Here is a 144,179-nt window from a genome sequence, read left to right as displayed (position 1 = left end):
CGCCGCTAAATATAGGATCCATCGCCTTATTTGTATTCTCTCCGCATCCCTGTAGGTTGGAGATGAGATCCTGGAGATCAATGGAGAGAGCACCAAGGGCATGAAGCACGCCCGCGCCATTGAACTGATCAAAAACGGTGGCCGAAAAGTCCACCTGGTCCTAAGGAGGGGGGACGGCTCGGTGCCAGAATATGGTGGGTCAATCTACGAGAACATCCCCTTCTCCCCTGTCTTCACCCCTTGAGGAGTTTTCGGCACCACCACCACCACCACCTCTTCTTTTCCGAGCACTGGCCCTCTTCTTTGACCTCTTCCTGGGTGACGGGGCTTCCACTCGCTGCTGTTGTTCCCCCCCGCCTTGCCTCTGTGCACTGCCTAGGGGACTATGGGATATGTGGCTTTTGGGTGGTGGTTGTGGCACTTGCTTTTCATAATACTTTCACGAGATTTGAGGAAAAAAAAAAGCAGAAATATTAACGTTTCTAAAACTGGATATACGTTTATTGTTTTTTCAGAGGAAAAAAAATTAAATAAAAGATATGATAAACTCTGTCATGCCCCCTTTGGTGAGGTGGCATGACCGCATCGGTGAGTTGTAACATATTTATGATATTTATTGAAGGTGAATGTAAGCTACTGAGAAGAGTCTTTTAAGGAGACTCAATGACGACTACAAATGCATTCTGGTATCATTAGCCGTTTCGGAAAACTCACGATACTGTATTCAGTCACAGATCTTTCTCTTTTTATTTGCACGTTGTAAATGTCAACTGCTTTTTTTGCAAACTTTACAGATGCTCCTTAAACTCCACATTTCCATCATCAATTATTTTTGCATCGGGATATCTAACAGATTGTTATAGAACGTTACATCATTTCATTTACAGCCAGAAAGCAACTCACTTATTGAGCATAATGTCAGTGCCGCATGGTGTCAGTGAATATCTAAGTGTGTTTTTGTTTTATTTTTTGTCAGTTTCCATAATATTTATGGAACGATTCATGTACTAATTTGCCACAGTTCATTTTTTATGCGTTTCGTTCTTTTGTTTTTATTTTAAAGATGCTCATTCATGTATTTTGTCGAGTTCAGAATGTGATATAATGTGTCCTTTCCTGCACCAACATAATATCTCTGTGAGGTTGTATATTTTTATACCATTTTGTACTTGTTTTTTTTTTCTCTCATTTTTTCGTTCTCTTCCATGTCTCACCTCTTTGTTTGCAATGTAAAATGCTTCATATGGTGTGTGTGTTTGTGCACAGAAGCTTGTTACAGCATCCACATCCCACTGTCTTTGGGTTGATTCGCTGCTGAGTGAGGATGTATGTGTGGTGTATGTGTGTGTGTGCGCGTGTGGTTGCGGCTCTCTCTGTTACTGTTGATTTTTCACTCAAGGGTGGGGGCGTTTTATGGACAATCTCTATCTTTGACTAATTGATAAAATAAACACTGTTTCCATTGCAAAAGAGCATAATTCTCTCACGACTGTTGTTTCAGGGATCTAAATACTCTGCTTCTCTCTCTTCTTTTTTTTTATCTTTACTTTTCTGTTGATCTGGGCTCTTCCTTCCACCCCTAGCGATGGTTGCTCCCCAAGCTGCTGCTTGTATGAGATCTGAAAAGACAGGAGAGCCTGCTTTCTACCAAAATCAGACCACGGTTTGTAGATCCCGTGTTCCGTCTCATCACATCTCTGGCAGTTTTCTGTGCTGTGGCTTCCACTGTACTGTCCCCTTGCAAGTTCATTTACACAGAATGCATTGCCAGTGCTGTGGCCATTCCTGACATTGTGACCTGAATGAGTGGGTTCATTCTTGCATTTAAAGTTTGCCGACATCCCCACGGATGAAACGAAAACCTCATCAGTGAATGCTTTTTTATTTTATTATTATTATTATTATTATTATTATTATTATTAGTGGGTGTTGTTTATTTTCTTGTCATGCGTTCCTTTTTCTTTTGTCGACGTTTGCCACCAACCAAAGCCATTAATTTGGTACAGGTAAAATTTCATTGAGTCTTTGGATTTTTGTCAATATTTGGCATGTTAGCTTTCTGACACACACACACACACACACACACACACACACACACATACACACACACACTCACACACTCACAAGTGCTTCTACACGTAGGGTCTTAATTCTTCAGGAAAGAATCGTTTGGAAACAGAAAGGTTTGCCTGCAAGTTTTGATTCAGGTTTGTTACATCCATTTTTCTAATCATACAGACATGCCTATCACAAACCAGTCCATTATGTTCGTATTTAGAAATTAATTTTAACAGCATTTTAAAAGCATCAAATGCATGAATTTGTATCAGATGAGTTTCATCATCATTTGCATTTGCACCAAAACTATTCTCAATTATTGCAGAATCACTAAGTATTGTTAACATGCACAGTTACAGGGTTTTTTGTGTGTTGTCAAACTCCATTCGTGTCTGTCCAAATACACATGGCAATGCATAATTCAAATTTCAGGTGTGACCACTGTCTTCAGAAGCATTAACATGTATATGCTGAGCAATACTCATGTACATGCTGAAAAATGCAGGCTACAGTTGCATTAGCTAGGTATGATAAGGCTGGATTCCACTACACGACAACACTAGACATCATACACTTGCCAAACTTGAAAGCAGTTACAAAAAAAAAAAGATCATAAACTAAATGCCAGTTTGTCACACCACCAGACTTTTACATTGTTCAAAACCTGGCAAACTTATGTAGAAGCACTGTTCTTGTTGCTGGGAGATGGATAACAGATGAAAGCAATGTGTTCTAAAATCGGCTCAAAATATCAAACATGTTATGACTGAATGGAATCATAATCTGCAGAAAGAAATCTTCTGTGGCCGTCATGCACTACACAGTTTTCTTTGAAATCTGTAAAATCCTGCTAAACCAGATCTGCAGATTGATTTTGACTCCAGTGAGTGATTATAGTCCCTCAAGCTCAATTGTATTTGATACCCCTTTGCTTACCTCTACAGTACCTAATCCTACCCCTTGCCCCTTGAAAAGAGTTGCATAAGGTAGTGGTGAAAATACTCCCTTAAGAAACAGGACTCCACTACTAAACCATTTTACATTACCATTTGTTGTATACACACAAAACTATTAGCACTGTTCGTTTACAATGTGTGTACGTATTTATGGTCGTAACCACAAGAAAATACCAGAGTAATGGATATTTTTACTCTATATTATATAATTGACATCTAACAAACAGCCATAGCCATGCAACTTTAAAACTAGGCTCAACCTCGTATAAGGTCAAATGGAAAAGTTCAGTAGATGGTCACCTTTAACACAGTCACCTTAAATGTGCACTGATGTACCTAAAAGTTGGGCCACATAGGAAGGGTCTGTGTGTGGACATTGATGACATTGTAGGACCCTCCTGATGATGACAATTGGACAAATTGTACATGTGGATGCCACATGGACAAAGTGTACTTTGTGTTTCAAACTGCAAACAAGTGCATTAATCTGAGTTGTGAAGTGTAGGGGTGTCCAATCTCAGTCCTGGAGGGCCGTTGTTCTGGAGAGTTTAGCTCCAACCCTAATCAGACACAGCTGAACCAGCTATTCAAGCTCTTACTAGATATACTAGGAACTTCCAGGCACGTGTGTTGAAGCAAGTTGGAGCTAAACTCAGCAGGACACCGGCCCTCCAGGACTGAGTTTGGACACTCCCGGTGTAGTGGATTCAAGTCCAACTTTTATTGTGCATGTTAACATACTTAATGGGGACTGCAGCCTAGTCATGGTAATGACCTAACCAACAACAACTCTTCATGGAAAATAATACTGACAGAAACATTCACAATCCATTGGATGATACGTGTTCAGGCAGTATGTGATAACCTATAATTACTCATATTTTACAGACGGCATCAACGACGGCAACGGCCTCGGCGCCGGTGCACAAACTGTTTCGGAAGTGAACTCAGCTCCTCCCGAAAGTCGGCCCCACCCACCATCGGAGTCCAGCTATCCACCAGACCTTCACAAATCATCCCGAAATGACAACAAAAGGACACGGGAGTCAGGCCAACGGGAGCATGGTCACCGGTCAAACCACCGCCACAACAACCACAGACACCGCTCCCCTGAAAAGAAGAGCAGGAGCAAAGGGCACGGTAAGGACAGTGGAACTTCAAAGTCTCACAGGAAGAAGGGGGACAAGAAGAGATCTAGTACGGATGACTCACATCATCACCACCACCACCACCACAGCAACAGCCGCCATCACCACCAGAGGCACCGCTCCCCAGAGAGGCGCAGAGCTCGAAGTGCCGGGGACACCTTAGACAGCAGACACACCCAGAGAAACGGACGCTCACCAGACAGACGGCACCATCGCCACTCTTCCCCTCGCAGACACAGCTCACCTCATCGCTCACCTCACCGATCTGGTTATCGCCGAAGCTCTCCTTATCGCAACAGATCCCCCTATCGCTCCCCTCAACGCTCCAGATACCAGTCTCCCTCAAGACGTCCCACGGATAAAGAGTTCGACAGGGGGATGGATGTGACCCTAAAGGAGCCTCCTCCTCCGAAGCCTCCATCCCGCTCTGAGAGCATTCCACTTTTAGACCGGCTTAGTCTGGAAGACACTGTAATGAGAGAGCCACCCAGCTACCGTCGTGACCTTTCCCCTATGGAGCGTGCCTATCGAGAGTCGACCCTTCTCCGAGGGGCTTCTCGTGATGGCACCTTTCCCCGTGTTCGGACACCTGACTCAGATTCAGCTTTCCGGAATTACAACTCATTACTGAGGGGCCGCTCTCCAGTGAGAGGTGGGGACAGACACGATGCGTATCGCAGAGATGAGTCTCCGGTTGCAAGCTCATACCGAACAAGGAGTCTAGGTCGAGACCTGTCTCCCATTCGAGGGTTCCGTGATGAGGAAGAAGAGGAGGTTGAGTCTCAGCTGAGTGGGTATTATAGCCCGCTCCGATCCAATTACAGCAGAGCCAACAACAACGTACCTGAGCCAAGGAGGAATGCCTACAGAGAAAGCCCCAAAGATCTCAGCATCTGATCAGTTCGGCTAGAAGGACCACACACCCAGAGCCCAATATCCACTCGAGCCTTCATCCAAGGACTGCGCAGACCCTGGATACTAAATTATTGATTTGAAATCTGGTGTTTTTTCATGGTTGAGCATCTTTACAACTCTCAACAGCAGAAGAATGATTTTGTCTCTTTCCATTGAAGTGTCATTATTGCTTTCTTTTATGACCCTTTTTATAAATCTGCTAGCAGTTCTACAGAGTTTGACAACTATGTATAAAGGAAACGATTATGTGCCTAACAGTACCATTCTTGGTGTATTTTTTTGCTTTTTCAATCATTTTGTTTGACAAAGGACAGCCTTTTGGACTACTATCTGATTCGGAAACCTTTAGTTACAGAGAGCCCTCTCATGCACCGAGCAGCTCAGCCAACGTGGTGCTCAGACATATACTGTGCATGTCTTTACACTTTCAATGTCCTTTCTCTTCTTTATTTTCTTTCTCTTCCCCAGTGCCACTGTTTTTTAGACATTTGACCAGAGTATAGCACAAGCCTGCATTTGTTTGTATATTTTTGACAGTTTGCAGTATGTGTACATTCAGAGGTGATCATTTTAAAAGAATGAAGGGATAATGAAATAAAACTATGATGATAACGTTCAAAAAATAAAAACAGTATATATACACACATCTTGACGGTCTTTCTTTTAATTCTCCAGCTCAAAACGAGGAAACTGGCTAGTTAGCCGGTCGAGCCGAGTACAACTTGGCCTGTGAAATGTATTCAAGATGGATGCGTGTGGGAGGCAGAGACTGTGTTTAACTGCATTGGGTTCTTCTCTAACACTTTGCCAACATGTCTGGAAAATAAAGAGGAGGAGAGAACAAAGACTTCTTTATCTTCTTGGCAGTTCAGAAGGTGAAGGAAAAGAGATTCAATACGCTACCCACAGAGTCGACAGCTTTTTAAAAATCCAGTGAGAACTCCTTCTCTCGGGTTATCAGATGAATGCGAGACTGAGCCTTCCTCTCTAGCTTAAAGAGAATGATGTGAATGCATAAAAAGAGAAGTGCATCAGGTGTACTTTGTTCTCTGCATCTCTAGTAGCGACCTGGTGCTTAGGGATCAGATGGAATTAGTAGCCTATGTCCATACTTGAGCAGCATACAGTAACTTAACCAAATGATAATAAATAAACATTACTGACCTAGAAAAGGGTTTTGAAAATGTGTTTAAACTTTTAGTGCTGTTTAAACGGTGGCGCAGTTGTTAGCGCTGTCGCTTAACAGCAAGAAGGTCGCTGGTTCGAGCCTCGGCTGGATCAGTTGGCATTTCTGTGTGGAGTTTGCATGCTCTCTCCGTGTTCGTGTGGGTTTCCTCTGGGTGCTCCTGTTTACCCACAATCCAAAGACATGCACTATAGGTGAAATGGGTATCCTAAATTGTCCGTAGTGTATGTGTGGGAATAAGAGTATATGGGTGTTTCCCAGTGATGGGTTGCAGCTGGAAGGGCATCCGCTGTGTAAAACATATGCTGGATACGTTGGCAGTTCATTCCACTGTGGCGACTCCTAATTAATAAAGGGACTAAGCCGAAAAAAGAAAATGAATGAACTAAATGAAGGGCAGTGGTGGACCGTATTTTTACTTAACTACTGTAATAAAATTTTATTTGTATCTGTACTTTCATTTCAGGAAACTTTACTACATTCCAAAAACAAAATACTTTTTATATGATTACATTTCATAAATGTAGCGAAGTAAACACTTATTTAGAACTCATTGCCATTCTTAAAGATCAGTGCATAATGAGCTCATCCCTTCTGTTTTGTTCAGATTCACCCATTTTTACTGGAATTTTACGCTAACCAGATTTACATGAGAGCCATGAAACAAAGCCGTTTGAGTCTCAGGATATGCCATTTCCATGTACTGAACATATTATCTTATTCAGCTATGCCTAGGTATGTCCATATTTTCACTATATGGCACCTTTTTAACGATTCCCTGATTTAAATGAAACGTGCTCATATAACTGTCAATCGTTTGTGAATAAATCTACCACAGTAAACGGGGGAGCTATTTAAGCCCACTGTGCAGGCCCGTAGCCAGAAGCGGTTCAGGTGGTTCGAAAAACACATCTCTCACTGATAAAGGTCCAGAATTTTCCCATACATGAGCTCGTTTGTCCTTTGACTGCTATGCCATCATAAATTGAGAAAATCGAAAAAGGCTTTAAGACCAAGCGGAATCCTCTGTTGGCTGTCGTGACTTCAGCTAATCCATTTTGGCCAGTGCAAACAAATATTTTTCAACAACTTCCAACATCCAGCTGTGCAAGAAAACATACAATCTGACATATGAGAAGTCATCTTTCACTACTGATCTACTGTATTGTTAAATAGAGAAAACGTTTTTCAAGCAACTTTTTATTGGACCTCTTTCTTGAATCATAAAAATTAATTACCAGCAAAAAGGTGTGAATCACCAAAAGTGGCCCATATTAAAATTTATTTGAATACTAATTAGGCTGTTGTTGTTATCCATCAATATTATTATTGTTATGTTTTTTTATTATTATTATTTATTCAAATGGCCAAATTCTGACTGAGGACAGTTGAATGTGCTGGCTAGTTTGTTATTTGTCTGACAATAGAACACAGTTTTTAATTTAGGACTTGAACAGATTCCTATTTGTTCTAATGATATATGATGTAATAAATTTGTATTTTGGATTTCTTTAACTTTATTTTTTAGGAAATATCATCAAAAAGTGTGTTTATCAAGACCATCCGATAAGCTAATCCAGCTAATAATAGTGCTCAAAATGTCAGTAAAATGCAGTATTAAAACATCATAATTAAATGAGGCGAATAACTGCAAAAACAGTCCACTTTTTGAGAAAAAAAAAGAAGCACCCCTTTTACCAGGCTGGCTACGGGCCTAGTATGAAATAATTGATGTCCATTTGCATATTGCATGTATAGGCCTACTATACATAAACCTAGTAGCGTACTCTTCTTAACGTCAACACATTATGACGTCTAAATGATGTCTGTTTTATATTATATGTAAATCTACATTCGCCAGCACACATTTACACATATTTAGCTTTTATTCCATTTATCATATACTAGGTTATATTTGTGGTTATTTTCATTTGTTCGAACAAATAAATTATCATTCTTTATCATTACTATGGTTAAGTGTATGGTAAGTTTGAAAAGGAGGACCCACCACTGCCCAGGGTAATCAATAAGAAGTCTACAGCTACTTATTATTATTTACATAACTATTATTATTATTATTTGATAATAATCTTCACATATGTATTTATTTTAAGATATAAAACACATGACTCTGCAGACGATATACTATATGTCTAATTTCGGGCACAAGAGGAAAAAAAGGTTGATTCATTCTTGGAATAAATCAGTTGAGCTACCTGGTGTGAATGGTTGTTATTTTGACCTCATTTCAGTCCCACTGCTGCCTCCAAGAATAGAAGGCCTACATTTTGGAGAATTAAAAAAAATAAATGGAGTGACGTCACCTGTACACTGTTGCTCTCCAGACGTGCAAAGTATGCAGACTTCTCAACATCCAGATCGATCTATCTATGGTTATATCTAATGTTCTATCTATTCGTTTATGTATCATTCTGTTGTTCTATCGTTCAATCTATCGCTCTCTCTCTCTCCCTCTCTATCAGTGGTTGTGCTCGTCTCTTCTGTTTATTCAGGTCTGAATTTGTATTCTGTTGTACTCCGGGGGAGGGTTGGACGTTTCTGGGTTGCCATAGTTACCTCAAGGTCATTTTAGCAGAGTTTCATAGGCGTTTGTTTCCAGAGAGCAAGGTGCAAAACCCATAAAAAGAAAATAAGAATAATGAATCAAGGAAAATTGATTGCATTTTAAAAGTTTAATTTTCCTCGTTGTCGTAGATGTTGACAGAAAATGAGTTTGCAGTTGACTGTGGCAGTCAGTGAACATTTTTATTTTGTTCATTGTGAAGTAACATATTGCAGTTTTCTATAGACTATATTCAATTAGATTTAGTTATTGCTTATTTTGCTTACTTCATTGAACCCCTTTGTTGTTTAACATACTCTTTTGCAGATGATATGGTACAGTAATATTAGAAAAGAATTTCTGCAATGCTCAATACAATGTAACTTTAATGTATTAGAGGGCTTTACTTGTTTCTCATTACGCTCAAGTTCATTTGATCTAAATAAAATAAGCAAATCATAGGCTATATTATAAAATGTAGAAAACACTGATACATGGAAATATTTTATAAAATAGATTTGAAATATTTTAAATAACACACTATGATACATTTACAAATGTCATTTATTCTTGTAATAGCAAGGATTAACAGCCATTACCTAAGCCTTTTATCCTTCAAATATTCTGAGTTGGTGCTCAAGAAACATTTATAAAATACATGATATATACATTATAATATATAACATAATATATTACTGTCATCATCAATTTTGACAGTTATAACTGCAGTTTATTGTGAAAAATGTGTTCTATTTCACTGCACAGAAAAATCCATTGAAAACTAAAGAGCTCACAGCAACTAAAATATACACTGATTGAAATATGATCAGTAAACAGTATTTCATTAATTGTCCACTGTAAAGTGATTAGCAAAACTTCTTCTAACAGTTTTTAATTAGCCTGTTTTCATACATTAACTTATATGAAACAACTAAAATGCATGTTTAAAGTTCACTGCTTAAAATATACATCCACAAAACAGCCACATGTTGGAATAAAGGGCAAAGATATTCCTATATTTGACCACTACTGTACGTAGAATAACAATATTTTGACCATTGACAATTGATCAAATGAATACATGAAGAGTTCAGATGCAAAAACCTTTAAGTGCCATCTAAATTTTTCTTCAAAAATTGGCATTTTTTACTCAAGCTCCTATGTCTTGATTCAGAAATGTCACATTTATGGCAAATAAGAGGTTATTTTCATGGCTTTTAGCATGGAATAACTGAACATAAATAAAAGAGGTTAAGAAAAATGCTCATTCTAGAGAAAAATTCCTGATAGCACTTAGAGGTTTTTGCGTCTGAACTCTTCACATGCTGTAAGTATTTCTTTCAAAATATAAAAATAAATAAAATCTCATCTATCTTATATGTCTTATGAGTCTCATATTGTATAAATATATATATATATATATATATATATATATATATATATATATATATATATATATATATATATATATATATATATATATATATATATATAGTTGAATGAAGTCAGAATTATTAGCCCCCCTGTTTATTTTTTCCACAGTTTCTGTTTAGCGGAGAGATTTCTTCAACACATTTCTAAACATAATAGTTTTAATAACTCATCTCTAATAACTGATTTCTTTTATCTTTGCCATGATGACAGTAAATAACATTTGACTAGATATTTTTCAAGACACTTCTATACAGCTTAAAGGTACATTTAAAGGCTTAACTAGGTTAATCAGGTTAACTAGGCATGGTAGGGTCGTTAGGCAAGTTATTGTATAATGATGGTTTGTTCTGTAGACTATCGGAAAAAAAAAAAAGCTTAAAGGGGCTAATAATTTTGACCATAAAATGTTATTTTAAAAAATTAAAAACCAGCCGAAATAAAACAAATAAGATAAAATAAAATAAATAAATAAAATTTCTCCAGAGAAAAAAATATTATCAGACATATACTGTGAAAATGTCCTTGCTCTGTTAAACATCATTTGGCAAATATTTAAAGAAGAAAAAATTCAAAGGCGGTTTAATAATTCTGACTTCAACATGTACTATATAGTAACACTTTAAAATAATGGTCTATTACTTAATGTATTTACTAACATGAATGAACTATTCGTAATACATTTATTAAGATAAATATTCATTTGTTAATGTTATTTAATTGAAATAATGTTAGTTCATTTTAACTCATGTTGCATTATCTATTGTTAACAAGTACAACTTTGGATTTTAATAATGCATTAGTTAATGTTGAACTATGATTAATAAATGCTTTACAAGATTATTGGTACTTAGTTAAAAACATTAACTGACATTAACAAATGAAGCATTATTCTAAAGTGTCACCATAAGTAAATAAATGATGTAATTATAAAATCACACATTTTTTATAATAAACAACTTTTGATATATTATTAGAATAATTATTGTAATTTCACATATAATACATGTTTACATCAATTATTTTTTGAGACATCTATACAACTCCATCTTTCATTTCAGAATTTTCCACAAATCCTGTCATAATCTGCAGGCTGTGGAGTTGTGTTTTCCACAAATAGCCCAGAGCCTGAGCCTCAGGCAGAAGAAGCAGAGCTGGAGGAGACGGACGAGGTCTCAGTCTTAGCCTTAGAACTGGAGCTTCCTTCCTCCTCATCCTGAAATGGATCCTTCCCACAACACACCGTCATCATCATAGAGTGCCGGAATTGCTTATTCATGAAGACGTAAATGAGCGGGTTGTAGAGAGCTGAGCTCTTGGCGAAAAAAGCCGGGACCGTCATTAAAACCGGGCCGAATTGACTCCCCTGGTGGGTGAAGATGTACCAGGCCACGCTGGCATAGGGGAGCCAACATATTAAAAATGCGATAACCATGAGGATCACCATTCGGGTCACTTCGCGCTCAGCCCTTTGTGTAGTTTCCGATTCTTGCTGCTGGGCAGCTGCAACCTTCACGGTGCAAAGCAGACGCCCGTAGCAGAAAGAAATGATAATGAGAGGGATTGAGAAATGAACCACGAACATATAGATGACAAACGACTCGTTCTCAGTCTCAGGATTCAGCGTGTAGTAGTCCACTCCACAAGAGCACTGCAAGCCTTCGGGGATGTACCGGGACCATCCTAGGAGTGGAGGAATGGCACACGAACAGGCCATTGACCAAGAAAAGGCCACTCCAATAGTAGCGTGAAGTTGCGAGAAGCGAAATTTGGTGAAAGGCTTGCAAACAACCACCCATCTCTCAACAGCAAGAACAACCAAAGACCAAAGTGCAATCTCACCACCAACGGTTGCGAAAAGACCCTCTAAGTTGCATCCGGCTCGTCCCAGGACAAAATATCCATGCATGGAGGTGTAGAAGGTCGTTGTAAATCCACCAAACACCATAAACAAGTCAGCCACCGCTAAATTCAGAAGGATGTAGTTCAGAGGCGTCCGGAGCTTCTTGTTTTCGATGGTCACGTACAAAGTGAGGCCGTTGACAGGAATGCAGGTTACGATGAGGAACAGCATGTACGCGGCCATGCAGTAGAATGCAAACGGAGATGCCAAGTAGTATTGTGGGTATTCATAAGGGCTGCGCACCACGCCGCTCTCATTCGACATGGGAACGTAAAAGTCTGGTCCTTCTGTGCCGTTCATGGTTGCCGGTTTGCTGTAGGTTGCTTTGGTATGGGAAAGTTGAGCACAGTCTCTTTGGCTGCCTTTACAGGACAGATTATAGATTAGTATTTTTTTGACCGCTCAGCATAATATGGTTTAGGCTATGCTTATGATAATCTCTGAGTGCTCTGAGGTGCTCATAGTGTGATCGGGTCATGTGGATTGAGTCTGTCTACATCAATTGGGTTAGACAGGTCAGTTGGTGGATGGAGCAAAAGATTTTGCTATATATTCCAACACCTCTACCGTTTCATGTTATTAACAGAATATGGGCTATTATAGTCAACTAAAAGGTGTAAGAGTACATGAATGAATACAGATATGAACCTTTTTCATTATAAAGACTCGTTAGTGTGGATATCTTCAGCACAAAATAAGTGTTCATGTAAAAATGGGATATGTGGTCTTGCTTTAAGTTGTGTACTGTTGTTCATCATCTTTTGAATAGATTTTTTGTTTCATATATCCTTATATGTTGATCATTTGTGTTTGTCTCTAGCCTTGACCTCATTTGAACCTTTGATGTTCTGTTTATCGTAGATACTGTAAATGTGAGTAGATGCCACGTTCATTTCAAGCATGTTGACTTGTCATCACTCAGAATAGAAAAATCAATGAGTTTACCAAGATACCTCATCATTGCACAGCCTCTGGTTGTAAAAACTGCTGAGATTTAATGTCTGCATGAAATAAAAATGAACAATGTCTGTTTTACTAGCACACATTGATGGTCTTAACGTGAACAATTAATCCATTCAAGTTAATTTATTAAGAAACGACTATTTGTTTTAGTAATGTATTTTATCAAAATCAAACCATTCACATTGGTTTATTGGCTGTCCAACTCTTATGAAATCAGTTTGATGACATGAAATATGCATACCTGCCAACACTTTTCCCAGGAATCTCCCGTATTTCATACCCATCTACCCCCACATTCCTGTTTTGTTATTTGTTCCACACCACAAACAACACCCCCGGTTCTCAGATACCGGCTACACCCCCCCAACCCCCGCTGACCATATCCACCTCCACAACACCCCCTTCCCTCCCGCCGCACTGTCTACCTGGAATTTTTGAGGTAAATGTTGGCAGTTATGGAAATATGCTTATAGCCACACCCCTCCAATCATTAGTTTGCTGCAAGTGAAAGATAAGAGGAGGAGTGCAAAAATAATACCCCGCTCCCTACTCAATATTCAGTTCAAGTTGTAAATAAGTTATCATACTGAAATATTAGAGTTCAAAATCAGAAGAAGCAGGATGACCTACAGGTGAGAACTGTTTGGCTTGTGTTTTTTACATACATATTAGAGGAATATTATGGTTTTTTTGAACTACAGTAATGTCATTTAAAGGTCCTTTTTATGCTGAGAACTAGTAAACAGCATGAATGTGTGATGCTCTAAACAATCGCTTTCCTTTGGATCATTTCACAACAGGTATGACCCATTGTCAACAAATAAAGTAGTTTTTTTAAAAGGGTGGTCCACTATGATATTTTAAACTTTAGTTGATGTGCAATGTAGCTGTGTGAACATAAACAACATCTCTGAATGTAATACGCTCAAAGATCAATGCAAAGGAAGACATTGGCTTTGACAGAGTTAGCTAAGCAAAGCCTACAGCGAACAAAGTTTGGGGACTACAAAAACATACATCCGGGTTAGTGAAATCACAAGGGCTGCCGGTTATGCGTATTCACCACGCGTGTACACCCTGCGCAGTGAAAAAGTGTGGCCAGAGGTGCTGTAATGTTACAGCAGAAAAAGCTAAAATGCCATCCAAACGCTGCTATTTCCACTGAGTTTGTTTTGTTTCTGTATTTGGGCTTCCAAAGGACATGACACAAAGACAAAAGTGCTTACAATTTCATTTTAATCATGTTCCAAAGAATTATAAAAAAAGATATAGCTCTATCCTCTTATAGCTCTTGTGAGCCAAATCCTGTAAGTATTTTTATTTGTTAAAATTGATCAATTACATGCATAGTGTCTAGCGTTAATGGTATGTTATAGCGAGGACGTAAACAAAGATGTAAACAAAGAGAAATGCTGTTTGGCACTGTTAACAATTTAGCTACAAATATGTAAACACCCACAATCTTCAGCAGTGCGTGCAGTGTCTGTCTATGCAGCCGCTTTCAGTGTTTCTCTATGCGGATGCTTTCCACGCATTCTACATCCCAAATAACTCACAAAATGTAAAATGTAAATGCAAAAGATATGTGAACGTTTCATAATATTTACACATGCTTATTCCGAATATATGTAAAAGACACTTGTCAGATTTTATTTTAGAGAGCAGACGTGAGGTTCAGCTGTGTCCTCTTTATTTTTTTGTCTGATTCAGGCAGCCAATGCTGCTAACAACTGCTCTGACTGGATAAGCTTGCGCTTATGGGGCGTGATGTGAAACTGATCCTTGAATCACAGCACATTATAATAGCTGACCAATCAGAGCCTCTTGAGGGCAGCTTTGCTCATGTAACAGAAGGAGAGGAGCTATCACCACGGTTTGATTACTGTACTTATTTCAGATTTTGCAAGCAATCTGGAAAATGTGATTGAAGCTACTCATGACAGATGCAATTTGGTAGTTTGGTAATTTATTTCACTATTCTGACTACTATTAAACAATGACGGGGAATTTTTGCTAGTAAAAAGGCTTTAATGTTCCTTTCATTTAGGACAACATTAAACTCATAAACTACACCATTGAGGGTAACTATAGTGTAAGGGCTTTTTTTTAATGCTTGAACTGACAATACAAGAACATCAGAACAAAGTACAAGGGATCACAGACAGATTTTAAAAAAGGTCAATAATATACATAGTCATAAGAAAACCTATAATCACATACAATACAAATAATATAGCATTTGACAGAAAGGAAAATAATAATAATAATTATAGTATTAATAATACTAAAATTACTAAATTAAACAAACAAAATTAAACAAATGAATGAAATTACAATGACACTTAAATAACCATAAGGAAAGCAGCTAAAATCCATGATCCTCTTTAAATACATTTGTATAATATTTCAGGACTCTTTGGTTTAGGTTCATTAGTGATTTAAGGAGGGAGTTAAATTCTATTCTAAAATGAGCAGAGGTAATTATTTGCAAATTTCTGTTTGAGAATGAAAAATTTGCCGTATAAGATAAAAAAAATGTATAATGTGTTCCAGGGGTTTATCTTTTGGGTTATTATAATAAAAAATAATGTCTTTTTAGACTAAAGCAATTCACAGCATTGGCTGAATCAAATATAGGAGAACTTAGGAGTGACCAAAATAGCTTGGATTTAAGTGTAGGCTTTAGTGTATTGTGTGTCATTTGTGACTTAGTAACTTTTACGCGCAGTAGTTTTTAAAGTTTGTAGTGCTGCAGAACAGGAAGAAAATTCTGGAAAAGAATGATTGTCATGTGTTTGTTGGCTTTGCTGTCTGAGAACAGAGAACTTTTGATAAACGTCACACAACTAGAGAAACATCACTCTGGCAAAGAAATGCTGAGGCAATGGGAGTGGATGGTAAGTTGAATATTTTATGAAAGTCGTAAGCTTGATAGATAGTTCTGGTGTAGTTTGTGTTTGTGATAGATGCTGGTGTTACAGTAATGCATTTCAGTTGCTGTGCTTTCACACCAACACTCTTAAAATGAAAGGTTTTGTTATTGTCATTGAAGACTCTAAGAAGAATCTTAACCATCCATGGAACCTTTCAATTACACTAAAGTTTCTTTAAATAAAAAAAAGATCATTCAAATGCTCTTCACACTGAGAAAATGTTAAATGGGTTTAAGAACTGTTCAATGAAAGGTTCTTTGTGGATGCCAAAATTGTTCATTTATAGCATCATTGGCTGTGCTTCCAAACTGAAACTGCAAATTGAAGCAATATGCATAATAAAAATCTTTCAAATATCACAAAACATGTATACACTCGCATTATTTTTTAGGATATTCAAAACCAAAATATTTAACAAACCTGAGAATTTTTTTTTCTACATTTCCTTTTAAGTAAATGCTTGGATAACACACCTACATTGATCTTATATGTCTTTAAAAAGTGCTGTGATATATGTTAACCTGCAGTACCAATGTCAGTCATTATGATTTTAGAAATATCTTAATTTGTAAGAGTTAAATAGATTGTTTTAGTCACACAATCCAGTGTGGAGGCATAAATGCATTCTCAGTCAGCCTACCTGACATGAAAGTTTCAGAAAGGAAACAAACGTTTCATGTTTTGGGTGACTCACTTCAGTTTATTTTATCAAGCTCAGTGTGGAAGGACCTTCAAATGCCTTCAATTTATCTATTGCCATCATCTGCTAAAAGCAAAAATTGATATTTAAATTTACTGTAGAAGATTTTAATGTGTATTATGTTACTATTACTTTAGTATTACACATTGCTATAGTCATGATTACTTTTTTAACGAAAATGTCAAGGTAAAAGACCATACGGTATAATGCCACATTATTTTTAATTGTTATATGATTTCAGTTATTATTTTAATTTGGTTCTGAGGCCTGGTTCATAGGAAGACTATATTTAAACTATAATATAAACTACACCAAGAGAGAGTAAAGACCCAGTGCATTTTTGGTCAATAACTTCCATAGACTGAAAAAAAGAACTTCCCATGCGCCATCGTGTGGTGAATATTATAAACTGCAACTCCTAAACAACGTCATTCTCTCTCTCTCTTTCTCTCTCTCTCTCTCTCTCTCTCTCTCTCTCTCTCTCTCTCTCTCTCTCTCTCTCTCTCTCTCTCTCTCTCTCTCTCAAAAAGATATAACAATAGAAACAAAATATCATAGTCATTTGAACTTAAATAATCAATGTAAGACATAAGAAAATGTGAACATTTCAAACCACTGTGTTTAACATATAAACACACACAGACAGAGGGTCACTGTGGTAGACAGTAGGGAAGCATACAGTAATACACACATTATATACTTTCTCTCTCTGACTCTACTAATATAAAAAAGTCAGTTTATATTATAGATATAATATAAGAGAGGAAGGGTATTGTTATTTTAATTTTATTAATTATTTATTTAAATGTATTATTTTATATTATTTCTTTTTTATGAACTACAGACTCTCATGTTTAGTGCAGTGGGCTGACTGACAACAGTGGAGTCCATGTTGGTCCTTTTCTGACACAATGTACATACAGACAAACAAACTGCTGAAAATCTTCACCAAACTGGACAGAAATTGCAACATTGTGTAATTAATTTACTATTCTCAACTATATAACAGGACATTTTAAGGTCAGCATTATTATCCCCCTTGATATTTGTTTTGGATTGTCTACAGAAAAAACCCTCATTATACAATGACTTGCCTAATTACCCTGACTTGCTTAATTAACCTAGTTAACACTTAAAATTGCACTTTGCACAAGAAAAAAACTAATTTAGAAGTCTTTAGAATTGCATACAAAGACAGTATGTCCAGCTATAGGAGGGCTTTAAAATCTGCCAGGGCTGAGCACCTCCGCAAACTGATAGAAAATAATCATAACAATCCTAGATTCTTATTTAACACCATCGCTAAATTAACAAATAATCGGTCATCTTTGGAACAAAACGTTCCACCGCAAATTAGTAGTGATGACTTCATGAATTTTTTCAGTGATAAAATAGAAGGCTTTAGACAGAAAATAGGAGATATTAAACTTTCTGCACCGCCTTATACTTCAGATCCAGTAAACACGCCTCTGAATCTAAATAACCTACAGTGCTTTAAAATCATAGAACAGGAAGAGCTAGACAAAATTATAAATAGCTCTAAATCAGCTACGTGTATATTGGACCCAATTCCAACAAAGTTACTGAAAGAATTGCTACCTGTCATAGGAGAACCTCTTCTTAACATTATCAACTCTTCTTTATCTTTAGGCCATGTTCCAAATCCTTACAAGTTAGCTGTTATTAAACCTATTATTAAGAAACCACAACTGGAACCCAGCAACTTAGCTAATTATAGGCCTATTTCAAATCTTCCATTTATATCTAAAATACTAGAAAAAGTTGTTTCTGCTCAATTATGCTCCTTTCTGCAGACCAACAATGTTTTTGAAGTGTTTCAGTCAGGTTTCAGAGCTCATCACAGTACAGAAACTGCATTAGTGAAAATAACCAACGATTTACTCTTAGCTGCTGACCAAGGGTGCATCTCGCTATTAGTTCTACTCGATCTTAGTGCGGCATTTGACACCATTGACCATGGTATCCTTATTAATCGCTTGAAGTCTACAGGTGTCCAGGGACATGCCCTACAATGGTTTAAGTCATACTTATCTGACCGTTACCAGTTTGTAAATATAAATGGACAGCCTTCACAAATCAGCCCAGTAAAATACGGGGTGCCTCAAGGATCAGTTTTAGGCCCTTTACTGTTTACAATATACATGCTACCCCTGGGAGACATTATTAGAAGACATGGGATCAGCTTTCACTGCTATGCAGATGATACTCAATTATATATTTCAACTAAACCTGACTAATCTGTCCAAGCTAACTGAGTGTATTAAAGATGTTAAAGACTGGATGACCAACAATTATCTTTTCTTAAACTCAGACAAAACAGAATTATTACTTATTGGGCCTAAATCCTGTACACAGCAGATCTCACAACTCGACCTACAATTAGAGGGATACAAAGTTAGCGTTAGTTCTACTATAAAAGATCTGGGTGTCATATTAGACAGCAATTTAACTTTTAAAAATCATATTTCCCATGTCACAAAAACTGCTTTCTTTCATCTGAGAAATATCGCTAAGTTACGATGTATTCTATCCATCTCAGATGCAGAAAAGCTAGTCCATGCTTTTATGACTTCTAGGCTGGACTACTGTAATGCACTGTTTGCTGGCTGCCCAGCATCCTCTATTAACAAACTTCAATTAGTACAAAATGCAGCTGCCAGAGTTCTTACCAGGTCTAGAAAATTTGATCACATCACCCCAATTTTATCCTCCTTACACTGGCTGCCTGTTAAGTTTCGTATTGAATTTAAAATATTGCTTCTTACATATAAAGCTTTAAATAATCTAGCTCCTGTTTATCTAACCAATCTTCTGTCTCGCTACAATCCAACTCGCTCTTTAAGGTCTCAAAACTCAGGGCTTCTGGTAGTACCTAGAATAGCAAAGTCGAGTAAAGGAGGTCGAGCCTTCTCATTTATAGCTCCTAAACTCTGGAATAGCCTTCCTGATAACGTCCGAGGCTCAGACACACTCTCCCAATTCAAAACTAGATTAAAGACCTATCTGTTCAGTAAAGCATACACTTAGTGCACCACTTAGGGGGCTTCCACACAGGTTATGCATCTTGCTGATATACACTGTGAACATCAGCTAGGCTAATTATTTTCTTTATTCTCTATTTCCACCTCGGGATACTCTTCCCGAGGCCCTCAGACTATGCAGAGTCACTGATTCGATCCAAGACCAACGACGAGATGATCCCAAGGTTTCCATATCCTGGACCTGGCCGAATCCTGAGCAACTACTGCGATGGTCATGGAAGAGTGGAGAACATGAGACTGTTTCCTGTGACGCTCCAGAGACAGACGAGTCTTCGCTGAGGCCAGCTTCCAGCCTCCGCCACTGAGACTGCAGCTCTGCACAAGACGTTTGGCCAGCGGAGAAATTAAAATGGTCGTGCCCAACTGAGCCTGGTTTCTCTCAAGGTTTTTTTTCTTCACTTCCGCCTTTAGTGAAGTTTTTTTTCCCTCTCCGCTGTCGCCACTGGCTTGCATGGTTCAGGATCTGTAGAGCTGCGCATCGTTGGATTTGCTCTTCAGTATTCGACTCTCAGTAGTGATTATTAAACCACACTGAACTGAGCTAAACTGAACTGAACTTAAACACTACAAACTGAACTACACTGTTCCTATTTACTGTGACCTTTTATGTGAAGCTGCTTTGACACAATCTACATTGTATAAGCGCTATACAAATAAAGGTGAGTTGAATTGAATTGAATTGAATTTAAGCTGTATAGAAGTGTCTTGAAAAATATCTAGTAAAGTATTATTTTTCTGTCATCATGGCAAAAAAATTAAGTAATCAGTTATTATAAAATAGTTATTAAAACTATTACGTTTAGAAATGGGTTAAAAATATCTTCTTTCCATTAAACAGAAATTGGGGAAGAATTTACAGGGGAGCTAATAATTCAGGAGGGCTAATAATTCTGACTTCAACAGTAAACTAAACATATATTAATGCATAAGCATTTGTACTTAAACCTCAGTGCTGAAGTTTGAGCCATTGTACATTTTTTAAAGCTGCTCTCACGGATTTCTTTGAATAGAATAAAGCATTTCTTCACTCTCCAGGAGTGTTTGGAGGACTGGCTGTTTAATAGCATCTGCTTTTTTGCTTCTTGCCGGGGGAGTTGAATTATTTTATTCCATGAGTGTATTAAATTATCTGCGCCTGTGACACAGAAAGACCAAACAAAGCTTTTCTCACATCAGCAGAGCTTCCTGTGTGTCTTAAACATCGCTCTTATCTCTCTATGGGTCCTTTAGTGCTGGTGTGCTGGATACATCTCACAGGACTGTATATTATTATGTTATTAATAGCTTAGGATCAAAAGGTTTTTGTGCTAACTGATGGTAACAGTCTGTGTTTGAATGTTTGCAACCAAAAAAGGAAGAACACTCAGAAAGAAGTTGTTTCATATGATTATATTGTTTATTCTATATATGGTTCCATTCATCAGAGAGTGAAATATTTAATTAAACAAGAAAATCTGAATCTGTCCAATCTAATTCGTACAATTTAGTACGATTTGCTCATTAACCAATGATAGTTGGATTTAGGGGCGGGGTTGATGGCCACGCCCCCTTTTTAAAATTGTACATTTTTTGTTCGAATTAGCCACTAAACTGACAAAACGTAAAATACTTACGTTTCCTCATGAGATCAGGCTGATCTGGCTATCTGTCTGTCTGTCTTTCTGTCTGTCCATCCATCCATCCAAAATTGGTGCAGAAGCTATCTATCTGTCTGTCTGGTTATCTGTCTGTCTATCTTTCAGTCTGTCTGTCCATCCATCCAAAATCGGTGCATAAGCTATTTGTCTACCTGTCTTGTTATCTGTCTGTCTGTCTGTCTTTCTGTCTGTCCGTCTATTCATCCTTCCATCCATCCATCCATCCATCGATCCAAAATTGGTGTAGAAACTATCTATCTGTCTGTCTGGTTATCTGTCTGTCTATCTTTCTGTCTGTCTGCCCATCCATCCGTCTGTCCAGCCATCCATCCAAAATTGGTGCATAAGCTATTTGTCTGTCTGTCTGTCCATCCATCCATCCATCCATTCATTCATTTTCTTTTTGGCTTAGTCTCTTTATTAATCCGGGGATGCCACAGCGGAATGAACCACTAACTTATCCAGCATGTGTTTTACGCAGCGGATGCCCTTCCCATCCATACACACTCACTCACACTGATACACTACAGACAATTTAGCCTTCTCAATTCACCTGTACCACATGTTTTTGGACTTGTGGGAGAAACCAGAGCACCCGGAGGAAACCCACGCGACATGTCTATCAGTCTGTCTATCAGTCTGTTTGTCCGTCTGTCCGTTTGTTCGTCCATCCATCCAAAATTGGTGCATAAGCTATCTATCTATCTATCTATCTATCTATCTATCTATCTATCTATCTATCTATCTATCTATCTATCTATCTATCTATCTATCTATCTATCTATCTATCTATCTATCTATCTATCTGTCTATCTGTCTATCTGTCTGTCTGTCTGTTCATCCATCCATCCATAATTGGTGTAAAAGCTATCTGTTTATCAGTCCGTCAGTCCGTTTGTCCGTGCATCTGTCTGTCTATCCATATGTCCATCCATCTATCCATTCAAAATTGGTGTAGAAGCTATCTGTCTGTCTGTCTGTCTGTCCATCCATTCTTCCATCTGTATATATTCAGCCAACACTTCAATGCATCAAGAAGCACTAGTAATACAAAGTTTCAGGCACTATTTAGAACAGTCATGGCTAGAACATAAAGGTATTACATTTATTTTGAAAATAAAGTTTAAAGTAATTTTCTCAAAGTGCTATACTTTATAATACATTTATTTTTAAAGTGCTTAAAATGAACTTAAGTATGGGTAGCACGTTCACCTCACAGCAGGAAGGTCGCTGGTTTGAGCCTTGGCTGGGTCAGATGGAATTTCTGTGTAGAGTTTGCATGTTCTCCCCATGTTCGTGTGGATTTCCTCCGGGTGCTCTGGTTTCCCCCACAAGTCCAAAAACATGTGGTATAGGTGAATTGGGTAAGCTAAATTGTCCGTAGTGTATGTGTGTGAATAAGTGTGTATGGATGTTTTCCAGTGATGGGTTGCAGCTGGAATGGCATCTGCTGTGTAAAACACATGCTGGATAAGTTGGTGGTTCATTCCGCTGTGGTGACCCCAGATTAATAAAAGGACTAAGCTGAAAAGAAAATGAATGAGTGAATAATGAATGAGTCGAAAAGCCTTATTTCTTTCTTAAACCATGTTTTTAAAAACATCCTTGTCCTTATCTCAGATAAGAAACATTCACAGATGGATCTGATTTTAAATTAATATAGGTTTGCATGTTGTCAGCAGAAAATGACAATAAAACTAAAAGACATTTAGTAACTGACTCATATGAAACACATAAATACTGAAAAGCAAAGAGCCAAGGACAGAGCCCTGTTGAACATCAAGTTACAAATTGGCTGTGATCCCTAAACTGAAATCTGAACCAGTCCAGGGTGATTATAGAAACAACAAAGATAGCCTCAAGATGGTTTAAAAATGCTGAGTTTACTGTATGTCCAGAAGAATAAGAATGGACAGTCCAGAACTAGTCAGTCACACTTTAGATTATAGGTCTCAAACTGAACTCCTGGAGGTCCGCAGCTTTGCACACTTTTGCTCCAATCCTATCAAACACAGCTGATCCAAATAATCGAGGAAATAATGTTCAAGAGTCATGAACACCTTCATTAGTTGGATCAGCTGTGTTTGATTAGGGATGGAGCAAAACTGTTCAGAGCTGCGGCCCTCCAGGAGTTGAGTTTGAGTTGCTTTAGATAGAAATCATTCAAATTATTAGGATTAGAATTACGCTTTTTCAAAATTGGTCTTGAAATGGTGAAACCCAGTTGTCAGTGACTCACTAATTTTCAATTCAATTTTCAACAGCCGAACACAAAGAACAAACATAAGGTTTGATTAAACCTGAGAGATCAAGTACAGAAGATGTTGATTTCAAACCTAAGCAACAGCAAGGATCAGTAAGTGGGAATGTACTGGGAAGAGATTTCATACATTTATGATAACACTTAGTAACCAACCTCAGGTTTTTAAAGGGAATGTAGATTAGTAGAATATAGAACAGAGAGAGAGAGAGATGAAGAGTGGTGTGACTAAGGTTATCTTTAGTTTATTGAAATCATTTAGAGGTTTGATTGTACACGATGGAAGTGCAGGCAGAAAATCACTGCAAAAATCCAGTCTAAACAAAGACGGTTTTAAGGAAAGAATAAAGAAACTCGGGTGACGCGGTGGCGCAGTAGGTAGTGTTGTCATCTCACAGCAAGAAGGTTGCTGGTTCGAGCCTCTGCTGGGTAAGTTGGCATTTCTTTGTGGAGTTTGCATGTTCTCCTTGTGTTCGCGTGGATTCCTCCGGGTTCTCTGGTTTCCCCCACAAGTCCAAAGACACGTGGTACAGGTTAATTGGGTAAACTAAAGTTGTCCGTGGTGTATGTGTGTGAATGAGAGTTTATGGGTGTTTCCCAGTGTTGGGTTGCAGCTGGAAGGGCATCCGCTGTGTAAAACATATGCTGGATAAGTTGCCGGTTCATTTCGCTGTGGCGACCCAGATTAATAAAGGGACTACGCCGAAAAGAAAATGAATAAAGAAACTGTCATCAAAGACCACCCAAAACCACAGATAAAACATGATGGGACTATTGTTAATGAAACTAACTGAATGGAGAAATTGTGTTTGTATATTAGTTAAAGGGAAAACAAGAAGGTATGTGCTTGTAGGTGATGATCTTTCATCAGTTTGAGATCATTATAGCTGTCTTTGAATTGAGCAGTATGTCTATGATGATGGGGCAGAAATATAGTGTATATTGAGAAGTGGTGTGGTGGAACCCTAAGAAACCCCTATCACCAGGTGATTAGATATTGTTCTATAATTCTATCTGTCGTATTATCCATTCTTTCATTCATAAATACACTGTAAAAAAGCAATTAGTTGACTTTACTTCGAGGAAACTATTTGCTTTAAAAGTGATTACATGACCATTACTATTGACAGTTAAGTTGACTACATGTTTTTAAACGGTGAGTAAACCTGTTACTTTAAAAATTAAGTAAATTAACTAATTATAAAAAAATTGCCAACTTAACAGCTCCAAGCTACAATGGGTTTCTTCCCTTTTTTAAGTGGTCAACTTGTCACTTTTAAAGCAACGGGTTTTCTCACTTGTAGGATTAACTAATCGCTTTTTTACAGTGTAAGAATATATTAGTATAAAAACATACATTTAGTTTTTCCTTTAAGTTGTAGTAACATTTGATGTAAACACTGCTATACTTTGGTGTCGGCCTGCAATCTACTTCTGCCAGACATAACATTTGGCTTTCTGGTCAGCTTTAGTGTTGTCAGACTAATATATTTGTTTCCGAAAGGTTTTAGGTTTTGTCTAGTGACTCTCCCAAAGAGCAGTGCTGAAGAAAGTGCTGATGTCTGGATAGTCTCTCCAATTTTAGCCAGAGAGTGCTGAAACTCTGTAAGTGCGGCTGACCTCTTACTCCAACAATTTCTCTTCTTGTCCAGTTGCTCAATTTGTCTTGGTTGTTTCTTTCCATTTCCCCAGTGGAATTTAAAAATACTCCTTCGCAGTTTCAAGCCAAGGTAGGTTGTTCCCTAAAAAAATTGTTATGTCTACTTTAACTTGGCGAATTTAAGAGCATGCTAATCTGCTTTGCTCATTATAAAGTGAAAATAAGTTTATCTGATTAAAAGATTACTTGAATATTATTAATAGAGGGATGAAAAGCTTTAATTGATCACAATTTTTTATTTGAATACAGAAAGAAACTGAGCTCAAACACATACCTAGTCAAGAGAATATTTGATTTTTCAAGTTGTCTTTTATTTTTTTGTTTTATTTTGGAATTATTTAATATTATATTATTAAAAATGTATTTAATTTTAATTAAGTTATTGGTAACACTTTAGGTCACAATTCATGCTATTAACTACTGGCTTATCACCTGCCTATTATTAGGAACTGTTCATTAGTAGTTATAAAGTATTATATTAATCTGCATCCCTAATCCTACTCAAAACCTAAACCCAACTTCTACCTTAACTATTCATAAACAGCTAATTAGTAGTTTATTGAGCTAGTAGTGTTAAATATTGCTTTTTTAATACCGTGAACTGTGACCTAAACTAAAGTGTTACCAAGTGATTTTAATAGCTGTAATATAATAGCTGTAATATAAAAACATGAATTAATTGATCAGAGATTATTTGCTAAATCAAAACTGTGATTAATAAAGGTTAAACACTAGACTAAATATAATCTCATTTATCTTTGTATCACTCAATAATTGCAAGAAATTCCCAATTGCTAAAATAAAACTGCAAAGAACTGTGATTGCAACTAAATCATTTATATAGTGATCTTGAGTTTGCATCCAGACAGTTGGAAAACCTAAGAAAGAATAGAGATACTCAATCAATCAGCCCTCTGCCAAGGAAAATGTACACGAGTCAGATACCTACAGCTGGAGGGCCCTCAGCTGTATACAGTTGTGAAATACTGAAATATAAGAAACAGATTTGCTGATTATTGCCCAAGATTTAAGCCACCAGACATCATAAGCATATTCTGTCAACAATAGTTTGGGTGATAACAGGGTGTTGATTGAATTTGCTGACTTACTATGCAGTTTCTTATGGATAAAATTTGCATGATGTATGCAAACATGGTGTAATGGAGTTCAGTAGGATGCACTTAACACCAAGTTGAAATCCAGGAAGTGGTGGATTATGTGTAAAAGTACCAGTTACATTTAAACTGTTGTATCATTGCTTTTGTTGTTACTGTAGGTGTAGTCATTTGCTGTTTAATGGATTTTGGAGTTCATTTTCTACTCATAATGACACATTCATACTCAAAAAAAAAAAAAAATACTTGTATAGGAATTGTGTATCAAGTATTCGGTACTTTGTTGACTCATATATTTATATAAACAGTGTTGTGACAAGAAATAGTGTTTAGTTAATACCCAATTCACCCAAAACTGAAATATCTGTCATAATTTATTCAGCCTTCACTTGTTCCAAACCTGTTTAGAGTTTCTTTTTTCTGTTGAGCACAAAAGAAATGATTTAGAAAAAAATGTCAAAAACTGGTAACCATTGACTTGCAAAATATTTGTTTTTCCTTTTGTTGAAGTCAGTTGTTACCAGTCTAACATTTTTTCAAAATATTTTATCTTGTGTTCAACAGAAAAAAAGAAACTCATAAAGGTTTGAATTGAAACCACTTGAGGGTGACTGAATAGTGAGCATATTTTCATGTTACAACTCGTCTCCACAAAAGAAACTAAATTCTGACACACCAGCCTAAAAGGAAACCAAACTATTTTATGTTTTGTCAGTTCAGTCATATAAAATGTATGGTTTTTTTAAAGGAGGCGTGGCACCAAACCCCGCCCCTAAATCCAACTGCCATTGGGGCATGAGCAAATCATACTAAATTATACGAATGAGATTGTATGATTTTATTAGCCACTAAATCAAAAAGTTACGAAGTGCCGCGAGATAGCGTTGGACACACACTTACAATGAAGTAAAATCTTTTGTGGTTGTGGATGTTGTCATTTGCCAATTACAAAAGATTAATTTTGGTGGCTTCAAAAAATCATGATATAATAAGTTGTTCCCACAGAAAAAAAACAGAAAAGTACAGTGTAGGCACAGTTAAATTAGACTGATGTGTTAATACAAACATATTATTCTGCAATATTTTCAGTCAATCATTTTTAAATTGACTAAAACCCAAAAATGTAATCTTGCATCAGCTGGATCTGTTTGTTTAGCCTCTGAATCCTCAAGATGATTGCTAGGTTCATCAGACAGATGGTTCAATTTAACACTAGCCTGACTGTAGGGGTCATTTCATCGGGTCTTCTTAATGTTGATTAATCAGTCGCAGTGAAACAGTGACAGTCTGTTTGGACCCAGAACAAGTGATAGGCTAAGCAGAAAAAATATGAGCAGAACAGACCAAAATGTCTTGGCAGGGAGAAACAAAAAACATATCTGGAGACTGAGATAGATAAGATGTCTAATGGAGATATTGAACTCAGCTGTCAACTAAATTCTCACTTTCAGGGACATTATCAATGTCCTTCACTAACAACTTATCAAATTAATTTACTGAGCTGTTAGGCAAGATGTGGTGGTTCAGGCTATCATTCAAAACTGACCTCTGGTATAGAACACAACAGTTGCATTACGGAAATAAAAAGTCCATTTATTTTCTCCATATGGAAATATATTTTTGCTTATAATTGATAATTGAAGTTGTTATATAATTGTTTGTGCTTTTGTTGAACTCATGTATTCTAATTCATTAACCATGTAACTTGGAAAAAAAATTGTGGGATATGTATACTACATAACATGACGCAGTGTTTAAAAATTGCACCAATCAAAGATTTGAAGAGAACTAAGATTTATGAAATAAACATACATGAACAGATTTTTCATTTTTGGTTAAATTAAAATATTTTCAATAATATTCATACTTTGCCATACACTTTCATAGTATTCCCCAGCTAATACATTTTCTTTGCATTATGCATTTACATTGCTGTACAGAACAGCTCTTTCAGCATTATCCTGAACGTTATAAGCATTTATCCAACAGTGCTGTTGGTTCTTAAATCTAATTGGCTGACAGATTGCGCTATTCTGCAAATAACAGCACTCGTCCAGCCTCTTAACCCTACACCCCTGTGTATTACTCCGCCCACAAACATCAACAAGCAGAAGACTCGACGGTTTGAAAAATACTGCCGCTGTTGGACAACATACAGATATAATGTGCTTTTTAGAAGAGAATGTAGTTGTTTAGATTGCAACTATGCAGTTTATTTATAAGGATAGTGCCTATTTTAAAATATTTATAGTTTCTGATGCGTGTTGGTGGCCATTAGCCTGTCTTTAAACAAAGTAGGTTGACGATGTTCATCCAAAAGATGGCGACAGAGACCGCATAATCAGCCCTAAGAGAAAACCATCTGTAATTTCAAACTACAGCTGATCAAATCATCATTAAACAGGTAAATGACTTTCTAAGTCGATCTCTCTCTTTTATATGTTGTAGTGCTGTATTTATACCATAATATTGTGATCACCCGGTTGCTACAGAGAAAAAAAAAGGGAGATATGCTCATCACATTTCATGCCGTTCAGCCTTATAATCTTAAAATGTGAGCAAAATCACCTGTTTTGTCATTACTTTAGATATTGCGCTTGATTATCATTCAAATACTTAGCTTTAAAATTACGTTTGTGAATGAGCAACGGTTTCTGCTTTTCTGACGTCAGCTGCAGATAGGAATGGCGGAAGAAAGTAGTTCCTCTTACAAAAGGTTTTTGACACTCTCCGTGTTTGATTTTCTTTTTTTTTATACACACGATTACGGCGTTGGACTGTTGTAGAAATGCAATATCACACGAGTAGCAGTGTGTGTATGGCTGTAAATTGTCACTGGTAGGACACCAAGGCACGCCTCCCACCATTGCCGATATAATGTTACTGCCACATCGCTCCCCAAATAATATCCAGCTAAAGGCCCGCAGAACCACACACGTTTCACACACATTCTAGCACACACGATCTAGGACTAGGCAAACCATTTATGGTTACGACGGATGTTAATGTTATTAACGTCTTCTCGGACATCGTCATCAATATAATTTTTATATATTGTTAATAAATATTGTACACAATAAACAATAGTTTACTATTTCACAAATATTGCGATCGAGACGGGCGATGGGGAGCGTTGTTTCCGATCGCCATTCAATATGATAGACTGAACAGTTTTCTGTCAGTCATCGTAGATGATCAGTCATTATTATCTGACAGAGTCAATATTGCAGATACTCGTTTGCTGGCCTTGCTGAACGATCTAAATTGGACAGGTTAATTTATATAATGGATTCATTTATCATGAAGCAAATAATAGCAAGTTAATATAGGCAAGGATACATTTTTATATGTAACAAGGGCGTAGGTTTGCACTTGACATTGGTGGGGACGGTTGAATCACACACACACACACACACGCACGCACACACACACACGCACACACACACACACACATATATATATATATATATATATATATATATATATATATATATATATATATATAGTTAATAATTAATAGTCAGGCTCGTAGCCAAGGGGGGTCCGGGTTGTTTGAAAGACAAAAAGTTGGATTATTATTATTATTATTATTATTATTATTATTATTATGCTTGAATTTTTCTTTTTCAAATGGCCAAAATCTGACTGAGGAAAGTTGAATGTTCTGGCCAGTTTGTTATTTGCCCGTAGGCTTCAGTTTTTAATTTAAAACAAGTTTTAACAGATTTCAAGAGGGGAAAAAATGTAATGATAGATGATAATAAATTTGTATTTTACATATTTTTTTCTTTTTCATATTTCTTTATTATAAATGTTCATTATTTATAAAACTGTAATATAAAACTTACAGTTTAAATGCACATGGGCATGATATTGTAATGTTAAAAGAATGTTTATTAATTGATAAAGAGAGAGTTTAATAAAGACTTCCGTTTATTTTAGCGAAAATGCAAATTAAACATGTCTCATATATCAGTATTAATGATGGATGGAGCACAGGCTGTAGTTTTTTCTCACAAATTGTTTCAAATTGGACACGCTACTCTGAGAGATCAGGAGAACTGGCAGGGATCAAATACTTTTACTTGTAGCAGTTTATTCTGCAGTTAGTTTTCAGGGCATGTTATGTACAGACTACATCAGTCTGCTATAACTATAGACTTTGCGTTAAAGTAAGAAAAACAAGAGCTTTAACGCCATTATGATGAACTCATTCAGTAGCGAACTAGAGTTTATGTGTTTGGGGGGGTGGGGCGGTGCGACCCGAGAAGAGAACATGATTTAATCCTTTCTGCATGTCTAGTTTAATATTGGCTGCGCGATTTTTTTTTAAAGTGAATTAAATTATTGGTGGGGACATTTTAATAGTTGGCGGATATTGGTGGGGACGCGTCCCCTCCGTCCACCCTAAATCTACGCCCCTGATATGTAATAAAAATCTTTTTACATGTAATAAATGTATAACACTATATTTATATTTTACTAAAGCGATTTAATAGTATTTATTTGCTTAATTTTTAATTTGCTTAACTTTTTTATTAATGTTTTCCCACGTTAAATACTATAGTAATTTATAGTAAGCAATATATTGTTTTCAAACCATAAAGTACTGGTAATTTGTTTTAATTATAGTTGCAATAAATTTAGCATTACAAACAAATTAACTGTTAATAATTAATTAATTAAAAATAATATATATATATATATATATATATATATATATATATATATATATATATATATATATATATATATATATATTACTAACAGTTGCTACAGTTTAAAATATAGTTGTTTATAATCAGATAATCAGTTAAGATATAATAATATATAAACTATATTATGTATTGTTTAAATGATTAACTATAGTAATTCATTTTAATGTGACACATTATTGTTTGCTTTTTACATTTTACAACAAAGCGATTTAAACCAAGTAAGATCCTGAATTAGTTTATTACACTTAATCCTACAGTTAGATGGTCTATTATGTTTTCTTTGTGAATGTGGACATGTGAATAAAGTCATAAGTGTTTAACCAATTATTTTTATTTACATATTTTGAGTTCAGAAACTGCAGAGATGTTAAAATGATCGTGACGATATAATGAAATGACTGAAATGGGAAACCATATTTGTGAAATTCAATAGGTGGCTATAATGCTCCTAAGGAGTTAATTACCATATATGGTTTGCCTAGATCGTGTGTGCTAGACTGTGTGTGCCTGAAACGTGTGTGGTTCTGCGGGTCTGCAGCACTGCTACTCGTGACGCCCCATATAGCATTTATTTGATGTGTTATGAATTGAAAGAGTCCTTCACATAAAAATCTGTCTACATGCTTTCAGAAATAACCTATAATTTTTTTTTAAGTGTTACAAGCTGTTTACACATTGATAACAAAAAAGTAATTCATCCATGAAAATTCTTCCATATTGCTCTTTTAAGACGAAAATGTATAGTACACATATATAAATTTTATGTGCACACATTTGTTTGAGTGGCCTCGTAATGATGATAATTTGTAGACTTAAAGTATATGCTACCTTTGTTACATAAATAATAATAATAATAATTATTATTGTTATTATTATTATTATATTTATAGTAAAAAAAAATAATAATAAAAAAATAATGATAATAATAATGGAACTTAAAGGGATAGTTTACCCAAAAACGACAATTCTGTCAACATTTATTCACTTTTCACTTGTTCCAAACCCATTTGATTTTTTTAATTACAAAAGAAGATATTTTGAAAAATGCTGGCTGCTGACACCCATTGAGTTACATAAGCTGTGTCTCATTTCAGATGCTGCATCCTCCGAAAGAATGCAGACTTTAAAGGTGAGTCCTTCAAAGTCCACACAAGCTGAACCGAGCATTTTGAATTGATACAATCTAGCCTACAGAGAACAGATCTCATCACCTAGTGACCGTAACAGCTGATTAATAAGAGGTAATAAAATTTGTAATGACTTTTAGGTGATTTTACAACTTATTTTAGGAAGGCAAGTTTATTTATATAGCACATTTCATATACAGTAGTAATTCAAAGTGCTTTACATAAACAGGAATAAAAGAGACAAGTATAAGAAAATAAAAACAAATAACAAAATTGATTAAAAACACATAAAAATGTGTTAAAAACAGGTTATAAAAGAATGAAAAAGAAAAGAAACACATAATCTGTCGGACATAGCACAATGCTCATTCAGTAAAGGCACAGTTAAACAGATGTGTTTTCAGTCTTGATTTAAATGTGCCTAATGTTGGAGCACATCTGATCATTTCTGTAGCTGAAGGTGGATTCACCCTGCTTTGACTGAACCCCTGGAATTTCTAGTTTATTTAGTCCTAAAGATCTGAGTGATCTGTTAGGATTGTATTCGGTGAGCATATCTGTAATGTATTGAGGTTCTAGGCCATTTAGTGATTTTTAGACAAGTAGTAATACTTTAAAATCTGTTCTGAATGTAACTGGGAGCCAGTGTAAAGACCTGAGGACAGGTGTGCTGTGCTCTGATTTGCTGGTTCTGATCAGAATCCTGGCAGGAGTGTTCTGGATGAGCTGCAACTGTCTGATTGTCTTTTTGGGAAGGCCAGTGAGAAGTCCATTACAGTAATCCATCCTGCTGGTGATAAAAGCATGAACAAGTTTTCACTGGAAACAAAGCATCTTGTTCTTGCAATATTTTTAAGATGATAGTATGCTGATTTACTAACTGCTTTGACATGACTCATATCTGACTTCAGAAGAACACCATGATTCTTGACCTTATTTTTTGTTGTTTGCCCCTTAGAGCCAAGGTACGCAATCACCTTGAGTACCTCATCCCTGTTCCCAAATGCAATGACTTCAGTTTTCTCTTTGTTTAACTGAAGAAAGTTTTGGCACAAATTTTTTTCATCAATGCTTTGGCAGAGGGTGTCAATGAGGCTGTAGTCATTAGGCAATAAGGCTAAGTAGATCTGAGTGTCATCAGCATCGCTGTGGTAGGAGATTTGGTTCTTTCCCATTATTTGGCTCAGTGGGAGCATACAAAGTTTGAACAGGAGAGGTGCCAGAATTGAACCTTGTTGGACTCCATTTTAAGCAATTTGAAGGCAAAACAAGGTTCACAAAAGCTGGAAATATATTTCCTTTGATTCATATTTTTAAACACACACAAATGCAAACTGTCTATAAAACCACATCTTATACTTAACCTAATTCATACATTTAATCTGGAGTTTTCTTTTAAAAACGTTCTGCCATTATCGGTGCGCAATGAATCTTTGGATGTTCGAGGCCACGAAGGATCCACCGGTTGTATCCTTCATCACCTGAGAAATGAAGGAAGCAATTGGAGGATGCATTTGAAGAAGCCTGACGCAGCCCCCTTTGAACGCATTCTTCGGAGGATGCAGCCTCTGAAGTGAGACACAGCTATTGTATTTATTTCATACTATGGAAGTCAACCAGCAACCAGTATTCTTCAAAATATCTTATTTTGTGTTCAACAGAAGAACGACACTCAAAAAGGTTTGAAAACACATAAGGGAAAATAAATAATCAGGTTGTTTTAATTTTTGGCTGAACTATACTTTTAACAAACCTCTTTTTGCAGATCTGCAACTGCAAACAACTGAATGTCAGGATTTAAAAAGGTATTATTAAACAGCTTGCTAAGTTTTTCTTTTCTTCAGAGACTTTAAAGGTGAAAATGACATTTGGAAAGTTTACAGGAAATATCTTCCGGAAGACACACACCATTTATGTGCTCCATGCCTTGATCTAATCATCCACTTTTTTCTTCAACACTATCAAACTCGGTCAGCTTCTCCCCTTTCCCGCTTCAGGATATTTGGCAAGGCTCCTTGTCTCTCGCTCTCGGATCTTTCTCTTCTTCTCCTCTGCCTGGACTTCCTTCCACAAATTCATCTCTACATGTTTCAGCTAATGAATCTGGTTTGTGTTTCAGCTATTACAGTAAGGAGTACTAGTAGGGAGGAGGTTGCATCCTCTCAAGATGACTAAATCTCCGAAATGACAATGCTGGACCACAGGGAGAGGCGTGTAGAAACGCCTGCACAATGAAAGTGAGGTGGGGTCACCTACACGTTGATGGCACTGTCATATCCCACTCATGGCCTTAAGACACGTTGTTACAACATCTAAGAGGTAGGAAGTGATGCTAGGTATGGAGGTGTTCACAGGATGTCCTGAACAATAATAGGCTGGGTTGACAGGAGGAAGTGACAGGGCGACATACTTCTGACGAAGGACGAGACGGGACAACGTTGGCCCAGTTTTGTGGGAAAAACTGAGCATGCTCAGCTGCCTTGTAGAACAAAGGCCACTGCTTGTGCCTCTTGGGACACGCAGATTTCGTTCAGCGTGCCTGCTGTGAGCAAAAAATAGAAGGCTTACATGCTTGCTAACATACACGAACCTTGGCCAAAATACACAAAAGTATTTCAGAGAAGAACAACTTTGATTGCAGGAATAGAGCCAACAACTGTGGACTGAAGGACTGTAGAGGAGGTCAGGGACGGTTGTGGCATTTAGTTTTAATGACTGTGACTTCAGACCCTGATACGGTTGTCCCATATTTGTTACAAATTAGATTTGCTTTTGAAATCCATAAACTGGGTAACTAGTCAAGTACAAAGAATTGTCCATCTGACATTGACGTAGCTTTATTTGTTCCAACGATGACAAAAATGTTTTAAAGGTGCCATTGCTTCAATATTGTATGTTAAATTGTTCTCTAATATCTGCGTGGGGCTTAGACATGTTCAAAAATTCCCCAGACATGTTGTTCATTTGCTCATTTACAACTACAGAAATAATTATGAAAAGCTGAGTTTGACCGTATTTGGAACAGTCATGAATATTAATGAGCTCTGGTAGGATGCTCTGCAGCTTGTCAAGTGAGTGCTCTGTCTCTCGCATACACACACACACACACACAATCACACACACAGTGTGAAGTACACGCATCCAAATCTCCCGTTCCCCCACATTCCAAAGGTGCTCTATTGGATTACGATCTGCTTACTGTGGAGGCCATTTGAGTACAGTGAACTCATTTTCATGTACAAGAAACCAGTCTGGGATGATTCATGCTTTATGAAGATGGGTATGATTCATGCTTATCAGAAGATGGGTACACCGTGGTCAAAAAGGGATGGACATGGTCAGCAACAATACTCAGGTAGGCTATGGCGTTAACACAATGCTCAATTGGTACTAATGGGCCCAAAGTGTGGCAAGAAAATATCCCCCACACCATTACACCACCACCAGCAGCCTAAAACCATTGATACAAGGCAGGATGCATCCATGCTTTCATGTTGTTGACGCCAAATTCTGACCCTACCATCCGAATGTCACAGCAGAACTCGAGACTCATCAGACCAGGCAACTTTTTTCTAACCTTCGTTTGTGCAATTTTGGTGAGCCTGTGCGAATTGTAGCCTCAGTTTCATGTTCTTAGCTGACAGGATAGCCCTTGGTGTGGTCTTCTGCTGCTGTAACCCATCTGCATCAAGGTTCGTTGTGTATGTTCAGAGATGCTCTTCTGCATACCTTGGTTGTAACAAGTGGTTATTTGAGTAACTGTTGCCTTTTAATCAGCGCAAACCAGTCTGGCCAGTCTCCTCTGACCTCAACAAGGCATTTGTGCCCACAGAACTGCCATTCACTGGATATTTTCTCTTTTTTGGGCCATTCTCTGTAAACCCAAGAGATGGTTGTGTGTGAAAATCCCAGTAGATCAGCAGTTTCTGAAATACTCAGACCAGCCTGTCTGGCACCAACAACCATGTTCAAAGTCACTTAAATCACTTTTATTCCCCATTCTGATACTCGATTTGCAGCAGATCTTCTTGACCATGTCTACATGCTTAAATGCATTGAGTTGCTGCCATGTGATTGGCTGATTGGAAATTTGGATTAACGAGCAGTTGGACAGGTGTAGCTAATAAAGTGGCTGGTGAGTGTGTTTATATTAATTGGGGGATTATTGTTTGCAGGTGCGATGTCTAGAGTTTCACTATAGCTGCGTCTCAAATGGCACACTATACACTATGCACTCATGCACTATGTACTTATGCACTTACACACTCAACAGCATAGTATATGTATGTAGTGTCGTCCCAAATGGAACACTAATGTTTTTTTACTAAGCGGAAATTCAACCGTTTCCCTGATGACGTTTGAAGGTTGCCAAATCAGTGAAATAAATTACCAAACTATCAAATAAAACCTGCCATGAGTAAAACCTCATTCACCACCTGGAGGTGCTATAATCAATCTCGGAGAGTTTTGCTTTCACCATCTAAAATAAATAAAGTTATCCAACATGTGCGCCCGATAGCTCTGCCCCTTCCGCTACGTGAGCAAACCTGTGGTCGTTGAGTGCGTGAAGTGTCCATCATTCCACGCTTCATTTTACTGGCTGAATGAGTGCATCATCCGGGTAATTAAAGTGCACTTACTATTTTTAGAGTTTTCAGTGTGAATGCACTAATTACACTCTTTATACTACAAAATGACGTAGAATAGTGAATAAGTATGCGATTTGGGACGCAGTTTATATGTTGAGTCGTTCTTGTGTTTAATGTGTGACCTGATGAATACCATGTAGGCTGAAACAGTCTTATTAAATTTGTCTTTTGTTTTTTTATTTATTTATTATTTTTTCTTTTTTTAAATAATTAACTTTTCCCATATTTAGCATTCTGAGCTAGCTGTGATAAGATCTCTGTGAGTATATGTCTATGCTAGTAGATTTTCAAAATAAGAGTCCCACACACACAGTATGTATAATACAAGCTTAGATAATAAGAGGGAAAATACAATTGTTGTAATTTCATTAGGAAACATTATGCCTAATCAAATGCATCTTTGGGCGTACATATTAATGATGATGTGTGCATCGTAACAGTCAGTGTTTTGTTCCAATTGTCCTGATTTTCTGTGAAAATTTACATGAGAACGAGGAAACAATGGTGTTTGAGGTTCATGGTCATTTCCATGTACTCAATGGTTATTATTCAGCTATGTCTATATATTTACATTTTCATTCTATTTCAACTTTAAGTTAAATGTTTAGGATGATCTGTCTAAGCAGTTTAACAGCTTTACTGTTTGCAGAATTTAAACATGAATTTAGTTTTAGTTTTTTCCACTGAAAGTAGGGGTGTCAAAATGAATTGTTTCTTCGGTGCACCACGATGCAGACGTGGACAATTCGGTATTGGTTCAGTAATAATCATTATCAGTTATTTCTTACTGACGTCATTTATCTCATATGCGCTTTGTCGCCGTAGCTTACTATGTCGAAGGAGGTGAGCGTGAGTAATTAAACACTCCAACTACTTAAAAACGCAGAAACTGTGCACAATTCAGTGCGTGTGTGTTTGCTGGACAGTCTTTCACTGACATTGAACAGCAGAAGCCCCTATTTCACTGCGATTGAGAAAATGAAATTAAATTTTTAGCGTGACTTTTCCTTTCCTCTCAGATGTTACAGCATTACTTCTGTATCCAGACACGAGCATGTCTGCAGAGCGGGTTTTCTCCACCTCGTCTATCATGGATCAGCTGTGATCACCGATGCCGTTTATCAGTTTATCATCGGTGAACAGTGCAGAGCATTAGAGCCATTCGCAGCCCTTTCTGTTGAGCGTGTGATCAATCATAGGGGTGTAAGAACTCGTTTGACAAGGTTCAGTAAGCTAGCGGGATATTTACATTTGTTTATTTGCTGTGAATGCTCATGTTGTTTTGTGCCTGTACTTGAGTTTTTAAAGCTACAGTTCATATATCTGACTGCTTGTATTAAAGGACAAAATTGTATTCCAAATAGTATATAAATATACGTTTATATGAAGTAAAATATAAAATTAAGTATGAAAGGCAACATCAATGCACCGTGATGTTCCGAGATATCGAATTGAACCGCATAGATGGCATGATAATCGTAACCGAACCGTGAGACCAGTGTAGGTTCACACCTCTAACTGAAAGAGCGTGTGTTCAGGTGTAATATTTAATTTTTGACTACTGTTCTGTGATAGAAAAGATACAACAACATAACATATAATATACTGTGATGCAAGTTTCTAGATTTTTTTCCCCGTTTAAAAAAAAATGACTTGCTACATGTTTGTTTTGCTGTTTTGTTCAGTGTTATCATTGCCTAACGAACACAGAAGTACATAGCTGTCATAAAAGACTAAACAGACATTATTTTAGGCTGATGCTACACAGATTATTGTAAAATCCTCTTTGTTCCCTCAGAGTTATAGTCATGCCTATTAAGAAACTCAAGCTGCGTCGTTTCCCAGATGCCGAGAAGCCCAGTGACGTTGTCTTCTCATGTGTGTGGATGTGTTTGAGCGCAGTGACGTCTATTTGGATCTGACCAGCGAGGAGAGAAGAGGAAGATGGCAAAGGAAAGGGACGTGAAGGGAGGAGTTCTGGGAAGACGTGGAGCGGCTTGAGAAGAGGTATTATTTGGGCATAAATCACAGGTTTTTTCAAGCATAAAAGTCTGACATGAATTACTGAACTGCCTGTTTTGTTATCAATGTTATGCTAAGTTTGTTCAAATGTTTTCTGCAGTACCAGTTTAATATGCTGAGAGCATTTGAAAGCTGATTTCCCAGCATCAAAACTTTGCTTGGCCTCTTTTGTTTTGTTTTATTGATAGCCTGACAATGACAACATTGGCTTATCCAATTGCTTGTGCGTGGCTATCTGTTTGACCAATATCAGACAGGGGAGTTTTAAAGGAAATAAAAGATTTGATCGCAGTTACCTTTTTTTGCATTCTGTATTGTGAAAATTGATATGAAAATCCACGTTCTTAGTTTTTAATTTTAAAGAGCACCTATTTTACCTGTTTTTCAAGATTTAGGAGAAGACTTATGTGTCTCCAGAATGTGTCTGTAAAGTTTCAGCTCAAAACACCCATCAGCTTATTCATTATACCTTTCTGAACATTGGAATTTTCTGCTCTGAGCACCTTGTAGCTATTTTTGTTGCCTGTGCCTTTAGTTCTCCCAACCCACCGTTCCCACAGGCTGGTTCAGATAAACAGCACAGTGACAGACATGAAGAAATCAGATCTCACGTAATGTTTGTTAGAAATACTACAGTAAGAACTTCACCAATGATTATTATTTGATGTATTTGTTGTAAAGTTAATTAAATCCTTTCTGCAATGATGAGTCACACTGGGCTGGACTGGGGCAAAAAATCGGCCATGGCATTTTGGGCCAGAGCAGCCCACTACATACAATCAAAATGCTACCCATCTGTGCATGTCCAATATGTTTATCAACTCCTATTTTATAAAAACACAAAAGTCAAATATATGAAATAAATAAATAAATAAATAAATACAGACATAATCTCAATTTAACTTCTGTATACTGTCCATAAAGATTTTTGTTAGGTTCTAAAAAATACACTATTCATTCATTCATTTTCCTTCAGCTTAGTCCCTTATTTATCAGGAGTTGCCACAGCGGAATGAACCACCAACTATTCCAGCATATGTTTTATGCAGCAGATGCCCTTCCAGCTACAACCCAGTATCGGAAAATGCCCATACAGACTCATTCACACACACACTCATACACTACAGCCAATTTAGCTTATTCAATACACTATTCACTCAGCCTATATTAAATAATAAACATAACAAAAACTGCCTGCTGACGCATGGGTAAATCTTCAAAGGAACAGTGTACTTTATAACCTCATTCACCTCATCCTGCCTGCTCCTGATCTTAACAATGGAAACATAATATAAGGAATATTATTTCATTTTGATATTATATATATTTATACACAGATATACGGTCTCGTGTAGCTACATATTTATATGACCATCATCTTCACTCTGCATATTTAACAAAACAGGGCCAATACCATAACTGCCTCCATTCATTTTCATTGAAAAGTACAAACTTTACCCTGTCACTTTTGCTGAATATCAGTTTTAATAATCAATAATGGCCATTATAAAAGTATAACGTACAATAAATTTATACAATAAAGGCAAACAATCAGTAAATGTGCAGATTCAGTGTACATGATTACATAAATTAATATATTAACTTATCTTTGCACTCAGCCAAAACATGTTACCTGAGAACAATTCATTTAAAAGACCGAAGAGTCAACAAGATGAATTCAATATCACGTTTAACAACTATAGAGATGAGATCTAGCAGTAGATCTTTGATAAACTGTCCGACATGCACTATACTCTCACCTGGGATTTTTTATGCTCAAAGCATCCGCTGACTTACTGGCTGCAGCTCATGACAGAGTGTATGTGTGTGTGTGGTCCCGTGATGTGCGTTTTTAGCCATGTAGTATGAACGGAGAAGTTTTCAGAACCGCTAAACGAAACGTCAATGTGTTTCCCGTAATTTCTCTGTGCCTTCCTTCCGTTTCTTCTCCATGTTCCTGACTCTCGACAAATACACGCCGACGTTGCACGCTCACACAGAGCCCAAAATAGGAGTTTGTGATTGGGTCAGCCCAATGTCAATAAAGAAAAGAACCAATGGGCCGGTCTATCCGAAAAAAAATCTTACTTTCAGAGCATCACAGATCAGAGCATCGTCAATTAATTAGGCAGAAAAAAATGATAGACTACTAAGCCTTTTATGGGCCGATCAGATCATAAAACGATGATCGGCCCGGCCCAAAAAGTACATCGGCCCAGCGGGAGACTGCCCGGCACGGCAAATGTGACAGGATACACATTAATGTCCACTGCTGTATGGATTAATGTACAAAATAAACCTGAACGTCCTTTAACGTCCATAAACTGGGATTGAAGCACCTTCTTTTATATTTGTACCGACATGTGGATGTAGTGATAAAGTAAAGCTGAAGTAAATCACTGTAATTCATTACTGTTTTAAAAACGTTTTAAACTTGTAAAACTCATTCTTGATGACATTTGATGATGATTGATGTTCACAGAGAGCTGAACAGATCTTTTAATCCCAGTTGCTTTGCGCATGTCCTGTCTTGTTGATATGATTATATGCGTTACAACGAATACATGTTAATACACGGCTATCAATCAAATCAGTGAGTGGGGAAACTGCACTCCTACATCACGTTGCAGTGGACCTCAAAATAGGAGGGATTTGAATCTTATTTTACCGTCAGTAAATTTAAAAAAGAGGCTTATTGTCTTTATATCACCACAATATGACTGTGGAAACTATACCTACGCACAGTTCTGTCCAAACAGAGTACAAAAGATGATTTTCATGATACAGTAGGTGTCCTTTAATATAGAACCAGTCAAGTATCTCTGAACAGATTGCATTATTTTAGAAATTATTTTTTATGTGGCATTTTAATAAAAACTGTTTTTACAGAGTCGCTGTTTGACTCTCTGATGAATTATAATGTTTTAATTGAGAGATTGCTGCAGAATGGCAATTGAGACAAAAGAGCTTCATACCATATGGTGTACAAAAACAACGACAGACACTATTAATTGAGTGTCTGAGGAAAATTATTCATATGCATTAATTAACAACTTTGTATTTTCCCGTATTGACTATTGTAATCCTTTGCTGGCTGAGGTCCAAAAGCTGCCCTAAACAAGTTACAATTAGTACAAAACTCAGCAGCTAGGATTCTGACTAGGACCAGTGCAAGAGAGTGCATACCTGTAACCCCTATTTTGAAAAATCTGCACTGGTTTCCTGTCAGTTTTCAATTTGATTTTAAAATCCTCATGATTGCGTACCCGGCCTTGAATGGTCTAGCACCACAATGTTTATCTGAGCTTTTAATTCCATACGCTCCTAGACGTACTTTACACTTGTCTGATGCTGGTCTTTTAACTACTCAGTCAACACGGCTAAAATCTATGGGAGACTGGGCAGTCTCTTCATTGGCACCTAAATTGTGGAACTATTCATCCTCTGATATTCGCAATGGAGAATCCCTGAGTATTTCTAAATCATCTCTTAACACTTTTTAGAGTAGCTTTTATTTGATTTTACTTGATTTTTATGATATTAAGGTCTATTACTATTATTATTATTTTATGTGTTTTTAATTATTTTTTTTGCATTCATCCTTGTGTCTTTTACTGCTATATGTCTATAAAGTGCCTTGAGATGCTACTTTTAAAGGCGCTATATAAAAATTAATTTCATTATTATTATTATTATGGATTAGTTGTTAATCTCTTGTACACATGTGGGCTCTAATTGTGTATAAAATCTCTTCAAATACAGACAAGAATGCTTTTATTTTAAACACACTAACCTAACAGCTCACAATATGCACTAACAAGTCATTGTGTTATTGCATTTATGGAGATAATTAGCTGGAATATCTGTTTTGTGTTGCGATCCATGTGTGAGCTTGTGCTTGAGGTTTAGTAAAAGGGTAGGTGTCATGATGATTGTCTCAAAATGATCCCAAAGCGTGTGCATAGCCTGGAGGATCGTCTTCCAGACTGTTGTAGTACACCACAAACCACTTTAAACATCACAAAGGAACAAATTATACGACAGATGCCCGTAAAGTTCAGAATAGGCTCTCAAGTTTGTCTGCTTTTCGCATTTTCTTCTTTGCCAACCTGAGTCAAGACGATGAATAACGTGAGACTTTTTTTATAAACCCGACACAGATATTGGAATGGAAGAGCCAGTTGATGCAATGCATATGCTGCTGTTTATTGCCAAGGCATTGTTTGGTAAATTACCAGCTTATATTTGCAGTCTTTTATCAAATGACATTGTTGAAGTTTGGTTCAGTTTAGGCAAGTTAAGGCAAGTTTATTTATTTAGCACATTTCATACACAATGGTAATTCAAAGGGCTTTGCATAAACAAGAAAAAAAGAAACATGAAATACAAAAAAAGAATGAAAATTATTAAGAACAGATTAAAATGTGTTAAAACAGGTTTTAAAGAAATGAAAAATAAAAGAAAGACAAAGGGGAGCGTGAGGCACACAATTAAAGCAGAGTAAAATGTAACACCGAGTTTTTAAGCTAATTGCTCAGGGTTAACCATGGCATACTTTTGAGGTTTTCATCATTGTCGGCAGACGTCTTCCTGCAAATTATTGAAAAAGTTTGGTTAAATTTGGATGAGAAACACAGGAAAAACCATTTTTTCTGCATAAAAATATTTTTTATTATATATATATATATATATATAATCAGGTTAATCTCCCATTCACGAGTCTTTCATGCAGAGAAATCTCCTCAGGTGTTTGGATAATTCTGCATTCAGACTTTAATGTCCAAGCACGTCTTTATATAAGTTCAGTATTGTTGTTGCAGATGAAATATAACACAGAAAATGATTAAAACATGTTCCAGTGGGTTAGATTTTAATTAACAGTCATACAAACATCTTTAATGAAGCCTCTCTACTTGACGGTTGGCATCCATCATGTTTGTAGTTTGTTTACACTTTTCATCCGCGTCTGAAGTTCTAAATCGAATTCACGTCCTAGACGCAATGTATTGTGGGCAATATCAGCAGTTAGAGTATGGACGGTTCTACACTTCAAGTTTTTACCTGAAATAGTAAACCATTCGGGAACATTTGGCATACTCTTTTCAACATACTACAATTTGGGACATACTAATTCTACTTCTTCAAATACTATTTAGGATGGATAGTATGTGAATTGGGACGCAGCAAAAGTGCTCATTTGTAGGAGACGCTTGTGTGTTGTTGGTACAAAAATATGGTTTGTCTAACCCCATTACTTAATTATTTGGCCAAAACCAAAAAGTGTTACTTTGTGCCCCACTTTCCCCTAATAGTGCGATCTGTCAGATGTAGCACGGTGCACATTCAGCAAAGGCAAAGCTAATTTGAAGAACGAAATTAGTTTAATTCAGTTCAGTTTGCTAAATATTCAGTTTGTTAATATGCATTAACACATTCACACTTTAACATGTACATTACATGTCTGTGACCTTCAAGAAATGCTGGAATGTTTAAATCTGGATACAATATAGACAAACCCAGTGGTTGGGTTAAATTTTTACAATTATTTTAACTTGAGATTTCAACCCAATTTCAAGTTGAGTTTGTTCATATTTGACTTAAAATTGGGTTAAAGTAACTCAGCATTTTTTAGATGTGCAGGTGTATTAGCTAAGAATGAATTATTACATGTAAAAGTGTGCTTGACAATTCAACGGATAAAATGACCTTAGCGTATGTGTATCTGTGAATAAGTTTATATGGGTGTTTCTCAGTGCTGAGTTGCGGCTAGAAGGGCATCCGCTGCGGAAAACCTATGCAGGATAATTTGGCGGTTCATTCTGCTGTGGTGACTCCTAATTAATAAAGGGACTAAGCCGAAAAGAAAATGAATTAATGAACAATTCAGCTAAATAATTTTGATGTAAGACTATCAATAAGAAATTTAATTAATTCATTTTCCTTTGGTTTAGTGCCTTTATTAATCAGGAGTCCCCACAGCGGAATGAACCGCCAACTTGTCCAGCATATTTTATTATGCAGCGGATGCTCTTCCAGCCACAACCCAGCACTGGAAAACACCCATACACTCTTGCATTCACACACATACACTATGACCAATTTAGCTTGTTCAATTCACCTATAGCGCATGTCTTTGGATTGTAAGGGAAACCGGAGCACCCGGAGGATGCCCACATGAACACGAGGAGAACATGCAAACTCCACTCAGAAATGCCAACTGACCCAGCCGGGACTCGAACCAATGACCTTCTTGCTGTGAGGCGACACCGCTACCCACTGCTTCACTGTGTCGCCCTCAATAAGTAATTTATTTAGTAAATCTGTTTTCCATCATAGCACATGTGTGTCTTTCTTACTGGATAAAAAATGTCCATTTGTGTGCATAAAATAGTTTTAAGCACATTTTAAGCTACTACGCACTTTTTTGTGCATCCACTGATATATTGCCAAATTTGCTGAAAAATATGCATATGGCAACATGGCTAATGTCATTCTTGTTTATTCCTGCGAACACCTGCATGTTCTGTTTCATCTTCTACAACTATCTCTTTTGGTTGTAGAGCGGTTATGGTGGGAGGAAGACTGAGGAGAAAAGGATGAGTGAAATAAGAAGACATATGGAGAAAGAGAAACGTTGCACAACTCACTTTTCTTGCTTCGCCATTAGGTAAGTGGGAGACTGTTGTTGTAAAAGCACATTCCCTGAATGTTAGTACTATCAGCCTGTGCGATGGAGTGAATAGCACAGACGTTTGACTGTTTGTGAGCGTAGAGCTGAGTGGAGACAGATATACCAGCCCATTTGGAAAGGGCCATCTCAAAGAGGCAGGAGACAGTTTATGTTACAGAGAGAGAATACTCTGACATTACAAGTGCTGCACAGTTCAAATATGCCACTGCTATCCTTCATACTGTATATAGTACTGGAGATACAATGTCAAGTGGAAACAATCGCTCTGTTCCAAAACATAAAGAGCTGTCTTGTTGGTTGCTAGTAGCCAGTTCTGCTGTAGTAGGTCTGCAGTTTGCCTTGGTAGTCAACGCTGCTTCAGAACACCTCATTAATCAGTATTGTAAACTCCATAAGAAAGGCAATCCCAAAATGCATTATGTCAAAAGCTAGATAATTATAAACAGTTGTTCCAAAATCACACTCTTCCCAAATATAGTATGTGAACAGTAGTATTTCCAAATTCACAGTTTTCGAAAAACAGGGAAAAGTACCCGGATTACCTATTGCAGTGGTGTCCTAACTCGGTCTTGGGGAGTCGATGTCCTGCAGATTTTAGCTCCAACTTGACTCAACACACCTGAAGGTATGTTTCTAGTAAGCCTAGTCAGAGCTAGCAAGGCTTCATTAAACACTGAAACAGTAGAAGCAAATGTGTCAAAGTTTTGAAACGTTTCGAAACCCCACTCTACAGTGAAACCTAGTGGTCATTTTTTATGTATTGCACTGGAACAGCTTCAGCAAAGAACAGTTCAGCAAATTAAGGTATTGAACCCCACTTTGTAGGATTAAATCCTAAGGGTTCCTGACCACCTTGCGGGGATTGCTGGTTCGAATCCAGGCTGATACAGCTATTTTGAAATGCTTTTATATCAGTTTGAGATGCTTTGATCGTGTATCGTTTTGTTTCAACATTGGTCTGACATCCGAATAAACACTTTGTGAATAAATATGGCTTGTTTTGGTCATAAAACAGGGCTGTTGCTAGATCAGATACAGTTGTGGACAGAAGTTAACAAGAATTATTTCTATTATTCATTAAATTTCCCATTTATTGTATTTTATTAGCATCTACCCCAACCCTAAACCCAACCATCACAGTACTGTAAAAATATGAATGATTGTTTTACAGTTAAAAAAATGATGCTAAATTGATGGCGTAACTGTAGCTGTATCCTATCTAGACTACACCATAAACAGTAACATGATTAAAATACATAAAATCATGATTTTGGAGTATTTGTACAAGTCGGGATTCGAACCCAGAAGTTATGTGAAGCCTGTAACAACACGCACACGCACGGTCCACTAGGCCATACAAGATAGAAGCCTATATCTGACCCTGTCAGTCAAATGCAGATTCTCCAGGTCTCGAAACGCTTCTGAATTTATCAATGCTTTGAATCGCTTTAGTCACGTGACCAGGTGTTTCGAAACACTTTAGTCACATGACCTGGGTGTTTCGGATCATGCTTCGGTACAGTGTTTCGAAACACTTGTGCTTCGGGATCTCGACACTGTGTCGAAACGTCAGTTTCACGTCAGCCATCCCTAGTCAGAGCTTAATTAGCTAGCCCAGGTGTGTCTGATTGGGGTTGGAACTAACCTTTGCAGGACACCGGACCCTTCCAGGATAGAGTTTAGATACCCCTGACCTGCTGCTTCTGGTGAGATTCTGAAGTATCCAATGGACACTTTAATTTCCCATAAGGCAAAATGAGAGAATATATGAATGGTAGTGAAGCAACGCAACTGGTGGAGTTAGCTTGTGTGTTAATGACAAATGCTGGATTTAGTACATTTGAATTCCATCCATACTCCTTATGCCATGTTCAGACTGCACGATTTTCAAAGTCGTCACGTCACATGTTTTCACACTGCATGACTATCCTGGGTAGTGTTCTGTCGGTGCTGTGTTTACACTGCAAGATGGATTGACGACAGGGGGTTTCACACTACATGATTTTACAATAGGAAGAATCACCGACAACTTTGTTTTGGTCTGCAAACTACAATCAAACACACACGAGAAGTGACATGGAAACAACGCAAGGTCACATAGTATATCTTTTGTTATTAACTACATAGTGAGAGAGAAGCTTTAAGTAGGGTAGAAAATTTACTTATTTTGCTCACCTGGCTTTTAAGGGAATTAGCAATTTCTCCAATTTTTCTTTTTCAACCTTTGTGATATTTTTTGTGATATTGTTCAGATGACACGTCGAACAGACACTAGTGGTCCTGCCAAATTTCTAAAACTAGTTTTTCCTCCATTTCTTGGGTCCAAATACACTGAAAAGAAGCACTTTCAACTTCTCCCCAACCTCCCGCTGGCCTACAGATACTCATACTAGTGGATGCTGCTCTGTCATTGGTTGTAGGTGATCGCTGATGTTATTTTCAGTCAGATCACATTCACACAGCATGATTTGAATTGCTGACAGTTCTAAATATTTAGCATGCGACTCATTGGCGATTCTCAGATTGCGTCTTTGACAGGTCATAATATGTGATGAGCAACGATTTGCCTGTGATTTCAGGAATTTGTCTGCGATTTCTCAAAACCTGTTGGTAAGTCAAAATCGGGGCTTAAATAATGCCGTCTGAATTGAGCATTATTTTGTGATTGTAAAAGTGAAGACAGATTAAAAAGTGTAAAATTACCTGACACTCTTTAATACTTCTTTGTGATTGATCAATCATGTCACTAATGGGTTATTCTCTCAATAACCAATAACTAGGAACTCAATTCCCTCATAACCAGTAAAGCTGATAATATAGGCTTATGTAACCCCACCAGTCCTACACCACACAGAGCTGGGATTGAACCGTAGACTCTCTGCATGGGAATCGGTTGCTCTAACAAGGTGGTTAAAGACCATGAACTCTAGCGTTTGATGCTAGAGCACCTTTTCGGGTTCAGAGAAATGAGGTTTACCTGCACAGTACTTTACAAGCTGGCCTCTGTTGCACTCACCCCCTAAACCTCAATGCCATCCGGGTCACGGCACCAACGTAACCTGCCAGTCCTACACCACCCAACCTGCTCTGAGCTGGGATCGAACCGGAAACTCACAGCTTTTAGGGTTCAGAAGAGTGAGGTTTACCTGAACAGCATTTTACTAGCTGGCCTCTGTTACGCTTATATGGGCGCTATAAGCAGTTAGAAAATTTCAAAGCAAGAGATGTCAGGGGCACACTTTGCTAGAAAGAGCTTTGAGCCAAGTCTATTGTGTATAGTGGCATGCTATTGTATTGAGCATTTCAGATCATTTATGAGTTACAGTATGACTTATGAGCTCTGATTCAGTTAGAACTGCTGGTTTAGATGGCAGTAGCCTATGTAGCTAGTTGGTAGCGATGCAGATTACTGGATTTTTGAGCAGAGCTACTACAGGTACTGTATGTTGAAATTCTCGGAGGCATCTGGCTACTCTTATCGGTTTTCTTTGCTTCTTTTCATCCCCCTCACTCTCTTTCTTTCCCTCTACATCTGTCTTTCTTTCATTTCCTTCAAAGATTTTTGGAAATATTCATCTACATACCAGAGAGATGCCCCCACGGAGAAGCATTACCACACCATCATGTGTACCAGAAACATGGCAGTGCAGGTTCATTTCTTATTATTTATTCTGTATTTTGTTCTCGGTTTGACAGTTTTTATAAACACAGACCAGACTCTCTATCTATGAAACATTTGTGACTTGCAGGTGCAGTAGGACTGGCTAATTCAACTTGTGAGAGAATCTTGTGTATCAGAATTTCATGCAGTAATGAAGTGTTGTTGGTTTTTCAGTATTTGACCAAAAGTCAAGGTAAACATTAATTTCTAGGCTTTACTAGAGACACTGTCACATTGACAGATGCCAGTGACATATTCCAAGAGCTTGCCACTTCGGCGGTGCCAGCTGTTGGAGGCCCATACTAGATATCTCACACGCACACACTCTCTAGACACCTCATTCTCATCATTCTTAACAAAGAACATCATTCAGAGGTGTTGAATGACATACAGCAGCCCCAAAAATTGCCCTGAGAAGACAGGCAGAGATTTTGCGAGTGAGTGCTTCTATATCTCTGAGTGCACTGAAGTTTGGGAGTTTTTACAGTAGATGCAAGAGAGAATGACAGAGAAATTGAATGTGAGCTACATTACTCACATCTCTTCCCTACAGGCTTCTTTCATACATTTCCCCAGTCAAAATACATGCAATTATGGGATACTGGCTCTAGGAAATTCATGTGATTGTTTGTGGTATTTTGATGGTCTCCTTTAGAGAAGAAGAAAAAATACTGAAAAACGTGTAGTGCCTTTTTCCACCTGCTATTAACATGCATTTCATTGATGCAATTGCAAGTGGCTAGCTGAGGCACATAACTGTTTTCACTTAGTATTAATACAAATGCATCTCTTGACTTGTGTCCAGATGACTTGTGTCTTGTGACTTGATGACTTGATGACTTGTGTCCAGATTTCAGCAAAACCCTTCTGTCACACTAGATAATGTCAGAAGTCATCTTTAAATCACCCAGAAATTAATCCAAGAATGTCTCTCACACTTGTACAATGGTGTGCACTTCTTTGACAGCCGCGTCAATACAGCGCATCTATTTTGAGTTTATCTTGCCGCTCCTTAATTCCAACAAGCAGTTCAGGAGAACTGAACATGGGACTAAATGTTCAACATTTGTCTCAACATCAGTTCTTTCATTTTTGCCCTTGTATGCAGGTGATTAGACGAGGTAAATAATCAAAACTGGATGTTTAGGGAAGCCAAACACAAGATTATGACAAATGGTCTATACCCAGTCTGCAAAGCTATCTTTTAGACTTCACTTAAGTGCCTCAAGAAAAACTTTTAGGTGTCCTTAAAAAAAAAAGAATACAACAAGACTCACCAGGTCTTATGAATCCCACTTAATACTCTGTAGCTCTAATAATGTGCGTTGTCATCACTGAAAATGCCACAGCTATTTTATTCAATCAGACTTGATTCCAGGTAGGCTGGTTAAGATTGCTGCACATTCAACATCCAGAAATCCTGTGTACTTAAGCCAATCAAAGGACAACTTCAAATTTGCTGAAGTGTTTCCAAAAAGTGTGCCATATGCATCAGATACTTAGCCTCAAGTACTTGGGTGGTGCTTAGTGTGACGTCTGAGGCTGAGAATTCTTAGTTAACTTAGCAGCATGTATCTCTGGTAATGCTACCAAAACTTAAGTTAAGTTTAAGATTTAAGTAGTGTAAGGGTTTAATGGCCTTGTTAAGTGCCATTAAATCCTAACCCTGTGATGTTAAGTTGTAAAGGTATAGAGTTTTCGTCAAAAGCTGTGTCTATGGCGAACTGACACATGTCAGTGTTTCAATATGGAAGAGGAAGTAATTTTAACCACCCACACAAAAATTCACATGTTTGATGAGATCCCTCTTCTAAAGAAATTTACATGCCAATATTGAGTTACAGCAGTGTTCATTTTGACAGCAAACTTTGATTTAGTTTTAGTCGTCTTTTGACAAAAATTCTACATTTTTTTAATTCTCCATTTTAATTTTAGTCATATTTTAGTTTTGGTCTAGTTTTAGTCGACTAAATTTCATAAGCTTTTAGTCGACTAAATCTACTTAAGATGTAGTTGTCTAAAATATATTTAGTTTAATTTAATTAAATATTATACAATTATTTAGCAAACCCTTCATTTTAATGTGATAATCTACTAGTCTTTTTAATTATTCGGTTGAACAGTTTCAAGCCATTAAATCTTTGAAAGGGCTTAAAATAGGTTAAGTCCACTTTACGATGTCAGTCTATAGCAAGCTTTATTGTTGTAGTTGATGTTACAGTACATGGTGCTCAGTTATAGCCCTGATTAAATAAGTAATGACAAATGGCTAGCAAATGATAATGCGTTATCTCATGGCTCTGTTAACTCGCATAGTGGAGTTATTGGAACATGCATAAAGTGAATATGTGCGTAAAAATAAAAGTGCTCTTCACTTTAAAGCAGCTTCGTTATCTTGTATGTTGTAAGTGACTCCCTGATTCGTGAAGATTATAGCACTATAGTATCATTACAACCTTACAGACATAAGAAATTAAATTATCACATCGTTGAATGACGTCCTGAATAAAGCAGTGTTTGTGTTGTGGTAGAGGTCGTCATGTTGTCATGACGATTTCGGCAGACACAGACAGCACTTGAACGTAGCATAACTTAACAGGTTAGCTAAACTGTAGCTGCAGCTAAAATGAAACACGCGAGGACACTCCACGAAAATGAATGCCATGATCATATGAATTTAAGAATAATCGATTTAAAATGTTTTAATGGACAATCTAACTGAGTCAATTCTCTAAAGGTCAGTGAGAGTTTATACCGTTTCAGTTAAGCAAAAGCACACACAGGTAATTTCGGAATGAATCTCTGGCATGCTGATGTCACTTTAGATTTGTTGTTTTTAACAGCTATTTCCTCTGCATGAGGTTTACGGTCTTTTGCCTTGACATCAAACGTGAATCTTCTTTTTCTTTCAGCTGTTGCCATCTCATTATACATAGTTTAATCAGACAGACAGACAGTCGCCCCTATGAATGATGATGTAATCGCATCCTGCATCTACTGTAGAGCAGTTACTTTTCAAATGTGTGTGTGTGTGTGTGTGTGTGCATTATGTATCATATGCCAAGATTAATTCTGATTGGATATTTTCCAAAAAAAACCCAATCACGTTCTCATCTCATTTTTATTACTCAACGAAAATGTGAGTATATTTTTATTATAGTTGTCGTCATCCTCACTTAATTTAGAAACTTGTAGAAACTTGTGTGACGAAAATTATGATGAACATTCTTCGTCAATGAAATTAACACTAAGTTACAGGCTGACATGAAGAATCTTGCCACAAAATAGCGACTTTGTCAGTATTTAAAAATATTTTTCAGCTTAATATTGCCCAGCGTTCTCTGTCATCCTAACAGTGCATTCACACAGGGCTTCAGTGTCAACGCTTGACCTAGAGCGTGTCTGAAGTTGAGGTTGAGGTCGATCGTCATAGCAGCATCAGCCAATGAAATTAGTCCGCAATCGTCCACTGTCTGAGTTGGAGTATTTGCATAAAGCAATCTGATTGGCTGACGCTTCCATTGGCGCTTGAAAAGTTGAGAATTTCCCAACTTCGGCAGTGAAGTGGTGCCGATGGATTCATAATGCAGTTTGGCAACACCTGACATCACCCATTCAAAGTGAATGGGGAGTGTTGAGGCTGATGCCCCGTGTGAATGGAGTGTAAGGCCAACAGCCAGCAGTGAGCTGGGGTGCGAGATCCCTTTTATCACTGCTTGCAGCTTTTGTATTTGTTTTAGCATTGTGTACATGACCAATGTAATTTAGAATTGGCTGCAGGTGGAGTTTGTTCATAAATGGATACTCCACCCAAACAAATTAAACCCATGTTATTCTAAAACTGAATGGCTCTGTTGTTTCAGTGAAAGATAAAACAGGATATATTTAGAAATGTCTCAGAGCTTCTTGTCTACACAATAGAAGTCAATGGGCTTTGTTGTTCGTTCTTCAAGATTTTCTTCTTCTTCTTTGTGTTCTGTAGCTGAAGGTCAAGCAGGTTTGAAAAGACATGCGGGTGAATAAGTTATAATTAAATTTTCATTTTTAGTTTGGAAAAAAATCTTACATTCTAAACAGCTAACCTAATATGCTCCTGTCAACTCTAGCCTTATATAAACTTCCTTCACATCTTCTGTTTATCCACAAATCTTTCTCATTCAGCTGACAATTTTCCATAGCGACTTTGCAGTTTTGTAATCTGGCCTCAAGCTTGTTTGTGTGCAAGTCTTTCAGCAGTTTTGTTTGTGGCTTGTCTCCCTCCCTGCTGAGTGTAAGTACACTTGTGTGTGTGCTCCACTTCTTTTGTCTGGCTGCTTCTTGTCAGGAAATCTGTCTGTTTCTGACATCATGCTTCAGCACAGAATCATACACATCCATTAAGCCATATTTTATCAATTGCTCCACTGATTTTGCTTGCAGACAAATTGCAGGTACCTCTGCAGTTATTCTTCCTTATTTTTCTACAGTGTAGTCAATGAATTCTGTGGTTTATCACTGTAAATACACACAGCTGTGATGAGGGTTTACTCTCTCGCAAGATCAACATTGGCTATTGTTGATAGTGTACAAAACCTCCTGTAAACCATCTGAAGCTGCATTCACAAAAGATTATATTTTTCACCGTTACTTCCAGAAAGTGTTAGCAGAATTATCTGCTTTTTTATGTTCATGTATTTACAAAACAGAAACTAATAATGATTTTAGTTCTAGGAATGCTATTTGGGCGACTAAATTAGCTTCTACCTCAGAGTAGGGAATAATAAAGCAATTGGTACGAATCCCCAGTTTATTATTTTAAATTGTTAGATTCAGGATTGATTATGTGTAGTGCTACATGTTGTCATAGTTGATTTAGTCCTCCCTTTTGCTGTTTTATTATGATAATTTATGTGCGTATGTTCCATCTCCATATCAAGAAACACACAATAATGCAATGGAAACGCAGCTTCAATCATGGTGTTCACATATTTTAGTTGCTGATTTTGTTGTATGCAGCACAATGCCAATGTTGGATAGCTTTTATCACTTCATTTTATCAGTTCCTATACATTCAAAAAATTACTTTTGCTGCTTGTTCAAATTACTTGTTTAAAATGAGTTGAGGGGGGGGGGGGGGGGGTGTTAGGGGGACACAGTACCCTATACAAATCATTTATGTGGTACCCAACATTTTAAACAGTGTCGACCAGGAGCGATGTCAAAACTCGCTACTGAAGGGTCGGTGTTGTGCAGATTTTAGCTTCAACTTGCCTTAACAGACCTGCAAGGATGTTTCTAAAAAGCCTAGTAAGAGCTTGATTAGCTGGTCCAGGTGTGTCTGATTGGGGCTTGAGCTAGACTTTGCTGGAGCCCTCCTTTGCAGGTGCCCTCTAGGATTGAGTTTAGACAGTGCGAATGTAACCAGGAAAATGGCCCAGAAGAAAATTACTGTAGCTTGCAGAAAAATATATTTGATGGCTAGATCCTACGTAAGCCCCATTACACCAGAAAAAATGTTTCATCACAACATAGCTAAGGATAAAGCCACCAACGGATTCTTTAATTCTTTTATTGATTTTCGTAGAGCATTTAAAAAGGATCTATTAGATAGATGGATCAAGATTTTTTCATTCAAATATCAGCAAAAAGCAAAACACTAGAACAGTGTTATATACAGTGTTTTTGCTGGCTTACATTAAATGGTCTGTGTCGTATGTGTCATATGTTGTGTGCATTATTAGACTGCACAGAGCAGCATTATAACAGAACCCTAAGTTTATTTATTTACATATTTAAATATTAAGTATGAGAAAATAGTGCTGCTTCTTCCAGACATGATCATAACTGGAAGAAAGGGGAGTGGTGGACAATGGCATAATAAAAGCTGTGCTGCTTCTGTGTCATATTGCACTCAAATCTCATCAGCAATTGCTTCAGTTGTCTTGTTTAATTTTGACAGCTTTCAGCTTTGAAATATGAAGCTCTCTGCTTCACTCATTCATTCATTCATTCATTCATTCATTCATTCATTCATTCATTTTTCTTTAGCTTAGATCCCATATTTATCAGGGGTCGCCACAGTGGAATGAACCGCCAACTAATTCAGCATATGTTTTATGCAGCGGATGCCCTTCCAGCTGGGTCACACAGTGGCATTTCAAGGACAATTTCAAGGACAATTCACAGGAATTTATGTCAGATATATGACCCTGGATCACAAAACCATTCTTATGTTGCATGGGTATAGTCACTCAACGGCCACTTTATTAGGTACACCTTACTAGTACCGGGTTGGACCCCTTTTGCCTTAATCGTGGCATAGATTCAACAAGGTACTGAAATATTCCTCAGAGATTTTGATCCATATTAACATAATAGCACCACGCAGTTTCTGCAGATTTGTCGGATGCACATCCATGATGCGAATCTCCCGTTCTGTCACATCCCAAAGATGCTCTATTAGATTGGGATCGGGTGACTGTAGAGGCCATTTGAGTACAGTGAACTCGTTGTCCTGTTCCAGAAACCAGTCTGAGATGATTTGCGCTTTATGACATGGCGCGTTATCCTGTTGGAAATAGCCATCAGAAGATGGGAACACTGTGGTCATAAAGGGTTGGACATAGTCAGCAACAATACTCGTGTAGGCTGTGGCATTGACACGATGCTAAATTGACAATGATGCTCAAATAATGGGCCCAAAGTGTGCCAAGAAAATATCCTTCGTACCATTACACCACCACCACCAGCCTGAACCATTAATGGCAGGATGGATCCATGCTTTTATGTTGTTGACGCCAAATTCTGACCCTATCATCTGAATATTGCAGCAGAAATCGAGACTCATTAGACCAGGCAACAGTTTTCTAATCTTCTATTGTCCAATTTTGTTGAGCCTGTGTGAATTGTAGTGAATTGTAAGAGTTTCCTGTTCTTAGCTGACAGGAGTATCAGCGGTGTGGTCTTCTGCTGCTGTGGCCCATCCGCCTCAAGGTTTTATGTGGTGTGCATTTAAAAATGCTCTCCTGCATACCTTGGTTGTAACGAGTGGTTATTTGAGTTACGGTTGCCTTTCAATCAGCTCGAACCAGTCTGGCCATTCTCCTTTGATCTCCGGCATCAACAAGACATTCGTGCCCACAGAACTGCCGCTCACTGGATATTTTCTCTTTTTCAGATCATTCTCTGTAAACCCTAGAGATGGTTGTGCGTGAAAATCCCAGTATATCAGCAGTTTCTGAATTACTCTGACCAACCCATCTGGCACTAACAACCATGCCACGTTCAAAGTCACTTAAATCACCTTTCTTCCTTACGACTTGTTTTGTGGTCCAGGGTCACATATATCATTGAGTTTAAGACAGCTTTCCAAAACAGTCAATCTATTTTCCAAACATGTAATAATTCACTTCAAGACTTAACCAAGTGGTGAGTTTTTTTTTTCCTCAAGCTTTCGCTTAATTCTCTGGACTCTCATAGAAAACAATGTGTTTGAATTTTAATGGTGCTGCACTTCTTGTTCAGTATGAGACCTCCTTTATATTAGAAAGGACCTGATCTCTAGAGAAGGCTTCCTGAAATACCAAAAATATTCATTGAATTCTTAATAACGCTTTTGAGATGCTATGGGAACTCAACATGCCCCATACACTGACAGGAAGAACACCTGGACAAGTGAAAACTTTTCAGAAAGTCCAGCTGTCAAACTTTTTTCAACCTTCCTCATGTTAGCTCTTTTGAAGTGGTTAACCAACACTCCAAATGACCCGGGCAGCCTGCCTTGAACCTGAGCCAGCTCCGTTAAACACTCTCCTCATCGCCACCTTAAAACACCCCTGTGGGCCAAACCCAGTTGTATGGGAATGCTTTCACACGGTGCAGGCAAAGAACGGGAAATGGCAGGAAGGAAGAATAATAATGTATCCGCATCCACAACAACCAATCAAACACATCCGTTTATTCAAATTTCTTTGCTTTATTCATCAGTTCACGTCGTTTCCTCATTCTAAAGCAATTCCTGGATGCTTTTTCACCACAATCCACTAAAACTACACTGTAATGGTTTTAACACTAGACTGGTAATCCGATATTCCCCAAAAGCTCACGTCTGAATCTGCTTTGGGTCTTGCAGACAGATTATCTATTGTAGTAAGGTAGGAGTTGATGATTCCTTTATATTCTCCAGAATTGCAGGCCTGTGTAGTTGTCTGAGTGTTTGAGGGTTGTGGTCACCCGCTGTGAGATTTAGGATTAAGCTTGGCTTCTAATTAAAACTGTTAATTACAAATCATGATGATGAAGAATATGCGAATTTGCTCTGAGGCTGTTTTCAAGCCATGAAATGCCCTCCTCCACACTCGTTGTGGAATATTTTGTTCACTGAAAGGCATTCTTAAGAGTGATTTCAATTAAATAAGAGTTTGAAAGTACATACTGCATACGATGCTTGAAAAAAATATACAATCCATTTTTATACTCACATATATTTAGATTTTTTTTGCATAGAGTAGATGTTTTGAACATAAATTGAACTATATGTTTTGTTTTAAGTCCTCTTTTCTCTCACAATTTCTCTGTATAACTGCAGGAGGGATGCATTAGGAAGACAAATATCTGAACTTCAATATGTTGTTTTTGTTTGAAGTGTCAGTTTAAAATGAGGTGTTGTGCGCTGAGCTTTGTGTGCGGTACACTGGGTATCTGTTGAAGCTATCAAGGTGAAGATAGCAGCTGAAAATGTTTGGGTTTTGACTTTCTTTGTTCCACATCATAAATCATTCAGCAACACATTATAGATTAAAATGAAGAACATAGCTTGATTTTGGTTGACTTTAAACCATCATAGACTGTATCTCATAATTAAGAATGCTTTTGATCTTTACATAAATGTGGAATCTTATTTTGCCACAGAATACAAATATAGCAACAAGATCATTTACAGATCTGACAGCTGCACTTTTATTTTTATAATTTCAAGATTTAAATGCAAAATTGTAAGATAAAAAAAACAAGAATTGTAAGATAATTCTTGGAAAATGCTAAGAATTGCACACCATCTCATATTCTACACTCTCAGAAATAAAGGTACACGAGCTGTCACTGGGGTGTTACCTTTTTAAAAGCTACACATTTGTCCCTAAAGGGTCCCTATTAATACCTCAAGGGTACATATTGGTACCTAGAAATTATAAAAGTGTACCTCTTAAAATGTTAAGGTACAAATATAAGCTTTTGAGGTACCAGCATGGACCCTTTAAGTACATATGTGGATCTTTTGAAAAGGAACCATCCCAGTGACCGTTCTTGTACCTTTATTTCCGAGAGTGTAGAGAGAAAAAACTCTACAAGAAGAAGAGGGCTGAGACAAGCTAAAAATCTCTAGAAAAAAGGCATTTTAAGATATAAAAAAAGTAAACTCACAATTAATGTTCATAACTTGCAATTGTGAAATTAAGAGGAATTGGGAGGCATTACAAGTTAAAACGCTACAATTAGGAGGAAAACAAAGTCTGAACTGTGAGACAAAATGTCTCCATACTTCCATTATCATGTAGAGCTATCTGATTAGTATTACAATGCTTATTTCTGCAATATGTGCAGAAATCTGCAATCTACTGTACTTATCAAGCAAAAAACTAAAGTGATGCTCAAAAAATGTTAATATAACTCTATCCCAGGAGACCACACTTCCGCACATCCTTTGGCGTGAGAGAGCAGATGAGCAGCATGGGTGTACTGTATGTAGGCCAGAAGACATTCACTACACTAATTGCTTCTTGTCATTGACATAATTCCTGGGAAAATGAGCAATGCTGGTACATCTGAATTTAACACAAAGTATAGCGCCAAGAATTTTTCCCAATGCAAAAAATCTATTTTTCTCAATGAGCGTTTTTGTTGGTTAATTCGAACAATTTTTCAGCGCCTTTTAAACATGTGATAATCCAGACAAGCAAACAAGCAACATAAAGTCTTTTTTTTTTTTGACAAAGATAAGGTCAACACAGGCCTGCAGTTTTTTTTTTGCACATTCTGATTTTGCAGAGTTAGACATTCCTGAGTCAACATATTTTGTTGATCCTGGAACATCAGTCCTGTCAGAAAATTTTGTCTAAACGTAATCCCTACCTCTAAAACTAACCCTACTGATAAGTCATTTCTAAAATCAGAGGGAAATAATAGGTGAATAACAATGATAGATGAACATAGTCCTGATTGTAAGCTTAAACTTAACATAAACATAAATTTGTTGTAGACAGTAAAACCATGTTCTGCAATTTTTTTCATTAGCATGGGTTGGAAAAAACGCATAGATTCTAAAAAATTATTTCAGCTTTTTTATAGCAGTGTTTTTTACTGCACATATTTTGATATTTATGTATATTTTGGTGCATTTACTGAGTCTTAATAAACTAAAAAAAATGTTGAATGCAAGACTGTCATTAACTTCCTTCAAAATATCTTCATTAATTTAGTTGTGAGGCATCAATCAGCTCCACATTCAAACATCTTTAAAAAAAAAGTCCAACCAACTGTTTTTTTATTGAACCTAAGGAACAAATTTGAATTTATTTTCCTTTCGTGCTTCAGGATTGACTGTGGTGATTATAATTACCACAAGCATGTGGTTTTAGACACTGATTAAACATTTCCCAATGTCACAAGACATTCAGCAGACATTTTGAATGTGCAGCATATCCCAGATGAGCTTATGCCATGTGTTTCCACTGTAGCATGTCTAGACTGAATGTTGGCACCGTATATCACCTCTCTCTCTACTTAAAGAAAAGGAGCTGATGTCATAATAAAGCATAGTAATGTTGGATAAGCCTGTGAAGACTCCAAATGTATGGCAAGCCGTTTTAACATTTAAATATTAAAACAAACTGGTTTCTAATTATTAACTACTAGCTTTTATTCTTAGGGGCGACATGGATGCAAAAGGGGTTGCACACCAGACGCACTGCACTGCGGCACACCATGCCTTTTAGAATTGTTTTTTTGTAAGTGTACGCACACCGGTGCTGTCATTCGACATCGGTTTGTATTGCTTAGTGACATAGAAAACCATATAAAGACATGACCTGGTGTGCAGCAAGCTTAAGTGGATAGCATGGTTGCCTCACAATAAGAAGGTTCGAGTCCTGTTTGGATCAGGAGGCCTATCTGTATAGAGTTTGCATGTTCTCTCTGTGTCTGCATGGGTTTCCTCGTTTCCCCCACAGTTCAAAGACATGCGGCATAGATGAATAGAATAAACAAAATCGGCCAAAGTGTGTGAATGAGAGAGTGTGTGGTGTGGATGTTTCCTAGCACTGAGAGTTGCTCTCCCACTTGCTGGACAAAGTGAGGTACGCACCTTCAGGGAACCTAAAGTTCTAGTATCTTGTACACAATTATAGACAATTATATATACATTTTTAATGGTAACGACTTCATAAAATATTTTGAAGGGCATTTAAAGCTTAATTCTAAAAAATCAATAGAAGCTTCAAATGTAAATATGACATGACAAATTCAATTCGGTCTTATATGAACAGTCAGATTGACCGCTATGGCAATTCTAGTTGATATAGAATTCTGGTAGTTCCATTGTTTAAAAGGCACAAATAACTACAGGCAATAAGCAATAGTTTCTAATATATAAGCACTAGGTTGGGTTGATAGATGATGCCATCCTCCATTGCCGATGGCCGATAGACATCACGATGCTGAGCCGTCTCTGCATCTCTCTGTCATGCTGCAGCATATGCGCGTGTCTGAGCTCCAGCAGTCAGCGGGTGCTTTGAGTACAAAACCCCAGAGAGCAGTGCACGTCGGACAGTTTATCAAGGATGTACCGCTGGATCGCGCCTGACTATAGTTGTTAAATAGGATATTTGATTAATCTTGTCTCTATCTAACGACTCTTTGGTCTTTTGAATGTATCAGGTAACGTGTCACCGCGTCGATACACTGCTTCAATCTTTCGCTTTCATGCTTGTACCTAGTCATTTTAGCGAAAACCTCAGATACTGTTGGTTAGTTGCTGTTGGTTGTGCACCTTTTTACCAACCAAGTTTGTTGACGCCATTATAACAACACAGATCACTCTGCCTATTCATGCCAGAGTCCTGCTGAAAAAGTGATTGACAGGTGGTAATTTGTGTGTAACTTATCTTTAATTATTTATGATTTGGTTGTGGGTAAAACAAAGACCATGCTGGTCAGGTGGTTGAAACGGTAGGCTACAAATAATTAAATCATAATGAATTAATTAATTAATTCATTCTTAATCCCTTTATTAATCTGGGGTCGCCACAGCGGAATGAACCGCCAACTTATCCAGCATATGTTTTACGCAGCAGATGCCCTTCCAGCTGCAACCCATCACTGGGAAACATCCATACACACTCATTCACACACATACACTACGGACAATTTAGCCTACCCAATTCACCTATACCACATGTTTTTTGGACTTGTAGGGGAAACTGGAGCACCCTGAGGAAACCCATGCGAACATGGGGAGAACATGCAAACTCCACACAGAAGTGCCAGCTGACCCAGCCATGGCTCGAATCAGCGACCTTCTTGCTGTGAGGCGATTGTACTACCCACTCCCTATGAATTAATTAATTATTCATAAATAATTAATTCACTGCTGCCTATGACGACGATGCCATCGTCATTCCGGATGTTTCACATTAGACATTGTACGATGTACTAAATTGGTTGACATCACCCAACCCTAATAAGTACAACCACGTAATAAAAAAATGTATGAAAAAAGTTCTAGCAAAAGGTTAAAATGGCTTGAAAATCCACATGGTGTTGTCTGGTAGCTTTGCTCATGGTGTATCAAATAATATTTTGGAACGTTGCCTTCTTTTTTATTCTATTATACACATTGATAATTCAAGCAGTTGGCCCAGGGCCAACATTACACTCTGTTTTGGGAGATTGCGAACTAAGCACTTATCTCTTCCCCTCTCTTCTGTAAAGGTTACAGTCGGGTTGATTTTCCATAGGGTTTCATAAATGTGCTCAACCAGATGCTTTTGATTGTTCTGTTTGAAAAACAAGAAACTGTGTTGTTTGAAAGAGGTTAAATAGGTCAAATTCCACTAAATGCAGTAATTCCCATTTTATTTATGGTGCACTTTGCTTTTCTCTATAACTGTTACCCAGTCAGCTTTCATTTTATGAGTCAAGCTTTGACCAAACCACTAAAAAGCAGCATCTATTCACTGTAAATTGCTTGAATGGTATAGTGATCATAGTATATTATATTTAAGCTCAGCTCTCATAAAAAATGTATTGCAATTAAATGTTGCCTGTGGCCTCTTTTAAGAATCCAGACAGCAAGATACTTCAGGTATGTCTCAAAGACTGTATGGTTTAATTTATTTAAACAAGCCACAAAGACTGACTGTTCAAACCATCGGGATGATATTTCTATAAACTTGAAGATGAGAAGGAAGTAAAAAATAATTGTAAACAACTAAAGCTGCTTCCTCGAGAGCTGAGCTGCACATCTGGAAGTCCCTCAAGATTAAACACGCACTTTATGACCTACTGCGAAACCCTCGCTACAGTAACAAACACAGCTCTGCCAAAAAGAAAAGAAAGACGATAGCTTGATAGGTAAACTGTGAGCTCAGAATCTTGCTACAAGATTAGATTTTTGGAAGTTTCCAGTGTTAGATGAAATCTCCCATTAGACACTCATTCATTTGGCAGGATGGGTGGGTGGTTGTCACATTCCCAGTAGGGTTTCACAACCCACTCTACAACAATCTGCTCGATAAACATAAATGAGAATGATGATTCTGAATGATAAATATTTAGCAGTGTTTGTTTAGTTTTTTTATATAGAGTTGAACATAAGAGAAGAACAAAAAGAGAACTGCAATTACAAATACATTATGTGATAAGTAATAAAACATACACATACTAGTCAAAAGTTTGGGGTCAGTAGGATTTTTAAATGTTTTAAAATAAGCTTATCCTGCTCACTAAGGCTGCATTTATTTAATTAAAAATACAGTACAAACTGTAAAATTGCACTATAAAATAACTGTTCAGAAGAAGCTTATAATTTAATTTAATAATTTATTCCAGTGATTTTAAAAATACATTTTCAGCTTCATTACGTCAGTCTTCAAAGTCCCATGATCCTTCAGAAATCACTCTAATATTAATTATTATTATTGTTATTATTATTTTATTATTATTATTATTATATGGTAAAAGTAATTAAAGCAATAATGACTGGAGTAATAATTTCATTTGTTACTACATACAATAAGAAAGCAGTTATTTAAAATTTTATTAAATATTTAACAGTTTTTTACATTTAATAAATGCCGCCTTGATAAACAAACAACCCCCCCCCCCCCCAAAAAAAAAAATACACATGAAAAATATTAAACAAAGCTTACCCCAAACTTTTGACCGGTAGTGTATGTAACCCTGGTCTTATGTTGAGCAAGAATATCTTTGGCTGTCAAAGTTACATACTTTTTTTTACTTTATGCCAAGAATCATTCAAACGTTAAGTAGAGATCATGTTTAATAAAGATATTTTGTATCATTTGTACTTCATTTGTTTTATTTATATATGTATATATATATATATTTCTGTGTATATATAATTTTTCTGTGTGGAGTTTGTATGTTCTCTCCGTGTTGGCATGAAACTTCAGCGACTCCAGCCACCCAAACCATAGACTTTTCTCTCTGCTACCCTCAGGCAGACGGTTCCGCAGCATCCGGTCACGAACCAGCTGACTGAAGGAAAGTTTCTTCCCACACACTATCAGGCTGATGAACACTTGACACACCTCACACAAACTCTTTCCATACCCCTCACTGCATACCATCAAGATGTAGCATGCACTGCACTTTAACCAATTCATACTTAAAACAATACTGCCTACAACAATTCACCACCAACAGTCAAACTATGTATGCACCTATTCATTATCTTACACGTATTACTGTCAACATTGCCAATTGTATATTGTTTTGCTTTTTTGGTAGTATGTTGTTGTATTTTGCACTGTCTGGAGCCAGCACCTAAGCTTTCCACTCATCATGGCACACGTGCTGCTGATGATGTGACAATAGAAGTGATTTTGATTTGAGGGACTTCCCCCAAAGTCCAAGGACATGTGGCATATGGCATATGGTAAAGCGAATGGTGCAAAAGCATTGAGGGCGTGTCCGAATCCACTTTGCACGGTGGTGCAGTGGGTATCACGTTCGCCTCACAGCAAGAAGGTCACTGGTTCGAGCCTTGACTGGATCAGTTGGCATTTCTGTGTGGAGTTTGCATGTTCTCCCCATGTTTGCATGGGTTTCCTCCGGGTAATCAAATTTCCCCCACAAGTCCAAAAACATGCGGTATAGGTGAATTGGGTAGGCTAATTTGTCCATAGTGTATGAGTGTGTATGAGTGTGAATGTGTGTGCATAATACATATGCTGGATAAGTTGGCGGTTCATTCCGCTGTGGCGACCCCAGATTATTAAAGGGAATAAGTAGAAAAGAAAATGAATGAATGATCTAACAGGGTTGTGCTTATTCTCTTAATGAGTTATAGGTATGTTTTGAGCATAACGTTCATTAAACCAATTAGATATCTCCCATTCCCTTTAAGAGTCATTTGGGTCGCTCCGTGGCGCTTTTGCTATTTACATGGCGACTTTGTAAATGGAAAAACTAAATGCTTCACTGGTGAGAAAACAGTTAAACAGACCATCTGCAGCAAAAATAAAGAATGAGTCTCCACTATTCGGCTTTTTTACTTTCTCTTTACTCCAAAGATTTGTTTCAAAGCTATTTCTAAATTCAGTTTTATTTTCTGAGCAAACTAATAAATGAACAATAATAGCGAAGTGTGATCAAAAAATATCCATCCTATTCTTATTCACCAAATGGTGATGCATACATCTCCAAAACCCAACAGGAGGAAAAATCTAAGCTTGTTTTTATTAAAACAAATACAAATATGCACATAATAAATAATACTACTAATAATAGCAACATTATACAAAAGCAAATTGTCATGAATACACTGAAAAAGTGTTAAGCAATGTGTACGCGTTTGGACCTGCGTAGGCACATAACTAACGCACTGTGCTGGACTTTAGACCTGCTTTCAGCTGGTCTATTGCGTAGTCTATTTTAGTTCCTCAAAATAGCGACGCACCAACAATGTGCCTTAAGCAGAGCAAACAGATTTGCTATTTAAACAAGGTGGTGCAAAATGTGAAAATTAGGGTTACTTTGATCTGAAAATTGCAGCAAGTTGTGTCAAACATGTCTTGCGCCTTATTGTCCCGGGTGTATGATAGGGCCCTTAGTGTCCCATGGTTCTTCATTGAGTATTCTAATATTCCATTATTTCTTATTAACATAAGCTTCGAAAACAATTTCACTTGTACGTCTTGATCATTTTGTTAAAACAACGTTATTATTTTTTAATTCCAGTACTCACTGGTGAAAAGAAACAAATTATCTGAAATAAATATTTTAACATTATTAACCAAACTGTCTTTATTATAGTTTTTACAATCACTTTTGTTCAATTGATTGCATAATAGCTAAATTTAAGCAACTACTCCCTCTATTATCTCTGTAGAATAACTTTAGTTAGTATTTGAATGAAAAAATGTTTTAATTTAATTAAATGCTTCTTTGAGTTTCGCTTTCTCATTACTTCCAGAATGAGACAGGAATATGTGGGAAGGAGAGTTACATAAAAAACATTTTAAGCTATTTTCTTTCCAACTGGGATTGTTTTCCTGTGGCTTTCAAATAAATTCTCAATTTGGACTAAGAATAACAAAATTATGGGGTATGTAATTTAGGAGCAAAAACCTAACATTTTGCATGCAGTGTTCTTAAAGCAGAAATGGCGATTTTGAGTTCAAAGGCTGACATTTACAATCATTATTGTCTTTTTCACAGCATGAATAAACTCCAATGCCGGTGACGTCCTTTAAAAGCTCTAAGCATGTGCAGCTAGTTAATATACTCACTTTACAACAAAATGACCACAATTATCTTGTGATTCAGCACAGCTCAAGACTCTACACTTCACTGATCTTTCATAGAATGCAATTCATTTGTAAAGAATCCCCACTGTGTGCATCAAAATACATGAAAGTATGCAAACACTTCATTATAATTAACAGATTTTGGCAGCTGCACTCATTAAAATCATTACTAACAGGTGCTTAAAATATGTTTACACAAAAACGATGTATTAAGAAAATAAAAGTTTTTCCTTTACAACCTGTTTAAAGGACAACATTGTCAATTCCTGTTCTCTTGGTCTTATGCTGCACAAGCATATTTTTGGTTATTGGTCAAAATTACAGTTTTTTTCCTTTATGCCACAAATAATTCAAATTTTAAGTGATGACCTTCTTTTATAAAGATATATTGTACTCTAAATATATCAAAACTCATAAACACACAAAAATGATTATTAATGTGCATCGCTAAGAACTTCATTTGTTCCATTTTAAAGGTGATTTTCACAACATTTAGATTTTTTTACAACCTCAGATTCCAGATACTCAAACAGTTGTATCTTGTCAAAATATGTTTACACAAAAACGATGTACTAAGAAAATGAAAGTTTTTCCTTTACAACCTGTACAGAAGACAACATTGTCAATCTCTGTTCTCTTGAATACATGAAAAAAAAAGTAATGTGCATGCTAGACCAGTCACTTTTAAAAGAAACTACTCAACTTCACAAACACAGTCCTGCCATTTGTCTTTTGTTCTTACGCATATCTACACAATGTACATGTAATATTCATATTCACTGTTTTCAAAGATAATAATGATTTCAAAAGATTTGGTTTTCAAGCCCCTGAAACACCAATGTTGTGCCAATGACTGACCAAAATATATGAAGATTTTTGGCCTGATTTGAACTTAATAGCCGCATTTCCACTGTCGGGCCAATGTGAGCCAGGGCTTTTATTGGGCCGGGCCGGGCCAATCACTCGGGAGGTAATGTTTTATCCAGACATCCTTAATTATGATTATTTTACTGCCCATGATGGAGCCAGAAACTCCCAAATCCCAAATCAAAAATATCAAATTGATCCGATGGGATTTTTGCAATAGCCAATGAGAGCTAATTTTGTCAACTGGATGTTGCGTGCTTTTATAGCTGAAACTTGGCTGCTACCAACAAGTCACAAAAATAGGATATTTGCAAAGCAGATCTATTTCTAGAATTATGGCAACAATACAAGAGTAATTTTCAGTACAAGTGCAACTTTTTTGTTAAATAGTTTTTTTGAAATTGATCTGTGAAATTGCTCTTGTGAGCAAATGTGTCAAAATCACCAACAACATAGGCTAAGCCAGTGTTTCCCAACCCTGTTCCTGAAGGCACACCAACAGTCCACATTTTCAACCTCTCCCTAATCAAACACACCTGAATCATCTTATCATAACATCAGAAGAGACTCCAAAACCTAAAGTTAATGGGTCAGATAACGGAGACATCCAAAATATGTACTGTTGGTGTGCCCCCAGGAACAGGGTTGGGAAACACTGGGCTAAGCTGCTAAACAAGGCTGCGTCTAGCTATGTCTAACTAGATCTTAGGGATGCATTTGATTTGACACTATAGATCATGATATCCACTTAGATTGCTTAAACCAGTGGTTCCCAAAGTGGTGGTCAGGTTGCGGGACAATGACAAGGCTTCGCTTAGTGACTTCCAAAAGTCAAATCAATTTTTATTAAACTATTAGAATTACCATATTTTATCCATAACCCACAGAAGATAGAAATAGTCGTTTTTTAATAGTAAAAAACAACATGCAAATGAAAAGCCACTAGCCTTAAAAAAAATTTTCATAGGATTGGTGTGTTTACACTAGATTAACAACACAGCAATAGAGTCAGCTGCCGCAGATTGATTGTATAGCACCAGGTTAAACTTTCTGACGTCTTTATGGCAATCAAATACATTAAAAATAAATACAGGCCACAACTGAACACTGAGGATGATCTCTGATTAGCGGTCTCCAAAATTAAACCAAGAATAGGCTTGTGCTGAGCCCACCAGTCTCATTAGGTGAGGTTAATATTAAATTAAACAAATAAATAAATGGCTATATAAATTATAGCCTATGACTGTTAGACTGTTGCACTGTTTTGTCTTGACAAAATACTTGTGTTTACATAGGTCTAAATTCTAAATTCAAACAAGACAGAATTAATACTTATTGGACCAAAAATCTGTACACAGCACATCTCATAACTCAACCTGCAATTAGACGAATGCAATTGTTTTGAAAAGTGCCTTTCAAATATACTTGTACAGAATTGTATAATAGTGTGGTCTTGTGGACTGTACTAATCCTCTAGTTTTCACAGGATTGTAGGGTTGAAAATCTATTAAAAATGTCATTATGTCTGCCGTATATAAGTTTAAAATCTTCCTACAAGCCTTTTAGTTAAATAGGACCATTTTGGTTGCTTTGGAAGAATGGCCTGCTGAAAGTCTATACTTGAACCTCACTGAACACCTTTGGGGCAAACTGAACTGAATTGGTGAATGCAAGCCAGATCACCCAACATCAGTTCCTGAATGGCAGTGAATTCCCTACATTCATGATCCAGCATTGTTGAAAAGAATCGCAGAAGTACATGAGGTCCATATACACTTTGGCTTGCATGTTATTTTATATATTGCATATTCCATAGTAGGCTTTTTTTTAACACAACTGGGCTCAGTAGTTTGCACTGTCTTGCACTAGCTTGCCTCACAACAAGAAGTTCCCATCTGGGCCAGTTGACATTTCTGTGTGGAGTTAGCATGTTCTTCCGGTGTTGGCGTGGGTTTCCTCTGGGTGCTCTGGTTTCCCCCACAGTCCAAAGACATATAAGACTCTATAAGGGAATTGGGTAAGCTAAATTGTCCATAGTGTATGAGTTTGTATGGGTGTTTGCCAGTGCTGGGTTCCGGCTGGAAGAGGATCCACTGCTTAAAGCATATGCTGGATTAGTTGGTGGTTCATTCCAATGTGGCGACCTCTGAAAAGAGACTACAAGCCGAAGGAAAATGAATGAATGAGTGAATGAATAAAGGTTCCCTAACTGGCATCCTTCCATCAGTTTTTTTCCAGGTCCAGTCACTGGAACTGAAGTAGAGCAATGCTTCTCATGGTGGCCATGAGAACATACAACTTCCTTTATGCAGCTTTGATAACAGTGAGTAATAAAACAGAACATTTCCTTTTTCATGTTTTTATCAGTTACAGTAGCTTCCGCTGAGCTCACAGCTCTTCTCATTTTCTGTCCCCTCCTTCAAACAGAGATAAGTAGGTCATTAGGGTACTTGAGCTTTTCTTATGCAACATTTTACCTCTCTATAGACACAAAATTACACATTTTGCAGACTTAAAAAAAAGGGTAAAACATGTTTGCATTTGATAAGATACTGTGCACAAAGGCTGATGTGCAGCCCAATCAAGTGAAATGACCCTGGGACATGAAACATATCGTTGCAGCTCAAATTTGCATCATTTCATCTGTGTTTTCCTTTCGAGTCCTTTGCAGTGCTTGTACAGATGGATAGTCGCAGGAAACCGCAAGCCCAGAAGGGATTTGGCATAGCATTTGGTGTGCTAACTACAAAGGAGAAACATCAGTGTACCCTTGTAAAAGAGTTAAAATAAAGCTGAAAAGAAATTGAAGCCTTATAGGATGTCTCATTGACTGACTATATGTGGTGCGCTGTAAGAGAGAATCTGCCTTTAATTTAAGATGGCTAAGCTTTTTTTGTAGTATTTGCAGTATACAGTGTGAGCAGCAAAATTTAAGAGCTGAATTTATTAAGGAACTATTGTTGAACTAGGTGGGTCAACTGAATTATGGGGTAAGCAACTATTTGCTCTTTGATTTCCTGCCAAGTTTCAAGGCCTCATTACAATGGCATTATTTGTGGAATTTCTCCTTCGCCCTGATCGTTGATAATTACCTGTCCTAAACAATTTCTTCAGGCCAGATGCAGAGTCTAATAATGAATAGGTGCACAACCACATGAATGCAACATGCCTAAACTGCGCTCTTTGTTGGGCAGTGACTGTGACAACAAATTAGGACAGAAAAATCTCTTTGTCTTGAAACAAAAGCATTCATGCTATATCAAGTGATGGTAGTGTACATGACTACACTATCTTTTTAAGTCTATTAAGGCTATGAGATTGCTTTTGTACAATAGTTCAATGAGCTAAGCACAGTTATTTTGTCTCTTTTTGCTCCACCAATGAAAAAATGAAATAACTGTTGCATGTAGCAAGGCAGTGGTTTGTTCCTTAGTAAATGAGTGCTGTTGAATCAATTGTTTGAATTGAATTAGAAATGTGGACTTGGAAGAAGTGTGCATCAAGGGTGAAAGGGTGAAAACTTCTTCTGAGTGAAATGAATTTGGGACGGGGCCATTCAGAAATGAAATTAGTGTCTCTTTATTCAATTCAAGCGATTCATTCCACAGCACTAATTTATTTAGGAACAAATCACTGCCTCACAAAGGGGGGACTCGTAAGCATCCTTCTAAAATTGGAAATGATGGATATTACACCCATATGATTGGCCATTTGGGTCAGGGACAAGGAACTATGTGTTTGAATGAATCAGCTGTATGAGTGATTCAGGGACACTCAGAAAGACTCACCCATTTAATGCAACACAGGCTCATTGGAAATACATGCTTTAGCCTACATTTTGTGAAACTGCAAAAACATGCTTCAACGCATCTTGAACTGCAGTTAAATGAACACAGGCGGGCAGTATCATGCCAACAAATTTTCTTCCTTTTCACAATAATGATATTGACAGGGACATATCATTAATCAATAAAGGATTGTTTTTCTGCAGTTCTGCACAACATGATTATAGTCAAAAAAAAAGTTTGCCTCTCCATAGGGACAACCTTTCTGGTGGGGTCAGTACAAATTACAGATATTCAAATTACTAATTGTGTAGTCAGGAATTGTACTTTACTAAGTACAATTGTAAGGGCAACACAGTGTCGCAATAGGTAGTGCTGTCGCCTCACAGCAAGAAGGTCGCTGGCTCGAGCCTCGGCTGGGTCAGTTGGCGTATCTGTGTGGAGTTTGCATGTTCTCCCTGCATTTGCGTGGGTTTCTTCCAGGTGCTCCGGTTTCCCCCACAGTCCAAAGACATGCGGTACAGGTGAGTTGGGTAGGCTAAATTGTTCGTATGAGTGTATGAGTGTGTGTGGATGTTTCCCAGAGATGGGTTGTGGGGTAAAGAGGGGTAAAGAGCAGTGAACAATATGTAGGAAACATGTCGATCTGAACACGAAGGCTGCGTCCGAAATGGCATACTTCCATACTATATAGTATGCTAAAAACAGTGTGTGAGAGGGTCGTATGTCCGAATTCATAGAATTCGAAAATCAGTATGCGAGAAGTACCTGTTACTTCTGGTGAGATTCTGAAGTGCACATTGGATGGATGCTACACTATCTCATGATGCCCCACGATAGAATTCATGAATGTGAATGGGTAGGTCACGTGATCATTACAAAATGGCGGATGTAGTATGTCCGAGTTTCATTCATACTACTCACATTCATACTGTATAGAATGTACTTTTCTAACGGCAGAGTAATACGTTTAAATTCAAATACAGTACCTACCTAGTAGTAGGCGGTTTTGGACACAGCCAGTTTCTTTTCGGAGCTCTCTTATAATGAACTGGTTATTGAAATGAGGTGCAGTAAACAAAAGAGACCGCACTGTCGACTCACAGCAAGAAGGTTGCTTGTTTAAGTCCCGACTGGGCCAGTTGGCGTTTCTGTGTGGAGTTTCATATTCTTCCAATGTTTTCGTGGGTTTCCTCCATGTGCTCCAGTTTCCCCCACAGTCCAAAGACATGCGCTATAGGTGAATTGAAAAAACTAAATCGGCTGTAGTGTATGTGTATGTTTGAATGAGTGTGTATGTGTGTTTCCCAGTACTGGGTTGCAGCTGGTAGGGCATTTGCTGTGTAAAACATATGCTGGAATAGTTGGTGGTTCATTCCACTGTGGCGACCCCTGATAAATAAGGGACTAAGCCGAAAGAAAATGAATGAATGCTACTGTTGAATACTAATCTTATGTTTGCTTTAATCAGAGCTGCATTCCTTTTATTGCTGACTAAGCTTATGAAACATGTTTTTTAGAGTTTCATACAATGTTTATGGCCTCAAACAAGGATTTGCTGTTTAATAAAGCGCTGTGCTTCACTTGCCTTTTCCTGAGGAATGAGTGTTTCAGGGTATACAAGTATAGGAATTTCAGCCCGTTGTCATTTGATATTTCCTGTACTTCTCCAGCCATCCAGTTCACAACTGAAGCATACACAAAAGACAATCTGTGGCCAGAATGTCATTAATCCTGGGAAAGAAAGAGAAAATTCATGGTGATATTCTGCATTTTGAACATTTATAATGGCAGATGTCAACTTTCCAGGGCTTCTTTTAAGGAAGATTTGCCGAATATAAACTGTTTAATTATAAAACACCCTCGAACATCTTTTTGTTTTGTTTTTCTAGCTACAACCTTTTCAAGATTTGGACATTGCAAATTCTGACATTTAAATAAAAATAAATAATAGTAATGATAAAAAAGTTTGGTGTGGTTTCAAAATAGTTAAGGAATGGACTAATGAGGAAAGTTTTTCTCAGATTGTGCCAGGAGCTCTACTGCATTGCAATTATAAATTACATTTCCCACAAACTTTCCGTCTATGATTGTTGGATCATCTGAGACGCAACAACAGCTTCTGATGTTTTGTACTGAAAAGCTGTCAATCACAGTGATTGGAAGCACAGCCTCTGCACCATTTCACAAAAGATGACTAATCTTCTCCTGTTCAGACAGCGAAGTTACAATTTATGCTGTCTGTAAGAAACGAAGGCTAATATCATCACCACCGCGGATGTCTTGAAGCTCAGCCAGGTCGACTGTATTCTGACTACTCTTTTGGATGGAAGCTTGTGTTTTTTTTCCTAATAAATCAAGAGGATTTCTCTCAGCAGGTCTTTCTTTCAGTCCCGTTTCTCCCCCTCCCTTTGGTCTCTTTTCAATGAATGCTCACGTTCACACACAGGAGCGTAGAGGTAATTTGGGCTGCCGTTTTCCTCCAGCAGGGGCCCCGGCGTGCACCGCTGCGATCCTGTCAGACGCTGAGTGGCTGAAGTCACAGTCAGTCCCGGGTTTCCGAGCTCCTGTCAGCAGGACTCTGGCCTGGCCATTCTCATCCCTGTGACAACCAGAGAATAGAGTTTGTGACCCAGAATTTTAAGCTATATATGATATGACAAAAGGCCAGGCCACTGCATTTGGAGGGGCCAAGCACATTTTCCCCATGGTTCCTCCTCCTACAGGCACATCGCTTTGATGTAAAGATGTACAGTTTGGACAAAGAGCTTTCCAGTCTGTAAGAAATGATGAGGCATAATCTGATTGGCCTCTTAGAAACTATGATTAAAGGAATAGTTAATACAAGTTCAATTTAACTGACAGCCCTTGTGGAAAGATGCTGATTACCTCCAAAATCTAGACTCGCCCTTGTTTTCTTTTGAAATTGAGGGAGTTACATTGGAAATAAATGGAAGCATTATGTAAATGTTAAAATAGTAATTTGGTTTGAAGACTCTGTATGTAATTTGTGTTTATTCAAAACAATAACAAAGTTGTGGGTTGATGACGCTGCAGAGGAATCATTGATATTCTCCTTCATATGAGATATCTGGCGTGACTCAGGCAGAGATAATGAGTACGCTTGCTGTGGTAGTCTTTCTTGCCAGTACTAAAATGCTGTTTGGCTGTAGACCAATTACATTACTTGCCAGTCGTTTTGCTTTTTTATATAAATAACAACTATTTAGTGCAGGTAGATTACATTTATAGAATGAACGTGCAGCATGAGCTATAGTGTCTCACTATGAGTCGGATTTCACAGATCATGTGATGATTTGGTGAGATTTAGTGTGCAACAGATCCTGATATCTTACCAGATCCTAAATATCTTACATTGTATAGTACAGGGTCAGTTTAATGCAATTTTCCAATATCAAAATTTGTCATAGCAGAGGTCAAGGTCCCATAATACATTTGTTACATTGCTTATCAATCTTTGTTAACATTAGTTATGAAAAATACTGTTGAGTACATGTTAGCTCAAGTCTGTTGAATAAAAGTCTTGCAATTTTAGTAAATGTTGAAATTAAGCAACTAACTAAGATGAATGTGTGCTTTTGGGGTTATTTGTTATTGTAAGTTCTATGTTAAATAACATAATTTGGTAACATTTTACAGTAAAGTTGTGTTATCAATGTGCTTATTAACATGAACAAACAATTAAATATATATTTATTGAAGTATTTATACGTCTTTGTTAATGTTAGTTACAATTCAGAATCAGAATCTTTTTTGTGATTGTACAAAATACAATGGAATTTACATTTGCCCTTCCCTTCAGTGCAGTCATAATTGTCTACAACAACAATAATAACAAGAAGAGATAAAAAACAGTAAAAATTGTCTTTATTTGTGAGTCATTTTATTCAAAAGCGTCTGCTAAATAACTAAATGTAAATGTAAGTTAATAGAAATAAAGTTGTTCATGGTAACTCAAGATGCATCAATCAGTTTTAACAAGCATGAATTTGGTTTTTAATAATGCATTAATAAATGCTAAACTAGCAATATTAAAAACTGTAAAAGTATTGTTCATTCTTTGTTCAAGTTATAAACATTAACTAATATTAACTAATGAAACCTTATTGTAAAGTGTGACCCACAGCTTAAAATTTGTTAACAAATAAACAATGACTTAACAGATGAAAGTAAAGTGTTACTGTATCATTTCAAGTTTCTTGCTTTTAATTGTTTAGTTCAACCAAAAAAAATTTTATTAATTACTCATCCAATCCCCTGAGACTTTTGTTCATCTTCGAAAGATAATAAAGTTATTTTAGATTAAATCTGAGAGCTCCCTCATCCTCCATAGATAGCAACAGTCCCAATACATTCAAACTCCAAAACAGGGTCCAAAATAATGTCACTGTCTAAACATTCCATGTGTCTTCAGCAGTTCAACTGCGATCATACGAAGCTCTAAGAACACTTTTGTGTTCTAATAGGCTATATGCACAGCTGGTGTTTTTCAACCAATGATAAACTTCTGGTGAAAGCTTAATATGACTATTTTCAATAGGGATGTCCAGATCTGATCACGTGATCGGAAATCGTGTCCGATCACACAGTTTCAGACTCGATCGGAATCGGATGTTACCTCTCGATCAGGACTCGAATATACATGTGTATATATATATTCTCATAATTTTTTTACACATGTATAGTTATGCGGTGGCACACAGTTAGACCTCTTTCTTGACACACAGAATCAGCAACGCATGTGACATGACATCACTTTGTTGCAGAGATGCTATTGGTTAAATGTCGGCAAAGTAGAACACAGAAGCAGCTTAAACCGGAAATCGCAAGTATGTCTGTGGTCTGGAGGTATTATAAAGCTGATGACGACAGCATAGCCATAGCAAACTGTGAGATATATAAACTTGGGATTGCCTGCTGGGGATTTTAAGTTGAGGTGCTATTTGTGTTTATATTAGATTTTATTAATATTTACTGTTGCACTAAAGTCCAAAAGTGAAGAATTGATGTTATTTATTACTTGATTGTTCAAGCTACCTCACAGAAGCGCTCTGTTTGTTAACAGAGTTGTTGAATGTTGTTGAATGAACATGTCAGAACCCAGGTTTGAACTTAGCTTTCTCTCTCTTTTCTGACAGCGTTTTCTATCTTTTCTTTCTGACAACTTTCTAATTTGTCTCCAAATTGCTGTGTAACTTCAATTAGTAGCCTCACTTGTTTACTGCCACCTGCCTTTCATTTCTGCTAAATGCTGGTCCTATATCTGAGGGTGTTTCGCTTCTCCTCTTGCCAGAGTGTTGGGTTTCTTACAGCTTTCTTGTCGGTCTGTTGCTTGTTTTATCTTTGTATTTTCTGTCCAGTTCTCTGGAGCCATTCTGGATTTGGTCTGCCCTGCTGGAGAATTGATCCTCTGCCTTGCCGTTGCCCTTTTCCTGTATTACCAGGCCTGGTCCAAAGACTTGCCTTATTTTTGACTGAAATTTAGCCCACTCCTGATTTTCTTTATCATGTGGTGCTACTAATTTTTGTTGTAATTTATTCTTTTTTGTGACACGTTGCCAGTGGTCCAGTCTTCAGTTTATTTTTACTGAAGTGCTCTGGATCTCAGCAAGTAGCTGAGTCTCTTTCTTTTGCTTAATTACATGAAAACCTATTGAATTGAAGTCCTGTGACAACATCTGTTTCTTCGCTCTTATTATTATGTTTATTATGTATTATAGAAGTATCAGTAGATACTCAAAATCAAATGAGACTGACTCGAAGGCAAAACCTGATCGGTAATCCCTAATTTTTAATTTATTAAGGTCCTTTTTACAGCATCAATGTCATAATGTAATTACAATACATTTAGTTAAATAACTAGACTTAAGCATTCATTTAGTTGTTCAAGCGTAAAATATAAATAAAGACTGTGTAACCTCTTGCGCCATCAGGATCAGCAGGTGAACAGAAACTCCATTAAAAATACTGGAATAAAATAAACTGTTATATTTTAAAGACATGGCAGGGGGAAATTAGATTTAATCTTTTCCAGTCTGAGACCCACTTTATAACGCAAATCTATCTGGCTATGAAGATCACAGATTTTTAAAGAACTCAGACCTCAAACATGCCAATTTTATTATAGAAAGACAGTTCACCAGAAACGCTGAGGCTGGCTGGCTGAAAGTCCATGTGTATATATCCCAATTGTGCCAGGCATAAGCTATAAAAACACCTTTGTTTGCCTTTATCTTCTGTACTGCAACCCTCAGGTGTGTGCATTAACAGGCAATATGATATATTGCCAAAAGCGTCACCAGCGCAATACACAATACACAAACATCTGATACAGCATAGGCCTGATAGGCCAAAAAGTCATTTTTACTTTTTTTTTTTTGATGCACAAATCAGTTCTTGGAACTTCGTATGATTAGTTGAACCTCTGAAATGACTCACAGTGTTATGTTATTTTTCTAGACTTTGAACATCTTGGGACTGTCTGTGTCTATAGAGAATGAGAGAGCTCTCGGATTTCATCTAAAAACTTTTTATTTGTGTTCCTAAGATGAACGAAGGTCTCAGAGAATGACATGAGAGTGAGTAATTAATAACAGAACCTTCATTTTTGGGTGAACTAGTGCTTTAAATCGTCCAAAAACTGGCCCCATTTATTTTCTGTTTCAAATCTCTTACTGTAGTGTAAATATGAGTAACAAGCTAAAAGTTTTGGTGGTTATTATACCATAAATACTTCTGGTTAAGCTTAACTTATGTGTTGACCCTGAAATAATTTAAATAATGGCTAGAAGAAGAGAATGAAGAGCCTCACTGATATTTAGTGAGGAACAATACATTCAGTACTGTATGGTACAATAACCCTCACTGCAGTCTAGTCATTTAATCATAAGCATCATGTCATGTTGTGACCCTTTTATCAATGACTCTCTCAACATGTCATCGTTCATCATGAGACTAGATGTTTGGTTCAAGAAACGTAATACATGAGGTGAGGCCAAAGAAATGACGAGTGATAACACTGTAGGTCCTCCATGTTCATTTGCTCAGCCCATTCTCTCTCTTTGTGTCCAGCTGCTTCATATCAGCATGCAGGCTTAAGCAGTTTGGGCACTGAGTTATCTTTTTCAATTTCTCTCACAGCTGAGAGTGATTAGGTCACCATGTTGTCCTTATGTTTGACACGAGAAGATATGTGAGGTGATTGGTCAGACAGCCGTAATGCAATGCCATGAAGGCTCAGATCAAAAATAAAACCTCTTTTTTTTTTTTAAACCATCTGTCACGTTTCATGTTAATCAAAGTTTGACTCCATCTGGATGACCACGTATTTTCACATAGTCAGTGTCACAGCAGCGATACCATATGTAAAATGCTCTTTTGAGATGGGAATGATTCAGTACAGCCATTCTTGGTCAAAAGCACATCTAAACAAATGGCTTTTTGAAAAGTTTTAGGAACACAGATGGGCTTTGTTAGGAAGCGGCATGGAAAAGGTCTTTCCAACCTTAACAAGTTTCATCAGTCTATTCTCTGCTGCCTAATCTCTGTTTGCACGTCTTGATGGATCCCTGCTTAGCTTAACTGTAGTGTTCACACTCCATGGAGCGGGATACAATTTGGAAAGTGCTTGTATTTGGAAAAGACCCCAAGCAGCTGCTCTAGATCTTGGAAAATGTCCATGTTCAGTTTAGCTCCGTCAGCACTTTGACCTGGCTTTGCATTTGATATTTAAAAGGCTTATTAAGACAAAACACACACGTTACGCCGCTGCCCCCTTTTTAAGATTTTTTAGATTCCCAAGAACAATTTTTGTAAAGATTGTGGGAATTTTTCTAAACCTACCTAGTGCGCTATCTAGAGACTATTGTGGTCTGTGGCCAAAAAATATTTTTGTCTGAGATTGACATTTAAGGCTAGTTGAAGCCTTCTCTAGAACCCTGTATCTGCCTCAAAGGAACAAAACAATTTTCCATTTTGTCTGTAAAATAGGTAAATTCATTCATTTATTCATTTTCCTTTAGCTTAGATCCCTTATTTATCAGGGGTCACCACAGCGCCAACTTATCCAACATATGTTTTACACAGCAGATGCCCTTCCAGCTGCAACCCAGTATGGGAAACACGCATACAAACTCAAATTCACACACATACACTACAGCCAATTTAGTTCTCCTATGCCGCATGTCTTTGAACTGGTGGGGGAAACCGGAGGACCTGGAGGAAACCCATGCCAACACAAGGAGAACATGCAAACTCCACACCAGCGACCTTCTTGCTGTGCGGTGACAGTGCTAACCACTGAGCCACCGTGTCGACCCAAAATAGAGAAATGTAAATGTTTATATTTCAGATCTCACCCAATATTGAACATTTCTCATAACTGTGATTTAGAATTGTCACTATCTGTTGTAATTATAACTTCTAAAGTATAAAAGTCTAAAGCATTAAGCACGTGTCCGAATCCATTTTTGCTATTTTAGGATGGAAAAATACGCTTTGAAAACAGTAAAACTGATCTTCTGCGCAAGGATAAAAACAAGCCTCCTCCATTCTGCCTTTTTACTTTCTCTTAACTTTAACTCTTTACTTTTGTGGAGTAAGGAAACGGTGTTGCACGCACTCCACTGAAGACATCAATCAGCCTACATGTTTAATTTACTATTTCTAAATTCAGTTCTGATTTCCAGCAAATTAATAGATGAACAATAATAATGAAGTGTGGTCAAAAAACGTTAAATCCAAAAAAAAAAAAAGTGTCATGAATAAACTAAAAATTGTCCCCCCGATGAAGAAGGCATTTAGGCATTTAGAAGAAGAAGGCATAAAGAAGGCATTTAGGTAGTGGTTTTAATATTTATGTAGAAAATAATCATTTTTGTAAATATGTGTAAAGATATTTGTGTTGCTGTACATCCTGTGTGTATTAAGGAATGTGTAAGCATTTGAACCCACACAGGTGCATACTGTAAATAACGCACTCTGCGCTGGACTTTAGACCAGCTTTTAGTTGGTCAATGGTGCGGCCCTCAAAATAGCAACGCGCCAACAATGCGCCTTAACATATCTCCTTTTTAGACCGAAACACCCATCAGTCCACAAAGTGGCGCAAATGGATTTGCTGTTTAAACAACGTGCGCAAAATGTGAAAATTACTGTTGCACTAGTCTGAAAATAGCAATTAATCATGCCAAACACATCTTGCGCCTTATTGCGCAGGGTGCATGATAGAGCCCATTGTCTTTAATAATTGTGTGACTTTAAATATCAAAATGCGACTTTGTTTCCCATGACTTTATGACACACATTTCTGAATAACCGCTGAGTCAGTTTTTTGCCTTGCAAATTTACCCAGCATACTCAGTTAAATAAGTGTGTAGGCAATCCATCAACATGTATTGAGTTAAATCGTAATTTCAGATATTTCATTCCACCCCATTTTTTTTCCTCGTAAGAATATGTTACGTAAATTAGGTAAATTTCAGAGACATTGAGTGACTGATCTTGACCCTTCTTTGAACACTCAAGGCAACTTTCAGCATCCATTCAAGCTTTCTAGTTCTTATCGTCTCATCAAAGCCAAGAGGAAGTGAAGTTTACAGTGACTTGAGGTCACCGATGATACAAGATTGCAAATCCAACACACTACATTCAAGCTCTCTCTCCCTCATTCATGCTTTCCATTGAGGAGCCTTACAGCTGGTGCACAGTAAAATCCATATTCACTCCAGGAAATCCTAGAGTGCAGATAGAATCTCCAACTCCTTTCATCTAAACCTGTAATGGAAAACTGTTTGTACTTTGCTTTGTCCAAATCTCTAACCTAATGAATCCCATGAAGCACCAGATTTATAGCCACTTCAGAGAAGGTACTGTAACTGTAAATAGAGAATACCTTTGCTTTAAAGAGCAATGCATATTAACGTAAGAAATTAAAAAAGATTAAAAAAATCAGCTAATCTGTGTCCATGCCTAATTAGTTATCAAATATCCAAAGTGGCATTTGTTTCTTCTGTGAATATCAGTAAAAAGTCTTAATTTCAGCATACAAGCCTACATGTAAGTTTCTTTAAAGATCACAATGGAAGAAATGTTAAGAAATAATAATAAGTAATAAAAATATAAATATATCAAATAAATTAGGAAGAAACCAAAGTATAATACATTACTAAGAGACTTCACAGAATGGACATGGTCTCCTTAGCAGCATTTAAAACACAAGTTTTATTCAAATTCTAAATTAATATTACTGTTTACTGTACATTTGCAAAGAAAGAATGCAAAGAGCACTACATTTATAAGCAATAAAAAGTTGTCACTCATTTCAGTTTGAATTTGAATTTATTGAATGGGATAGCCATTTGAGAAGAACCATGCCATTTTCGAGGGGGTCCCTACGAAGTACTTAAATCAAACAGAGTACATCATATCAAACATACAGCTAACAAAACAAACAAACAAACAAGCAGCACACTTCACCAACACTTCCCACAGTCTAAAGCCTAAGCAAACAAAAACATATTAATAACCAATATTAATAACATTTACAAGTTGTTTCCAAAAATGAAAATAAATGAGTGCTGAAAAGACTAAAAGAAGGAAGATTGTTTCAGTCAGAAGGAGCTTTGTATTAAAAGGACCTACTACCACAGGAATTCTGTTGCGCATGTCGAAAAGAATATGAGGAGGTAAATGGAACAAAAAACTGCTTTAAATAAGAGGGTAAACTAAAATAAACACACTTAAAAAGAAACAAATACCAATGATATTGTCTGCAGAACTTAGGTTGAAGCAAACCAAGAGATTCGTATAATATACAATGACGATAAAGAAAACCTAAACACCAATATGACTTTTTAATTATAAAATTTAATATGGCATTTAAAAGGACAGTTCAGTGTCGAGCCAAAGACCTAAATATTTTAATTCATCAACATTAGACAGCTGTGACCCGTCATCAAATCTAATATTTATATCTACCAAATGAAACAGTTGAGATTTTTTAAAGAACACTATACTACAAGACTTCTTTTTTGTTTAGTATAAGTTTGTTTTTATTAAACCACTCTTAAATTAAAGTCTAACTGCAACAAAGATAAATATTAAATATCAGAATGGAAAAAATAACAGTATCATCTGCATAAAGTTGAATCTGGCAGCCTGAACAGAATTTAGGCAAATCGTTAATCAATAAACAAAAGTTCATTGCTATCTTACAGTTTTAATCAATGGATTAAGTCACTCAAGTTGAGTCACTCAAGACTGACTTAAAGTTGGCTCTGGTTAAATGATGCTCTTTGACAAGCCCCCTCTGATTTCTTGGGGTCCAAAGCAGCCACTTTCATCTCTTATTGCCATGGGTTAAGTCAGTATACCTCATCACTAATGTTAAGCCACTGAAAAACACTTTTCAGTCATATAAATTGACTTTTATGAGTATACAATTATGATATATACAAAATATGAAGAAAATCTAATAACAATAACATAAATATTAAAAGATTTTTCCATTATAAAAAAATGTTTTTAGAATCTCAGTTGATTTTAGCATTAATGCATTCTGTTTTTTAAGATAAAGATAAAAGTCAGGCGTTCCAAATTTCCAAACTGCTAATTCCCTCAAAAGTATTGTGTTAATACAGTATTATTACGTGTTACGTTATTATTACATTAGATAATCTTTGGACTGAGGCAGTGCGTTTATCTAACTTATCTAACTGAATGTCCATACATAACAGCACAATCTGAAGTTGTAGCGAACATGATGCACGTGTGCGTGATGATTATGAGTACATGTTCAGTGATTTAAAAAGTTTAGTCTGCACGCTACATTAGCGACACATGGCAGGAGTGGCTTTCTGGGAGAGGGGTGTCTCTAAGAGTACGCCCAAGTCTTGGCTAAAGTAATCAGCAAACTGGAGACCACCACAGTTGCATCGACCCCCTTTCTGGTATTATGCATGCAAACCAAGAGCTCCGACCGAGCGCTTGTTTAGCGTCATGGAAGTCACTTCTATGAAGTAGAGAAGAAACCCTTTGGATGCAGCAACCGTGCGGCGGAAAGCCCGGCTTCAAGGGACAGCGGAATACTGTATTCGGGCTTGCTTGCATTCATTTTTCTAAACGTGGACAATCATGGTTTTGTTCTCCTGGGGAATTAGTTTTTTAGTATTACTCTCTGAACTAATGAATGCACTAGCTTCAACGGGGAGACTGCGAGGTTCAGAAAAAGGTACGTGCTCTTTTCACGATCGTTTACTCTCATTCAACTCAATACCTTGAGGCGCGGAGAATGAATGACTTTCCTTTACTTTCCACACAGTTTATAGCGCGCTGTCGAAGAGTTTTCGAGTAATGCTTTCAGTAGTCTGAATGAGACCTGATTTATCTTGTGGAGTCTTAGAATGAAGTCCATTAGCAAATAGTTTGATGAGGATTTCTACTTATAGTATGGGCTGGATCAGTTGGCAAAGTGAATTATTAAAAAAAAACTTGAAGTCACCAACCCCGTTACATTAAGTAGAATAACATCCCATTTAAAGCAAATATTTCATAAGTGAACCATTAATTGACAAGTCGAAGTGTCATATTTTTGTCAGTTTGTTTAGTTTATCGTTCTCTTATTGTCAGCCACGTTACCATGATGGTTGATAACTAAAACAGATATTTATAGAAATGTCAACATTTTAGTGACTTAGAGTTTATCTTTTAATGACAAACAGTAAAACTGTCAACTCGGTTACCTTTCTATTTATCTTTTTAATAACTTGCGTCGCAAAGTACGACGATTTATACAATGTTTACCTGAAAAAAGGTTCAAAATGTTACCTAAACATGGCTTTAAATGTTTTTTCACTTTAAAGTAGAAGTTCTTTATTTGCATTAATGGTTGCACAAAGAGCCATCCATGCAAAACATTTATGCTGTAATTTGGATTGTCAATCCGTTCTTTATACTAAGAAAAATGAAATTTTTCATAGTTCTATGAACTATTTTGTTGTTCTCTAGAAATGCTGTGTAAGCACTCATTGGAAAAGTTCATCGCATTGCAAATGACATTCATGACCTACTTATATATAATTTTAACATTTAATCTCCGTTCCCGTCCTCAGCGAAATTACAGCAGTTTGGCGCGTATGAGATTGTAACTCCGGCCAGATTGAATGAAGTCGGTGAGCAACTGCCAACGGGCGTGCACTTCAAGAGGAGAAAGCGGAGTACCGACCCAACAACCGCCAACATCTCTCATCATTGGACCTCGCCGCACGCCTATTATCAAATATCTGCCTTTGGGCAGGACTATTACCTTAACCTTACTCTCGAGTCTGGATTTATTGCGCCAGTTTACACTGTCACGACACTCGGAGCATCCAGTGAAGGGCATAATTCAGTTGAGGGGGAGGAGGAGGACACGGAGTATCAGCACTGCTTTTATAAAGGACATGTGAACGCTGGGCAGGAGCACACTGCAGTAATCAGCCTCTGCTCCGGTTTGGTAAGTGAAAATACATATTTCTGTGTTCATATTACCCAATTCCAATGACCGTTATTTACGCAATGCAGGACGCATTCGCGAAATTTGCAATATTAGCCTTCTCAAAAAACTTTCGTAGCCTATGTGATTACACAATTATGCACGCACTTGAATGGAAGAGTGGTGCAAGTTAGTCGGGGCAACAGTTTTGAAACGGATCGGGATCACGTATAAAGTATTTTCTCAAACATGAAATCATCAAACTTTTAAATTTGCGCTCAATGATTTGAGTGACGCACATTCATCAGAGGCATTAGCTGCAGGAGTGAGCTGACGTCAACGGAGACACCATATAAGGGAGTCAGATGTCATCTGTTGATCCGAACGTGATGTTGCGCCAAACTTGATGTTTTTCTCACAAATCAAAAGTTGCCATGCGAACTAGTTTGGTTCTTTCGAATCCTGTACTTAAACTTTGTGGTTCTTCTGTAGTCAGAAAGTGGGATAGGGCCAGTAAAGTTCTAGAAATACATCAAGTAATTTCATGTGTCCCTATTCCCAATAATGGCTGTTGCATGATTCAGTGATTGCATGATGAAACTGTTTGTTTCTCAGCCTCATATATTTTAGCACGCTTAAAAAAGCTGAAGATATACATTATACATTACTTGGAGGTCATCATATTTGCAGGGAGAGATCTGACAGGTTGCTAGTCATAAGTTGCAAACATCAAATGCAATTGTACATTGTAAGGATTCCTGCAATTATAAAGGCTATGTTAGTTTATATGTGGGGGCATTTACACAACACTTAAAAACTGAAAACTTGGTCCAACTTTATATTAGGGTTGGCACAACAGTATAATTACAAATTTAATTACAGAAATTAATTACAGATGTAATTACATGCAGGTATTTAATCAATCATAAGTACAATGTAAAACATGTATTTACACAATTAGTACATTGTAAAAAATGATTAATTTCAGTATAAGTACATATAAGTTTTATTAGTTAATATAAAAGTGGAACTGAAAACGTTTCTTTTCTTATTTACACACAATATTTTGGGAGTCTAAGCATTCTAAATGTGTTTCAAAGTGCTATTTTCACCCTAGAGTAATATATACAAACACATCATTGTTTTAAAGTATTAACATGCAAGCGTGTTTATTCTGCAGAAGAATGCATAGACTATATGCAGGTGCAATGGACCAGTGTTTCTTTACAACATGACATTGCCAACTACTGGCCTGGTATGAATAATGCATGGTTTTAGTCATTAACGTGAATGGCAATTGTTTTGACAGGATTGTGTTATGTATCTAAACTTATCTTGCTATGTATCTAAATAAAGCTTAATATATGTCCTATATGCCTATGTCTTTTTAACCAACCCCCAATTCTTTGACCACTAGAAGTGTATTTTTTTAAAATTATGCTATCATGGGAGCTGTAGATTTTCATTGAAATATGGACAAATCTGTGTCTCTTATTCCTTTCCCATAGTTTCTGTCTAGTGTATTCTTCATAATTCTGAATGACTGTAAGAAAGAACACAACCAGTTGTTGGTTTAAAATCTCCAATATACTACTAATATTAAACAATGAAAGAAAGAAAGAAAGAAAGAAAGCATAATTGTGAAGCAAAAAAATATTTTGTCTCTCTTCCTTTGGAATTTAAATATATGAAGTTTAGGTTGCGTAGATAACTTCTAACCAACCATCCCCATTAGTGTATGAGTGTGTTTGTGAATGCGAGAATGTCGATGGGTGTTTCCCAGTACTGGGTTGAGGCTGGGTCTGCTGTGTAAAACATATGCTGGAATAGTTGCCGGTTCATTCTGCTGTGGTGATAAATAAGGGACTAAGCCGAGGGAAAATGAATGAATGTCATGAAAAAAGATTCTGCACAGAAGTTCTTATGCAGAATCTCAGTGTTTTTTAATAAGTAAATTAAGTTTTCCAGTTTTTATTCCTTGGTGTACACAAACAATATGTCTAAAATATGTAACAATCAATAGTCTAATATAATAATCAGCCTCAAAACTGTTCAGCATGTTTCCTCTTGAAGATAAGGAGAATATTTTCAAGAATGCTTCTTGCTTGTTTTATTCACATTTCCAGACAATATACTTTGTAAGTGTAGCAGAATGTTCTGATAGTTATCAACTGCATTCTGCGTTCATTACCCTCCAGAGGCCAGTGCACTGATATGCATGCAATGTATGTTTACTCTATCACTCCATCAGCCACTTTTTGTGGATTTTTGTGCGTAAATAAAATCTTAAGGGGGAAGTTTTAAGGGCAATTTACAGTCACACACAGAATGTGTCTATAGATTGCACTGGCCATGGACCAATTTAAACAGTGTTGTTGTTTGTTTTAGCTTGGCACTTTCAGGTCACCAGAAGGGGAGTTTTTTGTGGAGCCCCTTCATAGCTACAATAGTGAACATTATGAAGAAGAACACATCAAACCTCACGTCGTGTACAGAAAAGATGCCTCAAAAAAGACTGTAGATGATTCCACTGCATGTGAAACTTCAGGTAAGCAAGGAAACAACTTAAACAGATATGCTTTAAACATTAATTACTAGATCCTGTACTGGATCATTCATCACTGTAGCTTTTCATATTAATAAAGATAAAAGAAAAATACAGCATTGTTATGATTTATCATAGTCTACCCAGCACAGAAATAGACTGCTCTCATTGGCATTTAAATACTCACAGTGCTATTCATGGTATCTTTTACAGTACATCCTTTGCTTTTTCTATTTTCATATGTCATTGAGTAAAAACCAGTGGAACAGGAAAAATCATTTTGGAAGTTCTTGGTATCATTCCAATCTTAGTTTACTGCCACAAAATCCTGTTGACTCTTGCACTTCCTGTGGCCTGAAGATAAGGAAACTCAAGAGGCCCAATACCATGAAAGCCACGTGGGGAACTGCATTGAAGTAAAGCAATGCCAGTTTGAAGTGTTTGGAAATTCAATGTAACAAAAATAAATGTGGATTGGGCTAATGCACACTGGTGTATATCAATAGCAGTCAACGGCAGCTTTGTTTTGAAATCTATTGTGTTTTTTAAGTGAACTGTTTGGCCCCAAAATGTGCTGGGAGGAGAACTTTTTTTAGGCTGCATTTTTTATTGGAAGCTCCATTGTGGCCTGCTTTTTTTGTTCATTTGGAAGAAACAGGATTTGTGTCGATTCCTGGCACACTTTTTTGCAAAGCACTTTTCCCAGCAATTTATGTGCAAAATCAATATCTATTGTTTATATTGAGTGGAAGGTAGGGGTCCTATTTTTAGCTCAGGAGAGTTTAGAGTGTCCTGTTATTGCTTTTATTTTGCCATAAAACTAAGCCCTTTAAATGTCTAATATGATCTAACACTTGAGTCTTGATTCAACCTTTAGGTTAGACTGCAAGATTTAATTTAAAGGAGCATAGGCTAATTTTTACAACTCCCCTAAAGTTAAACAATTGAGTTTTACTATTATTTAAACTAATCAGACAATTTCCAGGTCTGGCAGGAGAGCTTTTATCTTAGCTTAGAATATAAATCATCAAATCGGATTAGATCATTAGCATCTTGCTTAAAAAACACCAAAATTGACTCTTTTCTAGTTACATTGTGTAATAAGACAAGTGTAAAATGAAAAGTTGATATTATCTTTGCTGATATGGCTATACTCTCATGCTGATGTAATAATCAAGGAACTTTCTTGATTATTATGGTGGAATGAGAGTGTAGCTCCTAGCCATATCAGCCTAGAAAATAGCAACGTTTCCGTTGGTCTTAGTACACAGTGTAACTAAAGAAGAGTCAATCTTTGGAATAGGAAAGTTATTAAAACGCTTTGGTCATTTTTGAGTGAAATGCTAATGGTCTAATCTGATGCAATGATCGAAACTATGCTAAACTAAAAGTGCTCCCACCAGACCCAGGATTGGCTAAATGGATAAAAAAAAATTTTTAAAACTTAATAATTTCCTTTAAAATACATGCTATTCAAAAGATTGGGTTGGAGCTTTAAATATATATTTATTTTAATTTGCAACATCACAACCTTCAGAAATAATTTACTAATTTGTTTCAGAAAAAAAATAGAGGCTAGTAATGATGCATTCACACGGGGCTTCAGCATCAATGCTTGACCGAGAGTCTGAATTTGGGGTTGACGCAATCGCCATAGCAGTGTCAGCCAATGACATTAGTCCACAATCGGCTACTGTCTGAGCTGAGGTATTTGCATAAAGCGATCTGATTGACTGACGCTTTCATTGGCACTTGAAAAAATTTGAAATTCCCAATTTCTGCAGCGAGCAACGCCGCTGAAGCAGCAACGACAGATCCACAATTCAGTTCGACAACGCTTGACATCACCCATTCAAAGTGAATGGGAAGCATTGATGCTGATGCCTCATGTAAATGGGGCGTAACTCTCAATGTTGTCATTTAGAGCAAAAATATATATCTGTGGTATAGCCCTGATTTTTCATCACCAAAGATATTTGTTATTTTAACTAATTTTCATTTTCTTGGCAAAAAAGAGGCCAGTGACAAATTTGTATTTGAAATATGGAAGAAAAAGACTTAAAATAAACAAATATTAACAATTTACTCAGACACATACCTAATAAATCAAGTAAATCGAGAGAAACTTTACATTTTCAAGTTGTCTCTTATTTTTTTTACATAGCTGAATACATGATCGTGAATCCGTTCTGGTTACCACTGGATGTGAACTTGTGACATAATGAAGGAAGAAGTAGCCCTCGTGGCGTTTATTTGACTTTCTTATAATAAAATAACTCAAATTCATTTAAATGCATTGTTCTATTCTTTAACTGCAGGACATACAGAGCCACACCGCAGAAACAGGAACAGACTGAAGAGAAAGTTGCCCTCCAGCATGCTGTCCGACCTGGAGACTCTTAATTCCAGACTCTTCCCCTTCTCAGAAAACAAGCACAACTCCGCTAATGAAAGCAGTGACTCCAAGCCACACCGGAGATCAAAGCGTTTCCTCTCCTACCCCCGTTTTGTTGAAGTCATGGTTGTGGCAGACAGCAAGATGGTGGAACATCATGGAAGCAACCTTCAGCACTACATTCTTACCCTGATGTCCATCGTAAGTTACGGCCAGTTAACGACAGTCTTAATGGGTCTGTGTCCGTTGCTTTAGGTCAGGTCATCAGTGTGGAGTGAATATCTCTGACAGGGTTTGATGCACGTCAATATAAAACAAATAAAATCAGGTATGTCGCATGTACGGCATGCTTTAGATGCTTTTTCATTGAAACTCGCTGGGAGCTTCGATGACCTATATTTTGATCTTGGCAAAGGCTGCATTCTCAGCAGGATCTGGCAGCGCAGGCCAGTTCTCAATGGCCAAGAAACATTTTTTCAACAGCTGAGGTTAATGTCGCGTGTTCAACCCTACTTAATAAGACAAATCAAAGAGGTTTGTGTGTATTGGAGTTAGTGAATGAGAAAAATGTCAGCTTTTTTTGAGCAATATAAAAACTGTTCTATCAAGTACAGGACTGTACATGTTCATATATTGGGCGAGACAATTATTTTGTGCTTTCAGTTACAATTAAGATACTCAAATTCACACAAAATATACTTTCTTATAAAGCTTGGGTCCAACATAGGCTCATTCTGTACTACTATATACATTTCTGGAGATTGCGAATTATGTAGCCAGAAGTACGTATGGCTGTAAAGATTTCATCTTTAAAATGAATGCTACGTGGTATGATGCCGTTCCTTTTCGTGCTTACCAGCTGACCGCTTACCTCTGTATGTACGGCTTTCCCACTGATACAAGTTTGTCCTGTTAGCTCACCATGTACGTCAGCAGACTTAAGATGCAGAGAGGAGTTAACCACGATGGCAGGGTTAAAGTTTGATAAAGAACGATTCCAGAATGCGGGTAAGACAAAAACAGAAGCCAAAAGATTTAAAAAACGAGTAAATAACAGCGTAAGAATGTGGTAAAATCTAAAAACGCTTTTTACAACTGTCGGTTGGGTTTAGGGAAGGAGGGGGGTGGGTTAATCGATCGGTCATTCAGTCAGTCAGTCGACAGTGGCCTCTGGTGGATTTACCCGAGAACAGCAGGCACGAATGGCACTCACGAGAGAAATTTGAAACCTGAAAAAGCGTGCACAGCGGCCTCAGGTGGATTTGCGAAAATAAAAACTACAACAAGAACAACAAAACTACAACAAACAAAAAAAAAAAAACAGCTCCTGGGACGTATTTGGCGCTCTCCAGAAATGTATATAGGGGTATGTTGTCAAAATGAGTCTGGGTTGCTGCAATCTTTTTAACGCTCAACCAAATGATTTTTTAAAATGTTTTTAAAGTCAATTATGCTCATCAAGGCTGCATTTATTTGATTAAAACTGTAAAATCGCTAAATATTATTACAATTTACAACTACTTTGTTTAAAAAAGTCTTTTTTATGTCAATGTATTAAACATTTTCTGCAAACCTCAACTTCATCAAGTCTTTGGTATAACCTATCCTTTGGCATTTGTTTTAATATGCTGATTTGCTGCTCAAGAAACGCTGATCATAATTACAAATGTTAAAAACAATCCAGCTTAGTTTTACTAACCATAATTGCTTAGTACTTCGGCAATGTAAGTGCTTTTTTGTTCAATTTAATGCATCCTTGCAGAGTAAAATAAATAATTTCACACTCAGCCCAAACTTTTGAAAAGTATGCTACAATATATAACAACATGCTGTGAAACCGTACCATGGGATACAATTAAAGGCCAAAACTGGTCAGATGTAAGGATAAACTGTTGAAAGCTAAATCTCTCAGGCTGACAGTTTGAGGCCCCTGTTGTAAAGTAATTAGATCCTTTGATAATGAATTCCAATTGTCTGTATTCTTTCGCTCAGGTTTCCTCCATCTATAAGGACCCCAGCATTGGAAACCTGATTAACATTGTTATTGTGAAGCTGGTCATTATAAAGAATGAGCTGGTAAGAGTTCCCTTTGTGTGGTTTAAAGGAAGTGTCTTAATTAACGGCTCTTTTAAATGTACTTAAGCAGTTCTTTACAGTCAAGCCCTAATCGTTTCCATAAGGCTAAATGTATGTTTCAGTAACATCTGTCTCTATTCCATTGCAGGACGGTCCCACTATCTCCTTCAATGCACAAGCCACTTTGAAAAACTTCTGCATATGGCAGCAAAGTCAAAATCACCCTGATGACAACCATTCCTCACATCACGATACCGCCATCTTAATCACAAGGTGAGAAATATTCATATCCTTTCTTACCTATTCTTATTGCTCGCTGGTGTTGTGGAATACTTAGCATAGATATAGATGAATGATGTTATGTGTCCTCCCTCCACATTTATTTAGAGTCGTTCACCTGCCAGCACTGAAACTTTATACTTTGTGTAGGCGATGAAAGCTAAATAAAAGTTTGACTTTTCAAGGCCACAAGAGCAGAAAGTAGACAATAATGTGGACAACATATACACAAATGTAAGATCAATTGTGTGTGTAAGTACTGCTTAAATTTGTCCTGTTTTTTTTCTTTTCTTTTTAGGCAGGACATCTGTCGAGCACGGGACAAATGTGACACTTTAGGTAAATTTTGTGTAAAAGTTTGATTATGATCACATTGCAGTTGACAATAGGGCTTTATACTCTTAGAATGAATGGTTACTCAGGGGCATTCTAAACTCCATGTAAAGTATTAAAGAATGCCTTTATTCAGCGTTTATCTTTTTTGTATAATGTATATAGGGTCATTAGCGACCCACAGTGTTTAATAGTGTAAATGTATTCTCCCTATGCAACTACACTCTCAGAAATAAAGGTACAGGAGCTGTCACTGGAACAGTACCTTTTCAAAAGATACATATTTTTACCCCACAGTCCAGAGTGGTACCTCAAAGGTGCATTTTACTGCCAAAATGTACCTAACAAGTACCTTTGAGGTACCATTATCGACCCTTCAGGTACAAATATGTATCTTTTGAAAATGTACTGCCCCAGTGACAGCTCCAGTCAGTGTTGCCAGATGTGTTGCCCAAAAGCTGTCGAAAAACCACAGAAAACCAATAAGCGCTGCCCAACAATCAATAGACCATAATAACCTGGGTTGAGACGGGGAAGGGGGGGGGGGGGGGATGGGGGGGTGGGGTCATGTCAGCGAGGGAGATCACTAGTGTTTCTACACTGTTCTAAGCATATGTATGCGAAGAACAGGGGCTATGGCATCTCTTTGGGGGATCAAGACAGGTGTATGAGGGCAGACCAGAGCTGGCGGGCACGCCATTGCAAAAAAAAAATTCAAAACCAATCTGGCAACACTGGCTCCTGTACCTTTATTTCTTAGAGTGTATAATTAAATATGACTCAATAAGTGCAATTCATTTAAAGGGTTAGTTCATCCAAAAATGAAAATATCCTCACCATTTACTCACACTCAAGTGGTTCTATAATAAGATATTCTAAACAGTGTTGAAAAAAAAATACCCATAGTAGGAACAAAAATGCTATGGAAGTCAATGACTGTGTTTTTCCAACATTTTTCAGTATATCTTCCTTTGTGTTTAACAGAAGAACTCAAACTGGTTTAAAATAAGTGGAGGATGAGTAAATGGTAACATCATTTTCATTTTAGGTGCTCTATCCCTTTAAGATGGTTGTGTCACAGTGAGTACATTTACATGGACACCAATAATCTGATTTTAATACGATTAAGACAATACTCTGATTAAGAGTCTGCCATATGAACAGTGATTTTTGATTATTTTAATCTGATTAAGGTCATAATCGAACTAAACAGAAATTTAATTAAGACAATGGAAGTATGCCGGTTTTAGTCGCATTATTTAAGTGCAGTACAGACATGTAAACACCGCAATCAAACTATTACCATCATGTATTACCATTATTTTGCGACAGGATAGTCTATACACACGGCTGTTTGACACTATTCTTGCACCTACCGAGTCAGTGAAGGACCACAGACATGAGCATCATGAAATGCTGAGGGGTTTTTTTCTATACGACGTGCGGTATCAAATTCCATTAAAACAACACTCTTTTCATCAGGTCATACTTGCATTCAATGTCTCGTTTGTCATGGGAGGCATGCAGGAAGTGTTCCTGGATGAAAGTGAAAGTGCCAAACTGCAGTTAAAGTTGACAAATTAAAAAGAATACACCGGGAATTACATGAAACGTGGATAGCATGGTGACAAAATGATGTTAATTATGTGCTGTAAGACGGGACCATGAAAGGAACATTCAAAAAGCAACTCATGGAAACACCTTAATCATATTATTGTCTTATTATTGTCAGAATAAGGCAAATAATTAGATTCCTGATGTCCATGTAAGCGTAGTCACTGATTATGTGATGTGTTGTTTCTCTCTTATAGGCATAAAGATATAATCAGCAAAACTTAAAATGTCTTGAATAAGAAAGCAATCACCATATGTTATCTATTATTTCACTGTCACTTGATGCTGGATTTAGTAAGTTGACAGAGATGTTAAAGACATTACAAATAATAGTCACCAGAAAGTGCTTGAGATTGCAAATGTGAGCCAGATGTTGCTGGACAAGTGCATTCTGATGATGACACTGATGGTAAAATCATCGGCTCAAACGGAACATTTCCAAGTAGCAAAGTAACAAAATATGCCTTATTCCACACTCACTCACTCACTCACTCACTCACTCACTCACTCACTCACTCACTCACTCACTCACTCACTCACTCACTCACTCTCTCATTCATTTTACTATAAAAAGTGTGTATTATCACTACTAAAGGGGTACTAGCCATTCTCCAAAACAGGACTTAGTACTCAAGGTAAAAAGGCTGCTATCCCCCAAAATTACAATTATGATTTAAATTATTAGCATGAATTTGTTATTATCCAGTTAAAGTCAAAATTATTAGCCCTCCTGTGAATTTTATTTTCTTTTTTAAATATTTCCCAAATGATGTTTAACAGAAGAAGGATTTTTTTCACAGTATTTCCTGAAATATTTTTTCTTCTGAAGAAAGTCTCATTTGTTTTATTTCGGCAGTTAAGCAGTTTTTAAACCATTTTAAGGTCAATATTATTACCCCCCTCCCCTTAAGACATATATATTTTTTCGATTGTCTACAAAACAAACCACTTTAACCCTTTGACTACCCCCACCAAGAAAAAATGTTTGGATTACATTTCTTAACTCCCAATGTCGCTAGTTAACACACTCAATTCATTTTTTTTCAACACATCCCATAATTTCTAAAATATCATCCTCTAGCAAATGGTTGATATGTTGGTTTATGGTAAAAGTACAGGAATTAATACATATACTATGAATTTTTTTTTTTTTAAATAAGGGTAAGACCAATTTATTAAAAAAATATACAAAATAAAACATTTTTGAATACTAAATCATCTTTATTTATTGAAGTATGGCATACAAATATTTCAGATTCTCATTTGATATGTTTACTTGTTTTACAATACAAACTATATCAAGTGTAGTAGTGCAACAGGATTATGTTTGTTTGATTTTTTTTTTTTTTGTTTGATTGTAAACCAACAATACTGTGTGTGTTATTTAAAACAGTCATTCTTTAAAAATATTATTTACTGTCATCATGGCAAAGATAAAACAAATCAGTTATTAGAAATGAGTTATTAAAACTATTATGTTTAGAAATGGGTTGAAATAAAATCTAGTTATAATTGTAGTTGTGAAATGTTTTGTTTCCTGGGGTTTAATGGTGTTTAGAATGACGAAAACCTGGATTAACACAAGGTGTAAAGCCCTAGTGAGGATGATGCTTATGGCAATGATGGGAATTGCAGCAACATTCTGACTGCTTCTGCTTGCACTTTTAGGTCTAGCTGAGCTGGGTACAGTTTGTGATCCTTATAGAAGTTGCAGTATTAATGAGGATAATGGACTCAGTACTGCTTTCACCATCGCTCATGAGCTCGGCCATGTGTGAGTACTGTTGGGTTTTTTGTGAAATACTGTGAAATAAATGTGCTCATACTTTTCCTCCTTGAAATAAATGCCACTTTGCATGACATTTTGCTGTTCAGCACAATGTCTGTCATGCATTTTTCATTTCTAAATGTGGCCTGAGTGTCCAGATACTTTTTGGGGCAGTAATATCTCTTGCATTAAAAATGATATTTGTCATATAGACTTTACCCGAGAGGAGCTTTTATTACACCCAGATATGAACCTTTAATCTTTTATTAAAATGATTTTGTGAAAGGTCTACCTTTAAAACACTTGAGTTCTTTCAAGGTCTAACAGAGTGTAACTTTCTTATTCATTTTCAATAGCTTTGTTTCATTTTGTAATGTTTTGGGAAGATTTCATTGCCTTTTGTACAGCTTGATAACGGTGTGTCTATGTCTGATATGCAACTTCCCAAGGTCATTTCTGCAGAAGGACTGAAGTATTCAGTTATACACTAGGTTTTTTTTGTAGCTTAATAGAATCTTGGAGGTAATAAATGTCATGGCATATACAGCAGTCTCATTATAGTCTCATTAACATTATTTAAGCACATCTCAGTGCCTATTTCAGTCAGCTAGCTTAGCTAACATTCTCATTTGAAGGCAAACATTGACCCTGCGATATTAACAAATGCATTTAGTTTGCATGTGCACTGATGTGAAAATAACCTGTAAACAACCTTTAAATGAACTTCTTTTTTTTAAAGAATTAGACTGTTGCCCTGTGGCAGGTGGTGACATCAGTGCCGTGCGCTTGAGTATGGATTTAGTTCTGGTGCTGTACAGTGCTATGCAGTGCGTACCACCTCTCGCCCCACAATCTGATGTGTTCTGCTGCTCATGGGATTATTACTGTCCTCACTGGAGGACAACAGATATGGAAGTTTTATTTTTGCCAAAATTACCTTTAGTGTCTAGACAACAGATTGGCAAATAGTTTATATAATGCAGAACAGATAATACACTCTTATATAACCTATAAATAAAAATATATCTTTTTATCCTTTATGGTATTAAATATTTTATTGTTCATGTTTTGGTATACTTTTTTATATTTTGTTTCTTTAGCATAAATCTTATCTTTTTATTTATTTATTTATTTATTTATTTATTTATTTATTTATTTATTTATTCATTCATTCATTCATTTATTTATTTATCCATGAATCATTGAAGGTGCATTAGGTGATCTGCCTAAATGCTAACCGGTTAGCATAATATCTTTTAAATACAATCCCTCCCCTGCCGTCCAAAGCCACGACTCTTTAAACGCACACATTAAAGGTGACAGAGACACACTAGATCATGTCATTCGCCAGTTAGAAAACTTTATAGTAATTTATAATACTACACTTCTGAACAAAAAACTGTATTATATCTAGCATGTTTTCAGTTGTGTAGCAAGCAAAACGTGTCATAATGTGCAATATTTCATGCATGCAAGGATCGCTGGTCTCACTCTCTCACATGCTTTGTCCTAAAGCGATTACTACATGTAATCTGAACAACGGTTCAGCTCGAGCCTAATTTTGTTGGAAAAAAATGCTCTTTTGTAACAAATTTCATTTGGTATAATTTGTATCTTTATTTTAATGTATTTTTTGTTGGTCGTTTATCTACAAAATAAACAAAAAGAATGAATACATTTTAGGTGAAGTGGCATGCAAATAATTTTTTGGCCTTAAGGGAATTATGAATGAATTCAAGTAGGCCTATTATAACAAAAAATATAGTATTTCTGACAATTTTCTTTATACTTTGAGTTACAAATTACAGTATCGCAATACTTCTTGGTATTGTGATACTTCAGCTGGTATAGTGTCGTAAGATTAATTAATGGTATTACGACAACTTTACTGTATATACCAGGGGTCACCAATCTCGTTCCTCGAGGTCCGGTGCCCTGCAGGGTTTAGCTCCAACTTTCCTCAACACACCTGCCTGGGTGATTCAAGTATACCTAGTAAGACCTTGATTAGCTTGTTCAGGTGTGTTTGATTAGGGTTGGAGCTAAAATCTGCAGGACACCGGACCTCCAGGAACAAGTTTGGTGATCCCTGGGAAATACCAATTAATGAGCTTGATACTAAATATCAGCACCTTTACTGTTTTTCACTACTGCCGTTTTCATATGATCCTGGTGTACATGTGAAATTAGGCCGACTTTGCCAGTACTGTTTGTCCTGTACATGCTCATCATCTTGATCACTTGCATGTGTGTGTTTGTGCGCACGTGTGTTTTCACTCATGGCCTCAGGTTCAACATGCCTCACGATGACAGCAACAAATGCAAGGAGGATGGAGTCAAGAATCAGCAACATGTGATGGCCCCTACGCTCAACTATTACACCAATCCCTGGATGTGGTCCAAATGCAGTCGGAAATACATCACAGAGTTCCTCGAGTATGTAAACCCTCTTTACACTCCATGCGTTGACAGGATGTTATTGAGCCTGTGATGTTGGCTCGAGCTCTTCAGGTTGAGCACCACTTAGTGATTTGTTGTCCTCTAAACATTCTCAACTGAGATGGAAACAACGTCATCAGAAGCACACTGTCACCTACTGAGAACATTTCTATTGTTTGTTGCTTGTTTGTTTTGCTTTCTTTTAGCTCATTTGTTTATCATTTCTCATTAGCACAGGGTATGGTGAATGTTTGCTTGATGAGCCGGTTTCTAGGCCATACAGTTTGTCCCAGCAGCTGCCCGGACAGATATACAGCGTCAATAAACAATGTGAGCTGATATTTGGGCCTGGGACGCAGGTGTGCCCATATATGGTGAGAGGCTCCCTCAGGGAATTGCTTAACATACTGACATGGACATCTTCTAGTGTGTATCTGCCATCTGCCATTATTTATAGGTGTAAATTTTATGAAAGACTGTGATGTGAATTTGTGTTTTGGTTACATGAGTTTGTTATTCGGTGACATCGCAGCAAAAAATGCTTTTCTTACTTAGAGTTTTTGTCTTGTTTCTAGTCCAAATGTATAAAAAAAATCTTGTTTTTAGAAAAAATATCACATTTTAATCAAGTTTTTCCTTAAATCAAGGGGTAACCAAAGTAAACTTGTATTTTGCTGATTATTTTAGTTGCTTTAAGGTGAAACTCGCTTTATTTACACTTGTTTTTTTCTGAAAACAAGACTATTTTTACTTGTTTTGCTTTCAGATTTAAATAAAAAATGATATAAGTAAGAAAATATTTTGTTGTTTTGCAGCAAAGATATCACATGAAAATAGCTGTCAATTTCAATTTGATGTACACTAGTGAGATTTTCAAGCTAACAGTGAGTGTTTGGATTTTGTGCAGACACAATGCCGGAGGTTGTGGTGCACCAGTCCTGATGGAGTCCAGCGGGGCTGTCGAACCCAACACATGCCATGGGCTGATGGCACAGACTGCGCTCCAGGAAAGGTAAACACTTCTGAAAATTTACAACAGCACTCATGACATCACTATTCTTCCAACCACAGCAGCTCATTTAATTTGAACATTTACTTTTACATTTATGAATTGGTGTACAGTTCTATCTTCTTCTCTGTATTCAATGTATTATTTAGGTACTTATTTGTTTATACTTAATATTTAATGCATTTTCATGAATCAGATTACTACTGGATAACATTAAATACAGATGTGACATTTATTCAATTAGCAGATGCTTTTATCCAAAGCAACTTGCAAGTGACGATAAAAGAAGCACTTCAAAAAAATCATGAGCAATATATAAATGCAAGGACAAGTCTACGTTATGCTATTTTAGGTTAGGTAAGAGGAGGGAGTGTGTTGTACAAGTTGTTTGACAAGCTCACTCACCTTTGTGGAGCACACTCAGAATTGCACAATTTTTTCCCAAGAAGAATATAGTCTTTAATTCTATAGCACCTTTACAATGTAAATTGTGTCAAAGCAGCTTAACATAGAAGATTATAGTAAATTGAAACTGTGTCAGTCCAGTTTTCAGAGTTTAAGTTCAGTTTAGTTCAGTTCAGTGTGGTTTAATTCTCACTGCTGAAAGTCTAAACACTGAAGAGCAAGCTTTTCCAAAAACATTACAGTGTTTATAAGAAGGTGTCTGGTGCATATAGAGAGGAGAGTGTGTTCTACAGGTGGTTTGTCAAACCCACTCACCTGTGTGGAGCACATTCAGAATTGCACAATGTTTTCCTAGAAGAATACAGTGTTTATAAGAAGGTGTCTGGTGCATATAGAAAGCAGAGTGTATGTTCTACAGGGGGTTTGTCAAGGCCACTCATTTGTGTGGAGCACACTCAGAATTGCACAATGTTTTACAAGAAAAATACTGTGTTCAAAACATGGTGTCTGGTGCATAAAAAGAGGAGAGGGTTTGTTCTACAGGTGGTTTGTCAAACCCACTCACCTGTGTGGATCACACTCAGAATTGCACAATGTTTTCCTAGAAGAATTGTGTTTATAAGAAGGTGTCTGATGTATATGGAGAGGAGAGTGTGTTCTACAGGTAGTTTGTCAAACCCACTCACCTGTGTGAAGCACACTCAGAATACCACAATGTTTTCCAAGAAGAATACAGTGTTTATAAGATGGTGTCTGGTGCATATGGAGAGGAGAATGTGTGTTCTACAGGGGGTTTGTCAAGCCCACTCACTTGTGTGGAGCACATTCAGAATTGCACCATGTTTTCCAAGAAGAATTGTGTTTATAAGAAGGTGTCTGGTGCATATGGAATGGAGAGTGTGTGTTCTACCAGTAGGTTGTCAAGGCCACTCACTTGTGTGGAGCACACTCAGAATACCACAATGTTTTCCAGGAAGAATACAGTGTTTATAAGATGGTGTTTGGTGCATATAGAGAGGAGATTGTGTGTTCTACAGGGGGTTTATCAAGCCCACTTACCTGTGTGGAGCACACTCAGAATTGCACAATGTTTTCCAAGAAGAATTGTGTTTATAAGAAGGTGTCTGGTGCATATGGAGAGGAGAGTGTGTGTTCTACCAGTAGATTGTCAAGCCCACTCACTTGTGTGGAGCACACTCAGAATACCACAATGTTTTCCAGGAAGAATACAGTGTTTATAAGAAGGTGTCTGGTGCATATAAAGAGTAAAGTGTTTGTTCTACAGGTAAAAGCCCACTATCAAGGCCACTCACCTGTGTTGAGCACACTCAGAATTGCATGACATTTTTTCACCAATCATAAGGGTGCTTATAACAAGGTGTCTGGTGCACACAGAGAGAAAATAAGTATGCAACTTAAAGTTGAACCACTGCCAGAGGTAGTTGAAAAAGCATTAGATCAGATTGATTTTGTAGTGTAAACACTCATATGGTCAAATGCATTGAACTTGCCAAAAGAGTCCCCTAAAATGTGATCAGTATGGGATGTGTTATGAAAAACACACCAAAACCAGTGGAAACGGCAATGCATCTCTGCCGACACTTATGATCATTGAAAACGCATTTTAATACTAGGTGAAAACATGGCCTTGTGATTTTTTTTGTTTGTTCAGAAACTTCTCACTAAATGTTTTTCACTAACTTACAACATGTGCAATCCCCAAATGTGAAATTTGTCATTACAAATGCAGTTTAAACACAGTAAACACCTTTTACACAGTGACTTGTTACAGAGCTCATTAGCCATCTGTATTTGCTTACATATGGGTGGTTACTCAAAGAAACCTCACCAAGAATAGGCTCTTTTTGCTGTATAATTTAAAATGTTCCTATATATTTTTTTAGAAATTGGATTGAAATATATTTTAGAACAAATTTTTGGTTAGTCAAGATTTAACCATTAGAATATATGTAGGTGTGGGGGCAAAACAGTGGCTCAGTGGTTAGAACTGTTGCCAAAAATATGCACTATAGGTGAATTGGATGAACTAAATTGGCCATAGTGTATGTGTGTGAATAAATGTGTATGGATGTTTCCCAGTACTGGGTTGCAGCTGGAAGGGCATCCGCTGTGTAAAACATATGCTAGATAAGTTGGCAGTTCATTCCGCTGTGGTGACTCCTGATAAATAAAGGGACTAAACTGAAAGAAATTGAATGAGTGAATGAACATTAGTAGGCAGATTATACAAACAAATTGCTTAGTGAATGAGACCTATTGTCTTTGTTGCTCAGTAATGCTCCTGTTAAGCAAGCAAGAAGAATACTTTGAAGTGTTTCTCTTTTCTTGATCTATATGATGAAAGTCAACAAGCTCCAATGTTGTTTAGACCTCAAGCAGTCTACAAAAAAAGGCATTGAGTATCTTGCAAAATATGGTGCAAAGTTAAAATTGGAGCAACATGAAGGCAAGTAAATAATGACAGCATTTTCATTTATGAGTGGACTATCCCTCTAGCTTTTTTTCTGTTAGGAAACAATAATAACTCTTGGCTGGTCACATGTGGAGAGTTTGTTGAATGTTATTGGTTTTGTGTAGATTTTAATTCCCTGCCAGAAACTCATTACGTCCCTTGAAAGAACTCCAGGGAGTTAACGTTATATTTCTGCATGTCGCCCAATAGCCATCTTTTGCAGAATTGCAGATGAAAAGCAGATTCTTCAGTGTAACTTCAAACACATATTTCCTCCAAATAGCGACCAAATCACTTCCACAGTGACACTCGTCCACACTGATATATTGCTTTGTTTTTGCCCCTGTCTCTGCTTTAGAATGTTTCCCAGATTGTGAACTCAAGTCAGACTTGTGTAGAGCTTGTGATTGTGAATGGACTTGCATCTCATGACCTTCATATGAAAAGCTTTTCCAATAGCATCATTTTTGCTATGTTACTAGCTATCTCAGCACAGACTTTTTTCTCAGAATGTCATATGCTGTGACCTCATGCATCTTGACACATCTAGATATGCAAAGGATCAGACTTTTGCATCTTGTTTTGATTTACATGCTGGGACCACCCATGATAAGTGGGTTGTCTGGTAATCATTGGGTAAAACTGTTTTAAATCTTAGCATTGCGTTTTAATCCTCACAAAGATTGACCTATGTGTGGAATGGTGACAGAGTCGTGCTGTAGTTTGGGTTCACTCCATAAAGTTTGTAGCATTAAGAATCTTCATGTCAACAATACAAACTAAACTCATCCATAAAACACATAGGTTCTGTATGCAACAACTGCTGATGGAACTGCAATTACAACTGGATCTAAACTGTTATCTGCCGTTAGGGCTGGGCAATATGACAAAAATCTCATATCACAATATGGTATCTAATATTCTGATAATGATATATCATAATATAGTACTTCTGTAAATTCAATCAATATATAGTTTATATATACATTCACTGGCCACTTTATTTGGTACACCTTACTAGTACCCTTTATTAATCCGGGGTCGCCACAGCAGAATGAACCGCCAATTTATCCAGCACATGTTTTACACAGCGGATGCCCATCCAGCCGCAACCCATCTCTGGGAAACATCCATACACACTCACTCACACTCATACACTACGGACAATTTAGCCTTATATATATATATAAAACAAAATCTAAACCTTTTACTTTCAAGATTGCAACTTTCTAACAATGCTGTTATTCATTTTCCTTATCTGCATGTAATATTGTGCTCATATAAATTATATGCAAGTGTTACCAGAAATAATGTATTTATGACACCATTAAATAAATGATAGAGCATAATATGAATTGATAGATTTATTTTCGTCTATATACATTGTCATATTTCACAATGATATATATTGTCATATTGCAATATACCTGCCTTAGCCAAAAAATGCAATGTTTAACTACACTACAATAAAGTGAAAATGCAGAATTGAGCAATTTTTCATAGGAAACCAATAGCTGTTTCCACAGTTGGGCCTAAAGTGAGCATGCTAATGTGTACCAGGGCCAATTGTGTTTCCACTTTCACGGCAGTGGCTTGATCAAGCTACATCTATCTAGGCTTCCTCAGGGCCAATGGCCAGGTTTTTTGTTTTTTGGCAAACCAAATACCTTGGCTTATGGTGGAGGAGCTGGGCCTGAGGAGTGTTCATAAACAAAGGCAGAGTTTACCTGTGTCAGGAGATAGTTAGCAAAGCTGCTCATTTCTCATGTTTACATATGGAGCGCTTCACAGATTTGCATGTCATCCTTTTAACGGGCCATGCTAATCTTCTCTGTATCCATCCAATTTTAGTATATATACTGCCATAGTGACACAAATTCTTGCCGACACATATACTTGGCTTGCTTGGTTTGGCTTGTTTGGTTTGGGACTTGTGGAGCTGTACATCAATGGATTTGCTCTTCAGTGTTTGGACTTTCAGCAGTGAAAATTAAACACACTGAATTGAACTAAACTGAACTTCAACTCTGAAAACTAAACTGACAAAGTTACCAGCGCTATAGAAATAAACATGAATTGAATTGAATAAACATATAAGTCTATCAGCTAATATGAACATCTAAGATGTTTAACACAAGTTTCATACACCAGTGAGTGTCTGAAATATCCCCTGATTGCAATTTGAGGTTGATTCTAATAACTTCATGAAGCAGAAATATAATAACAGATTTATATTTGATGCTAAAGGCTATTTATGCTAGTAAAATTACACATTATGCTTTACGCTGATAATAGAGAACTTAACTACTTGTTTAATGCATTTAACTCCAGTTTTCTGTTAAGTGAGCTCCATCTATTGCTTTGATTGAAAGAATAATTGTATAACAGTATATATATGGTAAAAGCATAGTCAGACAGGAGAAAATAATTTCTTTGGAGCCCATAGTATCAACATAGGCTCATTCTGAAAACGTAGCCCTGTATACGTTTCTGGAGATTGCGAATTATGTTGCCAGATGTACGTATGGCTGCATTTTGTCTTTAAAATGAATGCTATGGGGCAGTATGATGCCATTTCTAGCAGCTGACCTCTTACCTCCGAATGAACGGCTTTCCTGCTGTTACCAGTTTGTCCAGGGGCTTGCCACGTATGTCGTATGTTGAGAAGCAGAGAGTTGACCACAATGACAGGGTTCAAGTTTGGTGAAAAACAGTTCTGGTAAGTAGGTAAAACAAAAACAGGAGCCAAAAAATTAAATAAACAAGTAAGTAATAGGCTGAGAATGTGGTAAAATCTGAAAACGTTGTAACAATTTCAATCTGTGCGTTTAAAACACTATCGGTTGGTTTTAGGGAAGGGGGTGGGTGGAGTTATTGGTCGGTTCGTCAGTAAATCAGTCGACAGCGGCCTCTGGTGGATTTATGCGAGAACAGCAGGCACACATGGCACTCACAAGACAAATGTAAGATCTCACAAAGCATACACAGCGGTCGCTGGTGGATTAGCGAAAAACAAAAACTCCAAAAAAACATAGCTTCTGGGACGTATTCGGCGCTCTCCAGAAATGTATATAGGACTACATTTTCAGAATGAGCCTACAGTAGGTTGCATAATTTTGTGGAATATTAAAAGAAACTGTGACGCTTTCTGAATGAATAACATGATGTAAATGAGACAATTCGACACTGTTTTGTAAATGTGTTCACATTTGCACTTTAAAGCCCTAATGAGGGTTGTTTTTGTGTTTTCCTGTGCTCTCAAGTAAAGAGAAGTGACTTGGCAAATACGTGTTTTCTTATTTTGTGTATAATGCTGAATATATGTTTTCATGAGGTACATTACTGACACAAATTGATTATTGTTTTTTAAAGTTTAAAGTTGAGTCCCAAAAGCCACATGAGACACAATGCATGTTTAAAATAAATGATTATACTCTATACACTAAACTAAGAATGTAGTGTTTGAACTTTGTTAGATTAATTGGTTAATTATAAATGCAGTCTGAAATCCTCAACAATTGAGTAGATGACATTTAGTTTTTTTTCTACAGCACAGAAAAGAAACCGCTGAAGACCATAGGCTGACATTTGACAAATTTATTAAAACCCTGCATAGGTTTGTGTTTTGAAGTAACCTTGGAACCATTGACAACTTGTTTCAGGCAGTTGGGAATTGGTTCTTTCTTTTGCTAGACAAAAACTCAATTTATCCCACACTTTGATCTTTAAAACTTTGCAGACCAAACATAACAAGGTAATATCTAAAAAAGAAAGACTTAATTTTCTCCAGGTCGACTAAACAGTTTGTTGAAATGAAAGTAAATGAGTTAGTAGGATACACAACTCAACCAACCACATGTTGACAAGGGATCTGACCGAAACAAAAGACACTCTGAATCGTCATGTTGTCTGTGTATCAACATTCATTTTAGTCAGTGAACTTTATAACAAACATGACTAATTCTTCAATGATCTCATCTTTTCTCTGTTTGTTCATTGCTTGCAGCATTGTAAACATGGCCTGTGCATCCATAAAGAGCATGAATATGTTCCAGTTGAGGGTGCCTGGGGCGGGTGGAGTCACTTTGGCACATGCTCAAGGGCCTGCGGAGGGGGAATCAAGATCGCTGTCCGCGAATGTAACCGACCCGTGTAAGCTGCCGCTCTTTGTACTCTTGCATCCTCACTGGACTGTGAATTGGCACCATGTTTCTCAATGTTCCCTGACAAATGGCAGCAGCAAAGCCATCCTGAAGAAGAACATTCTTCAAAAGAGACTGCATTCTTAGTGCAGTGGGTAGACTGCAGGCTTTGCTCTATTTAAACTGCAGTGAAACAGAAACAAGATCAAGAAAGCTAAAGGGATTTGATAAGAAATTCATATTTTCAGTGTGGATACGATTGTGTTTTTTTTTTCTGTAGACCCAGAAATGGGGGGAAGTATTGTGTTGGACGCAGGATGAAATTTCGCTCCTGTAACTCTGAGCCATGCTCCAAGCAAAAGAAAGACTTCAGGGAGGAACAGTGTGCTAGCTTTGATGGACGGCACTTCAACATCAATGGTCTACCTCCAAATGTCCGCTGGGTGCCAAAGTACAGCGGAAGTAAGGCATTTAGTCCAGTGATTGCAACTGGCAATTCATGAGTATAAAATAGTCAGATTTAAGGGGCAGTTCTCAAAAAATTATAATAGTATATTCTTTCATATGATGTTACATGCCTGTTGGTTTTTCTGCTGTGGTTACCTAAATTAGATGTTTTGGAGAATAATCTTGTAAGTTGTTTTCAAAAAAGCTAAAAAAAAAAACACTAAACTTTGCTGATAAAATAATTTTCCTCACCAGTACATCTATTTAGTTGAAAGAACACACTCCAAATAATGATTGAGTTAGAAGTAATAATCACTTAATAAGTAATCATTTAGTAACAATCACTTATTCAATGATCCTGTAACTTCCAAAAAATCATTATTGCATTAAACTTACAGTTAAAAATATTAAACGAATATTTGAAATGCTGCCTTAGCAACCAAATCAAGGGCCCGATCATACACCCGGCGCAATAAGGCCCAAGACATGTTTGCCCTGACGTGTTGCTGTTTTCACAGCTGTGCAAGCTTAATTTTCCCGTTTTCCACCACTTTCTTTAAATAGCTAATTCATTTGCGCCACTGCATTTGCAGGTATAAAGTCCAGTGCAGAGCACGTTAGTTGTGCGCCTCGCTTACACATTGCTTAAAACAAGCAGGATGTACAGCAATATGCAAATATCTTTACATATAAAAAAATTTAAGGATTAAAATATTACAAAAATTATTATTTTCTACATAAATATCAAAACCACTGCCTCTGTGCCTTTATCTCGAGGGGCTTTTTCAGTTTATTCATTACAATTTGCTTTTGTATAATGTTGTTATTATTAGTATTATTTATTATATGCATATTTAAATTTGTTTTATCAACAGTAGGCTTAGATTTGTCCACCTGTCAGGTTCTGGACCATATGTGGCATAGGACGTGTGTTTGGATGTAACTCATTTTTTTGACCACACTTCGTTATTATTAGTTTCGAAACAAATCTTTGCGCTTAAAAAATGAAATGAATTATGCAGGCAAATGGATATCTGTGCATACAACACCTTTTCCTGATCCATGAAAGAGAGAAAGTAAAGGCCGATTGAAGGAGGCTCATTTTTTATCCTTGCTGACAGATGGTCTGTTTAACTGTTTTCTCACTAGTGAAGCATTCAGTTTTTCTTCTTACAAAGTCCACCATGTTAATAGCAAATGCGCCATGGCGCGACGCAACTGACTCTTAAAGGGAATGGGAGATGAGACTCTGATTGGTTTATTCTCAAAACACACCCTTAACTCATTAAGAGAATAAGCACAACCCTTCTAGACCATGCGTATTTTTCCATCCTTAAAATAGCAAAAGTTGATTCGGACATGCCCTTAATGCTTTTGCGACCTGCGCTTTAGACTTTGCGCCTAGATCGTTAAAATAAAGCCCAAAATGTTTAAAGGTATAGTTAACCCAAAATGAAATTTGTCATCATTTACTCATCCTTCACTTCACCTATTTTGGGTTTATTTCTTCTGTTGAACACAGAAGAAGATATTTCGAAGAATGCTGGTTGCTTTCACCCATTGAACTCCATAGGATTTTATTTTTCCTGCTAAAATATCTTCTATTGCATTTAACAGAACAAAGAAACACACGATGGAGAGTAAATAATGAGGTCATTTTCAATTTTGCGTGTACTATAATTTAAGATAAAACAAAAACAACAAAAAAATTGTAAATGATGATTTTGAAATTAAAACCAAAAAGCGACAAACTGAAATATGTGAAATAGTAAATTCACAAAAAATATATATTTTCTAAAAAAGTACTTTATAAGTTTATAAAACTAAAATTAAAACTGAAAAATAAAAAGTAAAAGCTAAATCAAAACGTGAATAAATACCACAACAGTATATGCTGCAACATACATATTTTATATTTTAGTACATAAACAGTAAAATAGCTTGCCAATGGTTTCTGCTCATTTACTGTATAGCTTCAGTATTGATTAAGAATGCATTTTTAAACTAGTACATAATTGCTTTTGGCATATTAAATAATTTCCCTTAAGATTTGAGACATAATAGAGCCAATCATTTCAAAGGTTCCATACTTTCAAAATCAAATTACCAAGTACAATTATATTTCAATTAACTTGATAATTGCACAGCACAAAGACGACCAGCTGATGAGAAACATATTATCAATGTCCTAAATACAGTAAGGCCTCCAGACTGTATTAACATTCTCTCTCTCTTTCTGTCTCTCTCTCTCTCTCTCTCTCTCTCTCTCTCTCTCTCTCGTTTCTGATTGCTGTAGTTCTGATGAAGGATCGCTGTAAGCTATTCTGTCGTGTGGCGGGCAGCACAGCTTACTACCAACTCAGGGACAGAGTGACTGACGGCACACAGTGTGGACCTGACACTAATGACATCTGTGTTCAGGGCCTGTGCAGGGTGGGTGTGTTTGTGCTTGTGCTTCACTAATAATGGCACCCAGGATGAATATAAGTAAAGATGGCTGTTTTTTGTTGTTGTTGTTTAACCCTTTTGATTTTGGGCTCAAAAAAACTAATACAAATAAAACTAAGGAATTGGAATGAGATGAGGCTTTTTTCATGAAACACTTTCAAACAGTTTGTCTCGATGCAGGTGCTTTCAGATTGTGGTTTTAGAGACTTTCTCTGATCCCAAGACTCAACTAACTAATTCATAACACTTCCAGTTTACTGCAATTACTTATTTATTTCACTGGTTGGCGTTTTCTTATTTTCTTATAGCCACTTCTCTTTTTTCAAGCTCAACAGTCTTCTATCACAAATCACAGATCTGTTCTTTGGTTTTATCTATTGAAATGAATGACTGAATGAGTTTGGCCTGCATTTCCTCATATATTTAGCCCTGTGAAACATGAGGTCTCGATTTGCTTTGTTTTTTAATCTTTTTGATTGTTTGCTCAAAACACTATAACAAAAAAAACTAAAGAGATGTTTGATTTTTTTAGAGCCTTTTTTGGTAACACTCTAGTTCAGATCACAATTCATGCTATTAACTACTGGCTTATTACCTGCCTGTTATTAAGATATTAACTGTTCTTCAGTAGTTATAAAGCATGACCTTATTCTGCATCCCTAATCACACCTAAAACCTAAACCCAACTTCTACCTTAGTAAACAATTTATTAGTAGTTTATTAAGCTAGTAATGTTAGTTAATGGTTTGTTAATACCGTGAATTGTGACCTAAACTAAAATGTTATCCCCATTTTTCATGAAACACTTTCAAACGCTTTCAGATTGTAGGTTTAGAGACTTTCTCTGATCCCAAGACTCAACTAATTTATAACACTACAAGTTTACTGGAATTACTTATTTATTTCACTGGTGGGGGTTTCTTATTTTCTTATAGCCACTTCTCTTCTTTGAAGCTCAACAGTCTTCTATCACAAATCACAGATCTGTTCTTTGGTTTTATCCATTGAAATGAATGACTGAGTGAGTTTGGCCTGCGTTTCCTCGTATATATTTAGCCCTGTGAAACATGAGGTCTTGATTTTCTTTGTTGTTTAACCTTTTTGCTAAAAAAAAAAAAACAATGAAAAAAAATCTAAAGAGATGTTTGAGTTTTTAGAGCTTTTTTTGGTAACACTTTAGTTTAGATCACAATTCATGCTATTAACTACTGTCTTATTGCCTGCCTATTATTCAGTAGTTATGAAGCATGATTTTATTCTGCATCCCTAATCCTACCTAAAACCTAAACCCAACTTCTACCTTAATAAACAATTAATTCCTAGTTTATTAAGCTAGTAGTGTTAGTTAGTGGTTTGTTAATACCATGAATTGTGACCTAAACTAAAGCGTTACCCCTTTTTTCATGAAACACTTTCAAACAGTTTGTATCGATGCAGGTGCTTTCAGATTGTAGTTTTAGAGACTTTCTCTGATCCCAAGACTCAACTAACTTATTCATACACTTCCAGTTTACTGCAATTACTTATTTATTTCACTGGTGGGGTTTTTATTAGTTTCTTATAGATACTCGGCTTTTTTTTTTTGAAGCTCAACAACCTTTCATCATCAATCTCAGCTCTGTTCTTTGGTTTTATCCATTGAGATGAATGACTGAGTGAGTTTGGCCTGCATTTCCTCACATTTATCCTCACATTATCACTTTCCTGGTCAACCAGGTGTATTTAAAAGAGTGTAAAATATCATTAGTAATATACTTCAAACTCACAGCAAGAAGGTTGCTGGATCGAGTTCAGGCTGGAGCAGTTGGCATTTCTGTGTGGAGTTTGCACGTTTTCCTCTTGTTCATGTGGGTTTCCTCCAGGTGCTCCAGTTTCCCCAACAGTCCTAAGACATGCTGTATAGGTGAACTGAATAAACTAAATTGGCCATAGTGTATGGGTGTGTGTGTGAATAAGTGTGTATGGGTGTTTCCCAGTACTGGGTAGGGCAGCCGGAAGGACATCTGCTGCGTAAAACATATGCTGGAATAATTGGTGGTTCATTCCGATGTGGCTACCTCTGAAATAGAGACTAAGCCGAAGGAAAATTAATGAATAAATGAATTTATATAAGTGCCAACATAATTGTGACACATGTACGGCTTTCAATAGTTTTTAGTGACTGGAGAGTTTTTAAATATACATATTTAGATTGTATAATACATTTTATTTCAACTGAGGGTGCCAATATTAGTGTAAGACACTGTATGTCCCCCAAATGTGAGGAAAAATTGCTTTATAATCCTTTTTAAGTGTCCTCTGAATTAATTCCACATCCTGTTTCTGCAGCAAGCAGGATGTGACCATGTGCTGAACTCCAAGGCCAGGAGAGATAAGTGCGGGGTGTGCGGTGGGGATAACTCTTCATGCAAGCCTGTGGCAGGAACGTTCAACATAGTGCATTATGGTAGGTCACACAGACAAATCAGCTCTGCTCATATATCAAGGTAGCTCAGAGTAGTTTAGCAAAAATTCAGTTTGATTCACTTCAGCCAGATCTCAGAGGTATTTACTCTAAAATGATATTTTAGGATGAGTATTTTGTTGACTTCTGCTTTATTTTTTATTTAACAGGTTACAATGTGGTGGTGAGAATTCCCAGTGGTGCTACAAATATAGATGTGAGACAACACAGCTACTCAGGGAAAGCAGAGGACGATAACTACCTCGGTAAGGCAAGAAAAAGACATTAAACTGAACAGTGTATGATTTTTGTTCATTTTTACTATGTTGTAGTTCAGTACTGGAAGTAATGTAAGTCCATTTCTACTATAGAGTAGGATAGATTGATAAATGGATGGATATAGATTATACGTATAGGTTATTGCAACTTTTTTCTCTCAATTTTGGGTATGGGCATTTTCTGAGCAGTATTTAAAGATGTACTAAAAGGCTTTTCTGCGTTCATTGTGGAGTTTATTTCACAATTACTGTATAACTTCTCAGTTTTGTGAGCTATAAACTTGCACAATTGCTACAACCTAACAGTTTTGAGAAATACAAGATTGTAATTCATAATCGGGAATTTATAATCTTTTTGAAACTCATAATTCTGAGAAAGAGATAAAAGATGTAGTTATATTAACCTTTATTTTCTGGTGGATAAAAGCATCCATAATTTTATTCAAGATTTAAATAAAACTTAAATAAAGTTAGTGATAGTAAAATTTTTAGATTACAATTCTGGCTAATATGTATATGTATATAAATCCTATTTTTTTCCCTAAAATTTACATTCATTCATTCATTTTCTTTTCGGCTTAGTCCCTTTATTAATCTGGGGTCGCCACAGTGGAATGAACTGCCAATTTATCCAGCATATGTTTTACGCAGCGGATGCCTTTCCAGTTGCAACCCATCTCTGGGAAACATCCATAAACACTCATTCACACTCATACACTACGGACAATTTAGCCTACCCAATTCACCTGTACCGCATGTTTTTGGACAGTGGGGGAAACCAGAGCACCTGGAGGAAACCCACATGACACAGGGAGAACATGCAAACTCCACACAGAAACGCCAACTGACCCAGCCGAGACTTGAACCAGCGACCTTCTTGCTGTGAGGCGACAGCACTACCTACTGCGCCACTGCGTCGCCCCTAAAATATACAGTAATCTATAAAACAATAAATAAAATAAGTGTACTAATAATACACTTATTAAAAGAATACTAATTAAATGAGTTTTTCACACAATTATAGTGTTATTATATGCTGTACACTTTATTAGGTACACCTTACTAGTACTGGGTTACCTTCAGAACTGCCTTGATCCTTTGTGGTATAGATTTAACCAGTTACTGAAAATATTCCTCAGAGATTTTGATCTGTATTGACATGATAGTATCACGCAGTTGCTGCAGATTTGATGGTTGCAAATCCATGATGTGAATCTATCCTCCACATCCCAGAGTTGCTCTATCTGGTGACTGTGGAGGCTATTTGAGTACAGTGAACTCATTGTCATGTTCAAGCAACCAGTGTGAGATGACTGACACTTTATGACATGATGCTTTATGACATGTTATTCTGCTGGAAGATTGGTACACTTAGGTCACTGTGGTCAAAGGGATGGACATGGTCAGCAACAATACTCAGGTAGGCTGTGGCGTTGACACGATGCTCAATTAGTACTAATAGGCCCAAAGTGTGCCAGGAAAATATCCCCCACGCCATTACACCACCAGCCTGAACCATTAATACAAGGCAGGATGGATCCATGCTTTCAAGATGTTGACTCCAAATTTGGACCCTACCATCTGAATGTCACAGCAGAAATCGAGACTCATCAGACCAGGCAACGTATTTCCAATCTTCTGTTGTCCAATTTTGGCAAGCCTGTGTGAAATGTAGCCTCAGTTTCCTGTTCTTAGCTGATAGGAATGACACCCGGTGTGTTCTTCTGCTGCTGTAGCCCATTTGCCTCAAGGTTGGAGGTGTTGTGTGTTCAGAGATGCTCTTCTGCATACTTCGGTTGTAACGAGTGGTTATTTGAGTTACTGTTGAGTATATTGAGTTACTTTTTCAGATCATTTTCTGTAAACCCTAGAGATGGTTGTGCGTAAAAATCCCAGTAGATCAGCAGTTTCTGAAATACTCAGACCAGCTCGTCTAGCACCAACAGCCATGCCACGTTCAAAGTCCCCTTTCTTCCCCATACTGATGCTCGGTTTGAACTGCAGCAGATGGTCTTGACTATGTCTACATGCCTAAATGCATTAGGTTGCTGCCATGTGATTGGCTGATTAAAAAATTGCGTTAACAAGCAGCTGGACAGGAGTACCTAATAAAGTGGCCAGTGAGTGTATAGAGTTTAATTATTAAATTAATGAGCATATAATGACAACAAAGTCCACTGGGCAAAAATAAATCAGAAAAAAAAAAACCAGACAGCAAATACAATGCCCTTAAATATTGTGCATCTAATGTACTATATTATTAGTGTTATTATCATTATTACTGTTTAAATGTGTGGTTCATGTAATGGTTTATGCATAATTGCATGACAGTGTGAAATGGGAAATTGATTTGCATATTCAAAAACAGTCTGAAATTACAAATGAATCCTGAGTCATTGCTAAAGTGCCATAGGAGAACTGCAATGTACTGCAAGCTGTACAGGAGGCTTTCCTCAAACATTGTGTGTTAATTCATCTGAACTCCACAAACCTAAGAAAAATGTGCTGCAAATTCAGCAGATTTCTCAGTGGTCCTGTGTTTATTGATATATTTGCATGTCTCTGTGTATTTGCCCTATATACTGTATGTGTGTGTGTGTGTGTGTGTGTGTGTGTGTGTGTGTGTGTGTGTGTGTGTGTGTGTGTGTGTGTGTGTGTGTGTGTGTGTGTGTGTGTGTGTGTGTGTGTGTGTGTGTGTGTGTGTGTGTGTGTGTTTATGTATGTTTATCTACAATGCGTGTGGTTTAGGCCAAGACAGGAATGTAGACATTGTGGAAAGGGGTATTTGAGTGTGTGTAGGTGGTTAGCGGGGGGAACAGAGGTTGGCCGGTGTAATGTGTGAAGTAGTGAGGAAAGTAACTCAGGAAATTAGCTACATAATCACATTAGCGTGCATTTTTGAAGCAAACTGACTTCAGCAGTGCAAGACGTGGCCTCTTCACGCAATACTGGATTTCTCTGCCCCGATTAGCCTAATCTGCCCTGACTCTTGCTAAATCGGACTGTAAATGAAAATGCTTGATTTCTTAGGTCATTCGGGTCTTGGAGTGAGACAAATTTGTGTTTAAAACAAACGGACGCTACTTTAGTTTGTTTAGCCTCCATATATGTTTGCTTTCTGAACGTGAACGTAAGGACGATAAAGCATGCATGTTGTTTCTTTTTTGCTTCGCAGCCTTGTCCAACAGCCGTGGAGAATATTTACTCAATGGAGATTTTGTGGTCAGTATGTTTAAAAGGGAAGTCAGAGTAGGGAATGCTGTTATTGAATACAGCGGCTCTGACCATGTCGTGGAGAGAATCAACTGCACTGACCGCATTGAAGAGGAGATTATTATCCAGGTAATATTCAATCTCACAGCTTCACAGTGTGTCACTATTGTTTAAACTGTTTTGTTGCGTCATGTATTTTGTGTGTGGTCTTTTTCTCAAACTAGGTGCTATCCGTAGGAAACCTCTACAACCCTGATGTCAGGTATTCTTACAACATTCCCATAGAGGACAAACCTCAGCATTTCTTCTGGGATGCGTACGGCCCGTGGCAGGATTGCAGTCTTTTGTGCCAAGGTGGGTGTGAGGGGAGCAACAAATATTTGTTGCGTTTGCCAGAAATGTCAGTGTAGAATTTGGTAAACTTGAACCAGACGTGTGATGCTGTCGGGTCAACCAGTTCAGTATTTCTTGGAAATTTGACGACCTTTTTTTCTCTTCTTACTTTTCTAGATCACAAACATGTGTTTGAACTTGTGTATGTCTTGTGCTGTATGTAATGTGCATTTTTAGGAGAGCGCAAGAAGAAGATCTTGTGCAATCGTGAATCGGATCGAGTGGTGGTTTCTGATCAGCGGTGCCACGGTTTACCTAAACCAGCTGCGATCACTGAGCCATGCAACACAGACTGTGAACTCGGGTACATTTCCACATGCATTAGCGTTACTAACAGCTTGAGCCAACACAAACCCTATTTTGGCATTCATAAACTTGAGGATTTGCTAAAGACACAGTGAGCAATTTGTGATGAAAAGATATGTACATAGTTATTCTTTGTAGCTGAGCTTATTGCAAATGCATTTGTAGGAGTGAGCCTTTTGTATACAAAGTTATGGGAGGGGAGTGTTTAAATGAATCAAGCAATGCGTTTTACTAAGTGTGCTGGAATCAATTTACTAGTATTTAAGTCATAATTTAAACATAAAAAGCATGCCTGGGAGTTATTTTCACAACAGCACTTTTAGTACACACCTGGGTTCAGTTGAAGTCAGAGTTCAGTTCATTTGGCTAATATAAACAAACCCAATAGAACTCAAGTTCAATCCAGGCAATCAAACCAAATGAGAAAGCATGTGTTGTTTGTAGATGATAACCCACACTTGATTATTATTATCTTTGCTTGTTTGCAAGTTAATTTGAGCTGCTCTTGGGAGATTGTAGTGGTCATTATGAAAATTTTGTCTCTGTTTTCCAAGTTGTCACTGGAAACACAAACAGAACATTTTACTTGCAAGGATGCTGTTATGAGATTGTGCTCTCATGCTAATTTGCCCTGCTTAGAAAGTCTAGCTGTTGATCAGTTAATTTTAAAAAAGTATAAATAACATCCAAACACTTGATGTTCATAAGATTGTTTTTTTACTTATTGAACAATATTAGCACATTAATAGCACATTAAAATAAAGTCCACTCAAGCATTGATTTTCTTTTCAGCTTAGTCTCTTTATTAATCTGGGGTCGCCACAGTGGAATGAACCGCCTACTTATCCAGCATATGTTTTACGCAGCGAATACCCTGCCAGCTGCAACCCATCACTGAGAAACACCCATACACTCTCACATTCACACACATACACTACGGACAATTTAGCTTACCCAATTCTCCTACAGCACATGTGTTTGGACTGTGGGGGAAACCAGAGCTTCCGGAGGAAACCCACGCAAACACGGGGAGAACATGCAAACGCCACACAGAAATGCCAACTGACCCAGCCGAGGCTCGAACCTTCTTGCTGTGAGGCAACAGTGCTACCCACTATGCCACCACGCAGCCCAAATAAAGTCCAATTGATCAAAAATATTTATAATGTTCTAAAAGATTTTACACAAAATTCTAAGCATCCCTCTACAATGATTTACAAGAAATGTTTCTTGAGCACAAACTCCAAATATTAGGCTCTGTTAAGAAAGCATTCAAATCAGATTTTTCATGCACACTTTAGTTAAAAAGTGCTCTGTCAACTTAAACAGAATGCTTTTGTAAGTGATTTTTTTGGAAAAAGGACAAGTTGAGCATGAAGCTGAAATACAATTGAAGTCAGAATTTATTTTCTCTGTTAAATATTTCCTAAAGGATGTTTAACAGAGCAAGGAAACTTTCACAGTATGTCTGATAATATTTTTTCTTCTGGAGAAAGTCTTATTTGTTTTATTTCGGCTAGAATAAAAGCATTTTTTAAATTTTTTAAAACAATTTTTAGGTCAATATTATTAGCCCCTTTAAGCAATATATTTTTTTGATAGTCTACAGAACAAACAATCATTATACAATAACTTTCCTAGTTACACTAACCTGCCTAGTTAACCAAATTAACCTAGTCAAGCCTTTAAATGTCACTTTAAGCTGTATAGAAGTATCTTGAAAAATATCTAGTCAAATAGTATTTACTGTCATCATGGCAAAGATAAAATAAATCAGTTATTAGAGATGAGTTATTAAAACTATTATGTTTGGAAATGTGTTGAGAAAATCTTCTCTCCGTTAAACATAAATTGGAGAAAAAAATAAACAGGGGGGCTAATAATACAGGGAAGCTAATAATTCTGACTTCAAATGTATATTTATATATTGCAATGCCTCATGCTATAGTCATTGCTGGTTTTGTGTTATTTGTGCATTAATTCTTTGGCATTTCCACTAGTTTTGATGTAGCGGCCAAAGGATTTACAGTGAGACACATCTGTTAAAATCTGCTAAAACGCAAATGTGTTTTAAATCATAAACCAATAACTCTATCTGAATGGTCTGAACAAGGCCTTAAAGTGACTTCAGAAGGATCAATTGACACTAGTGACTGGAATAGTGACTGCTGAAAATCCATCTGAAAATGCTATACAATATTATATTTGTGTGTATCCAATAGATTACTCAGTACTGAAGCCAATTCTGGAGCTTATCTAACAAAATAAGTTACGATAACAGTCCAAAAACTAGTACACCCAAATTAATATTTTATAGAAAAATATTTAATAAAAAATTTAAAAAGAGGAAAAATCAAGAGAAGCAAAAACAATAAAAACAATTGTATTATCTTTCTTTTTCTAAAGATTATTGGCGACTAAAATATAATTTTAATAAATATATCTGTTTAATAGATCTGTTTTGTTTAAATGCACCAAAATACATTGCCTTGATTCACTGAGAAATGGATAAAAATATTTATTTTCAAAATGGGGTGCACTTAATTATGCTGAGCACTGTAGATATTTAATATTTCTGAACAAAAAAATAACTTATCCTGAGTGTATTTCTTACATTTTTAGGTGGCACATTGCTCGCAAAAGTGAGTGCACAGCCACATGTGGTGTGGGTTACCGGTCTTTGGACATTTACTGCACCAAACAAAGCAGATTGGATGGGAAAACCCAGAAGGTGGATGAGCGGTACTGCAGCAGCCAACATAAGCCCGTTGACAAGGAGGTCTGCCATGGAGACTGCAACCCTGGAGGATGGGAGTACTCCTCCTGGTCTGAGGTGCTCAAATCAGCCTATGTTAGACCGTATTAATGTATATACATGACATAACTTACAATGAGCTTTTTTTATCTTGGTTATCTAGTGTTCCAGGAGCTGTGGAGGAGGAACACGTCGCAGGAATGCAATATGTGGAAAGTCTGACGAAAGAGATGACGATAGCAAGTGCAACCCACAAGAAAAGCTCACAGCTCAGCCCTGTAATGAGTTCCTGTGTCCTCAGTGGAAAACTGGAGACTGGTCGGAGGTAAACATCTGCCGGTGTAGGTCTTGCAAAACTTGAGAAGCATCAAATATGGATAATGTTGTCTTAGATTGTGCTTGCATGACTTGAATATCCTCGAAAACATCTAAAAACATCTATCATGGTCTATCATATCCTGGCCAGTAGTTTGCGATGGTTTATGGTCATCTGTGCGTATATGATCCTGCATTGTTTATTCAGTTGTCAACTACTTGTGGATTGACAATAGTCTGAACATATAATGTGCATGCACATGAGGTCATCATTTTCGCATAATCACATTCTGTAGGATACACAGAGATTATATCATCGTTTACAAAAACATGCACATGCAGAGAAAGTAATAATCAGTTGTGAGTTAATATACAACAATGGATTTTGGATTTGGACAATGGTGCAAAATGGGATTAGACACATTTTTAGGGGTGTTAAATAATGGCTCAAAAATATTTAAATGATTAACTTTAACCTTAGTTATTCCCGTAATAGGTCAGATTCAATTAGAAATTTCCCCTTTCCTTTTTGTGAAGTTGTGATTCTTATCTTGTCGTATTCAGGTGCTTTGTTGTCAGAAGAAATAGGAATCATAAATGACATATAATTGTTTTTATTTGAATAAAATGTAGCATCCCATTCATTGACAACAACAAACATTCACCTACTATCATATCTATATGGTCATAGTGATTTTGGAATTTTGAACATGATGATTTCAGTGTTCATATGCATAGTAGGTTTATTGGAAATACGTGCTTCAGCCTACATTTTAATGCAATCACAAAAACATACTTCAAAATATGTTTGACGGCAGCTTCTAGATAGAATTGCTATGCGCAGTATGACGCCAACAACGTTAATGATATTCACAGAGATATATTATTGACTTGTAATCCAATAAGTTTGCCTCATCTATCGATCTCCAAAGTGTACAACTTTTCCTTTGTGGTTAGTTTGCTCTGTAGCTCACTTTGTACAGTGTTGTACTTGTGATAGAGCGCTCGGGCTCGAGTCTAGTGAAGCACGGTTCCTCAAAATAGGTAAAAGCAATGTAAAACTGAGGTAAAACTATAAGCAAATGCATAATTCTCTTCTGTTTGCTTTTGAAAACAACAACAACAACGGGGCAGCATGGTAGCTCAGTGATTAGCACTGTCGCCTCACTGCAAGAAGGTTGCTGGTTCGAGACCCGGCTAGGCCAGTTGACATTTCTGTGTGGAGTTTGCATATTCTCCCCGTGTTGGCACAGGGTTCCTCCGGGTGCTCCAGTTTCTCCTACAGTCCAAAGACATGCAGTATAGGTGAATTGAATAAACTAACTTGTCCTTAGTGAATGAGAGTGAAAAGGAAATGAAATAATGTACAGTATGAACGACAACAACAACTGTCGACTTCTCATGGAAAGGTACAAGAAGATACAAATGCTGTTGTTATTATTAAACACAAATTATTGTGTTTCTGATACAAATAACAAAACAAATTTCAGATTCACAATATGTAGACAGCACCCTCTAGTGAATTTATCATCTCAAACGTGCAACAAAACCTAACTGAAGTGACATATTTTATGTTGGAGCCTGAGGCATGTATTTCCATTGAGCCTGGATGGAATGAATGACTGTGATGGAAAAAATAACCAATAAATACCAGTCAGAGCAGCTCAAAATGACCCTTTAAGTAGTAAATGTGATCTGAGAGACCATTCATCTTTAAATTCCAACTAGGAAATTCATGTTTATGATAAATATAATAGTATGTGAATGTACCATTATTTAACCTAGTATTACTGTGTATATTGTGCCAAATGAAATTTGTATCAAGTAAAAATCCACTGATGTTTACAGTTTATATATCAGATCAGCTTTTATTATTTCGAATTATGTGTAATTTATAGTTTATTGCTACACTTAAAAATGGCATTTGCTGTTTGTTCAGACTACATGTTTAAAATGAGTTTCACCGTCATGGACCATGCCACACTTTGAGCTAGACTTTATTGTAGGGATGAAGGGGATGGTAAGAGAACAGTGGGATCAAGGGGAAGGGAAGTAAGAGGATAAACAGTGAACAGGTAGGTAGGTTGATCGGGAATCCTACGATGATGTCCAGAGACTCAGATTGCGGGTACCGTCTCTGTAATAGTCTCTGTAATATTTTGGTAGAGTGATTGGACACCCCGATTCATCCTAGGAGTGAAGAGGGGGTAATAGGATTGTGAATGGGAAGCGAGGAAATAGAGAGAGGGAGGGAGAGTGGGTTCTAAAGAACGAGAACAGTACTAGAGGGCTGGTCTGCCTTAAATAAGTTTTAGGGAGTAGGTAATTGGTTAAGAAGACAAAGTGAGGCGTAGTTCTGCCGCCGAATCTTTGTTAAGAAGTTAACTCCATTAAAACAACACAATTCTTGAGGTTTTTTTTGGGAACTTTATTTGTTTTATGTTCAATCTACTTAAATTTGTACAACTTAATTTCTTCATGTTATCCCAACACAAATTGATTGTCCATTTTTACAGTATATTGTGAAAAAGAATATTGATTATTGCTTGGTAATTTTACAGTGTCTTAATTATGTTAAATAATGATTTTAACATTGGCCATATTTTAGATTTTTTCAATAGTCAAGCAGCCTTACTAATGCATTTGTTCTGGATTTATCTGGCAGTGTTTGGTAACATGTGGCAAAGGCTATAAACACCGTCAGACTTGGTGTCAGTTTGGAGAGGAGCGTTTGGATGTCCGTTTCTGTGACTCATCCAAACCCGAGTCGGTGCAGGCCTGCCAACAGCAAGAATGTGCGTCTTGGCAGGTGGGACCCTGGGGACAGGTGAGAAGAACAACTTTTATTTTGTTGTTATGTATTTTACATTATTTTGGTTCATGTGATGTTTAGGTATGTCGGAACTTACGTGCATTATATTTGATGTTTATGCCAGAGAAATGGAAATTTGAAAGTATTATGATGATGGTGCATTTATAACTGACAGATATTGAAATCAGATTCTGACAGCTGCAGTGTGGGAGGACAATGACCACAAAAATGGAACGAGTTTTGGAAGTTGACAGAATAATTTATGATATTTTCATGGAAATATGGAAAAAATAAACAAAAAAATAAAAATAAATAACTAAGGTGTCTGTGAATTGTAACTTCCATAATAATAAATTGACTTCAAAACTATAAGGCCATAAATGGAAATAGATTTCTATCTGAAAGACATTCTAATATTTCTACCAATATTCTACTAACATTCTAATTATTCTACCAAATTAACAGATTTCAGATGATACAATGCTGTATAAGTATGATACAATGCTGTATATAGATAAATGAGCAATAATATATAGGCGGTTCATTCCACTGTGGCGACATCTGAAATAGAGACTAAGCCCAAGGAAATTAAATGAATGAATTTAAAAGAAATTTAATAGTCAGCAAGGCTGCATTTATCTGATACAGGGTTTCTCCTGGCTTAAAATGAGTTGGACATGGCATTCTGATCATGAAATTCTTACTATTTGAAACAAACACATTTTGCATTTTTTTTGTAATTGTATTAAGTGAAACATGGTCTTATTTTAAAAAAGAACATTAAATGTATTTTAATAAATGCACAGTGCTTGAGCATCACTTCGGGTACACATTTGATTTGATGGAGGAGGCACCTAATAATTCTCTATGCAAGAAAATTTAATTAATATTATGAAGTATTTACAATTTAAATTAACTGTTTTCCATTTAAAAACATCTTAAAATGTAATTTATCTCTGCAAATTATGGCCTATTTTTTAGCATACATTTTTTAAAACAAACTAATAACCTTAGACCTTAATATATAATTTCATAAATGTAATAAGGACTGTTTAACCTATGGCCATTGCTGTAGTTTAACAGTTTTAAAGCTTTTTATTCGGGATATGTAATATGTCAACTGCCATATCAATGCTGACTAATCGGCCTGGGGTGCATTTCCCAATCAACGACATAACTCATGACTAAACTACCATGGTATGATGCATCATTTGGAAAAAGAACACTGTAGTGTTATCCAAAACTGTAGATTGAATCCATCGATTGAACCACCTTAGTTATAATGTAAAATGTCCTTAATGACTCTCTAAACGGGGCGGAGTTACAACTTCTTTAGAGAAAAAAACCCATATTTTTGTGCAAATATTGTTTAACACGCAGACTCATTTAAAAAAATCGAATATTAGTAAAAACATGCACTCGCTTTCCATATTAATTTCACTATATGTTAACATATGCTAAATATTTTGTCTTCACAAGCTTTGGAGACGTAATGTAAATCCCGCTTATATAACAGGTCACCTATAGCTTTCGTCATGAGCCACGGCTGCATTCAAAATGGCATAAATGTTTTCAACACGCACTTTGAAGGGAACGCAATTGTCAATATGAAGATCACTAAACTGAACTGTAAACTTTAAAAGCAAATTACACATAAGAGAGATGACTTTTATCATTCCAAGTTTAAATGTTGGAACATTCGAAAGGAATAGGGCATGGGGAAATAACTGCAAATAGAACACAACCAGGAACTATGCTTCTAACTACAGCTCCAGAGATGTAGCTGCAAGTGTACAAGTCTGCGAAGTTTGCAAATGTTCATAGAAATTATGGATTTAGGAAACACCAAATGAATAAACTATGTTTGTAACGACAGAGCGACCTTAGTTGTCTGATGATGGTTTTCGGAAACGCACCCCTGTTTAATATATTAAAGCCGATGAATTTTAAGGACTAGCTATATAAGAAATGTTCAGCTACTTGGGGTCAATTTCCTGATTCATTTGACAAATCTATATCTCAAGAACAATCCAGTGACCCCTCTGAGGTTTATTGTTATATACGCTCTCTAGTTTTGAGTGTATGTTTTGTGACTATGATGCATTTTTGTTGTTGTTGTTGTCTGTATGTCTACAGTATGAGCCAATGTTTGTTCTTGATCTGTGTGTGTGTGTGTGTGTGTGTGTGTATGTATGTATGTATATATATATATATATATATATATATATATATATATATATATATATATATATATATATATATATATATATATATATATATATATATATATATATAACCTTAAAATAAAGTAATAACAAAATCTCCTTAGTTTTGATTCCCTAGTTTTTATTACACATTTATATTCATTTTTTAAAGCTCTGAATTTCACCCACTCATGACTAATGTGTTTTCTGTCCACTTGAAGAGCTTATGACTGTTTTCAGACAAGCAAAGAGTTTCTCCAGAGATCTCCCAAGTGGGTAATACGAATTTGTAGCGTTTGTGTAGGCAAACTATCTTTAAGTCCTAAAGTATGATAGAGATTAGACATCACTCTTACCATAGATTAAGCAATCTAGATAAAGGCATGTTTGAGGTGCTTTACTGAAGCATTCAATATGCATTCTAGCTGCCACACAAGCTTGACCTTGTTGCAGTCAAGTCAGCGATGAGGAAAAGAGATAAAGGAATAGAGAAATGTGGACAAATTTCTGGCCCACAGCCCAGGTTGCCCAAGCAGGGCTTATCACATCAATGTTGGACTGAGCTTCAGTTTCAATTTATGCTTCAGGACCAAGCATCTGCATTGCGATGTACGATAAAAGGAGACACTGTCTCTAACTGCCCTGATTCTTTATTTGTGTGTGTAGTGTACCACCACATGCGGACCGGGATATCAGATGAGAGCTGTGAAGTGTGTGGTTGGCTCATATGGCTCTGTTATGGATGACACTGAATGTAATGCAGCAACACGTCCAACAGACACTCAGGTAAGAGCATTGATCTCTTCCTTTTATATTGACTCTTGTTCATTTCTCTCACACTAATGAACACAAAGAAGGAACTATGACTACTGGATAACATTAAAGTGTGAATCAGAATATATTAGAGCTACCCTTGCAAATTTCTTCATGGAATTAATGAGCAAAAAGCCAGGGCTCAGGTTAAAATAGGCTTTTATTAACTGAAGTCAGACCACATTTAAAGGATTAGTTTACCCGGAGATGGAAATATAGTCATTTTCTCACCCTTGTTTCGTTACAAAGCCATAGCTCTCATCTTCATAAGATAAAGGAAGATATTTTTAATCAAATCTAGGATTTATATTCTTTCTTTGAAAATCTGTCCAGTCAAAGCTCAGATGCTTCAAAATATTCTTGAAGGTCCCGTGAAATAAAAATAAAAATAAAAAAACAGATGTTAGTTTTCAGTCTGTAAGTTTTAAGGATGTGACAAAATTTTCTTTTAGAAAATATAAAATTGATATAAGCATACAAAGGTTGTGGCTTCCGCCTAAATAGATCAATGATTTATTTATTTTACGTCACCTCATACTTCAGTTTCTCATCAAATCTTGACCAATCAAATGCTCTCTAGTATCTGACATGACCCGCCCACTTCAAGACGCTTCTCACTTGCTTTTCATTTGATGCGCTTGATCTAAACCACTCTCACCGGCTGTAAGCTGTGAGCTGATCTATATCCCAACTTCTCTTCATTTTTTAGTTGAGATTATGTCAAACTTTGAATAAAAAATGCACATTTAAAAGTACTTCAAAGTACCTTTAAATAAATACAAAAAAAGAATTCAGATGAATCTTCTGGAAAGACTTTATACGATGAGCAGATTTAATTGAATTCTTTATTGTGCTACACATAAACATTGATCGGCAAACATTTACAGGAGCTCATCTATACCTGATGCTCAAGAAAAAACTCAATAGTTCTTGCAGAAGCTCAAATGTGACGTGTGACAAACAGCATTAGCTTTGGTATTTGGTATATGCAAGTATTATTTATTATTATGTAAGTTGTTTTACATCATCCTGGAATGAGAAAGTGGAAAATAGAAAAGAAAGTGGGTTCAGGTACAGCCTGAAAGGCAGGAAGGAAGTTTCCCACCCAGCATATTTATCACCTGCACTCAATAAGGCCTTGTCTGATGGAAAACCAAGGGTCTACACACACACACACACACACACACACACAATATTATTAAATGGTTCCCACAGTCTTGAAATGTCTGTAATTGTCAAGAAATTGTAACTTTGTGTTTTTAATACAGAAAAAAAAATAATGGCTCTTAACTAATCCTTAAAAGCTGTATTTTATTAGGATAATTAGTACATTTTTACAATAATTTTAATAATATAAGTGTTTTAAATACGTTAATTTTAACACATTGGTCAAATAAATTAGTTATTCTAAAATTTTGGGTACATTTTCCATCTCCTTAAACCTATTTTTCGAATATAACACAAATTAAATCAAGTTCATTCACAAATTTTTCCTTCAGTTTAGTCCCTTATTTATCAGGGGTCGTCACAGTGGAATGAACCGCCAACTATTCCAGCATATGTTTTTTGTAGTGGATGCCCTTCCAACCAAAACTCAGTACTGGGAAACACCCATACACACTCACACTCTCATTCACACACTACGTTTACCCAATTTACTTACAAAATAGCGCATGTCTTTGGACTGTTGGGGAAATCAGAGCACACCCATGTGAATATGGGGAGATCATTCAAACTCCACACAGAAATGCCAACTGGCCCAGCCAGGACTCAAACCGGCGATCTTCTTGGTCTCAAGCGAGAGTGCTAAACACTGAGCCACTGTGCCACCCACCATATCAAGTTATCTCTAAAAAATAATGTTTTATGTCTATATGATAATTTAAAGACTCCCACTGTATATATGAAGAGTTTAGATGCAAAAACCTCCAAATGCTGTCTGAAAATTTCCTCTAAAATTTGTATTTTTATCAGTCTCCTGTGTGTATGTTTAGTAATATCACTTTTATGGCAAAGAATAAGTGCTTTTCCTGGTCTTTAAAGAAAAATATCTCAACATAAATAAACGAGGCTGAGAAAAACGTTCGTTTTCTATGGAAATTTCAGACGGCACTTAGAGGTTTTTACATCTGAACTCTTCATATTTTGACTATCTATGCCTCCTGAGTCATTCCAGGTTTATATGTCCTCTATAGCGTCATATTAAATGCTTATATAAGTTCATTTGCAGTCATGTGAATCCCAAATATATCTACTTTCAAAATCTTCACATACCTGCAAAATTACATTCTCCTCCCTTCCCCAGCGTAATTGTGCTGTAGAGCCGGAGTGGCTGAACGCTGCATTTCACAGAGTATTTTATGAACTTTCCTGAGGCATTGGTTTTATAGAGCTTCATTTTCACAAGGCTCTTAGGAGATGAAAGAAAAAAGCCTTTTTCCCACCACCACCGAGCCATCCAGGTTGAGAGAATCCCAGGAACGTATTCATATAAAACACTGTAATATACACTATAAGAGACTGAGAGGAGGGGAAATGGGTTAATATGTAAGGTAGATTGTACAGTCAGATGGATTATCACACTATAAGCCCTGACAGGATGATCAGGACCACAACACAAACTAGAAGGATCTTGTATCACCCTGAAGGAGTTTATTTTGGGATAATACCAGGTCTGACTGCATAGTATCCTTCATATTACACAGCTACTTATCAAAGTAAATCAATTCACATGCAATTTTGATTCGAGATGAAATTACCCAGATAAAAAGTAAGCAGAAAGGATGAGCATAGGTATGCAGTAAATCAGTTGCTACAGTATTTCTGTGATTACAAGTAGTTTTTTTCATCTGAAATATGCTGGAATTTATATAATGTAATGAAAGGAAGCAAAACAAAACATTTGAGTGAAATGTCAAATGTGAAGCGTGCAAATATCTGTAATGCGCATGTAAAACACACTGCTTCGGTTTCTCTTTAAGTAAATATAATCTTTAAGTGGTAACACTTTACAATAAGGTTCATTAGTTAATGCATTTACTAACATGAACTAATCATGAACAACACTTGTACAGGATTTATTAATCATAATTGAACATTTACTAATGCATTATTAACATCCAAGTCCATGCTTGTTAACATTAGTTAATGCTCCATGAGTTAACATGACCTAAAAATGAACAACTGTATTTTCATTAACTAATGTTAACTAACATGAACAAATTCTGTAGTAAACGTATTGTTCATTGTTTGTTCATGTTAGTAAATGCATTAATTAACATTAACTAATAAACCTTATTGTAAAGTGTGACCCTTTAAGTTTATAATGAAGCTGCCTGATTGAATGCCACAATAGATTCAGAAACATTTTTCCGAATATAGTTCAATTGAAAAGGATAAAACGGTTTTAAAAAGCATTTAAAGGGCACCTATGATGAAATGATGTAGGTGACTTTATTTTTTTCAGTACAACACTGAAAAAGATTTTTTAGCTGAAATCATGGTCAGTGGTCAACGGCTACCAGCTTTTTAGAGTCTGAAAGTCTTGTGGCTCAGTGGTTAGCATGGTTTCCTCACAACAAGAAGGTCCCTGGTACGAGTCCTGCTTGAGCCAGGATGCCTTTCTCTGTGGAGTTTCCAGTTTCTCCAACAATCCAAAGACATTCAGTATACACTGTAGGTGAAGTGGATGAAATAAATCAGCTCGTGTGTGTGTGTGTGTGTGTGCGTGCGTGCGTGCGTGTGTGAAATTTATTTTTGAAAGTAATGCATAACAATTTTGAGTTTACTTCCCAAAAAAGTAACAAGTTGTGTTACTTGGTTACTTTTTATGGAAAGTATTGTGTTACAATACTTTTGAGTTACTTTTTCTTACCTGGCTGAAGCTTGATCTCCTTCAGAACTTTCAGGGTTTTTTCTTGTTCTTTTTCTCTGTAATTAAAAACGCACTGTATAACCTTAATTTACTTAAAAAAACACATTAAAAATGATAATTTACCATAATGTTATCTTCGGAGAACTTCCCGACCCTAGAGCTCTACACGCCATATATACAGATTAATGAAAGTTTAAAGCAATGTGTTTGCTACTTTAGTATTTTCAGTTACGTAAAGTCACTGTCCATTGAGACAATCCTCTTTACCGTTTCTTGGATGCATTCAAAATAATACCTATAATAATACTTGCCATCTTCATTTCAGACTGTTCCCACATAGCAAATTCTCTCATTGAATGTGTGCTTCAACATGACCATGTTCATTTAAATTCAGCAATATATTTTTTTAAAGCTAGTTAATAACACTAAAAAGCAAGTCCCATTACATTTTTTAAAAAGTAACTCAATTATTATTTCTTAATTCTTTAAAGTAATGCATTACTATACATGTTACTTAGCAAAGTAATATAATTATGTAACTTGTGTTACTTGTGTAATGCATTACGGCCAACACTGCTGGGGTAAGGGTTTAAAAATAAGTTGAATTAAAGGGATAATTGACCAAAAAAAGAAAATTCAGCCATCATTTGCTCACCCTTCACTTGTTCAAAACCCATTTGAACTTCTTTCGAACACAAATACATTTTTTATGGAAATCGATGGGTGTCAGCAACCAGCATTTTTCAAAATATCTTCTTTTGTGTTCAACAGAAGACAGAAGCTCATAAAGCTTTCAAACCATGAGGAAGAATAAATTAATACATGATTTTAAATTTCGAGTGAACTGTCCCTTTAATGCAAACATATGAATTCACCTAAAGCATATGTAATCTCAGAGCTGACAACAGGGTGTAAAGGTTGCTCTTAAAAATCTATTTCCTTATGCAGAATATAAATGTAGCTTTTACTTCCGGAAGCAGACTCTCTGTAAGTGTAGGTAGGCAGGACTGTGAGAAAGTCAGAAACTAAAAGGAGGGATATGGCAGGCAGAAGGAGAAAGCAGGAGGCCCCCTGGTTTTAAATCCTGCTGCAGTGACCCAGAAGAAGTGATTCCAGCCAGTCAAGCATAAATCAGGCACGCTGGCTCCTACCGGCCTCACCCCTAGAGTCACGGATCTTCATTACTGAAAAGTGCTTGTCTTTCTCCACTTCCTCTCTTCCACAGGACTGTGAACTCTCTCAGTGCCCCGTGACTCATCCTGTGGCCCCAGAGCCCAAAGTGATGCCACATCCTGGCCATAAAACACAGTGGCGCTTTGGATCATGGACACAGGTAAAGCCCTGATGGTCTGATGCAGATCAATTACTACAGATATATTTCCAGTCTTTTTTTAAGAATAATTCTGCTCAAAAAGGCTGCATTTATTTGTACATTTCTGAAATATTATTACAATTTAAAACATCTAGATCTCTTCTTATTGAATGTACTTTAAAATTTTATTTATTCCTGCAATGCAAAGCTGAATTTTTGCCGTCATTAGTCCAGTTTTCAGTGTCACATGGCTCTTCAGAAATCATACTAACATGCTGATTTGAGGTTCTTTTATTATCAATTATTATTTATACTCAAACAATAATCAAGATTCTTGTTCAATGCTGAAAATATTTTTTTCTGTTTCATCATTTTAGGGAAATTGTCATAAATTTGATAGGATTCTTTGATGAAAATAAAGTTCAAAATGGCAGCATTTGTTTGACATTAAATCTTTCACTCTTGAAGAATTTAATGTTTGCTTGATGAATAAAAGTAAATACATTTTTAATGTTACTGTTATATGGTACTCTACTCACAGTTTCCACAAAATTATGAAGCAGCAACAGTTTTCAACACTGATAATAATAATAATAATAAATGTTACTGCAGATCAATTTATTCAAATAATTCAACAATTCACAATTCACCATTAAATAACATTTTTAAACTACATTCAATATGAAAAGTTATTTTAAATTGTGATAATATTTATCATATTTGTTGATCAAATAAATGCAGACTTGAAAGCGCAGAGTTAATATTTTATATAAACATTAAAAAACCTTACTGATGCCAGAGTTTTGAGCTGTATTGCTGTTATTATCTTAGTAATTATAAAATGGTTGTTGTTTATTATAGTGCAGCGCCACCTGTGGAAAAGGCACACGCATGCGTTATGTAAGTTGCCGTGATCAGCAGGGTGGAGTGGCAGAGGAATCAGCCTGTGCTCATCTGCCAAAACCTCCTGCTAGTGAGGTCTGCTCTATAGTGGCGTGTGGACAGTGGAAGGTTCTGGAATGGACTGCGGTAAATAAAATACACTTCATTTTATTTTAGCTTATATGAAAACATATTTATTATATGTTATTTCATTATATGAAAGCATTTTATTGAGAATGTATTTTTCTTACATCCAGAGCAGTAGATGTTAAGTATGACGAGCCATTTATAATGTCACCAAATAAACTCAAATACAACAATTAAGTTCTGTTATGTATTTTTATTGGCTTTATTGTTTTTCTTTTAGTGAAATGATTTTAAAGTATATAATTTTAATATAGATTTACATTTATTTATTTTTTAGATTTGTATTCATCTGAATTTTGATCATAATCTTTATTATTGTTTAATTATTTCAGTATTTTATAATTTTATATATGATTTGATTTTTTATATGATTTTTTCCTATTTATCTTTTATTTTTATTTTAATATCCACAATTTAGTGTTTTCTTTTTATTTAACATTATTTATTTTATTTTTTTCTTATTATTTTTTTAAACTATTTATAACTATGTTTTTTGTACTTTATTAGTAGCTTAACTATTTACGGAGACCCGGAAGGGACGTGGTGGTGGGGAAAAAAATTGGTGGAAGAAAAAAAAAACTGGGTGGGAGAAAAAAAACTGAGTAATAGGAAAATAAATTTGATATATTTTTAAGGTTTTTGCGTTCCCTCGCAAAGATGTTTTGCATTATCTCGCAAAACTGTTTCTTCACAAACACTTCCTGTTCACTTAATTCATGTAAACCCTCCCGTTTTTGCCGTAATTCTCCTGTATTTTACCATATCCCACTTTCTTTACATTAAAGCTGTGCGTCGATCGTCGCCTTTCATATGCAACCTCTGAACCAGTAAATGCACGTATAAGCGCTGACAGACGCGCTCCGTACAATAAACTGATCCCAGATCAGCTTCAGTACACGCCATTTACAGAGAAGCAAAAGTGCAGGCCACTTTTGGGTTCGGGTGTATGTTTAAACAGACAAATACACTAAATGATATTTAAACGTTTGCATCCTGCATGTTTTATTTAAATAAAATTAAATAAGCACAAACAGTTTCTAAAGTAATGGAATGCTTTCATTATAGATCTGTGCATTCTTACAGTGACACCTCTGTTATCAAACTAAACAACACGAGAGATACATTTGGTGCTCACTTGTTTGATAACAGAGGTGTCACTTTAAATGGCGTGTACAGAAGTTGATCTGGGATCAGTTTATTGTATGGAGCGCGTCTGTCTGTGCTTATACATGCATTCACTGGTTCAGAGGTAGCATATGAAAGGCGACGATTGACGTACAGCTTTAATGTAAAGAAAGTGGGATATGGTAAAATGTTGTTAAAAGTGTTTGTGGAGAAACAGTTTTGCCCGGGAACGCAAAAAACTTACAAATATATTTTCCTATCACTCAGTTTTTTTTTTCTCCCACCCAGTTTTTTCCCCACCACTACGTCCCTTCCGGGTCTCCGTAACTATTTTATTCTATTTTGTTTTAATATTTTCCTTTTTTATTACATGTTTTTATTTATTATATAATGTTTTATCATTTTATGCTGGTGAAACATAATTCACAAGGTCAGTGTTGCAGATGCGTTCATTTCATTTGTGATTTAGAAGTGTTGCTGAACCTCACATATATTTAAACATTAATCTTGATTTACATTTTTCAAAATCCTAAAATGTTCTGTTTATTTTTTAAGTTGAAATGACATTCTGTGTCCTCAGTCATTTGAACTCAATTATTTTTATTTAGTGTATATGTTCAATGTTGATGTGCCACTGTGTTAGCCAGCATTTTTTCAACACTGCAGGTTTTTTCATTCACAGCTGTTCTGCAGCCTAACATCATCCACCAATGACCTTGATCATTCTCCCATTCGGCTGTTTAGAGCTCAGCTGTAATTGGAAACTGATGAGAGTTCATTTAGTGTGGATCTTGTGTGCAGATGGATTGGGTCTGCATGATGTTCACGTTTAAACAGGAAGACAAGCATTATAGTGAGAAGCTGGATTGCTTTAGTCAGTGGCCTTTTGCTTTCTAATGGTTTACAATCAGTAGATCCAGATGACATAACTAGTGTTGCACTTAACTAAAAAGTTAAGCTAATTGAACCAAGAGGACAATTACTCTGCTTTTTTTCCTGATTTGATCCCTTGACTCAAGATGATTGGATTGGACCATATGACATCATTTCTGTCATAAACTAAATCTGCCAATTTTAATATATTGAAGAACTCCTCCTAGATCTACAAAACTCCTCTTCCTCAAAAACAAGCCAAGTAGTCACGCTGACAAAAATAAAATAAACAAATAATATATGTTGAAGTCAGAATTATTAGCCCCCCTTTGATTTTTTTTTTTCTTTTTTAAATATTTCCCAAATGATGTTTAAGACAGCAAGGAAATTTTCACAGTATGTCTGATAATATTTTTTTCTTCTGGAGAAAGTCTTATTTGTTTTATTTTGGCGAGCATAAAAGCAGGAAAAAAAACATTTTAAGGTCAAAATTATTAGCCCCTTTAAGCTCTATTTTTTTTTTCGATAATCGACAGAACAAACCATCATTGTACAATAACTTGCCTAATTACCCTAACATGCCTAGTTAACCTAATTAACCTAGTTAAGCATTTTAATGTCACTTTAAGCTGTATAGAAATGTCTTGAGGAATATCTAATAAAATATTATTTACTGTCATCATGGCAAAGATAAAATAAATCAGTTATTACAAATGAGTTATTAAAACTATTATGATTAGAAATGTGTTGAAAAAGTCTTCTCTCCCCTAAACAGAAATTGGGGAAAAAAATAAACAGGGGGGCTAATAATACAGGGGGGGGGGGTCTAATAGTTCTGACTTCAACTGTGTATATATATCTTCACAACATTTGAACACAATTAGAACAAATTTGGTGTGTTTTTTGACAATCATGAGCTGACGCCCCATTCATAAAGTAGCCGATTGCGGACTAATTTCATTGGCCGACACTGCTATGATGATCGCGTCAGGTATTTTTTTATATTATATTATATTATATTATATTATATTATATTATATTATATTATATTATATTATATTATATTATATTATATTGTATTATATTATATTATATTATATTATATTATATTATATTATATTATATTATATTATATTATATTATATTATATTATATTATATTATATTATATTATATTATATTATATTATAATGAGATGGTTAGCATAGCATTGTACTTCTTTGGTGTTTAGCACTATAATTGCTAAATTGCTATAATTTACTATATAAGCTACATTTTTGGAAATTTGCAGCCCTATGCTGCCGTCACACTAGAGTTTGAAAATACGAAATTCTGTTGTACTGCGCTGCGAAAAGGGATTATACAAGATGATTAGACATTTTTAAAAAGCTAGTGATTGGTCCATATTTTTAATTTCTTTAATTTTGCAAAGAGGCCATGTTTTGATCTTCCACTGGTCTCGCAAAGCCACGTTCTTGTCACATGATTAGCGGGTGCTTGCAGCATTCTGAAATTTGAAATGTCTTTAACTAGGTGTGCCTGGAATACCCGAGCACATCGCACCATTTGCGCATCTCTCCCAATATGCCATGCATCTTCTTTAAAAAATAACGAACTTGCACACGCAAAAGACGCAATATGTGAACAGCCCCTAATGAACAGAAGAGATTTGAAAGCCACTAAAAACTCATATATTGCAAAAGCTTTTAACTTTACGTGTGGTAGGCTATTATCTTAATACATATGTGATTTTACTGTGTGTTTTCTGTGTAATCATGAGTGTGTGTCAATGTTTGCAGTGCTCCGTATCCTGTGGTCAGGGTACGACTACACGGCAAGTAGTGTGTATGAACATCAGCGATCAGGTTGTGGAACTGAGTGAGTGTGACCTAGATGACAAACCAGCGGCAGAGCAGGAGTGTGCCATGCCCCAGTGTCCATCCCGCTCCACCGACCACGGGGGCTTTTCACCCAACCCCGATTTTCGGAAAAAAACAGCTCTTCCAGGACGAACTGACCGCAACAGAGCAGGCAGACTTCAGGCCCAGCAGTGGAGGACGGGACCATGGGGGGCGGTAAGTACCTCTTAAATTGATTATGTCTCTGGATGTGCATGGAATTCGACGCAATTCAAATACTAGAAGCAATTCGAGGAACATTATGACATCTGAGGTCATGATATCATCAGCACACGAACTCTCCAAATCATCCAGACAGCACCATTTCCTCTTCCTGATAAATGCTGCCGCTTCCTTTGTGATATCAGGGCTTTAAATAGCGTAGGATTTAAAATACAGCTAAATATTGAGCAGCATTTGGGAAGCTCCTCCGCTTTGTTCTCAAATAGGTATTTTTAGATCTTTTGAAAAGTGCTTCCTTTATAGCCAGGGACTAAATTTAACACTTGCCAAGCCCCAAATGTGAGTTAGAATTCTTACCAGCCTGGTAACTTCCTTTTTTATTATAACTTCGAACACTGCCTGACAATTTAATATGGTTTTATGTGATTATGAAATATCTAGAGCTACATCGTGCTTCTGTAATAAGTACAAAAATATGTATGTAATATGTACAAAAATGAGTTCACATTAAAATGATTCACATGAACTCCCATCTTTACAAATGCCATGAAGTGATGTCTGTGAGTCACGTATAATGCTAATGTAAAATGCAAGATGCATCAAACATCTTCCCAGGTTTGTAATGAGAATAGTTAATGAATCAGCTGTCAACAAAAAGTTGTATTTTCTAAAAACAAAATAGTAAAACATAACGTTTGAAAGTAAAGAACAAAACTAAATTAAATTATTTCTTTATTTTATATATTATATAATTAAAAATAACTTCACACTCAAAAATATATATATATTTTTGCTTGTTCTATAACTACTTATTTAATACGAGCTGAATCAGCATAATTCTTGAGATTTCATTGGGACAACTAAATTTTTTTATGTTCAATCCACATTAATTTATTAAAAGTATTAAGTTAACTTCATTAGAGTTAAAATCGATTTGTGTTGGGACAACATGAATGAATTGTGAGGAACCCTGCATTGTTTACAGTGCATTAATAACTTTACAGTTCAATCATATTGTAGAGTTTTCATTCATTCATTCATTTTCCTTCGGCTTAGTCCCTTCATTTATGAGCGGTTGCCAGAGCGGAATGAACCACCAACTATTCAGGCATATGTTTTACGCAGTGGATGCTCTTCCAGTACACTCATTCACACACTCATACGGCTAATTTAGTTTATTCAATTTAGTTTATTCAAACTGGAGCACCCTGAGGAAACCCACACAAACACGGGGAGAATATGCAAACTCCACACAGAAATGCCAACTGACCTAGTCAGGACTCGAAACAGCAACCTTCTTTCTGTGAGGCAACAGTGCTAACCACCAAGGCTTCGTGTCGCCACACTTGTAGAATTTTACTTTATAGATTTCTTAGCTATTAAAATTTGAGGTTTTTCAGTCCGACTGTTTTTTTTTTTTTAATAAATTGCAAATTAAATTTCATGACCAGTAAAAAAAATAATTATGATAAATTCTGACACATCAAAGGTCTATTTTTGGCCCTGTTTCATAGCTATACATAATTTATAGCTAAGTAATGTAAGCATGAGAAATTGAAGGATTATTGTTATGATTATTAATCATTCTGGTTTCTTCATGAACTGTTTTATGATTAAACATGCAATCCCATTAGCAATGTAATCAATCAATCAATCAACCAATTTAATCAATGAGAAGTTTTAAACACATTACACTGATTTAACCAGATAAATCAAAACCTTCACACAGATACTTAAGTGTATATAGTTTTATAGTATATAGTATCTGTACAAATATATATTGTAAATATAGTTAAAGTCAGAATTATTAGCCTTCCTAAATTATTTCCCCTCTGTATGTTTTTCCCCCAATTTCTGTTTAACGGAAAGAAGATTCTTTTCAACACATTTCTAAATATAATAGATTTAATAATTAATATCTAATAACTGGTTTATTTTATTTTTGCAGAGAACATATTTTACTAGACATTTAAAGGTTTAACTATGCTAATTAGGCAAGTTAAAGTAATTAGGCAAGTTATTGTTAATGATGGTTTGTTCTGCAGACAATCAAAAAATATATAGCTTAAGGTGGCTAATAATATTGACCTTAAAATAGTTTTAAAAAGATTAAAAACTGCTTTTATTCTAGCTGAAATAAAACAACTAAGACTTTCTCCAGAAGAAAAAATATCATAGGAAATACTGTGAAAAAATCAGTGCTCTGTTATATATATATAATTATAAACTAAGTAATACTTTTATTCAGCAAGGTTGTGTTAAATTGGTCAACGTTGACTATAAAACAATGAATTATTATATTAAAAAGATTTACAATTAATGTGTGATCATTAATAATGGTAATAATTGTTTCTTAAGTGTATTAGATGATTATTAGATGATTTCTGAATTGATTGAGTCATTGAGTTGCAGTGTTTTCCACACAAAAGGAAATACTCTTGATTCTCAAAGTCTTCAGTGCTGGTCAGTGTTCAGCCAATGACGTATATCTGTGTGAACGCGTGTGTGGATCTTCTGTGATTATGGAGCTGTTTTTGTTTCTCTTATGTCAGTGTTCGAGTACCTGTGCCGGAGGCTTCCAGAGGCGTGTGGTGGTGTGTCAGGATGAGAACGGATATCCGGCCAGCAGCTGTGATGAGAGCATTCAGCCCATTGAGCAGCGCTCTTGTGAGTCCGGCTCCTGCCCGCAGTGGTTCTACGGCAACTGGAGTGAGGTGACTGTGACTCTATACATACAATATCCATTACTGATTACAATGTTGAGTTCGGTGAACTCAATGCATGATCGGTACAATGCATGATCACCTCACAGCAAGAAGGTCACTGGTTCGAGCCTCGGCTGGGTCATTTGGCATTTCTGTGTGGAGTTTGCATGTTCAATTCAATTCAATTCACCTTTATTTGTATAGCGCTTTTACAATGTAGATTGTGTCAAAGCAGCTTCACATAAAAGGTCATAGTAAAGTGGAACAGTGTAGTTCAGTTCTCAATGTTTAAGTTGAGTTCAGTTTAGCTCAGTCCAGTGGGGTTTAATAATCACTTCTGAGAGTCCAAACACTGAAGAGCAAATTCAACAATGCGCAGCTCTATAGATCCCAAACCATGCAAACTAGAGGTGACAGCAGAAATATAAATGTTTTCCCCATATTCGTGTGGGATTCCTCCGGGTGCTCCAGTTTCTCCCAAAGACATGAGCTATAGGTGAATTGAACAAGCTAAATTGGCTGTAGTGTATGAGTGTGGCTGTTTAATTTGGCAGCTCATTCCGCTGTGGCGACCCCTGATTAATGGACTAAGCCGAACAGAAAATGAATGAATGAATGTTGAGTTTGTTCATTAATTTGTTTTTCATCCATTTTTCCTTCATAATAATTCACTTTTGAAAGTCAGTGTTTCCACAAATAAATGTGAAGCAGCACTACTGTTTTTAACATTCCTCATAACAAAAATAAAAAAAGAATTGAGCAGAAAATCAGCCTGCTAGAATGATTTCTGAAACAGCATAGGACACTGGGCTGTAGTAATGATGCTGACATACATTTTAATTCGTTTTAATAGTAAAATCATTGTTAATTCATATTTTTTATTATTACAATTCTTTTTACTAATTTAATAAAAATGTGTATTCATATTTCTTTAATATTTTTAATTGATATTTAGAATGATATTTGATTCGTTTTTTCTTTACAAACTAATGTTACATAATGTTTATTACATTTTTAATTGTAATTATTGTAATAATTTTAAATTATCATACAAATTTAAATAGGCATAAATTATTAGTAATACTTTACAATAAGGTTGTATTAGTTCATTTTAGTTCATGTATTCACCAACATGAACAAACAATGAACAATATTTTACATTTACATTTATAACAGTATTTATTTGTCTTTTATTATGATAGTTCATGCAAATAAAGTCATTTATTGTCAGTTCATATTAACTCACACTGCATTGACTCATATCATATTGGTGAATGTTGATTATTTAAGCGAACTTAATAAATGCTGTACAAGTGTTGTTCATTATTGGTTCTTTTTAGTAAATCACTGTAAAAAATTGACAGTATTATTGCCAATTTTGGTTGCCAGTAATACTGTAAATTTTACAAGTGCACTGTAAATTGACAATTACAATTTTGCTGTAGTTTTACAGCATAATTGTAATTATTCATTTATAGTGCACTTGTATGTTTTACAGTATTATTGGCTGAATTTACAAGCACACTGTAAATTGTAAATTTGTTTTACAGCACAATTGTAATTGAGGAGTTCAGATGCAAAAACATCTAAGTGTGGTCTGAAATTTCCATTGAAAATGAACATTTTTCTCAGACTCATATATATATGTTGTGTTATTTCATTTTAAAGACCTTTAAAAGAGTGTATTCTTTGCCATAAACCTGATATTATTGAACCTACACACAGCAGCCTGATAAAAATGCTAATTTTTGATGGAAGTTTCAAACAGCTTTTAGAGGTTTTGGCATCTAAACTCTTCATTTGTTAATTTACAGTACATTACAGTAAATTTTACAATATTACTGGCAACCAAAATTGAAATTGAAACCAAATTTTTTTTCACAGTGTACATTAACATTATCTAATCAAACCTTCCTGTAAAATGTGACCCACATATTTTTTTCCATAAAATAATTATATATGCTTATAATAATTTTTTAAATATTTAAATTCTATATTTAGAATATAATTCACATTTAAATTAGAAAGCATAACATTGATGACTTCTTTTCAAAACTTCTTGCACACACTTTTCAAATAGTGTTTATTTTATCTGAACTGTTTTGTGTCAGATTTGACAGCATAGAACCAACCACATCAGTGCAAACAAAGCTTTGCAATAGTGTCTACTCAGCAAAACACACTGACATTATGACATTCTGGCATGTGGTCCAAGCCTTCTTTAGGAAATGCAAATGAACAAAGATTACATCTGTTAATGAAGCAAGACGTTCACTCGTGCTCTGTTTCTGCCTCCCCAGTGTTCAAAATCCTGCGGAGGAGGGATAAAGACCCGGCTGGTCGCCTGTCAGCGTCCCAACGGGGAGCGTTTTAACGATCTGAGCTGTGAAATTCTTGACAAACCACCCGACCGAGAACAGTGCAATACTCAGTCCTGTTCTATTAACCCTCACTGGAGCACAGACCAATGGAGCTCGGTACGCTCATAACTATTTAACCCTTTTCCCCTTCATAAGTTCTTATTCTCACAACAGGCTGAGGTTTCTTTACACCCAAGACGTGAAGAAAACAAATGGAAACTCTTTAACGGTTTGATCTTTTGCTGCTTTGAGGTTGCACTTAAAGACCTACCAAAACATGCAGTTCTATATTGGTTGAAAGTTTTATTTCCTAACTGAAAAAGTGAGCATCTCTTTGGTTGACTTGTTTTGTTTTGTTTTTTGCCCAATGCAGCTGTACTTTACATTAATTCTAATGATTGTGATGGTATTTGTGGTGGTTTGTGTTCAAAACATAGTACAGTTGTGTATAGTATTTACAATGCAGGCAGTTTACTTTGGTATATTGTTTGATTTTTGTTTCTATTGCTCTTTGTTATTAATTTTTTTAACCATACCTCAAGTGAAACTCAGCTAGCCATTGACCTTTTTTAAAATTTATGATGGTGCTTTTTCAGTACAAGGGAGACTTTGTGAAAATCTGTTTATAGTTGCTATATTTTTGTATATTTAAGGTGACTGACTGAAGTAAATACAAAACTAATTGTGACGTAAATCAAATGTAGCTTTTGTTCATTTTTATGTCTGTTGATTTGTTCTGATAGCCTTTTGTATTCTTTTTGCTAGGTTATTATTTTTAAAATCAGTATTATTATTTTAGTTTTGTGTACAAATCTAGTTTTTTTGTTTGTTTATGTTTTTTTGTAAGTTTGTTTTGTTGGCCAGTTACTTGTGTCTACCTCATTCTCAATGAAGAGCCCCATATCCACGTTCTCTCTACTTTATATTAGTGGATGCGGATACAAAATATTAACATCCCTAAATTTATACCTTGAAGTGTTAGAGCAGCCAGAAATTAAAATTCTGTTATTTATTACTCAGCTTTATGTCATTTCAATCCCCTGAGACTTTCGTTCATCTTCACTACACAAATGAAGATATTTTAGATGAAATCCTAGAGCTCTCTCATCCTCTATAGCCAGCTGTAGATGTTCAAAGTCCTGATGTCAAAACATGCCACTTCAGTGGTTCGGCTTTAATTATACAAAGCTCCAAAAACACTTTGTAAATCTGCAAAAACAACTTTACTAATGTTTTCCACATCAGATCAGGAAGCGTGTTTACCATGGCAATACTATGCTTGCTTGTTGCGTTGCTGACTCTAATGGTGAATATGTCATACTTTATTTACAAACTTCATTTACATTTACAGGTTTTTTTTTTGGTGCACAAAAATGTTCTTGGAGCATGATTACAGTTGATCCACTGAAGTCACATGGAAGCACTTGGAACATCTCTGAAACATTGCTGTCTATGGAGGGTGAGGGAGCTCTCATGCTGTGTTCACACCAGACGCGGTATGCGCGGATAACTCATGCTATTCACGCGTAAATAGATAAACAATTTGAGTTTACTCGCTTCATTTGCGCGTCAAATCCGCTTCATTCACGCGTCAAATTCACTTCACAACAGACGTAGACTCGCGTCATGGGTGGGTCTTCTGTCTGCCCGGTGACTCTAGCTTCGTTACTAAATGGCTAACAGGAATTTTATTGAGAGAATAGCTGTGTTTATGTGCTTTAGGAAGATTAAAAAACTGTTGATTCATTTGGAGCCGTGCCTGAGTCCATTCTGAGGTTCACCCAGCTCTGTGAGCTCATAAACTTTTCCAGAAACTATACCTGGATGATGGAAGCCTTTCAGCTGTGCTTATGACTGAGCCGAGCCCAGTTTGATGAACTGTTGTCCAGCGTTGGCAGAAGGATTTTCCTCCGGGACACCAACAACAGGCGCTACGTCATAATCACTCCCCTGCAAGAGAAAGCTCCTGATTGGTTAACGCGGCGCAAATGTCCGCTGAAGTTCAGATTTTCCAACTTGAGTGAACTCGTGCCGCTTCAGTTGCACAAATCGCATCATTCCTCATTCGCACGTATCTTGCCGCAGGATGTCTTTTCGCGTCTTTGCATTGGCTTAACATGTAAATCACTCGCACTTGACGCTTCTTCTGTGTCTGGTGTGAACACAGCATTGGATTTCAGCTAAACTCTAATCTCAATTTTTATTCCGATGATGGATGAAGGTCTCTGGGGAATTGTAATGACATGGGAATGAGTAACTGATAACATAATTTTTATTTTTGGGTGAACTAACCCTTTAATTTGTTCTATAATATCTCATGGATATGATAGTAGATGATGACCAAATTTAGGAGACACTTACAGTGTTGAAAAAATGTTTTCCACCATAAACAATATAGTTAAAATTGTTATAAAATGTGGATTAAAAATAATAAATTACAGTTTGAATTTTAAAGGGACATTTCACACCAAAATGAAAGTTTGCTGTTAATCCTTTAACATGCACTCTAAAAAAAAAAAATCACTGCCAATTACTTTCATTAAATTGTGTTCCTGACACCCCTCAACCCCCTTTTGTTCTTCATTTAAACATTAAATAATAATTACAAATTAAATTTTGATCTTTAGAGATTCATAAAATGCAACTCAATGGCAGGGAACAGAAAATAAATACCAGTGGCTTCTGGTGATATGCTAAGTCAAAAAATAAATAAATAAATAAATATTAAAAAAAAAAATATATATATATATATATATATATATATATATAATTTTTATTTATTTATTTATTTTTTTGTCTGTATACATGTAGAAATACACTGTGCATATGAACCACTGACTTCTAATTTTATGCATCTCAAAGTACCACAGTTTCAGCTTATTATCTAATTTAACGTTCAATAGAGTGATTAAACTAACATCAGACTTTCATTTCTTTTGAGAATCATCCCTTCAAATTAAGTCAACAAAATCCCAATCCAGTAGATACTTTTCAGGGGGTGTACTTACTTTTTCACAACACTGTATCATTGCTAATCTGTGTTTTGTCCAAAGACGCCATGGTGCTATAGTGTCTGTGGTGCAATTCCCTTTCATGACATGGTCTGTTACCGTAACCAGACTGAAAATGATGTGCTTTCAATCAAATGGCAGTATTGATAAAGGTGTGCATGAGCATTTCTGTATATTATTGTATGTATTTGTATTTATTAACACTGCCATATGTGTCATTATATGTTCGAACAGTCAAATTAAACAACTGCAACATGTTCTTTTTTGAAAAGTAGGCTATCGTGCTGTAATTAATGAACATTTCTGATTGATTTGTAAATCTAGAGACTTTTTGAATGTTTTATATTATTCTAAAGATGCTTATATATATATATATATATATATATATATATATATATATATATATATATATATATATATATATATATATATATATATATATACACACATGTTCAATATGCAATGAATGAAAGAAGGTACAAGATCACTGAGCGTAATATCTATTGTCTCAGACTTCTAGTTGTGATTTTTATCCTGCTGCTCATCTGAACGGGATGTCTATATTACCTGTTTTAATGATCTCGGATGGAGTTTTTTTTGGTGCTCACACTTCAATACCTACAGAAAAAAAGAAGTCTATACGGCTGTCAATTTCCTTTGGTTCAGCACAGGATATTAACCAGCCCTGATGGCAGTGATACGGTCACAGTCAAGCGAGTGAACATGCATCAAAATAACAATGACAAGGGCACAAGGGGTCAAGGATGGCCTTTGATCTCTGGGAAGCTCTTTTCTGGCCTCATCTAATCAGAATGGACACATTTCTCAGAAAGAGGTTTAATCTTATGGGAAAAATGAATGGAAAGAATAAAGGCCCCTATGGAGCACGGAGGCCTCCTCGGCATGGATATCTGTGTGTGGCTTCATTCTTGTGAGTTGGAATGTAGTGAGGCATGTTGCCGGGTTTGGACTGATCATTCAGGACGGTGATTTTAAAGAAAAACAAGGGCACACTTATTTGTTTTGACTGCATTGGAATGTCATAAATTGGATTATTTGGTTTGGGACACAAATATACAAAAATCTTGCTCATTTTTGAACCAAAAAATGCTTATATGCTCCTATATCGTTTGTATTTTATTTTTCTGATGTCGGTTTAAGAGAAATTTGCTGAAATAGTCCACTCTGGGAAATGAGTTCAAGCTTGTGCGTTTCAGAATCGTGGGTGGTTTTTGCATGAAGGGAATTTTGAAGTAAATTCCCCTGCTTTGAGTGTAAATGTTGGTAATTTGCGCTCATTAAATCAGTGGAGCGTTTGTTTAACAAGGCACACCAACTCTGAACAGCAGTGTTGCAGGTTTTCATACCTAAAAGGGATA

At 36.5% G+C, this 144,179-nt stretch overlaps 3 protein-coding genes and 1 non-coding gene across 4 annotated transcripts in view; 2 read left to right on the top strand and 2 right to left on the bottom strand.

The window, feature by feature from the left end:
* magi1b (membrane associated guanylate kinase, WW and PDZ domain containing 1b) overlaps positions 1–5,723 on the top strand; it is a 205,008-nt gene extending 199,285 nt beyond the window's left edge. The window contains 2 exon segments of the mRNA XM_056467689.1: positions 56–194; positions 3,903–5,723. Coding sequence (XP_056323664.1) covers positions 56–194; positions 3,903–5,059 — 1,296 coding nt within the window. The 3' untranslated portion in view covers positions 5,060–5,723.
* Positions 5,724–11,392: 5,669 nt separating this feature from the next.
* On the bottom strand, positions 11,393–12,460 carry rhol (rhodopsin, like). Its single transcript, XM_056467690.1, has one exon. The coding sequence runs from the start codon at positions 12,458–12,460 to the stop codon at positions 11,393–11,395; it is 1,068 nt and encodes a 355-aa protein (XP_056323665.1).
* A 70,535-nt stretch (positions 12,461–82,995) lies between these two features.
* On the top strand, positions 82,996–142,482 carry adamts9 (ADAM metallopeptidase with thrombospondin type 1 motif, 9). The gene is made up of 28 exons (XM_056468144.1): positions 82,996–83,284; positions 84,165–84,547; positions 86,915–87,074; positions 89,390–89,667; positions 91,459–91,542; positions 91,691–91,815; positions 92,120–92,160; positions 95,437–95,542; positions 97,826–97,972; positions 98,208–98,349; positions 98,883–98,987; positions 105,869–106,014; positions 106,285–106,466; positions 108,748–108,884; positions 111,228–111,345; positions 111,513–111,608; positions 114,796–114,962; positions 115,058–115,187; positions 115,404–115,530; positions 118,155–118,365; positions 118,451–118,612; positions 121,268–121,429; positions 124,285–124,404; positions 129,531–129,638; positions 130,479–130,646; positions 134,443–134,718; positions 137,277–137,438; positions 139,730–142,482. Exons 1-28 carry the CDS (start codon positions 83,188–83,190, stop codon positions 139,916–139,918), a joined length of 4,329 nt encoding a protein of 1,442 aa, XP_056324119.1. The 5' UTR covers positions 82,996–83,187; the 3' UTR covers positions 139,919–142,482.
* On the bottom strand, positions 103,632–103,733 carry LOC130237856 (U6 spliceosomal RNA). Its single transcript, XR_008838584.1, has one exon. It is a non-coding gene; the product is annotated as a U6 spliceosomal RNA (small nuclear RNA).
* Positions 142,483–144,179: the final 1,697 nt, after the last annotated feature.

This window comes from Danio aesculapii, chromosome 11 (assembly GCF_903798145.1).
Source record: "Danio aesculapii chromosome 11, fDanAes4.1, whole genome shotgun sequence".
Taxonomy (NCBI): Eukaryota; Metazoa; Chordata; class Actinopteri; order Cypriniformes; family Danionidae; genus Danio; species Danio aesculapii.
The sequence above is the reverse complement of the archived record's forward strand: the minus strand, read 5'-3'. Positions and strand labels throughout refer to the sequence as shown.

Excerpts from the sequence above, each read along its gene's own strand:
- rhol (XM_056467690.1), bottom strand. The coding sequence starts at position 12,460 with ATGAACGGCACAGAAGGACCAGACTTTTACGTTCCCATGTCGAATGAG.
- adamts9 (XM_056468144.1), top strand. The coding sequence starts at position 83,188 with ATGGTTTTGTTCTCCTGGGGAATTAGTTTTTTAGTATTACTCTCTGAA. Across the intron at positions 121,430-124,284 it reads AGGTGGGACCCTGGGGACAG|TGTACCACCACATGCGGACC; the intron begins GTGAGAAGAACA and ends TTGTGTGTGTAG. Across the intron at positions 134,719-137,276 it reads GGACGGGACCATGGGGGGCG|TGTTCGAGTACCTGTGCCGG; the intron begins GTAAGTACCTCT and ends CTCTTATGTCAG.